At 53.6% G+C, this 132500-nt stretch overlaps 3 protein-coding genes across 6 annotated transcripts in view; all 3 read left to right on the top strand.

Moving 5' to 3' along the window:
* LOC132808962 (prolow-density lipoprotein receptor-related protein 1-like) overlaps nt 1-1254 on the top strand; it is a 56700-nt gene extending 55446 nt beyond the window's left edge. Inside the window, exon 12 of the mRNA XM_060822355.1 lies at nt 1135-1254. Within this exon, the coding sequence (XP_060678338.1) occupies nt 1135-1226 (92 nt within the window). The 3' untranslated portion in view covers nt 1227-1254. The remainder of the gene's footprint in view (nt 1-1134) is intronic.
* A 20191-nt stretch (nt 1255-21445) lies between these two features.
* Nucleotides 21446-54184, top strand: LOC132808959 (phosphatidylinositol 5-phosphate 4-kinase type-2 gamma-like). 3 transcript variants are annotated; one of them, XM_060822352.1, is made up of 10 exons: nt 21446-21570; nt 27269-27366; nt 31397-31493; nt 36171-36320; nt 37638-37784; nt 37973-38011; nt 38614-38727; nt 44194-44434; nt 51059-51162; nt 52202-54184. In XM_060822352.1, exons 2-10 carry the CDS (start codon nt 27302-27304, stop codon nt 52280-52282), a joined length of 1038 nt encoding a protein of 345 aa, XP_060678335.1. In that variant the 5' UTR covers nt 21446-21570; nt 27269-27301; the 3' UTR covers nt 52283-54184. The 3 variants fall into 3 exon arrangements, with proteins under 3 accessions (XP_060678335.1, XP_060678333.1, XP_060678334.1); XM_060822350.1 differs by lacking the exon at nt 21446-21570 and adding an exon at nt 22136-22421; XM_060822351.1 differs by lacking the exon at nt 21446-21570 and adding an exon at nt 24385-24443.
* Nucleotides 54185-58559: 4375 nt separating this feature from the next.
* On the top strand, nt 58560-116536 carry LOC132808958 (probable E3 ubiquitin-protein ligase DTX3). 2 transcript variants are annotated; one of them, XR_009642175.1, is made up of 5 exons: nt 58560-60167; nt 60766-60983; nt 67572-68034; nt 115558-115645; nt 116433-116536. XR_009642175.1 is itself a non-coding variant. In XM_060822349.1 (3 exons), the coding sequence occupies exons 1-3, from the start codon at nt 59583-59585 to the stop codon at nt 62423-62425; spliced, it is 879 nt and encodes a 292-aa protein (XP_060678332.1). In that variant the 5' UTR covers nt 58560-59582; the 3' UTR covers nt 62426-62461. The 2 variants fall into 2 exon arrangements, 1 of the variants encoding a protein (XP_060678332.1); XM_060822349.1 differs by lacking the exons at nt 67572-68034; nt 115558-115645; nt 116433-116536 and adding an exon at nt 62350-62461.
* The last annotated feature ends 15964 nt before the right edge of the window (nt 116537-132500 follow it).

The following is a 132500-nucleotide window of genomic DNA, read 5'->3' as shown; positions in this document are numbered from 1 at the left end:
TCTCTCTCACACACACACAAAATACACGCCCTCACTCACACACACACACACAATACACGCCCTCACTCACACACACACAATACATGCCCTCACTCTCATACACACACGCACACACAATACACGCCCTCACACACACACACACACACAATACACGCCCTCACTCACACACACACACCCTCACTCACACACACAATACATGCCCTCTCACACACACACACACTCACACACACAATACACGCCCTCACACACACACACACACACACACCCAATACACGCCCTCACACATACACCCTCACTCACACACACAATACACGCCCTCACACACACACACGCGCAATACACACACACAATGCACGCCCTCACTCTCACTCACACACACACACACACACACTACACGCCCTCACACACACACACACAGACACACACACACACAATACACACACACCCTCTCTCACACACACACACACACACACACACACAATACACGCCCTCACACACACACACACAATACACACCCTCACACACACACACACAATACACTCCCTCACACACACACACAAACACACACACACACAATACACGCCCTCACACACCTCACTCTTGTACGCACACGCCCTCACACACTGTAGTATACACATACTGTCACACACATACACGCTGTACAATGGGACTTTGATAGCCTGGGCCAATGGGCGGCAGATGGAGTTTAACTTAGATAAACGCGGGGTGTTGTATTTTGGTCAAGTTAACCAGGGCAGTTAATGCGGTGACCTGGGGAAACGTTGACCAAGAGACCTGAGGGTTAGAGTCTCTTGAAATCGGGATCCCAGGTAGACGGGATAGTGAAGGGGGTGGTTGGTGGGTGCGTTGGCATAATGCCACGCTGTGGCTGTACAGAGAGAACGAGAGGGTGCCCCTGATCGAAACAGCTGCGAGGGTTGGATGGCGTGGGGGATTGGGGGATGGAGGTGGGGGAGTGGGGAGCTAGCCGTTGTTCTGAGTCTCTGAGCTGGGGGTTGGGGGCTGGTGGTGGAGGGAGTCACGCATCCAGCCCGGTGTCGATCGCCTCCCCCCCGCCCCCCGCCACCCTTCTCACCCATCCCCTCCCTTTTTTCTCTCTCGGATGCTCTGCAGGTTACGACAAGGACGCCCTGAGACAGCAGCTGACCCTCCTCTTCGAACCTCTGACCGAATTCTCCAGCCCTCCCTGCCTGCTGCTGTTTTGAGAATGACCGTCGCCCCCACCCCCCGTGGCGAGGAGGGGTGGGCGGGAGGGGAGAATGGGTGGGGTGGGGGCTGTGGGTTGCGCAGCTAGAACCTGTTGTCCGCGCTGTCTCTGTGCAAAATGCGCCCGCTCCCTCTCCTCTCTTTCTCCCTGCTCAGACACTCTCTCTCTCTCCTGTTGCGCGCACCCCCCCCGGCCTGGCTTCTGATGTGTGCGTTTGTCTCACATCGCCCCGTTTCTCGAGCCCCCACACCGCCACCCCCCCCCTCACCACCCCCAGACCCCTGTCCGATACAGCCACCATTTTCTTTTCGACCCGGCACCTCGACTTTGGAATCGTTTTCGGATTGGATTCAGGTGGTCCCGCCCGCCCCCCCCCCCTCGCCCGCCCGCCGGGGCTGTGGGGCGCGTTACCCTCCACACGTGCCCGACGCCTCACTGCGCCGCTGTGCGAGTCCTCGCTGCGGTCGTGAGGACCCACCCATGGGGAGCGGGTGCGTACACCCGCAAGTGGGGAGGAGGGTCTGGATATCAGAGGAGGGGATATTCCTGCAAGGGAGGGAGGGAAGGGGGAGGGCAGCTAGAGGTTTCCCACTGGGGGAGGGCAGGACCCACGGTTCAGGGTCTAGATTAGATTCCCTACAGTGTGGAAACAGGCCCTTCGGCCCAACGAGTCCATACTGACCCACCAAAGAGCAATTACCCCTTCACCTAACTCAGGCCAAGTCACCCTGACCTGCGCGTTTTGTCTGGACTGTGGGAGGAAACCCACACGGGGAGACCCAGGGAGAACGTGTAAACCCCACCCAGGGAGACAGTCGCCCCGGGGGGGGGGTGGGGAATGCGGGGGTGGATGTTCCCGATGTCTGGGGGGGGAGAGGGGACGTGTGAGGGGGTAGGGGAATGCAGGGGTGGATGTTCCCGATGTCTGAGGGGGGACGGTGTGTGTGTGTGAGGGGAGTGGGGAATGCAGGGGTGGATGTTCCCGATGTCTGGGGGGAGGGGGTGTGTGTGTGAGGGGGGTGGGGAATGCAGGAGTGGATGTTCCCGATGTCTGGGGGGGGAGGGGTGTGTGTGAGGGGGGGTGGGGAATGCGGGGGTGGATGTTCCCGATGTCTGAGGGAGGGAGGGGTGTGTGAGGGGGGGTGGGGAATGCAGGGGTGGATGTTCCCGATGTCTGGGGGGGGGGGGGGGGGGGTGTGAGGGGGGTGGGGAATGCGGGGGTGGATATTCCCGATGTCTGGGGGGGGAGGGGGGTGTGTGAGGGGGGGTGGGGAATGCAGGAGCGGATGTTCCCGATGTCTGGGGGGGAGAGGGGGGTGTGTGTGTGAGGGGGGTGTGGGGAATGCAGGAGCTGATGTTCCCGATGTCTGGGGGGGGAGGGGGGTGTGTGAGGGGGGTGGGGAATGCAGGAGTGGATGTTCCCGATGTCTGGGGGGGGGAGAGGGGGGTGGGGAATGCAGGAGTGGATGTTCCCGATGTCTGGGGGGGGAGGGGGTGTGTGAGGGGGGGTGGGGAATGCGGGAGTGGATGTTCCCGATGTCTGGGGGGGGAGGGGGTGTGTGAGGGGGGGTGGGGAATGCAGGGGTGGATGTTCCCGATGTCTGGGGGGGGGGAGGGGGTGTGTGAGGGGGGGTGGGGAATGCAGGGGTGGATGTTCCCGATGTCTGGGGGGGGGAGAGGGGGTGTGTGAGGGGGGGTGGGGAATGCAGGAGTGGATGTTCCCGATGTCTGGTGGGAGGGGGGTGTGTGTGTGAGGGGGGTGGGGAATGCAGGGGTGGATGTTCCCGATGTCTGGGGGGGAGAGGGGTGTGTGTGAGGGGGGTGGGGAATGCAGGAGTGGATGTTCCCGATGTCTGGGGGGGGAGGGGGTGTGTGAGGGGGGGTGGGGAATGCAGGGGTGGATGTTCCCGATGTCTGGGGGAGGGAGGGGTGTGTGTGAGGGGGGTGGGGAATGCAGGAGTGGATGTTCCCGATGTCTGGGGGGGGAGAGGGGGTGTGTGAGGGGGGTGGGGAATGCAGGAGTGGATGTTCCCGATGTCTGGGGGGGGAGGGGGTGTGTGAGGGGGGGTGGGGAATGCGGGAGTGGATGTTCCCGATGTCTGGGGGGGGGGGGGGGGGTGTGTGAGGGGGGGTGGGGAATGCAGGGGTGGATGTTCCCGATGTCTGGGGGGGGAGAGGGGGTGTGTGAGGGGGGTGGGGAATGCAGGGGTGGATGTTCCCGATGTCTGGGGGAGGGAGGGGTGTGTGTGAGGGGGGTGGGGAATGCAGGAGTGGATGTTCCCGATGTCTGGGGGGGGAGAGGGGGTGTGTGAGGGGGGTGGGGAATGCAGGAGTGGATGTTCCCGATGTCTGGGGGGGGAGGGGGTGTGTGAGGGGGGGTGGGGAATGCGGGAGTGGATGTTCCCGATGTCTGGGGGGGGGGAGGGGGTGTGTGAGGGGGGGTTGGGAATGCAGGGGTGGATGTTCCCGATGTCTGGGGGGGGAGAGGGGGTGTGTGAGGGGGGTGGGGAATGCAGGGGTGGATGTTCCCGATGTCTGGGGGAGGGAGGGGTGTGTGTGAGGGGGGTGGGGAATGCAGGAGTGGATGTTCCCGATGTCTGGGGGGGGAGAGGGGGTGTGTGAGGGGGGTGGGGAATGCAGGAGTGGATGTTCCCGATGTCTGGGGGGGAGAGGGGGGTGTGTGAGGGGGGGTGGGGAATGCAGGGGTGGATGTTCCCGATGTCTGGGGGGGGAGAGGGGGTGTGTGAGGGGGGTGGGGAATGCAGGAGTGGATGTTCCCGATGTCTGGGGGGGAGAGGGGTGTGTGTGAGTGGGGGTGGGGAATGCAGGAGTGGATGTTCCCGATGTCTGGTGGGAGGGGGGTGTGTGTGTGAGGGGGGTGGGGAATGCAGGGGTGGATGTTCCCGATGTCTGGGGGGGAAGAGGGGGGTGGATGTTCCCGATGTCTGATGGGGGGGAGGGGGTGACAGTCTGAAGGGTGGGACTGGGATGGGGGGGAATCATCTGTGCCCAGAGGGTAGGGTGGGTGGGTGGGGTGGTCAGCCGGTGGGACCCTCCTCCTGACTCAGAAAGGGGTCAGGGTTGAAGGAATGTGAGGGGGGGAGGGTGGCGGTGGGGGAGGGGGGCTTGGTGTATCCCCCCCTCCCCCTCTCCTTTCCAGGTGGCAGCTTTGGAAGGTGTATTGGTACTAGCCCTGGGGAGTCCGTTGGGGTGTTGGGGGGGCTGGTGTTTGGTAGCCCCCACCCCCCCTCCATGGATCGAGAAGGGTTTAATACACCCATGAGCAGAGGAGACTCTCAGTCCCAGGAGCAAGGGGTTGAAGATAGTCGCAGGGTTTCACACCGTTACAGAATCAGAGTTTGTTTGCCGGGGGGGGGTCGCTTGTTCGCAGCTTTAACTCCACTCCATCCCCCTACTCCCCCCCTCAACAACCCCCCCCCCCCCATGCGTCTGGGGACCACCCCTGGGCTGGGTGTTGTAGGAATGGTGGGTGCTGCTTGCTCCCCCTTCCCTCCCCCAACTACCATTAGCCTGCCCCTTTTCTCTTGCCCCGATGCCACTGCTTCAGAGCACTGTGTTCTGTTTTTATGCGCTCCTCTCGCGGTAATGCCCCCACAGCGAGTGTCTTTTACAACCACACCCCAGTCCGTGCGTCTGTCTGTCTGTCTGTATGCCTGTGTTATATACTGCATGTAATCTGTGTATACCTTCCGATAAAGCACTCCAGCCATCCACACCGACCGTAGATTTAACAAGGAGATAAATAAAAGCCAAAAAAAGGTTTATTTCGATCCATTGTTCCTCTGATGGTTTCTTCCCACCCCCCCCTCCCCACCCACCACCTGTGGTTCCAGAGCTGCAAGGGCTCACACAAAAGGAAGTCGCTGAAGCCACGATCCGCAGACCCGGTAGGAGAACTGCGCAAGGTTTCAGCGTTTTATCTTCTCCTGAAGCTCAGCGGTCCCCACTACCCAACCCCTCTGCAGCGACGTCAGGACGTGGATTTTCAGAGAAGCGACCGCGCTTGGAGGAAGCTGTGCGCCCACAAACAAGGCCCCTCCGACTTGAAAATCTGGACCCCCCTCCCCATTCAATCACCAAAATGGGTCGTATGGCTTTTCCTCTCGTCTCTGTTAACCAGAAACAAACCAAAAAAAAAGGACTTTCATCAGATTTCCGTGAGGTCTACAGCGTAACTGGTTCAACACAAACGTGCCTAATTTCACAGTGAATGCTAAAACTGGTCACAGCCTGGCCAACTGTTCAAAAGTGAACTCACAAACGCGCACAATCAGACAGAGGAGGCTGTCAAAAATGTAGAGAGAGCAAACGGGAAATGCGCCTGGAGACGGGGCAGGGTGAGGTTCTTGGTGGTGTAGATGAGCAGAGAGATCTCGGTGTCCCGGTACACAGATCCCAGAAAGTTGCCCCCCTCCCCAGGGTGACAGGGGTGGTTAAGAAGGCGTACGGTGTGTTAGCTTTTATCAGGAGAGGGATTGAGTTTTGGAGCCCCGGGGGTCATGCTGCAGCTGTACAAAACCCTGGGGTGCGGCCGCACTCGGGGTATCGTGTCCGGTTCTGGTCACCGCGTTACAGGAAGGAGGTGGGAGCTCTGGGAAGGGGGCAGAGGGGATTTACCGGGACGTTGCCCTGGGACGGAGGGAAGGTCTCACGAGGAAAGGCTGAGGGACTTGAGGCTGTTCTCGTTAGAGAGAAGGCGGCTGAGGGGGGACTGAGTTGAGACCTACAAGAGAATCCGAGGGTTGGAGAGGGTGGGCAGGGAGAGCCTTTTCCCTCGGACGGTGAGGGCTAACACGAGGGGACACAGCTTTAAACTGAGGGGTGGTAGATACAGGACAGATGTTAGAGGTAGTGTCCTTACTCAGGGAGTAGGAGGGGGTGTGGAATGTTTTGCCTGCAACGGTAGTGGATTCGCCAACTTTAAGTACATTTAAGTCATCACTGGACAAGCATATGGACGTACATGGAACAGTGTAGGTTAGATGGGCTTCAGGTTGGTATGACAGGTCAGCACAACATCGAGGGGCCGAATGGCCTGTACTGCGCTGTAATGTTCTATGTTCTCAACTCTGTGAGGTCTCTTCTGGAGTAGTGTGTGTAGTTCTGGATATTAGGAAGGATATTATTCAGCTGGAGAGGATTCAGAAGAGATTTCCCAGGTGTGGAAGGCTTGGCTTATAAAGACAGGCTGGACAGACTGGGACGGTTCCCAGTGGAGGTGTAACCTTTATACGATAAGGATGGGGTACAGATAGGGTTCATGGTAATTATGTTTCACCAGCATGGGGGAATTTGAAGAGCACAGGGCACATTTTATACAGTGAGAGATTTAAAGACATACAGTGGACACCTCAGATTACAACAGGATCTGGACCAGATGGGCCGAAGGGCTGAGAAGTGGCAGATGGAGTTTAATTCAGATCAATGCGAGGGGCTGCATTTTGGGAAAGCAAATCTTAGCAGGACTTATACACTTAACGGTAAGGTCCTAGGGAGTGTTGCTGAACACAGAGACCTTGGAGTGCAGGTTCATAGCTCCTTGAAAGTGGAGTCGCAGGTGGATAGGATAGCGAAGGAGGGGTTTGGTATGCTTTCCTTTATTGGTCAGAGTATTGAGTACAGGAGTTGGGAGGTCATGTTGCGGCTGTACAGGACATTGGTTAGGCCACTGTTGGAATATTGTGTGCAATTCTGGTCTCCTTCCTATCGGAAAGATGTTGTGAAACTTGAAAGGCTTCAGAAAAGATTTACAAGGATGTTGGAGGGTTTGAGCTACAGAGAGAGGCTGGGGCTGTTTTCCCTGGAGCGTTGGAGGCTGAGGGGTGATCATATAGAAGTTTACAAAATTATGAGGGGCATGGCTAGGATAAATAGACAAGGTCTTTTCCCTGGGGTGGAGGAGTCCAGAACTAGAAGGCATAGGTTTAGGGTGAGAGGGGAAAGATATAAAAGAGACCTAAGGGGCAACTTTTTCACACAGAGGGTGGTACGTGTATGGAATGAGCTGCCAGAGGATGTGGTGGGGACTGGTACAATGACAACATTTAAGAGGCATTTGGCTGGGTATATGAACAGGAAGGGTTTGGAGGGATATGGGCCGGGTGCTGGGCAGGTGGGGTCTAGACTGGGTTAGGAATATCTGGGTCAGCACGGACGGGTTAGGCCGAAGGGTCTGTTTCCGTGCTGTCCATCTCCATGTCATGGAGGGCAATTATTTTGTTTTAAACACAGAAGGTGGTTCGTGTTTGGAATGAACTTGCAGAGGACCCGCTGGATGCAGGTACAATTACAACACATAAAAAAACATTTTCAAAAGTTTACAAAAGTCTCCTGGTTATCTTTTTAAAATTTTGTTTTGAAACCCCCACACTCCCGCCTAACTGTGGTAGTGTTTATTTCCCCACCCCAGCCCCCATGGTGTGTGTGTGTAGGTGTGAGACACAGTGAGAGACACAAGGTGCACGAATCTTTATTCAATTTCCACCACCAGGGAGATAGGAAAACACCCGGGTGGCCAGTGACAAGCAGTGCCCTTCACGTCAAAGGGCAATGCTGTGTGATCAAACACGGAAGGGGAGGGCAAGGACTAAATCAAAATAGAGTTGGAGGGGGAAATGATGCACTCCACTCCCTGCGGCGCCCACCTCTCCCTGGACAACTCCAGGGTGTTGGTGGACACCGCGTGCTCCTTCTCCAAGGACACCCGGGCCCTAACGTAACCGCGGAAGAGGGGCAGGCAGTCGGCCCTAACGACCCCCTCCACGGCCCGCTGCCTGGACCTGTTTATGGCCAGTTTGGCCAGGCCCAGGAGCAGACCCACGAGGAGGTCTTCAGACCTGCCCTCCCTCCTCCGCACCGGGTGCCCGAAGATCAGGAGCGTGGGACTGAAGTGCAAACAAAAGCAGAGGGAGGAGGTTTTCGAGAAAATCAAAAAGGATGTGCAAACGCCCACACTCAACATACACATGGTCCACGGACTCCACAGCACCACAGAACAAGCAGTTGGGCTGGGAGTCCGTGAACCACCGCAATCTGCGGTTGCAGGGGACTGCTGCGTGCAGCACCCTCCACCCCAGATCCCCGAGAGAAAGGGGGAGGACTCCCGCGTAGAGGGCCCTCCACTGGGGATCCCCTCCGCCCGGTGGCAAATAGGCACGCCAGGGCGTGTCCGGGCGGTGGATGAGGGAGAAGAGGTGGACGGTGCGCAGCGGGAACAAAACTAAAATTCCGGAGGCGGTTCAGGTTGGTGGGGGAAGTACGGGACCTTTATTAAAGGTTTAAAGGGATAAGGGCCAAGAGCAAGCGGGTGGAACTAGTTTAGTTTGGGACTATAGTTGGACTAATGGGTCTGTTTCCATGCTGCATGACTCGATTAAAGAAAGCAAGTTTGCAAAGTCTGCAAACTCCTGAAGGGGAAGGCAGAAGTGCTGGCAACCATAGAATCGAAGAGACCTTCAAAATCAGTTTTTTTGTTTAGTTCGCACGGAAAGCCAGTTAGACCTAGGTCTTTGCATGAAAGTATTGGTTCAGCTTTCAGACTTTGAGAGCAGGTTAAAGATTTCTAGAATGTTCTCAGGGCTCCAGAAGACTGGGAGAGGTCTGTGCAACCCGTCCAGTCATAAGGTTTCTTCTTGAGAGTGAGAGAGCACCTGAGGTAACCTAAGTTCAGAGGCTGTTGCTAGGCAAGCTTCAGTGCAGGGCCGCCCCCCATCCGGCAGTGAAACCCATCTTAAGATGTGACAAAACCAAAACCTTTAACCGTGAAGACTGTGTTGATAATGCAGACCCACTGTTCCACAAACCATCATGAGAGACTATATGCATTTGTTTATAATTCATTGCCTGTGTGCTCTGCTGGCTAGGCCAGAGCATGGATGATTGCCCATTCTTAACTACCCGTTGAAGAAACTAGCTTGCTAGGGGGCCATTTTAGAAGGCAGTTAAGAGACAACAGTCTGGAGTTACATAAGGACAGATTTCCTTCCCTGAGGGACATCCAGAGAAAAGACGGATGGGATGGCACCAACATTATGGATGTGAAAAATAAAGATAAGGGAAGACAAAATTCTGAAGGCCATAGATCCAGATCGCTAGGGTGCCTTAAATTGACCGTCATGGATTCTTTACATTTTAGCAATGATGACATACTGTTGTCTGAGGGCCCTCTTGCAGCAGAGTGGTAGTCATAGTTATAGAGATGTACAGCACCCTTCGGCCCAACCTGTCCATGCTGACCCAGATATCCCAACCCAATCTAGTCCCCACCTGCCAGCACCCGGCCCATATCCCTCCAAACCCTTCCTATTCATATACCCATCCAAATGCCTCTTAAATGTTGCAATTGTACCAGCCCCCACCACATCCTCTGGCAGCTCATTCCATACACGACACCATGTACTTGGTGTCCATGTACACAGATCTCTGAAAGTTGCCACCCAGGTAAATAGTGCTGTGAGGAAGGCATATGGTGTACTGGGCTTTATTGGTAGAGGAATTGAGTTCCGGAGTCCTGAGGTCATGTTGCAGTTGTATAAGACTCTGGTGCGGCCTCAACTGGAGTATGGTGTGCAGTTTTGGTCGCCATACTATAGGAAGGATGTGGAGGCACTGGAACGGGTGCAGAGGAGGTTTACCAGGATGTTGCCTGGTATGGTAGGAAGATCGTATGAGGAAAGGCTGAGGCACTTGGGCCTGTTCTCATTGGAGAAAAGAAGGTTTAGGGGAGATTTGATAGAGGTGTACAAGATGATTAGGGGTTTAGATAGGGTTGACAGTGAGAACCTTTTACCGCTAATGGAGTCAGCTGTTACTAGGGGACACAGCTTTAAATTAAGGGGTGGTAGGTATAGGACAGATGTTAGGGGTAGATTCTTTACACAGCGGGTTGTGAGTTCATGGAATGCCCTGCCAGTAGCAGTGGTGGACTCTCCCTCTTTATGGTCATTTAAGCGGGCAGTGGATAGGCATATGGAGGTTATTGGGCTAGTGTAGGTTAGGTAGGCTTCGGTCGGCGCAACATCGAGGGCCGAAGGGCCTGTACTGCGCTGTATTTTTCTATGTTTCTATGTTCTATAGAAGGGTGGGGTGAAAAACCACTAGATGAATTGTTGAGAGAGGCACAGAAAGTGTTTGTAAAGAGAGAGGATGAGAGACAGAAACAGGAGGTGAAAGTGTTGGTTGCTGCGGTTAATGAGGTAATTAAGAAAAGAATGGAACCAATAGTGAGCAGCCGGAGCGGGGGTGACAGCATGTAGGGCAGAGAGGAAAGGGGAGAGGGCAAGGGGGCGCATTTGATAGAGGGTTCGAGCGAGAGGGGCAGAGATGGGGGTCTCCACAGGCAGGGTGCTATTATTACGGAAAGATAGGGCATTTTAAGCGGGAGTGTCCTGATCTACAACGGGAAGAAAGGGCCATTCCGCTTATGAATTTTGATGAAGAATAGAGGTGTCAGGGGTTCCTGCCCTCGGGGACCCACCAGGAACCCTTGATAAACTTGAAGGTGGGACCCTGTAGGGAAGAGGTAGTAGATACGGGAGCAGCACGGTCATCGCTGAATTTTAAACCAAAGAAAGTAGACATGTCGACACGGTCAATTACTGTTTCCGGGTGAAAGGGGAGGGATTTACTGTCCCAGTATTTGAACCTACGATGATAGAAGCTCCTAAGGACAGGGTGACAGGGGAATTGTTGTATACCCCCGATATAGGAAGTAACTTACTAGGGAGAGACTTAATTATCCTCTTAGGACTGGAGATTGGAATTCAGGAAAAAGAATTAGTTGTACAAATGGCGATGTTGACAGAGGATGTGGGGAGAGAGATAGACCCTATTGTATGGGCTAGGGAAGGGAATCGTGGAGGACTACAGATTCCCTCCCCTAGAAATGAGTTTGAAAAGAAAAGGGGGTCATTGTCTGTGAGCGACAATATCCCATTTCCATAGAAGGTAAACGAGGACTGCAGCCAGTAGTTGAGGGACTGATTAGAGATGGATTGTTGGAGCCATGTATGTCTCTTTATAATCCCCCAATCCTACCTGTGTGGAAATCTGATGCAACTTATCGATCGGTGCAGGATTTGAGAACATTAAATCGAATAGTACAGATCAGGCACCCAGTGGTGCCAAACCCCTATACGTTATTGAGTAAGATCTGTCATGACCACAAAGGGTTTAGTGTGATAGACTTAAAGGATGCCTTTTGGGCTTGTCCCTTGGCAGAGGGATGTAGGAATTTGTTCGCCTTTGAATGGGAAGACCCCAAGACAGGACGGAAACAGCAATACCAGTGGGCCGTGCTCCCCCAGGGGTGTACGGAATTCCCGAATTTATTTGGACAGGGGTTAGAACAAATGTTGGAGAAATTTAGCAGCCCCAAAGGGGCTGTTGCAGTATGTAGGCGACCTCTTACTAACAGGAAACAGAAGAGAAAGACTAGTAGAAGCTACTAACAAATTATTGAATTTCCTGGGCCAGCAGGGCCTGTGGATATCTAAAAACAATATGTGGAGCGAGAAGTGAAATACTTGGGACATTTACTCAGTGAGGGAAAGCGAAAGATAAGCCCAGAACGGATAGAGGGAATAGTGGGGATGCCGCTGCCCAGGACTAAACGGGAGTTACGTACGTTTATGGGTCTAACGGGATATTGCAGATTGTGGAATGATTCCTATACTTGAAAGACTAATAAATTATATCTCAAAGTATTAGAGGAGGAACCTCCACACTCACTTCCCTCCAAGGCCCCAAGGGATCCTTCCATATCCGGCACAAGTTCACCTGTACCTCCACACACATCATCTATTGCATCCGCTGCACCCGATGTGGCCTCCTCTATATTGGTGAGACAGGCCGCTTACTTGCGGAACGCTTCAGAGAACACCTCTGGGACGCCCGGACCGACCAACCCAACCACCCCGTGGCTCAACACTTTAACTCTCCCTCCCACTCCACCGAGGACATGCAGGTCCTTGGACTCCTCCACCGGCAGAACATAACAACACGACGGCTGGAGGAGGAGCACCTCATCTTCCGCCAGGGAACCCTCCAACCACAAGGTATGAATTCAGATTTCTCCAGTTTCCTCATTTCCCCTCCCCCCACCTTGTCTCAGTTGGTTCCCTCAACTCAGCACCGCCCTCCTAACCTGCAATCTCCTTACTGACCCCTCCGCCCCCACCCCACTCCGGCCTATCACCCTCACCTTGACCTCCTTCCACCTATCCCACCTCCATCGCCCCTCCCCCTAGTCCCTCCTCCCTACCTTTTATCTTAGCCTGCTTGGCTCTCTCTCTTATTCCTGATGAAGGGCTTATGCTCGAAACGTCGAATTCTCTATTCCTGAGATGCTGCCTGACCTGCTGTGCTTTGACCAGCAACACATTTGCAGCTGTGATCTCCAGCATCTGCAGACCTCATTTTTTACTTGATGAGGAAAAAGAACTAGTTGAGGAACCCAAAAGAGATCCATGCTCCCGTGTTAGCCTTCCCTTCCCTGGATAAATTTCCTGAAGAAGGGCTCATGCCCGAAACGTCGATTCTCCTGCTCCTTGGATGCTGCCTGACCTGCTGCGCTTTTCCAGCAAGACATTTTCAGCGCTGATCTCCAGCATCTGCAGCCCTCTCTTTCTCCTCCTACTCTAGATAAACCTTTCCACCTCTTTGCTACCCGTGGATAAGGGGGGGACGGCTTTGGGAGTATTAACCCAGGGGAGGAACGAAACAGCCAGTGGCGTCTCTTTCGAAGCTATTGGATCCCGTATCCCGGGGGGGGGGGGGGGGGGTGGGGTGGCCTGAGTGTGTGCGAGGCTGTGGCTGCCACTGCGCTGTTGGTGGAGGAAAGCAGAAAGCTGACATTTGGGGGAGCCCTAATAGTAAGCACCCCACACCAAGTGAGAACGATCCTGAACCACAACGCTGGGCGATGGTTGACAGACTCCCGGGTTCTGAAATATGAGGCAATATTAATAGAAAAGGATGATCTCGTGTTGGTCACGGACAGTTGTTTAAATCCAGCTGCCTCTCTTTGGAAAGGGGAAGGGGAATCTCCTCAGAATCCAGGGCACGACTGCCTTGACATTATAGAATACCAAACTATGGTCCGCATGGACCTGAGAGATGTTCCACTTGGTGCAGGGGCTAGACTTTTTATAGACGGATCACCCCGGGTGACTGAAGGGAAAAGACCTAATGGGTATGCCGTCGTAGATGGGATGGAAGGTAGTGTGGTGGAGGCAGGAAAGTGGCCAAGTGGGTGGTCAGCTCAGACCTGCTAACTCTACGCATTGGAAAGAACCCTTAGGGAGTTAGAAAATAAAGAGGGAACAGTATACACTGACTCTAAATATGCCTTGGGTGTTGTGCACACTTTCAGAACGATATGGCAGGAAAGGGGACTGACCAACAGCTGGGGGAAGGAATTAGCACATGGGGAGTTGATTAAACGGGTCTTGGAGTCCCCGTTACTCCCCCTGAGGAATAGCGGTAGTGCATGTAAACGGTCATCAGAAAGGAAATGGACCAGACGTTAGGGGGAATAGATGAAGTGGCTAGGGAAAGCCGCCCTGAACCCACAAGGAGTGGTGATCCATTCCCTGATACCTACTGTCCCCGGTCCTCGGGAAGCTCCTACATTTACTGAAAGACAGGAAAAAAAATTGAAAGATTTAGAGGCGGCAAAAACAACAGATGGACGTTGGATGTTACCTGATGGGAGGGAAATGTTGAACAGAATGATGATGCGAGAGATTATGGCTGTCCCACACCAAGGCAGCCATTGGGGAATACAAGCGATGTGTGATTTAGTTCTTAGGGAATATGGATATAAAGGAATATATACAATTGCTCAACAAATATGTGAGGGATGTATAATATGCAGAAAGGGAAATAAGAATGTCTTGAGATAACAGACCCCGGGAGGAGGAGACCCGGGATTGAGACCCTTCCAGAGTATACAAGTAGATTATACTGAACCACCCAGGGGAGGGAGACTAAAATATATGCTGGTCACAGTAGATCATCTATCCGGTTGGGTTGAGGCGTACCCCCTAGCTACTGCCACTGCGAGTGGGGGGTCTAAAACAATATTGGAGCACATCATTCCCCGATATGGGCTAGTACACCGTATAGATTCCGACCAAGGAACTCGTTTTACCTCTAAAGTGTTACAGGGGGTAATGAAAGGGTTGGGAATTTCCTGGGAGTTCCATACTTCCCGCCATCATCGGGAAGGGTTGAGAGAATGAACCAAACATTCAAACAACAGCTCCCTCAATTGATAATAGAAACCAGACTCCCTTGGACCTAACGTTTACCTGTATCTCTCTTGCGCGTACGAAACAGCCCCAAGGAAAGATTTGGGACTATCCCCCTATGAAGTCTTGAAATGTGTTGCTGGAAAAGCGCAGCAGGTCAGGCAGTATCCAAGGAGCAGGAGAATCGACATTTCGGGCATAAGCCCTTCATCAGGAATGAGGAGAGGGTGCCAAGCAGGCTAAGATAAAAGGTAGGGAGGAGGGACTTGGGGGAGGGGTGATGGAGATGTGATAGGTGGAAGGAGGTCAAGGTGAGGGTGATAGGCCAGAGAGGGGGCGAGGGCGGAGAGGTCAGGAAGAAGATTGCAGGTTAGGAAGGCGGTGCTGAGTTCGAGGGTTGGGACTGAGACAAGGTGGGGGGAGGGGAAATGAGGAAACTGGAGAAATCTGAGTTCATCCCTTGTGGTTGGAGGGTTCCCAGGTGGAAGATGAGGCGCTCTTCCTCCAGCCGTTGTGTTATTATGTTCTGGCGATGGAGGAGTCCAAGGACCTGCATGTCCTTGGTGGAGTGGGAGGGGGAGTCGAAGTGTTGAGCCATGGGGTGGTTGGGTTGGTTGGTCCAGGTGTCCCTGAGGTGTTCTCTGAAACGTTCCGCAAGTAGGCGGCCTGTCTCCCCAATATAGAGGAGGCAATATTGGATTACCTTATCTGGGAACGAATGGAGAATTGAGCTGAAAAGGATTCCTGAAGAAGGGCTCATGCCCGAAACGTCGATTCTCCTGCCCCTTGGATGCTGCCTGACCTGCTGTGCTTTTCCAGCAACACATTTTCAGCTCTGATCTCCAGCATCTGCAGTCCTCTCTTTCTCCACGAATGGGAGAATTGCCAATTCCTGAAACTAAAGATTTGTTCTTGAAGAACTGTATACTGGGCTTGTCCTCCTCTCTGTCTTTCCTCGGGAAACAGGGTTTATTGGCACAGACTCCACCCCTAGAATTCGCCGTTCATCCCATCCAGCCGGGAGATTGGGTCTGAGTAAAATCATGGACAGAGACTAAATTACAGCCGGACTGGGAAGGGCCGTACCAGGCTCTTTTATCTATCGAAACAGCAATAAGGACGACGGAGAAAGGCTGGACTCACCACACTCGGATCAAAGGGCCAGTGGACTCTCCAGTTGAGGAAGAAGTCTGGACAGCCGAATCAATGCAAGACCCGCTGAAACTCAGGCTAAAGAGACTTTGAATAACTGATTATACAGTGGCGACGCGAGTGCGGGATTATTTCTGTAGGATTGTATATTAAGTCTTTTTGTGCTTCAGCATGATGTTTAAAGTACTGGGACTGTTTAGAGTTATGATGCTAGCCCTCTTAGTATTGGGATTTTGTCAAATATCATTTTAAAATGTGTTATTAATGGTTCCTGAGTCTGATAATCCACAAGTAATAGACGCTGATGCATGCAGCTTAGTCAATTGTGGGGATGTAGATAATCAGAGAGAGTACCGCAGTTCAGAGATACATCTTAGGTCCTATGGGGCTGGCCTTGGGGATGGTACTTGGTATAATGGTCTCGTCACAGTACACCGGGCCCCCTTCCGACCAGCTTTTTTTTTAAAGATATTTTTATTAGAAATTTAATATTTTGACAGATTTACAAAAATAAACAGAACTTTCAAGCACAGCGACCAGCTTTTTTATGTCCCGATAAAATGTGTAACCCAATATACCTGACGATAAAGAAAACCACATGGCATGAAGCAATTCGGGGGGGCACCTATGAGATACAATTAAATGAAACATTTGGGATAAAAATGAAAACAAAGGGGAAGGATTTCGCGGGCTGTTGTTTTCGAATTAGCGTAGGACAGGGAAAACGGGCAAAACTACCGGATAATAAGGTACAACCTTTTACCCCCCCCGATGACCCTAAAGTAGTAAAAGTTACAGAGGTAAAGGACTTGAAACAGACCATCGAAATAGAAACTGGGTACGGGGATGTAAACGCCTGGGTTGAATGGGTGAAGTATACTGTAAAAAGTCTGAACAAAAGCAATTGCTTATGCACGTGCCTCTGGTAGGCCAGTGGCCCAGGTGGTTCCCTTTCCCGGGTGGAAGCGAGACAGGCAGGGCATGAAACGTATGACAGCCCTGTATCAAGATGAGACTGTGTGGACTGATAGGAATTGTACCTTCCTATCTCTGATGTTCCCTCCCTTGGAGAAGAAAGATTCAAAAGCTCCCCCCGCGTTTTCAGCCGCAGTCGGAAATCACACGTCGTGTGTGCGTAGACGAGGTACAAGTCGGTCTGGAGATTTGGGGGAGCTGAAATTGTGTACAAAGATTAAAAATGTTACCAACATGGAGAAAGGAGGGAACTACTCAGCACTGCAGGTTCCCCGAGCGGACCTGTGGTGGTACTGTGGAGGGAAAATGTTGAGACCCACCCTACCTCCGGATTGGAGAGGGATATGTGCAATTGTACAATTGGCAATCCCATTTGAGAAGGGAAAGATAGTGGGGAAAAAGGGAAGGGGTAAGAGATCACTGTTTGACACTTCTTTCGATGACAGGATTTATCTCGATTCAGTAGGAGCCCCGAGGGGGGGTACCCGATGAGTTCAAGGCTCGTAACCAGACTGCAGCAGGCTTTGAGTCAGCTCTCTTTGGTGGGTAACAATTTATAAAAATGTAGATTGGATAAATTACATTTTCTATAATCAACGGCGATTTATAAATTATACAAGAGATGCGGTTAAAGGAATATCAGAACAGCTTGATGCGACAAGTAGGATGGCATGGGAAAACAGAATGGCCCTTGATATGATTTTAGCGGAAAAAGGGGTGTGTGTGTGTGATGTTAGGAGGAAGCTGTTGTACCTTTATTCCTAATAACACTGCACCTGATCGTTCAATTACTCGGGCCTTAAGGGGGCGACGACCTTAGCAGAGGAACTGGCTGAGAATTCAGGAGTGGACACATCTCTCACGGGATGGCTTGAATCCCGGTTTGGAAGGTGGAAGGGGGTGGTAGTTTCCATTCCTACTTCCCTGATAGTAGTAGTTGGGGTATTGGAGGCCATTGGCTGTTGTATCATACCCTGTATACAAGGGCTCTCCCAAAGACTGATTGAGACAGCCTTAATGAAACAGATGCCCCTAAAATGGAATCAGGCAGAGGAACTTTATCGACTAAATAATGAGGAGATGAGTGAGACCAGGATGGATGAAATCTCCGGAATGATGCTTGCGAATTTTGGGGTCGATGCTTAAAAGAAAAATGCAGAAGATAACGAATGGTAATTAAAGAAAAAGGGGGAAATTGTGGGATAGAGGTAAAGAAGTGGCACGGTGGCACAGTGGTTAGCACTGCTGACTCACAGCACCAGAGACCCGGGTTCAATTCCCGACTCAGGCGACAGACTGTGTGGAGTTTGCATGTTCTCCCTGTGTCTGCGTGGGTTTCCTCCGGGTGCTCCGGTTTTCTCCCACAGTCCAAAGATGTGCGGGTCAGGTGAATTGGCCATGCTAAATTGCCCGTAGTGTTAGGTAAGGGGTAAATGTAGGGGTATGGGTGGGTTGCGCTTCGGCGGGTCGGTGTGGACTTGTTGGGCCGAAGGGCCTGTTTCCACACTGTAAGTAATCTAATCTAAAAAAAAAGTGTCACTTCTGCAATTATAATTACTTATGCAAGGTAAATGAGCTCACACCAGCGTGTAGTTGTTTCAGCCAAGGGCTGAGTCAACAAGAATGAAAACTATGTGGAGGAAATATGTAATAGTTTTTGTATTAGCTGAAACGTGCATACAGGAATGAGACGTGCCTGTGAACATTGGGAGATGTTACAGACAAATAGATCGGGTGCTGTGAGGGTGTAGGTTAAGCCAGATGAGCCTGTACCAGCAGTAGGTATAAGCAAAAACATAAAAAACAAACCCCCATTAAAAGGTTATAAGGATCAATATGGATAGGGAAAGGGAGGAAATGTTACAAATGGGGGAAATAGATGGTGGTGAAGAAGGATATACCTAACAATGGGCCGCAGCAGGATGTGGTGAAATGGCTGAGTACTTTGTTATGCACACGGCCGGGTAAGGCAGGAGGTAAACCATAGTAATGGGCACCGGGTTTGCAGTAGTGAATCCTATATAAGATATGTACTTGCTAAACTCTGGGTGTCTATGTTAGGCACCACGCATGCAAGTGTATAATAAACATACTGACTGCTTCAGATCTTGTCTCGGACTGAAGTTATTGAAGTGATTGAGCTACGTTTCTCATAATTGGGGGTTAAGCCAGATATGCCTGTACAAACCGTGGTTATAGGCATCTATTTCCCACTCCTGCTAATATGAAAACAAACCGCAATCAGGAGGTCATAAGGCTACAGCGCTCTTACAGCGACTCCTAGTTGTCAGCTTGTAGGACCCTAAGCGTTGACGAGTCGAATGGATGAAGCATGAGAGGAAAAACAGATGGCAGTGAAGAAGGTATGCATAGCAATAAGACCACAGAGGGAGGTGGTCAAACGGCCTTGTGAGGCCAGAGATAAACATCATGTCATGGACAGGGCCGGATGAGTTCAGAGATAAACCAGCGTAGTGGGCATCCGGCTTGGAGTAGTGGGAAATGTGGGATATAGGTAAATTAGTGTCACTTCTGCAATTATAATTGCTTATACAAAGTAAATGAGCTCACACCAGTGTGTAACTGTTACAGCCAAGAGCTGAGTCAACAAGAATGGAAACTATGTGGAGGAAATGCATAATTGTTTTTTTGTATTAGCTAAAAATGTACGCAAGAAAGAAAGGGGACGGCAAAACAATGGTAGATATTACAGGCGACTAGTTAAGATGCTGTGAGGGGAGGGAGTTAAGCTCGCTATGCCTGTACAAACAGTAGGTATAAACATCTGTTGCCCACTTTTACAGAAACACAGGAACAAACCCCAGTTAAATGGGGCTTAACGATAAGATGCTGTGAGGAAAGGAACAGATGGAGGGAGTAGATAATGGTAAGGAAAGGACGTGCCTAACAATGACCCACAGCGGGATGAGGTCAAACAGCCTTGTGAGGCTAGAAATAAGCATTTTGTCACAGACCAGGCCGGATAAGACAAGAGATAAACAGGAGTAATGGGTACCGGTCTTGGGGAAGGGGAGGATGTAAACAGGGGAGGAGCAGTGAAATAAAAGAAATATAGGAACCAAATTATATAAATATTGAGTATTCGTTGAATTCGGTGTGTGTGTCCCTTGCCTTGTACACAGACAGTGGACATCACACCCTCTCGCAAGAGACACCACTGATTCGGATTTTGTCTCGGACTGTAATGATTGAAGTGCGCGAGCTCAGTGTGTCACGGAAATGTAAACGGGGGGGGGAGCAATGGGAGGAGGGAAGGGAAACCAACTACAAAAGCTCGGCGTGTGAGGGGCGTAACAGACGCTAACACGGCCCCGGACTGAGACGATGGGAGCGAGTGGGCGGGCGGGCGACGTGTGGCTCCTCACACGTCCCAGAGTTGCCTCCTGCGGGGCATTGTGGGTCAACCCACGGCACATGGGCGGCAGCCATTCAAGATGGCGGCTTACCACTGCCCGCCAACGCCACCCGCTCGCGGGGCAAGGAGGGGGGGGATGGGCTGGCCCAACCAGCCAAGCCCAAGACCCACGGATCATATAAAGGATATATAATAATGTCATCCCCATTTCTCCTGGGGGGGGAGGGGGGGCCATGGAGACACGTGACTGTCCCTGTCTGCCCCCCACCACATGGTGGAGATGGCATGAGGTGGGAAAGCACGTGACCTGGCCACGTGGCCTCCCCCCTCTCTGAGACGGTTGGGAGCCACGTGAGCTACAGCGAGTGGGCGGGGCGGGGAAGGGATGAGTGAGGGAGTGCGTGGGCGGGGTTTGCCTCGTCGCCCCGCCCCCTTTTATCCCGCGTCACATTGGCGGTCTCCGTGGAGACAAGCTGCGCGCGACCCACCCATTACCTCAGCAGGCCCACCCCCCCCGGGGGGGATGGTCGCTATGGAGACGAGGGGCGTGGCCGCTAACGCGTGATGATCACGTGTAAACCAGGCGGCTGACCCCAGCCGTCTCCATGGAGACGGCGTTATTTTAAAAAGAATCTGGTTTACCTGGAAGCACTCGGTTCCAGTGGGCGGGCGGTATCCATGGTGACGGAGTGGGCGGACCGGGCAGGGCGGTCTCCATGGGGACGGGCGGGCACGTGACCCTCGACCCAGGGCGCTCAGGCCTGGAGGGCAGTGTCCGGACGCACGCGCCCCCGTACCTGGGCGGTGAACGTAGCGACGGGTGGGCGGGGCCGGTGAGCACGTGACGCTGTGACTGGAGCGGCATACGTGGAGACGGGAGGGCGGGGCCTCTAAGCACGTGACCCCGGTATTTGCGGGCGGTCTCCGTGGGGACGGGTGGGCGGGGTCTGTAAGCAACGTGACCTCGGTACCTGGGGACGGTCTCCGTGGAGACGGGTGGGCGGAGCATGCGAACCCAGGACCTGCGGGCAATTTGCGTGGTGACGGTGGGGCGGGGTCTGGAAGCGCACGTGACTCAGTACCTGAGCGGTCTCCGTGGAGACGCGTGGGCGGGGTTTGTAAGCAACGTGACCCCGTACCTGGGCGGTGCACGTAGTGAAGGGTGCGCAGGGTCTGAGCACGTGATCCAGGAACCTGGGCGGTGCACGTAACGACGGGTGGGCGGGTTCTGCAAGCGCACGTGACTCAGCACCTGAGCGGTCTCCGTGGCGACGGGTGGGCGGGGTCTGCAAGCGCACGTGACACAGTACCTGAGGGGTCTGCGTGGAAACCGGAGGGCGGGGTCGCTCAGAGCACGTGACTCTACTTGAGTGGTCTCCGCGTCGCCGGGTGGGCGGGGTCTACAAGCGCACGTGACTCAGTGCCGGCGCGGTCGACGTGTGGAGACCGGAGGGCAGGGTCTCTGCAAGCGCACGTGACTCTACCTGAGCGGTCTCCGTGGCGACGAGAGGGCGGGGGCACAGAGCACGTGACTCAATACCTGGGGACGGTCTCCGTGCGGGGACAGGGTAGGCGGGGTCTCAGAGCACGTGACTCAGTACCTGAGCGGTCACCGTGGTGAAGGGGAGGGCGGGGTCTCTGTGACACGTGACTCTGTACACGAGCGGTCTCCGTGGAGAAGGGTGGGCGGGATCTCAGAGCACGTGACTCAGTACCTGAGCGGTCTCTGTGGGGTGGGCGGGGTCTCTGTGTGACACGTGACCCCGGTACCTGAGCGGTCTCCGTGTGGTGATGGGGGTGGGCGGGGTCTCTGTGTGACACGTGACCCCAGTACCTGAGCGGTCTCCGTGTGGTGACGGGGGTGGGCGGGGTCACTGAGAGCACGTGACTCAGTACCTGAGCGGTCTCCGTGTGGAGACGGGGGTGGGCGGAGTCACTGAGAGCACGTGACTCAGTACCTGAGCGGTCTCCGTGTGGAGACGGGGGTGGGCGGAGTCACTGAGAGCACGTGACTCAGTACCTGAGCGGTCTCCGTGTGGAGACGGGGGTGGGCGGGGTCACTGAGAGCACGTGACCCCAGTACCTGAGCGGTCTCCGTGGTGGGCGGGGTCTCTGTGTGACACGTGACCCCGGTACCTGTCCCATTGGGTGTGGTGGGGGTGTGAGGGCGGGGCCCCAGGTGAGTGCCCGGATCGAGTCTCCCTGAGCCCGCGCCATGGCCTCGGGCCCCCCTGCTCCCCCGGCTCCCCCTCCCCCGGGTCACCCCCAGCCCCAGCCCCAGCCCCAGGCCCCGGGCGGCCTCAGCTCCTCCGCCTCCAAGACCAAGACCAAGAAGAAGCACTTCGTCTCCCAGAAGGTGTCGGTGTTCAGGGCCGGGAGCCCCCTGGTCAGCGTCCTCATGTGGGGGGTCAACCACTCGGTAAGGAGGGGGGGGGTCAGGGGTCAGGGCCGGGAGCCCCCTGGTCAGCGTCCTCATGTGGGGGGTCAACCACTCGGTAAGGAGGGGGGGGTCAGGGGTCAGGGCCGGCAGCCCCCTGGTCAGCGTCCTCATGTGGGGGGTCAACCACTCGGTAAGGAGGGGGGTGGTCAGGGGTCAGGGCCGGGAGCCCCCTGGTCAGCGTCCTCATGTGGGGGGTCAACCACTCGGTAAGGAGGGGGGGGGTCAGGGGTCAGGGCCGGGAGCCCCCTGGTCAGCGTCCTCATGTGGGGGGTCAACCACTCGGTAAGGAGGGGGGGGGTCAGGGGTCAGGGCCGGCAGCCCCCTGGTCAGCGTCCTCATGTGGGGGGTCAACCACTCGGTAAGGAGGGGGGGGGTCAGGGGTCAGGGCCGGGAGCCCCCTGGTCAGCGTCCTCATGTGGGGGGTCAACCACTCGGTAAGGAGGGGGGGGGTCAGGGGTCAGGGCCGGCAGCCCCCTGGTCAGCGTCCTCATGTGGGGGGTCAACCACTCGGTAAGGAGGGGGGGGTCAGGGGTCAGGGCCGGCAGCCCCCTGGTCAGCGTCCTCATGTGGGGGGTCAACCACTCGGTAAGGAGGGGGGGGGTCAGGGGTCAGGGCCGGGAGCCCCCTGGTCAGCGTCCTCATGTGGGGGGTCAACCACTCGGTAAGGAGGGGGGGGGTCAGGGGTCAGGGCCGGCAGCCCCCTGGTCAGCGTCCTCATGTGGGGGGTCAACCACTCGGTAAGGAGGGGGGGGGTCAGGGGTCAGGGCCGGCAGCCCCCTGGTCAGCGTCCTCATGTGGGGGGTCAACCACTCGGTAAGGAGGGGGGGGTCATGGGTCAGGGCCGGCAGCCCCCTGGTCAGCGTCCTCATGTGGGGGGTCAACCACTCGGTAAGGAGGGGGGGGTCAGGGGTCAGGGCCGGGAGCCCCCTGGTCAGCGTCCTCATGTGGGGGGTCAACCACTCGGTAAGGAGGGAGGGGTCAGGGGTCAGGGCCGGCAGCCCCCTGGTCAGCGTCCTCATGTGGGGGGTCAACCACTCGGTAAGGAGGGGGGGGTCAGGGGTCAGGGCCGGCAGCCCCCTGGTCAGCGTCCTCATGTGGGGGGTCAACCACTCGGTAAGGAGGGGGGGGGTCAGGGGTCAGGGCCGGGAGCCCCCTGGTCAGCGTCCTCATGTGGGGGGTCAACCACTCGGTAAGGAGGGGGGGGGTCAGGGGTCAGGGCCGGCAGCCCCCTGGTCAGCGTCCTCATGTGGGGGGTCAACCACTCGGTAAGGAGGGGGGGGTCAGGGGTCAGGGCCGGCAGCCCCCTGGTCAGCGTCCTCATGTGGGGGGTCAACCACTCGGTAAGGAGGGGGGGGTCAGGGGTCAGGGCCGGCAGCCCCCTGGTCAGCGTCCTCATGTGGGGGGTCAACCACTCGGTAAGGGGGGGGGGTCAGGGGTCAGGGCCGGGAGCCCCCTGGTCAGCGTCCTCATGTGGGGGGTCAACCACTCGGTAAGGAGGGGGGGGTCAGGGGTCAGGGCCGGCAGCCCCCTGGTCAGCGTCCTCATGTGGGGGGTCAACCACTCGGTAAGGGGGGGGGGTCAGGGGTCAGGGCCGGGAGCCCCCTGGTCAGCGTCCTCATGTGGGGGGTCAACCACTCGGTAAGGGGGGGGGTCAGGGGTCAGGGCCGGGAGCCCCCTGGTCAGCGTCCTCATGTGGGGGGTCAACCACTCGGTAAGGAGGGGGGGGGTCAGGGGTCAGGGCCGGCAGCCCCCTGGTCAGCGTCCTCATGTGGGGGGTCAACCACTCGGTAAGGAGGGGGGTCAGGGCCGGGAGCCCCCTGGTCAGCGTCCTCATGTGGGGGGTCAACCACTCGGTAAGGAGGGGGGTCAGGGGTCAGGGCCGGGAGCCCCCTGGTCAGCGTCCTCATGTGGGGGGTCAACCACTCGGTAAGGAGGGGGGAGTCAGGGGTCAGGGCCGGGAGCCCCCTGGTCAGCGTCCTCATGTGGGGGGTCAACCACTCGGTAAGGAGGGGGGTCAGGGCCGGGAGCCCCCTGGTCAGCGTCCTCATGTGGGAGGCCAACCACTCGGTAAGGATGGGGGATCCGGGGTCAACCAATCAGTAAGGTGGGGTCAGGGCCGGAACCCCGTGGTCAGCGTCTTCATGTGGGGGATCAACCACTCAGTAAGGAGGGGGGTCAGGGGTCAACCAATCGGTAAGGAGTGGGGTTCGGGAGTAAGGGGTCAGCCTTTTGGTCACTGTCTTCATATTTTGGGGTGGGGGGGGAGGAGGTGGAAGAGTCCTGCACCCTGTTACTGGGGGGGTTAGGGATGGTGAGAGTTGGGGAGGTTGGGTGAGGGAACAGCTCCCTACTCAGTTTTTCATGGGGAGAGGTGGGACAGAGAGTGTGGGAGGGGGTCGACCCCTGACTGGGCTGAGGGGGTTACTGGGGTGGGGGGAGACAGTGTGATCGGGGTGTCCACCCCATTCTGGGGTATTAACCCCTCGGGGAGATGCCCGCAGGGTGGGGGCATGAAGGACAGTCACTCCGTGGGGCTGGCGGGAATGGGGTGAGTGAGGGGCCGTGGTTAGGAGGAGGTCAGCCATTCAGGGTGGGCGCGGGTAGTGGGCTCGCAGGGCGGGATTGGGTTGTGGGAGGGTCAGGGAGGAGGGAGCGGGTATTGGACGTGTTCAGGTGTAGTGGCATGTGAGACGGAGAGCAGAAAGGGGGCACATCGGGCCGGGCTGAGGAGGGAGTGTGCGAACGACGTGAGGCCGGTGGGTGACTGTTTTAGAGATGAAGGGGTTCTGGCAGGTTAGAATTGGATTGGGGGTGGGGGGGTGAGGTGATGCGCGACCAGGAGTTGCCGCTGCTGAAGTACCTGAGCGTGGGGAGAGCTCGTGAGAAGGAGGTTAGGGTGTGAAGGGGTGTCAGTAGAAAGATGTCAAGAGGAAGGTAGAGCAGAAGTTTACAACGCCCTCACCCTCTCCCTGTCTAATTGCAACATGGCCTCTCTGCTCTGGTATGCAGTTACTCCAGCGATAGGTTATCGTGTCCTACACGTTTCCTTGTTTTAGCTGCAGACTGACCTTCTGCGATCTATGTACTAGTTCACCCAGATCCCTCTGCGGCTCAGAATCCTGCATTTCGATTCAATGCACTCTTTACATTTTTCAAAAATTCCTTTCCTGCGCTACACCGGCTTGGCCCCCTGTTAATCCCTGACCCTTGGGTCGGAATCACTGCTTCGTTTCCCACCCAGCTTGGGGTCGTGCTCAGATTTAGTGACTGTTCTTGGCTTCCAGCCGGCTCCGTCTGTAAGAGGTGCTGCGTTTTTGGTGGGACAGTTCAGGGCAGGGTTTGTCCTCCTCACGCCAAGGTCCTAGGGAGTGTTGCTGAATAAAGAGACCTCGGGGTGTAGGTTCCTGGTTCCTTGATAGTGGACTCACAGGTAGACGGTGATGTAGGAGGCATTTGGTATGTTCTTATTGGTCAGTGCATTGAGTTCAGAAGTTGGGAGGGTCACGTTGCGGCTGTACAGGACATGGGTTAGGGGCCCCTGTTGGAATATTGTGTTCAATCCCGGTCTCCCTGCTACAGGAAGGATGTTGTGGAAGGGTTCGGAAAAGATGGACAAGGATGTTGCGGGGTTTGAGCTACAGGGAGAGGCTGGACAGGCTGGGGCTGTTTTCCCTGGAGCGTCGGAGGCTGAGGGGGTGACCTTATAGAGGTTTATAACATCACGAGGGACGTCGATTGGATAAATAGCCGTGGTCTTTTCCCTGGGGTGCGGGTGTCCAGAACTAGAGGGGCATAAGTTTGAGGCGAGAGGGGTAAGGCTGAACAGGGACCTGAGGGGCAACTTTTTCCCCCCAGAGGGTGGTGTGTGGGTGGGAGGAGCTGCCAGAGGAAGTGGGTGGGGGCCGGTACAATGACAGCATTTAAAAGGTGGGTGGGGGGACAGGAACAGGAAGGGTTTAGAGGGAGATGGGGCCAAGTGCTGGGGGAATGGGGACCGGATTAGGTTAGGGCTATCTGGGCCAGCACGGACGGGTCGGGCCGAAGGGTCTGTTAACGTGTATCATTTTGGGGTCTCCGTACCAGAGGGAGGATGTTATGGTGACTGTGCCCCAGCTGTCATTTCCTGATGAGAGATGTGGCCGGTGGGTTCTTGCTTTGTCTCGTTCTGAGTCCGGATCCTGCTGAATCTAGGGAATTTTTGGGAAGTGAGAGGCAGTCCAGGGGCTGGGGTGATGTCTGTGGGGACCCTGCACACTCCGACAGTGCTCAGCACCGTGACTCCCCCTCATTCCTCAGTTCCTCACTCAATTCTAGTTTCCCCCCAAAAAAAAAACGCTTAAGGTTTCGGACAATGAAAAGAGCAGGAGTAGGCCATTCTGCCCTTTAGGTCCTGCTGCGTGGGGGGGGGGGATGTCCAGAACTAAAGGGCATAGTGTGTGTGTGTGAGAGTGAGAGAGAGAGAGAGAGAGAGTTAGACCTCCCCAGATACAGGAGTGTGTGTGTGTGTGTGTGTGTGCGCGTGCGCGCGTACATCATGTGCACTGAATAACTGCCCTTCAGAGTGGACATTACTCCCTGGTCATTGTCGGTGAGAGGGGGAGGCCAATCCCAGGCAGGCGCTGGGATAAGTCTGGGGAGGAAAGGGTATGTGGCAGGGATGGGGAGGGAGGTTGGATCTCAGTGGGAGAGGTGTGTAGAGGGAGGGTTGGGACGGCTGTGCGTCTGTATGTTGGCCACTGCACTGCAGGCAAAGTGCTTGAGGCTTTGGGGTGTCCTTCAGAGTGACACACTTAACCTTCCTCTCTCTCTCTGTCTGCCTCCGTCAGATCAATGAACTCAACCACGTCCCGGTGCCTGTGATGCTCCTCCCCGATGACTTCAAAGCCAACAGCAAAATCAAAGTCATTAATCACCTCTTCAACAAGTGAGCGTGCCGCGTGAGGTCCCCTCCCGTCACCGTGCGTGGGTGGGACACACCCCCCCACCCCTCCCGGGGCTCCCCATTGCAAGCCCCAGCCAGCCTGCTGGTGTTTTGTGTATACAGCAGGGTGTGGTCGCCTTCTAGTGAAATCCCACACAGCCGGGCGTGAGGAAACCGCGCCTGACTCTCACCAGCCAGGGGGAGGGGAGTCAGACCCGTTTTGAGACGCTGGGGAGAGGGGGAGGCAAGGGGAATCGCAGGGCTCAGAGAGTTGGGGTCCAGGCGGCAGGCTGTGAGATTTCCAGCCCCCTGCCATACCTAGCTTCAAGCGAGGGAGAGCTGAAGTCTGCTGAGAGGAGACGTCCGCTAAAGTGCTAATGCATTTGGGTGGAGGGTGGGTGCAGGGAGACTAATCGGGTCGATGTTTCCAAGGGCTAGGATGAGCTGAATGGTCTCCACTTGTTCTGCTTTATCGCGCGCTCGCTCGCTCTCACATACTCATCTCTTGCGTTCTTCCTCCCTCACACGCTCTCATTTCTGGCATGGTGGCACAGGAACAGGCAGGTTAGGGTGGGATTGGCCGTGCTAAATTGTCCCCGTAGTGCCCAGGGATGTGCAGGTTAGGGTGGGATTGGCCGTGCTAAATTGTCCCCGTAGTGCCCAGGGATGTATAGGTTAGGGTGGATTGGCCGTGCTAAATTGTCCCCTGGTGCCCAGGGATGTACAGGTTAGGGTGGGATTGGCTGTGCTAAATTGTTCCCGTAGTGCCCAGGGATGTGCAGGTTCAGGTGGGATTGGCCGTGCTAAATTGTCCTGTAGTGCCCAGGGAGTTGCAGGTGAGGGTGGGATTGGCCGTGCTAAATTGTCCCCGTAGTGCCCAGGGATGTACAGGTTAGGGTGGGATTGGCCGTGCTAAATTGTCCCGTAGTGCCCAGGGATGTACAGGTTAGGGTGGGATTGGCCGTGCTCAATTGTCCCCGTAGTGCCCAGGGATGTGCAGGTTAGGGTGGGATTGGCGGTGGGACATGCTGGGATACAGGGATGTTGAAGAGAGTGGGTCGGGATTGGCTGCTCTTTCGGGGGGCAAATTTGGGTTCGAAGGACTAAATGGCCTGTTTCTACAATGTAAGTATTCTGTGATTTGCAGTTCCAGCACTCTGTCGCTTTCATGCATGTGTTCTCTCCAGGGCTGACTTGTGCATGTTTGTTTTGTCTGTGTCTCTCCCTCTCTCTGTCTGTCTCTGTCTCTCTCCCTCTCTCGGTCTGTCTCTCTCTCTGTCTCTCTCTCGGTCTGTCTCTGTCTCTCTCTCGGTCTGTCTCTCTCTCTCTCTCGGTCTGTCTCTCTCTCTCTCTCGGTCTGTCTCTCTCTCTCTCTCGGTCTGTCTCTCTCGGTCTGTCTCTCTCTCTCTCTGCCTCGTGGCTGAGGGGTGAGTCTGTGCAGAGTGATATCAGTCTACATCGGGGTTATCTCTGTTGTCAGCCCAGAACTCTCTGTGGTTTTCCCCACCCCCCAGTCTCGAGCCCTGCGCTTGCCACCCAGGAATGTTTTGTTTTGGTTCAGAGGGGAGCGTGTGGGCAGGTGTGTACCCACTCCCCTCCTCATTCCTTGGGGGGGGGGGGTGTGGGGTGCTGTAAGAGATGGCAGGTTGGGGGAGGGGTAACATACCTGTCAGACAGTCATGTGTCAGAAGGAATCTGTCCTGGGCTGTGGGAGGGTGAATGGGTAGGGGCTCAGACACATCCTCCTGTCGGTCTCTGTCTGTGTGTGTGTGTGTGTCTCTGACCATGCGCGTGTCTGTGTGTGTGTGTGTGTCTGTCTCTGACCATGCACGTGTCTGTGTGTGTGTGTGTCTCTCTGACCATGCGCGTGTCTGTGTGTGTGTGTCTGTCTCTGACCATGTATGTGTCTGTGTGTGTGTGTGTGTGTGTGTGTGTCTGTCTCTGACCATGCACGTGTCTGTGTGTGTGTGTGTGTCTCTCTGACCATGCGCGTGTCTGTGTGTGTGTGTGTGTGTGTCTGTCTGTCTCTGACCATGCACGTGTCTGTGTGTGTGTGTGTCTCTCTCTGACCATGCGCGTGTCTGTGTGTGTGTCTGTCTCTGACCATGCACGTGTCTGTGTGTGTGTGTCTGTCTCTGACCATGCGCGTGTCTGTGTGTGTGTGTGTCTGTCTGTCTGTCTCTGACCATGCGCGTGTCTGTGTGTGTGTGTCTGTCTCTGACCATGCGCGTGTCTGTGTGTGTCTGTCTCTGACCATGCGCGTGTCTGTGTGTGTCTGTCTCTGACCATGCGCGTGTCTGTGTGTGTGTCTGTCTCTGACCATGCGCGTGTCTGTGTGTGTGTGTGTGTGTGTGTGTGTGTGTGTGTGTGTCTCTGACCATGCGCGTGTCTGTGTGTGTGTGTGTCTCTGACCATGCACGTGTCTGCGTGTGTGTGTGTGTGTCTCTCTCTGACCATGCGCGTGTCTGTGTGTGTGTGTGTGTGTGTCTCTGACCATGCGCGTGTCTGTGTGTGTGTGTGTGTGTGTGTGTCTGTCTCTGACCATGCGCGTGTCTGTGTGTGTGTGTGTCTGTCTCTGACCATGCGCGTGTCTGTGTGTGTCTGTCTCTGACCATGCGCGTGTCTGTGTGTGTGTGTGTGTCTGTCTCTGACCATGCGCGTGTCTGTGTGTGTGTGTGTGTGTGTGTGTCTGTCTCTGACCATGCGCGTGTCTGTGTGTGTGTCTGTCTCTGACCATGCGCGTGTCTGTGTGTGTGTGTGTGTGTGTCTGTCTCTGACCATGCGCGTGTCTGTGTGTGTGTGTGTGTGTGTGTGTGTGTGTGTCTGTCTCTGACCATGCGCGTGTCTGTGTGTGTGTCCCTGACCATGCGCGTGTCTGTGTGTGTGTTTGTGTGTCTGTCTCTGACCATGCGCGTGTCTGTGTCTGTGTGTGTGTGTGTCTCTGACCATGCGTGTGTCTGTGTGTGTGTGTGTGTGTGTGTCTGTCTCTGACCATGCGCGTGTCTGTGTGTGTGTGTGTGTCTGTCTCTGACCATGCGCGTGTCTGTGTGTGTGTGTGTGTCTGTCTCTGACCATGCACGTGTCTGTGTGTGTGTGTGTGTGTCTGTCTCTGACCGTGTGCGCGTGTGTCTGTCTCTGTGCGCGTGTCTGTCTCTGTGCGCGTGTCTGTCTCTGTGCGCGTGTCTGTCTCTGTGCGCGTGTCTGTCTCTGTGCGCGTGTCTGTCTCTGTGCGCGTGTCTGTCTCTGTGCGCGTGTCTGTCTCTGTGCGCGTGTCTGTCTCTGTGCGCGTGTCTGTCTCTGTGCGCGTGTCTGTCTCTGTGCGCGTGTCTGTCTCTGTGCGCGTGTCTGTCTCTGTGCGCGTGTCTGTCTCTGTGCGCGTGTCTGTCTCTGTGCGCGTGTCTGTCTCTGTGCGCGTGTCTGTCTCTGTGCGCGTGTCTGTCTCTGTGCGCGTGTCTGTCTCTGTGCGCGTGTCTGTCTCTGTGCGCGTGTCTGTCTCTGTGCGCGTGTCTGTCTCTGTGCGCGTGTCTGTCTCTGTGCGCGTGTCTGTCTCTGTGCGCGTGTCTGTCTCTGTGCGCGTGTCTGTCTCTGTGCGCGTGTCTGTCTCTGTGCGCGTGTCTGTCTCTGTGCGCGTGTCTGTCTCTGTGCGCGTGTCTGTCTCTGTGCGCGTGTCTGTCTCTGTGCGCGTGTCTGTCTCTGTGCGCGTGTCTGTCTCTGTGCGCGTGTGTCTGTCTCTGTGCGCGTGTGTCTGTCTCTGTGCGCGTGTGTCTGTCTCTGTGCGCGTGTGTCTGTCTCTGTGCGCGTGTGCCTGTCTCTGTCTCTGACTGTGCCTGTCTCTGTCTCTGACTGTGCCTGTCTCTGTCTCTGACTGTGCCTGTCTCTGACAGTGCGTGTGTGTCTCTGTCTCTGACTCTGTCTCTGACTCTGTCTCTGTCTCTGACTCTGACTGTGTGTGTCTGTCTCTCCCTCAGCCTTCTCTCTCTCTCTCTCTCTCCCTGTCTGTCTGTGTCTCACACGCCCTTCTCCCCTAACACAGAGAGAATCTGCCCAGTCACTTCAAGTTCAAGGAATACTGCCCTCAGGTGTTCAGGAATCTCCGGGAGAGGTTCAACATCGACGATCAGGATTACCTGGTGAGTGACCCCACCTCCCGTCTCCCGTACAGAGCTCTACTCGGTATCTAACCCCCTGTCCCTGGGAGTGGGGGACGGTGTAGAGGGAGCTTTACTCTGTATCTAAACACCTCTCCCTGGGAGTGTGTGATGGGGGGGACTGTGTGGAGAGAGCTTTACTCTGTATCTAACCCCCTGTTCCAGGGAATGTTTGATGGGGGGACAGTGTAGAGGGAGCTTTACTCTGTATCTAACCCTTAGATTCCCTGCAGTGTGGAAACAGGCCCTTTGGCCCAAACTGTCCACACTGACCCTCTGACGAGTAACCCACTCAGATCTATTTCCCTCTGACTAATGCACCTAACACTATGGACAATTTAGCACGGCCAATCCCACCCTAACCTGCACATCCCTGGACACTACGGGACAATTTAGCACGGCCAATCCCACCCTAACCTGTCCATCCCTGGGCACTAGGGGGACAATTTAGCACGGCCAATCCCACCCTAACCTGTCCATCCCTGGGCACTAGGGGGACAATTTAGCACGGCCAATCCCACCCTAACCTGCACATCCCTGGGCACTACGGGGACAATTTAGCACGGCCAATCCCACCCTAACCTGCACATCCCTGGGCACTAGGGGGACAATTTAGCACGGCCAATCCCACCCTAACCTGCACATCCCTGGGCACTACGGGACAATTTAGCACGGCCAATCCCACCCTAACCTGCACATCCCTGGGCACTACGGGGACAATTTAGCACGGCCAATCCCACCCTAACCTGTCCATCCCTGGGCACTACGGGGACAATTTAGCACGGCCAATCCCACCCTAACCTGCACATCCCTGGGCACTAGGGGGACAATTTAGCACGGCCAATCCCACCCTAACCTGCACATCCCTGGGCACTACGGGACAATTTAGCACGGCCAATCCCACCCTAACCTGCACATCCCTGGGCACTAGGGGACAATTTAGCACGGCCAATCCCACCCTAACCTGTCCATCCCTGGGCACTACGGGACAATTTAGCACGGCCAATCCCACCCTAACCTGCACATCCCTGGGCACTAGGGGGACAATTTAGCACGGCCAATCCCACCCTAACCTGCACATCCCTGGGCACTACGGGGACAATTTAGCACGGCCAATCCCACCCTAACCTGCACATCCCTGGGCACTACGGGGACAATTTAGCACGGCCAATCCCACCCTAACCTGCACATCCCTGGGCACTACGGGGACAATTTAGCACGGCCAATCCCACCCTAACCTGTACATCCCTGGGCACTACGGGACAATTTAGCACGGCCAATCCCACCCTAACCTGTACATCCCTGGGCACTACGGGGACAATTTAGCACGGCCAATCCCACCCTAACCTGCACATCCCTGGGCACTACGGGACAATTTAGCACGGCCAATCCCACCCTAACCTGCACATCCCTGGGCACTACGGGACAATTTAGCACGGCCAATCCCACCCTAACCTGCACATCCCTGGGCACTACGGGACAATTTAGCACGGCCAATCCCACCCTAACCTGCACATCCCTGGGCACTACGGGACAATTTAGCACGGCCAATCCCACCCTAACCTGTACATCCCTGGGCACTACGGGGACAATTTAGCACGGCCAATCCCACCCTAACCTGTACATCCCTGGGCACTACGGGGACAATTTAGCACGGCCAATCCCACCCTAACCTGCACATCCCTGGGCACTACGGGACAATTTAGCACGGCCAATCCCACCCTAACCTGCACATCCCTGGACACTACGGGACAATTTAGCACGGCCAATCCCACCCTAACCTGTCCATCCCTGGGCACTAGGGGACAATTTAGCACGGCCAATCCCACCCTAACCTGTCCATCCCTGGGCACTAGGGGGACAATTTAGCACGGCCAATCCCACCCTAACCTGCACATCCCTGGGCACTACGGGACAATTTAGCACGGCCAATCCCACCCTAACCTGCACATCCCTGGGCACTAGGGGGACAATTTAGCACGGCCAATCCCACCCTAACCTGCACATCCCTGGGCACTACGGGGACAATTTAGCACGGCCAATCCCACCCTAACCTGCACATCCCTGGGCACTACGGGGACAATTTAGCACGGCCAATCCCACCCTAACCTGTCCATCCCTGGGCACTACGGGGACAATTTAGCACGGCCAATCCCACCCTAACCTGCACATCCCTGGGCACTAGGGGGACAATTTAGCACGGCCAATCCCACCCTAACCTGCACATCCCTGGCACTACGGGACAATTTAGCACGGCCAATCCCACCCTAACCTGCACATCCCTGGGCACTAGGGGACAATTTAGCACGGCCAATCCCACCCTAACCTGTCCATCCCTGGGCACTACGGGGACAATTTAGCACGGCCAATCCCACCCTAACCTGCACATCCCTGGGCACTAGGGGGACAATTTAGCACGGCCAATCCCACCCTAACCTGCACATCCCTGGGCACTACGGGGACAATTTAGCACGGCCAATCCCACCCTAACCTGCACATCCCTGGGCACTACGGGACAATTTAGCACGGCCAATCCCACCCTAACCTGCACATCCCTGGGCACTACGGGACAATTTAGCACGGCCAATCCCACCCTAACCTGTACATCCCTGGGCACTACGGGACAATTTAGCACGGCCAATCCCACCCTAACCTGTACATCCCTGGGCACTACGGGGACAATTTAGCACGGCCAATCCCACCCTAACCTGCACATCCCTGGGCACTACGGACAATTTAGCACGGCCAATCCCACCCTAACCTGCACATCCCTGGGCACTACGGGACAATTTAGCACGGCCAATCCCACCCTAACCTGCACATCCCTGGGCACTACGGGACAATTTAGCACGGCCAATCCCACCCTAACCTGCACATCCCTGGGCACTACGGGACAATTTAGCACGGCCAATCCCACCCTAACCTGTACATCCCTGGGCACTACGGGGACAATTTAGCACGGCCAATCCCACCCTAACCTGTACATCCCTGGGCACTACGGGACAATTTAGCACGGCCAATCCCACCCTAACCTGCACATCCCTGGGCACTACGGGACAATTTAGCACGGCCAATCCCACCCTAACCTGTACATCCCTGGGCACTACGGGACAATTTAGCACGGCCAATCCCACCCTAACCTGTACATCCCTGGGCACTACAGGGACAATATAGCACGGCCAATCCCACCCTAACCTGCACATCCCTGGGCACTACGGGACAATTTAGCACGGCCAATCCCACCCTAACCTGCACATCCCTGGGCACTACGGGGACAATTTAGCACGGCCAATCCCACCCTAACCTGCACATCCCTGGGCACTACGGGACAATTTAGCACGGCCAATCCCACCCTAACCTGCACATCCCTGGCACTACGGGACAATTTAGCACGGCCAATCCCACCCTAACCTGCACATCCCTGGGCACTACGGGACAATTTAGCACGGCCAATCCCACCCTAACCTGCACATCCCTGGGCACTACGGGACAATTTAGCACGGCCAATCCCACCCTAACCTGCACATCCCTGGGCACTACGGGGACAATTTAGCACGGCCAATCCCACCCTAACCTGCACATCCCTGGGGACTACGGGACAATTTAGCACGGCCAATCCCACCCTAACCTGCACATCCCTGGGCACTACGGGACAATTTAGCACGGCCAATCCCACCCTAACCTGCACATCCCTGGGCACTACGGGGACAATTTAGCACGGTCAATCCCACCCTAACCTGCACATCCCTGGGCACTACGGGACAATTTAGCACGGCCAATCCCACCCTAACCTGCACATCCCTGGGCACTACGGGGATAATTTAGCACGGCCAATCCCACCCTAACCTGCACATCCCTGGGCACTACGGGGACAATTTAGCACGGCCAATCCCACCCTAACCTGCACATCCCTGGCACTACAGGACAATTTAGCACGGCCAATCCCACCCTAACCTGCACATCCCTGGGCACTACAGGGACAATTTAGCACGGCCAATCCCACCCTTACCCGCACATCCCTGGGCACTATGGGACAATTTAGCACGGCCAATCCCACCCTAACCTGCACATCCCTGGGCACTACAGGGACAATTTAGCACGGCCAATCCCACCCTAACCTGCACATCCCTGGGGACAATTTAGCATGGCCAATCCACCCTAACCTGCACATCCCTGGGCACTACGGGGACAATTTAGTACGGCCAATCCCACCCTAACCTGCACTTCCTTGGACTGTGCGAGGGAACCGGAGCACCCGGAGGAAACCCACACAACACGGGGAGAACTTGCAAACTCCACACAGTCAGTTGCCTGAGGCTGGAATTGAACCTGTGCCCCTAGTGCTGTGAGGCAGCAGTGCTAACCACTGAGCCACTGTGCTGCCCCACGGTGTGTTTGATGCGGGGGGTGGGGACGGTGTAGAGGGAGCTGTACTCTGTATCTAACCCCCGTCCCTGGGAGTGGGAGACGGTGTAGAGGGAGCTGTACCCTGTATCTAACCCTCTGGCCCTGGGAGTGGGGAGGACAGTGTAGAGGGAGCTGTACTCTGTTTCTAACCCCCTGTCCCTGGGAGTGGGAGGATGGTGTAGAGGGAGCTGTACCCTGTATCTAACCCCCGTTCTCGCGGTGTGTTGTGTTCCCCCCCCCCCCCCCCCCAAGGTATCGATGACCCGCGGTGCTCCGTACAGTGAGAATGAGACCCGGCACACGGTGCTGTTCCTGAGCAGCTATGATAAGAAGTACGTCATCAAGCAGATCTCCAGTGAGGACGTGGCCAACATGCACAGCTTCCTCTCGGGTTATCACCAGGTCAGTGTCCCTCCCGCTGGGGGGGAGCGGGGGCTGGCCTCATCCCTGAGGGTGGGCGTGGCCGCTCGGCCCCTCGAGCCTGACCTATCCCCAGGCCACCAACCCTGGCCCCTCTCACTCGAATCCCAGTTTTTTTTCTTCCCCAACCTGTCCCTCAGTGCCTGAACTCTCCTTTTCCTTTCCTCCTCTCATTGTTTTTCTTCCTGCTTTCTCTGCTCTCCCTTTTTCCTTTCCCCTTCTTTCTTTCCTCTCTCTTTCTCTCTCCTCTCTCTCTCCTCTCCTTCTCTCTTCTCTCTCACTGTGTGCACTCTCTCTCTCTGTCTGTCTCTCTCTTCTCTCTCTCTCTCTCCTCCTTCTCTCTTCTCTCTCTCTCCTCTTCTCTTCTCTCACTGTGCGCACTCTCTGTCTCTCTGTCCCTCTCTTCTCTTTCTTTCTCTCTCTCCCTCTCTCTCCCTCTCTCTCCCCCCCCCCTCCCTCCCCCCTCCCCCTCTCTCTCTCCCTCCTCCCCCTCTCTCTCCCTCCCTCCCCCCCTCTCTCCCTCCCTCCCCCCCTCTCTCCCTCCCTCCCCCCCTCTCTCCCTCCCTCCCCCCCCCTCTCCCTCCCTCCCCCCCCCTCTCTCCCTCCCCCCCCTCCCTCCCTCCCCCCTTCTCTCCCTCCCTCCCCCCCTCTCCCCCTCTCTCTCTCTCTCCCTCCCTCCCCCTCTCTCTCTCTCTCCCTCCCTCCCCCTCTCTCTCTCTCTCTCTCCCGCCTCCCCCTCTCTCTCTCTCCCGCCTCCCCCCCTTCCCCCTCCCTCGCCCCTCTCTCTCCTCCCCTCCCTCTCCTCTCCCTCCCTCCCCCTCTCCCTCCCTCCCCCTCTCCCTCCCTCCCCCTCCCCCTCTCTCTCCCTCCCTCCCCCTCTCTCTCCCTCCCTCCCCCTCCCTCCCCCTCCCTCCCCCTCCCTCCCCCCCCTCCCTCCCCTCCCTCCCCCTCCCTCCCCTCCCCCCCCTCCCTCCCCCTCCCTCCCCCTCTCTCTCTCTCTACCTTCCCACTTCCACACTCTCTCTTTGCGGTCCTGCTCCCTCTTGCCCTTCCCGTCACCCCTCCCAGATCCCTCTTCCCCTTCGTGTGCCCCCCACCCCCCCACTCTCTCATCCCCTTCGTGCTCCCCAACATCGGGTTCGGATGAGCTTCCCCCGCTGCTCTGCATGTGGGGGCTGAATGGCCGCCTCCTGTCCCCTGTGTGATAGGAGGGAGGGAGGGGCTGAATAGCCTCTTGCTGTAATTCCCCCTGTGTTAATACCTGTCGGTTGGATATCTCCCCCTCTCCGCTCCCTGCAGCACGTTGTGAACTGTCACGGGAACATCGTACTGCCCCAGTTCCTGGCCATGTACCGGCTTACAGTCGACGGTGAGGACACCTACATCCTGGTCATGCGCAACATCTTCAGCTACTTGCTCACCGTCCACAGGAAGTACGATCTAAAGGTGAGCGAGCGACGCACCGCAGCCCGTCGGCTGCTGTCTCCCTCCCCCACCCTCGCCCTTTCCCTGATTGATCCCCCTTCCACACCTCCCTGTGTATCCCGACAGTGAGATCTCAGCATCGAGCCCTGACCGTCTCCCCGTCTCTCTCTCTCTCTCTCTCTCTCTCTCTCTCTCTCTGTGTTTTACAGGGTTCCTTAGTGGCTCGTGAAGCCAGTGATAAAGAGAAGGTAAACTGTGCCCGTACGCTTCTTCATCACCACGGGGGGGGCAGTGCCCCTGTCTTCCACCACCCTAACCGAGGGAGCGGGCGCTGTGGGAGGGTCAGCGCTGAGGGAGCGGGCGCTGTGGGAGGGTCAGTGCCGAGGGAGTGGGTGCTGTGGGAGGGTCAGTGCTGTGGGAGCGGGTGCTGTGGGAGGGTCAATGCCGAGGGGGCAGGCGCTGTGGGAGGGTCAGCGCCGTGGGAGCGGGCGCTGTGGGAGGGTCAACGCCGTGGGAGCGGCTGCTGTGGGAGGGTCAACGCCGTGGGAGCGGCTGCTGTGGGAGGGTCAGTGCCGAGGGAGCGGCTGCTGAGGGAGGGTCAGTGCCGAGGGAGCGGCTGCTGTGGGAGGGTCAGTGCCGAGGGAGCGGCTGCTGTGGGAGGGTCAGTGCCGAGGGAGCGGCTGCTGTGGGAGGGTCAGTGCCGAGGGAGCGGCTGCTGTGGGAGGGTCAGTGCTGAGGGAGTGGGTGCTGTGGGAGGGTCGGCGCTGTGGGAGCTGTGTGTGTGTGTGTGGGGATAGTCCGGTGGGTGGGCCGTGTGTCGTTCCTGCTGAACCCAGCCTGGTCCCGGCAGGTCAAGGAGCTGCCAACGTTGAAGGACATGGACTTCCTGAACATGAGCCAGAAGGTCTACATCAGCAGCGAGCAGAAGACCATGTTCATGGAGAAACTCAAGCGAGACGTGGAGGTGACTGACCATTCACCCCCACCCCAACCCTGTCAGCGTGTGACCGAGATAGGGAGGGGCTGGAGGGGGTGACACACACAGAGATCGGGAGAGGGTGTGGGGGGGTGACACACACAGAGATAGGGAGGGGGTGTAGGGGGCTGGAGGGGGTGACACACACAGGGATAGGGAGGGGGGTGTAGGGGGGGTGACACACACACAGAGATAGGGAGGGGGGTGTAGGGGGGGTGACACACACACAGAGATAGGGAGGGGGTGTAGGGGGGGTGACACACACACAGAGATAGGGAGGGGGGGGTGGGGGGGGGTGACACACACAGAGATAGGGAGGGGGTGTAGGGGGGGGTGACACACACACAGAGATAGGGAGGGGGGTGTAGGGGGGGGTGACACACACACAGAGATAGGGAGGGGGGTGTAGGGGGGGGTGACACACACACAGAGATAGGGAGGGGGGTGTAGGGGGGGGGTGACACACACACAGAGATAGGGAGGGGGGTGTGGGGGGGGTGACACACACACAGAGATAGGGAGGGGGTGTAGGGGGGGGTGACACACACACAGAGATAGGGAGGGGGGTGTAGGGGGGGGTGACACACACACAGAGATAGGGAGGGGGGTGTAGGGGGGGGTGACACACACACAGAGATAGGGAGGGGGTGTAGGGGGGGGTGACACACACACAGAGATAGGGAGGGGGGTGTAGGGGGGGGTGACACACACACAGAGATAGGGAGGGGGGTGTAGGGGGGGGTGACACACACACAGAGATAGGGAGGGGTGTAGGGGGGGGTGACACACACACAGAGATAGGGAGGGGGGTGTAGGGGGGGGGTGACACACACACAGAGATAGGGAGGGGGGTGTAGGGGGGGGTGACACACACACAGAGATAGGGAGGGGGGTGTAGGGGGGGGTGACACACACACAGAGATAGGGAGGGGGGTGTAGGGGGGGGTGACACACACACAGAGATAGGGAGGGGGGTGTAGGGGGGGGTGACACACACACAGAGATAGGGAGGGGGGTGTGGGGGGGGTGACACACACACAGAGATAGGAGGGGGGTGTAGGGGGGGGTGACACACACAGAGATAGGGAGGGGGGGGTGACACACACACAGAGATAGGGAGGGGGGTGTGGGGGGGGGTGACACACACACAGAGATAGGGAGGGGGTGTAGGGGGGGGTGACACACACACAGAGATAGGGAGGGGTGTGGGGGGGTGTGGTTATAACTGACCTCTGTTGTTTGTTCCCTGGGGAGTGGTGTCAATCTGTGTCTGTCCCTGAAACCGGGTCCATACAGAAACCCTCCCCTCCCCTGAACACCTCCGACCCGGCCTGCGATTTGTTGACCTGTCCCTAATTGCCCAGCGGGGATTTGCACGTCAACTGCAGGGGTTTTGGGGGGGGGGGGGGGGGGTGCGGTCTAATGTAGACCCCCTGGGTAAGGGGTGTCTGTAAACCAGACTGGGTTTGTCCGCAGCTGACACTTACACTGACATTTCATCTCGGTTTTAATTAAATTTCCACGGCCATCCCCCTCCCTCCCCCAGCACGGCCATTTCTCCCCCCCCCCCAGCACGGCCATTCGCCCCCTCGGGTACAGCTAGCTTAACAGGAAACCCAACAGGATTCGACACTTGTAAATGGAGTCGCAGGTAGGTAGGATAGTGAAGGAGGGGTTTGGTATGCTTCCCTTTATTGGTCAGAGTATTGAGTACAGGAGTTGGGGGGGGGTCACGTTGCGGCTGTACAGGACATTGGTTAGGGGCCCCTGTTGGAATATTGTGTTCAATCCCGGTCTCCCTGCTACAGGAAGGATGTTGTGGGAGGGTTCGGAAAAGATGGACAAGGATGTTGGAGGGTTTGAGCTACAGGGAGAGGCTGGACAGGCTGGGCTGTTTTCCCTGGAGCGTCGGAGGCTGAGGGGTGACCTTATAGAGGTTTATAACATCACCAGGGTGGGGTAAATAGACAAGGTCTTTTCCCCCCTGGGGTGGGGGAGGCTGAGGGGTGACCTTATAGAGGTTTATAACATCACGAGGGTGGGGTAAATAGACAAGGTCTTTTCCCCCTGGGGTGGGGGGAGTCCAGAACTAGAGGGGGGTAGGTTTAAGGTGAGAGGGGGAAAGGGACCCAAGGGGCAACTTTTTCCCCCCAGAGGGTGGTGCGTGTGTGGGAGGGGCTGCCAGAGGGAAGTGGGTGGGGGCTGGTACAATGACAGCATTTAAAAGGTGGGTGGGGGGCAGGAACAGGAAGGGTTTAGAGGGAGATGGGGCCGAGTGCTGGGGAATGGGGACTGGGTTAGGTATGAACAATTTGGACCGAAGGGTCAGTTTCCGTGCTATCCAGGTCTCTGACTTTAATGACCACTGTTAACTATTGCGAACCTGAGTTGATTCTAACCACCGGTAAACAATGACGAGCTGTCAGGATGTGACCGAGTTAATAACCCTCAACCTCAACCCCACCCTCCACCCTCCTACAGACACATAACACTTGCCAAAAACCTTAGGTGCCTTGGTTGGACGGGAGAAGTGACCTGGGGCCAGTTTCATGTCATATGTCCTCGGGGGGGGAGAGAGGGTCTTCACAGAGAAAGGTACACCCCGTGTCCCCCTCCCAGAGGTCTGAGGGTGTCACGCTGCACCAATGCCACCCCCTAAGCTGGTTGGCTGGCGAGGTGCCACTGGGAGAACAGTCTCCATGGCTACTCACCATCGCCCTGACCAATCAGCTGCCTATAGCCAGCCGAATCTCACTGTGAGCACACGCAGCACAGGGCTGTGTCATCTCCTTTTACCCCCCCCCCTCCCAACCCAGCCCATTGGGCTGAATGGCCTCTCTGGGGTGGGAGGGAGTCGTGAGATCCTCCCACTGGGACACTTTTATTTCCCCTTCCCCTTTCTCTCTCCTTCCCGCCCCTCGCTCTCCTTCCCCCCCCTTCCCCCCCCCCTCGCTCTCCCTTCCCCCCCCCTCGCTCTCCCTTCCCCCCCCGCACTCCTTCCCCCCCCCCTCGCTCTCCTTTCCCCCCCGCTCGCTCTCCTTTCCCCCCCCTCGCTCTCCTTTCCCCCCCCCGCACTCCTTCCCCCCCCCCTCGCTCTCCTTCCCCCCCCCTCGCTCTCCTTTCCCCCCCCGCTCGCTCTCCTTTCCCCCCCCCGCACTCCTTCCCCCCCCCGCACTCCTTCCCCCCCCCCTCGCTCTCCTTTCCCCCCCCTCGCTCTCCTTTCCCCCCCCTCGCTCTCCTTCCCCCCCCCTCGCTCTCCTTCCCCACCCCTCGCTCTCCTTCCCCACCCCTCGCTCTCCTTCCCCCCCCCTCTCTCTCCTTCCCCCCCCCTCTCTCTCCTTCCCCCCCCTCGCTCTCCTTCCCCCCCCCGCTCTCCTTCCCCCCCCCGCTCGCTCTCCTTCCCCCCCCCGCTCGCTCTCCTTCCCCCGCTCGCTCTCCTTCCCCCCCCCTCGCACTCCTTCCCCCCCCCCTCGCTCTCCTTTCCCCCCCCCGCTCGCTCTCCTTCCCCCCCGCTCGCTCTCCTTCCCCCCCCCTCGCTCTCCTTCCCCCCCCGCTCGCTCTCCTTCCCCCCCGCTCGCTCTCCTTCCCCCCCCCTCGCTCTCCTTCCCCCCCGCTCGCTCTCCTTTCCCCCCCAGCTCGCTCTCCTTCCCCCCCCGCTCGCACTCCTTTCCCCCCCAGCTCGCTCTCCTTCCCCCCCCGCTCGCACTCCTTCCCCCCCCCTCGCTCTCCTCCCCCCCCCTCGCTCTCCTTCCCCCCCCCTCGCTCTCCTTCCCCCCCCTCGCTCTCCTTTCCCCCCCCCCCTCGCTCTCCCTTCCCCCCCCCCGCTCGCTCTCCTTCCCCCCCCGCTCGCTCTCCTTCCCCCCCCGCTCGCTCTCCTTCCCCCCCCTCGCTCTCCTTTCCCCCCCCCTCGCTCTCCTTCCCCCCCCCTCGCTCTCCTTCCCCCCCCCTCGCTCTCCTTCCCCCCCCTCGCTCTCCTTCCCCCCCCTCGCTCTCCTTCCCCCCCCTCGCTCTCCTTCCCCCCCCTCGCTCTCCTTCCCCCCCCTCGCTCTCCTTCCCCCCCCTCGCTCTCCTTCCCCCCCCTCGCTCTCCTTCCCCCCCCTCGCTCTCCTTCCCCCCCCTCGCTCTCCTTCCCCCCCCTCGCTCTCCTTCCCCCCCCGCTCTCCCTCCCCCCCCCCCCTCGCTCTCCTTCCCCCCCGCTCGCTCTCCTTCCCCCCCCTCGCTCTCCTTCCCCCCCCCTCGCACTCCTTCCCCCCCCCCTCGCTCTCCTTTCCCCCCCCCGCTCGCTCTCCTTCCCCCCCGCTCGCTCTCCTTCCCCCCCCCCCCTCGCTCTCCTTCCCCCCCCCTCGCTCTCCTTCCCCCCCGCTCGCTCTCCTTCCCCCCCGCTCGCTCTCCTTCCCCCCCCCTCGCTCTCCTTTCCCCCCCCCGCTCGCTCTCCTTCCCCCCCCGCTCGCACTCCTTCCCCCCCCCTCGCTCTCCTCCCCCCCCTCGCTCTCCTCCCCCCCCCTCGCTCTCCTTTCCCCCCCCTCGCTCTCCTTTCCCCCCCCTCGCTCTCCTTCCCCCCCCTCGCACTCCTTCCCCCCCCTCGCTCTCCTTCCCCCCCGCTCGCTCTCCTTCCCCCCCGCTCGCTCTCCTTCCCCCCCGCTCACTCTCCTTCCCCCCCCCCTCGCTCTCCTTCCCCCCCCCCTCGCTCTCCTTCCCCCCCCGCTCGCTCTCCTTCCCCCCCCCGCTCGCTCTCCTTCCCCCCCCGCTCGCTCTCCTTCCCCCCCCTCGCACTCCTTCCCCCCCCCCTCGCTCTCCTTTCCCCCCCCCCGCTCGCTCTCCTTCCCCCCCGCTCGCTCTCCTTCCCCCCCTCGCTCTCCTTCCCCCCCCCCTCGCTCTCCTCCCCCCCCCCCTCGCTCTCCTCCCCCCCCCTCGCTCTCCTTCCCCCCCCCTTGCTCTCCTTCCCCCCCCTTGCTCTCCTTCCCCCCCTCGCTCGCTCTCCCTCCCCCCCTCGCTCGCTCTCCTTCCCCCCCCCTCGCTCTCCTTCCCCCCCCCCCCTCGCTCTCCTTCCCCCCCAGCTCGCTCTCCTTCCCCCCCAGCTCGCTCTCCTTCCCCCCCCCTCGCTCTCTCCTCCCCCCCCCCTCGCTCTCCTTCCCCCCCCCCTCGCTCTCCTTCCCCCCTCACTCGCTCTCCTTCCCCCCCCCCTCGCTCTCCTTCCCCCCCCGCTCACTCTCCTTCCCCCCCCGCTCGCTCTCCTTCCCCCCCCTTCTGTTCCCCCCTCACTGTGTGTGTCTCTCTCTCTCTGTGTCTCTCTCTCCCTGTGTGCGTGTCTGTCTCCAAGAGTGTGTCTCTCCCTGTGTGTGTGTCGCTCTCGCTCTGTCTCTCCCTTTTTCACCTCCCCCCGCCCTCCCTCCCCCCTTTAACCCCACGCATCACATTGAACTCTCTCGCTCCCCCTGCTCTCTCCATCTCCAGTTCCTCTCCAACCTGAAGATCATGGACTACAGCTTGCTGCTGGGTATCCACGACACTCAGAGACTGGATGACGATGAAGACCCCAGCCTGGGCAGTAACGAGACAGAGAACGGTACCACCAACAGCCTGCTGACACCATACTACGGCCAGTCCCCGGAGACCCAGAGCGGGCACCTCAACAGGGCACCTCACGCTGGCTATGAGCCCTTCACTGATGTGTATGCCATCAGGAGCGCAGATGGTGAGTCTGCCAGTCTCTGTCCCCCACCTCTCAACTCATCGCCTCCATCTCTCCTCGCCCCCACCCACCTATCTGTCTGTGTGAGAGAGAGAGAGTGTGTGTGTGTGTGTGTGTCTGTGTGTGAGAGAGAGAGAGAGAGAGAGTGTGTGTCTGTGTGTGTGTGAGAGAGAGAGAGTGTGTGTCTGTGTGTGTGTGAGAGAGAGAGAGTGTGTGTGTGTGTGTGAGAGAGAGAGAGAGTGTGTGTGTCTGTGTGAGAGAGTGTGTGTGTCTGTGTGAGAGAGTGTGTGTGTCTGTGTGAGAGTGTGTGTGTGTCTGTGTGTGAGAGAGTGTGTCTGTGTGTGAGAGAGTGTGTGTCTGTGTGTGAGAGAGTGTGTGTCTGTGTGTGAGAGAGTGTGTGTCTGTGTGTGAGAGAGTGTGTGTCTGTGTGTGAGAGAGTGTGTGTCTGTGTGTGAGAGAGTGTGTGTCTGTGTGTGAGAGTGTGTGTCTGTGTGTGAGAGAGTGTGTGTCTGTGTGTGAGAGAGTGTGTGTCTGTGTGTGAGAGAGTGTGTGTCTGTGTGTGAGAGAGTGTGTGTCTGTGTGTGAGAGAGTGTGTGTCTGTGTGTGAGAGAGTGTGTGTGTCTGTGTGTGAGAGAGTGTGTGTGTCTGTGTGTGAGAGAGTGTGTGTGTCTGTGTGTGAGAGAGTGTGTGTGTCTGTGTGTGAGAGAGTGTGTGTGTCTGTGTGTGAGAGAGTGTGTGTGTCTGTGTGTGAGAGAGTGTGTGTGTCTGTGTGTGAGAGAGTGTGTGTGTCTGTGTGTGAGAGTGTGTGTGTGTGAGAGTGTGTGTGCGTCTGTGTGTGAGAGAGTGTGTGCGTCTGTGTGTGAGAGAGTGTGTGCGTCTGTGTGTGAGAGAGAGTGTGTGCGTCTGTGTGTGTGAGAGAGTGTGTGCGTCTGTGTGTGTGAGAGAGTGTGTGCGTCTGTGTGTGTGAGAGAGTGTGTGCGTCTGTGTGTGTGAGAGAGTGTGTGCGTCTGTGTGTGTGAGAGAGTGTGTGCGTCTGTGTGTGAGAGAGAGTGTGTGCGTCTGTGTGTGAGAGAGAGTGTGTGCGTCTGTGTGTGAGAGAGAGTGTGTGCGTCTGTGTGTGAGAGAGAGTGTGTGCGTCTGTGTGTGAGAGAGAGTGTGTGCGTCTGTGTGTGAGAGAGAGTGTGTGCGTCTGTGTGTGAGAGAGAGTGTGTGCGTCTGTGTGTGAGAGAGAGTGTGTGCGTCTGTGTGTGAGAGAGAGTGTGTGCGTCTGTGTGTGAGAGAGAGTGTGTGCGTCTGTGTGTGAGAGAGAGTGTGTGCGTCTGTGTGTGAGAGAGTGTGTGCGTCTGTGTGTGAGAGAGAGTGTGTGCGTCTGTGTGTGAGAGAGAGTGTGTGCGTCTGTGTGTGAGAGAGAGTGTGTGCGTCTGTGTGTGAGAGAGAGTGTGTGCGTCTGTGTGTGAGAGAGAGTGTGTGCGTCTGTGTGTGAGAGAGAGTGTGTGCGTCTGTGTGTGAGAGAGAGTGTGTGCGTCTGTGTGTGTGAGAGAGTGTGTGCGTCTGTGTGTGAGAGAGAGTGTGTGCGTCTGTGTGTGAGAGAGAGTGTGTGCGTCTGTGTGTGAGAGAGAGTGTGTGCGTCTGTGTGTGAGAGAGAGTGTGTGCGTCTGTGTGTGAGAGAGAGTGTGTGCGTCTGTGTGTGAGAGAGAGTGTGTGCGTCTGTGTGTGAGAGAGAGTGTGTGCGTCTGTGTGTGAGAGAGAGTGTGTGCGTCTGTGTGTGAGAGAGAGTGTGTGCGTCTGTGTGTGAGAGAGAGTGTGTGCGTCTGTGTGTGAGAGAGAGTGTGTGCGTCTGTGTGTGAGAGAGAGTGTGTGCGTCTGTGTGTGAGAGAGAGTGTGTGCGTCTGTGTGTGAGAGAGAGTGTGTGCGTCTGTGTGTGAGAGAGAGTGTGTGCGTCTGTGTGTGAGAGAGAGTGTGTGCGTCTGTGTGTGAGAGAGAGTGTGTGCGTCTGTGTGTGAGAGAGAGTGTGTGCGTCTGTGTGTGAGAGAGAGTGTGTGCGTCTGTGTGTGAGAGAGAGTGTGTGCGTCTGTGTGTGAGAGAGAGTGTGTGCGTCTGTGTGTGAGAGAGAGTGTGTGCGTCTGTGTGTGAGAGAGAGTGTGTGCGTCTGTGTGTGAGAGAGAGTGTGTGCGTCTGTGTGTGAGAGAGAGTGTGTGCGTCTGTGTGTGAGAGAGAGTGTGTGCGTCTGTGTGTGAGAGAGAGTGCGTGCGTCTGTGTGTGAGAGAGAGTGCGTGCGTCTGTGTGTGAGAGAGAGTGTGCGTCTGTGTGTGAGAGAGAGTGAGTGCGTCTGTGTGTGAGAGAGAGAGAGTGCGCGTCTGTGTGTGTGAGAGAGAGAGTGCGCGTCTGTGTGTGTGAGAGAGAGAGTGCGCGTCTGTGTGTGTGAGAGAGAGAGTGCGCGTCTGTGTGTGTGAGAGAGAGAGTGCGCGTCTGTGTGTGTGAGAGAGAGAGTGCGCGTCTGTGTGTGAGAGAGAGAGAGTGCGCGTCTGTGTGTGAGAGAGAGAGAGTGCGCGTCTGTGTGTGAGAGAGAGAGAGTGCGCGTCTGTGTGTGAGAGAGAGAGAGTGCGCGTCTGTGTGTGAGAGAGAGAGTGCGCGTCTGTGTGTGAGAGAGAGAGTGCGCGTCTGTGTGTGAGAGAGAGAGAGTGTGCGTCTGTGTGTGAGAGAGAGAGAGTGTGCGTCTGTGTGTGAGAGAGAGAGAGTGTGCGTCTGTGTGTGAGAGAGAGAGAGTGTGCGTCTGTGTGTGAGAGAGAGAGAGTGTGCGTCTGTGTGTGAGAGAGAGAGAGTGTGCGTCTGTGTGTGAGAGAGAGAGAGTGTGCGTCTGTGTGTGAGAGAGAGAGAGTGTGCGTCTGTGTGTGAGAGAGAGGGAGAGTGCGTCTGTGTGTGAGAGAGAGGGAGAGTGCGTCTGTGTGTGAGAGAGAGAGGGAGAGTGTTGCTGGAAAAGCAGCCGGTCAGGCAGCATCCGAGGAGCAGGAAAATCGACGTTTTGGGCTAAAACCCTTCATCAGGAATGAGGCTTGTGGGCCGAGGGGGCTGAGAGATGAATGGGAGGGAGGCTGGGTCTGGGGAGGGGGAGCGGAGCTGAGAACGTGACAGGTAGATGAAGGTGATAGGTCGGAGGGGAGGGTGGAGTGGATAGATGGACAGCTTCAGATTTCAACAACTGAGGCAGATGGACTCAGCGCATGGTTAGGGACATGGGACTGGGATATCATAGCAATTACAGAAACATGGCTCAGGGATGGGCCGGACTGGCAGCTTAATGTTCCAGGATACAAATGCTACAGGAAGGACAGAAAGGGAGGCAGGAGAGGAGGGGGGGTGGCGTTTTTGATAAGGGATAGCATTACAGCTGCACTGGGGGAGGATATTCCCGGAAATACATCCGGGGATGTTATTTGGGTGGAACTGAGAAATAAGAAAGGGATGATCACCTTATCGGGATTGTATTATAGACCCCCCAATAGTCAGAGGGAAAGTGAGAAACAAACTCGTCAGGAGATCTCAGCGATCTGTGAGAATAATAGGGTGATTATGGTAGGGGATTTTAACTTTCCAAACATAGACTGGGACTGCCATAGTGTTGAGGGTTTAGATGGCGAGGAATTTAAGTGTGTACAAGACAATTTTCTGATTCAGTATGTGAATGTACCTACTAGGGAAGGTGCAAAACTTGACCCACTCTTGGGAAATAAGGCAGGGCAGGTGGCTGAGGGGTCAGTGGGGGAGCACTTTGGGGCCAGCGACCGTAATTCTATTAGATTTAAAATAATGATGGAAAAAGGCTAGACCAGATCTAAAAGCTGAAGTTCTAAATTGGAGAAAGGCCAATTTTGACGGTATTAGGCAAGAACTTTCGAAAGCTGATTGGGGGCAGATGTTCGCAGGTTAAGGGACGGCTGGAAAATGGCAAGCCTTCAGAAATGTGATAACGAGAATCCAGAGAAAGTATATTCCTGTCAGGGTGAAAGGGAAGCTGGTAGGTATAGGGAATGCTGGATGACTAAAGAAATTGAGGGTTTGATTAAGAGAAAGAAGGAAGCATATGTCAGGTACAGACAGGATAGATCGAGTGAATCCTTAGAAGAGTATAAAGGCAGTAGGAGTATACTTAAGAGGGAAATCAGGAGGGCAAAAAGGGGACATGAGATAGCTTTGGCAAGTAGGGTTAAGGAGAATCCAAAGGGTTTTCACAAATATATTAAGGACAAAAGGGTAACTAGGGAGAGAATAGGGCCCCTCAAAGATCAGCAAGGTGGCCTTTGTGTGGAGCCGCAGAAAATGGGGGAAAATATTTTGTATCAGTATTTACTGTGGAAAAGGATATGGAAGATATAGACTGTAGGGAAATGGATGGTGACATCCTGTAAAATGTCCATATTACAGAGGAGGAAGTGCTGGGTGTCCTGAAACAGGTAAAGGTGGATAAATCCTCAGGACCTGATCAGGTGTACCCGAGAACTCTGTGGGAAGCAGGGGAAGTGATTGCTGGGCCCCTTGCTGAGATATTTGTATCATCGATAGTCACAGGTGAGGTGTTGGAAGACTGGAGGTTGGCTAACGTGGTGCCACTGTTTAAGAAGGGTGGTAAGGACAAGCCAGGGAACTATAGACCGGTGAGCCTGACCTCGGTGGTGGGCAAGTTGTTGGAGGGAATCCTGAGAGACAGGATGTACATGTATTTGGAAAGGCAAGGACTGATTCAGGATAGTCAACATGGCTTTGTGCGCAGGACATCATGTCTCACAAAGTTGAGTGAGTTTTTTGAAGAAGTAACAAAGAGGATTGATGAGGGCAGAGCAGTAGATGTGATCTATATGGACTTCAGTAAGGCGTTCGACAAGGTTCCCCATGGAAGACTGGTGAGCAAGGTTAGATCTCATGGAATACAGGGAGAAGTAGCCATTTGGATACAGAACTGGCTCAAAGATAGAAGACAGAGGGTGGTGGTGGAGGGTTGTTTTTCAGACTGGAGGCCTGTGACCAGTGGAGTGCCACAAGGATCGGTGCTGGGTCCCCTACTTTTTGTCGTTTACGTAAATGATTTGGGTGCGAGCATAAGAGGGACAGTTAGTAAGTTTGCAGATGACACCAAAATTGGAGGTGTAGTGGACAGTGAAGAGGGTTACCTCAGATTACAACAGGATCTGGACCAGATGGGCCAATAGGCTGAGAGGTGGCAGATGGAGTTTAATTTAGATAAATGCGAGGTGCTGCATTTTGGGAAAGCAAATCTTAGCAGGACTTATACACTTAACGGTAAGGTCCTGGGGGAGTGTTGCTGAACACAGAGACCTTGGAGTGCAGGTTCATAGCTCCTTGAAAGTGGAGTCGCAGGTAGATAGGATAGTGAAGGAGGGGTTTGGTATGCTTTCCTTTATTGGTCAGAGTATTGAGTACAGGAGTTGGGAGGGTCATGTTGTGGCTGTGCAGGACATTGGTTAGGGGCCCCTGTTGGAATATTGTGTTCAATTCTGGTCTCCTTCCTATCAGAAAGATGTTGTGAAACTTGAAAGGGTTCAGAAACGATTTACAAGGATGTTGCCAGGGTTGGAGGATTTGAGCTACAGGGAGAGGCTGAACAGGCTGGGGCTGTTTTCCCTGGAGCGTCGGAGGCTGAGGGGTGACCTTATAGAGGTTTACAAAATTATGAGGGGCATGGATAGGGTAAATATCCAAGTCTTTTCCCCCCTGGGGTGGGGGAGTCCAGAACTAGAGGGGCATAAGTTTAAGGTGAGAGGGGAAAGATATAAAAGAGACCTAAGGGGCAACTTTTTCCCCCAGAGGGTGGTACGTGTATGGAATGAGCTGCCAGAGGATGTGGTGGGGGCTGGTACAATGACAACATTTAAGAGGCATTTGGATGGGTATATGAACAGGAAGGGTTTGGAGGGATATGGGCCGGGTGCTGGCAGGTGGGGACTAGATTGGGTTGGGATATCTGGTCGGCATGGACGGGTTGGGCCGAAGGGTCTGTTTCCGTGTCGTACATCTCTATGACTGTAAACCTGGTGCCATGTGATTTCTGTCCCTAACAAACTGTCTCCCTCTCTCTCCCTGTCTCTGTCTCCCTCTCTCTCCCTGTCTCTGTCTCCCTCTCTCTCCCTGTCTCTGTCTCCCTCTCTCTCTCTCCCTGTCTCTGTCTCTCTCTCTCTCCCTCCCTGTCTCTGTCTCTCTCCCTCTCTCCCCCTCCCTCTCTCTCCCTGTCTCTCTCTCCCCCTTTCTCCATCTGTCTCTCTGTCCCTGTCTCTGTCTCTGTCCCTGTCTCTGTCCCTGTCTCTGTCCCTGTCTCTGTCCCTGTCCCTGTCCCTGTCCCTGTCCCTGTCCCTGTCCCTGTCCCTGTCCCTGTCCCTGTCCCTGTCCCTGTCCCTGTCCCTCTCTCTGTCCCTCTCTCTGTCCCTCTCTCTGTCCCTCTCTCTGTCCCTCTCTCTGTCCCTCTCTCTGTCCCTCTCTCTGTCCCTCTCTCTGTCCCTCTCTCTGTCCCTCTCTCTGTCCCTCTCTCTGTCCCTCTCTCTGTCCCTCTCTCTGTCCCTGTCTCTGTCTCTCTCTCTCTCTGTCTCTCTCCCCCCCCCCCTCTGCGTGTGTCCCCAGGAGCTCCCCGTAAGGAGGTGTACTTCATGGGTCTGATTGACATCCTGACGCAGTACAACGCCATGAAAAAGGCCGCGCACGCCGCAAAGACGGTCAAACACGGGGTAATCCCACTGAGAGGGCGGGAGGGGTGTGGGTCAGCGCCAGGTGGGGAGGGGTGGGGGGGCACACGACTGAGCTGAGACAGAGGGAAAAAGAAATGATTTCCCTTCACAGTGGTTCCAGGGTGTGAGGGCAGGGTGGGGGTGGGGAAGGGAGGAGTGGGAGAGTGATCTGGAATGTTCTCTACCCCCAACAAGAAGGAATCTGTCTACATGGGGGTGGGGTGTGTCGATTGGAAATTTCGACTGAGAATCCTGTGAGAACAAGGGGGCTGTATGGCTTCCTGCTGTTCCCCTGTGTGTGACAGGCTGGAGGAGCAAGATGGGCTGAATGGCTTCCTGCTGTTCCCTGTGTGTGACAGGCTGGAGGAGGGAGAGGGGCTGAATGGCTTCTTGCTGTTCCCCTGTGTGTGACAGGCTGGAGGAGGAAGATGGGCTGAATGGCTTCCTGCTGTTCCCCTGTGTGTGACAGGCTGGAGGAGGAAGATGGGCTGAATGGCTTCCTGCTGTTCCCCTGTGTGTGATAGGCTGGAGGAGGAAGATGGGCTGAATGGCTTCCTGCTGTTCCCCTGTGTGTGACAGGCTGGAGGAGGAAGATGGGCTGAATGGCTTCCTGCTGTTCCCCTGTGTGTGACAGGCTGGAGGAGGAAGAGGGGCTGAATGGCTTCCTGCTGTTCCCCTGTGTAACGTTGGCAGGGAGGGAGAGAGGGTGCGCTTCCCAAGACCAGGCCACCAATGGCTGAGCGATGAGAATATTGGAAGGGACTAGAATTCTGTGAAGGGAGAGAGCGACAGAGACAGATGAACAGGAGGATGCGAATTTCCCGATGGGGGTGTTGGGAAGCGGGAGTCAGTGACCAAGCGGTTCTTGGGAGGGGCGACCCGGAGAGGAGCGGGGGCTGAGGTGGTTGCGTCCGGACGGCAGGGAGGGGTGTGGCAGAAATCTGTGGAAACGTCTGCACACTGACCCTCTTTTGTTTCTCTCTCTCTCTCTCTCTCTTTGCACCACCCCCTCCTTTCCCCCACCCCCACCTCCCTCCAGGCCGGTGCCGAGATCTCAACGGTGAACCCGGAACAGTATGCCAAACGCTTCACAGAATTCATCACCAACATCTTTGCGTAGTGGGTTGGGTTGGGCTGGGTGGGTGTGATCTTGCTTGGAATGGCCTAGATTGGTTTGGCCTGGCCTGGGTTGGGCTGGGTGGCTGTGGCCTTTGCTTGGAATGGCCTAGATTGGTTTGGCCTGGGTTTGGTTGGGTGAGTGTGTATGTGAGAGATCTTGCTTGGAATAGCCTAGGTTGGGTTGGAATGAGCTGGGTTGAGTGGAGTTGGGGGGGGGAGGGGCTGTGTGGTCTTGCTTGGAATGGCTTAGACCTGGCCTGGTCTGGGTGAGGTGGGTGTGTGTGTGATCTTGGTTGGAATGGCTTGGCTTGGCTTGGGTTGGGTTTGGGTGGTCTGGGTTGGCTGGGTGTGTGTTGGTTGGGTTGACCTGGTCTGGATTGGGTTGGGTGTGTGTGTGTGTGTGTGTGTGTGTGTGGCCTGGGTTGACATGGCCTGGCCTTGCCTGGCTTGGGTTGGGTTGGCCTGGCATGGTCTGGATTTGCTGGGTGTGTGTGTGGCCTGGGTTAGATTGGGTTGGGTTGGGTGTGTTTGTGGCCTGGGTTGGCATGGCCTGGCCTGGCTTGGGTTGGGTGAGCCTGGGTTGGCTTGGGTTGGGTTGGGTGTATGTATGGCCTGGGTTGACATGACCTGGCCTGGCTTGGGTTGGGTTGGGTGGGCCTGGGTTGGATTGGCCTGGGGTTGGGTTGGGTTGGCCTGGCATGGTCTGGGTTTGCTGGGTGTGTGTGGGGCCTGGGTTGGCTTGGCTTGGGTTGAGTGTGTGTGTGGCTTGGGTTGGGTGAGCCTGGGTTGGTCTGGTCTGAGTTGGGTGAATGTGGTCTGGGTTGGCATGGTCTGGTCTGGGTTGGGTTGGGTTGAGTGTGTGTTGGTCTGGGTTGGGTGTGTGGGGGTTGGGTTGGTCTGGGGTTAGCCTGGTCTGGCCTGATCTGACCTGGGATTGCTGCTCACAGCTGTCCAACTAACAGCAAGTCAGCGATCTAGAGTGTCTGGGGGCGGATGGCCTCCTGCACATCTACGCTTTCTCTCACCCACCCTCTGGCCCCCACACCCACAACCCTCACCGTCTCTCTCACTCACTCACTCAGGTCACTCACTGATTCTCTCTCCCTCTCAAACCCTCGCTCCCTCTCCCTCCTCAATGGCCCCAGCCCACCATAGATGTATGTGTGAGAGAGAGAGAGCGGGGAATTATTTGCACTCTGTGCGCCAAACATTCGCTGCCTTTCTAATGGCTGCCCACCAAAGAGGTTTCTTTTTTTCTTTTAACCGAGAGTCGCTTTCAATTCCGCCAAAATTTTATCCTGTTGGGTTGGGTTGTGGTGGTCCAGTGGGTTGGACCCCTTGCTCCACCCCTCTTCCCCCCCCCGAACGTGGTGCGTTGGTGGGGGTTTGTGCTGCCTCAGTTGGACACTGGCCTGGGATTGTATTGTTGTTTTAATTTCCTCATTATTATTATTATTATTTACGAAGGTGGTCCGGGTTCGTTTCTCCTCCTCCTCCTCCTCCTCCCCTCGAAAACCAGCCGGCCAATCGTGCAGATCCTCCCAGGGGACGGTGCGCAGAGCGGCCCGGTCTTCGGGTGTTAGATTGGGTGTGAGGGGGGACCAGCGTTTAGCAGAACCTCTCCCCGTTCACCTCTACCCCCTCCTCCTCCTCCCCAATCCCACTCCTAGTTTGGAAATATTGGGTACCTTTCTTGTACAGTAGCGGTAATCTGTATGGGTGTTGCAGGTAGAAATCTATATACATACGTACGCACACGTGTAAATCTATATACATACGTACGCACACGTGTAAATCTATATACATACGTACGCACACGTGTAACGTACAACTACTTTTTGCTGGGAGTTATTTTGTACCTGGTTCCTTCTGTCGTAATTCAATAAAGTCTTTTCTGATTACAGGTGCCTTGTGACAGAGAGGTGCAGTGTGTCTCTCTCTCTCTCTCTCTCTCTCTCTCTTCCCCCCCCCCCTCCGTTCCTCCGTCTCACTGTTTCGCTCCCCCTCGTCCCCAACCCCTCGAGTGACCCCGCTGACCGCTCGCTGCCTGTCCGGAGAATCCTGCGTCGCTAACCGCCCGTCGACGAGGCGGCGGTCATGACTGCCCGCAGCCGCTTCAGAGTGGGGGCTGGGTGCTGCTCTGGGAGGGGAGGGGAGCAGGTGGTCAGCCCCACGCGCGCACAGAGATGGGGAGGGGGGGGTGACGCGCACACACACACACATAGGGAGGGGGGGTGACGCGCGCACACAGAGATGGGGAGGGGGGGGTGACGCGCACACACAGAGATGGGGAGGGGGGGTGACGCGCACACACACACACACACACACACACACACACAGATGGGGAGGGGGGTGACACACACACACACACACACACAGATGGGGAGGGGGGTGACACACACACACACACACACACACACACACACACACAGATGGGGAGGGGGGTGACACACACACACACACACACACACACACACACAGATGGGGAGGGGGGTGACACACACACACACACACACACACACACACAGATGGGGAGGGGGGTGACACACACACACACACACAGATGGGGAGGGGGGTGACACACACACACACACACACACAGATGGGGAGGGGGGTGACACACACACACACACACACACAGATGGGGAGGGGGGTGACACACACACACACACACACAGATGGGGAGGGGGGGGTGACACACACAGGGAGGGGGTGTAGGGTTATGGAGGGGGGTGAGACACACAGAGATAGGGAGGGGGGGTGACACACACACACAGGGAGGGGGTGGGGGTGACACAGATGGGGAGGGGGTGTAGGGTTATGGAGGGGGGTGAGACACACAGAGATAGGGACGGGGTGTAGGGTTATGGAGGGGGGTGAGACACAGAGATAGGGAGGGGGCTGGAGGGGGTGACACACACACCGATAGGGAGGGGGTGTCGGGGGGAAATTGAATGTCTGTGGGGCAAATTCTCCCTCCCTCCAGGAGCTGCCCCTTTTTCCCTGCAGTTCGACGGTCCCCTGCGCCTGGAGGGTGTCTGGGTGATCCCCTCCCAGCCCCAGACAGTGGTGAGTGTCCACGGTACCCCTTGACCTGTAACTGGGCAAGTTCAAGGCCCCCCTGTCCCTTCTGCAAGTATCTAGAGAAGGACGATCGCGTGGACAGCAGGATGGGCTGTCTCAACAAACTGTGCCGACTGAGTCACTGTCTCGTCCATCTCTCCCTCCATCCCCCACCCCTGTGTTTGTCTGTGGGCAGGTTAAAGCAGGTCACGTCTTTGACGAGTGCGGTTACGTGGTGATCTGTTTATTGGGAACGACTGGATGGTGATTCTGCAGTTCAGGAATCAGGCCTGGGTTTTCTCTCGTCGCTGAGTCTCACGGGGACAAATCTGTCCACAACCTCAAACTAAACTACTCCCTGCATTTGACCCCTTGCTGTTCCTGTCCCCCATCCACCTTTTAAATGCTGTCATTGTACCAGCCCCTCACCACTTCCTCTGGCAGCTCCTCCCACCCACGCACCACCCTCTGGGGGGAAAAAGTTACCCCAGATCTCTATTAAAGTTTTTCCCCCCACTCGCCTTAAACCCACGCCCCTCTAGTTCTGGCCTCCCCGTCCCCATGGAAGAGTCCTTGTGTACCCTATATCCACACACCCCTCGTGATGTTATAAACCTCTATAAGGTCACCCCCTCAGCCTCCGAGGCTCCAGGGAAAACAGCCCCAGCCCCTCCCTGTAGCTCAGACCCTCCAGTTCTGGGAGAATTCTGGTCAAAGTTTTCCCCACCCTCTGCAATGTCATAACATCCTACTTTACGGAGCCCAGAATTGCGCACACTATTCCAAACGCGGCCACACCAACGTCCGGTACAGGCACAACGTGACATTCAAACTGCTGTATTCAATACAGGCAAGATAAAGGGGGTGGTCAGCACTGAGGGGAGCAGGCGCTGTGGGAGGGTCAGTGCTGAGGGAGCGGGTGCTGTGGGAGGGTCAGCACTGAGGGGAGCAGGTGCTGTGGAAGGGTCAGTGCTGAGGGAGTGGGTGCTGTGGGAGGGTCAGTGCTGAGGGAGCGGGTGCTGTGGGAGGGTCAGTGCTGAGGGAGCGGGTGCTGTGGAAGGGTCAGTGCTGAGGGAGCGGGTGCTGTGGGAGGGTCAGTGCTGAGGGAGCGGGTGCTGTGGGAGGGTCAGTGCTGAGGGAGCGGGTGCTGTGGGAGGGTCAGTGCTGAGGGAGCGGGTGCTGTGGGAGGGTCAGTGCTGAGGGAGCGGGTGCTGTGGGAGGGTCAGTGCTGAGGGTGCGGGTACTGTGGGAGGGTCAGTGCTGAGGGAGTGGGTGCTGTGGGAGGGTCAGTGCTGAGGGAGGGTCAGTGCTGAGGGTGCGGGTGCTGTGGGAGGGTCAGTGCTGAGGGAGTGGGCGCTGTGGGAGGGTCAGTGCTGAGGGAGTGGGTGCTGAGGGAGGGTCAGTGCTGAGGGAGGGTCAGTGCTGAGGGAGTGGGCGCTGTGGGAGGGTCAGTGCTGAGGGAGCGGGTGCTGTGGGAGGGTCAGTGCTGAGGGAGCGGGTGCTGTGGGAGGGTCAGTGCAGAGGGAGCGGGTGCTGTGGGAGGGTCAGTGCAGAGGGAGCGGGTGCTGTGGGAGGGTCAGTGCAGAGGGAGCGGGCGCTGTGGGAGGGTCAGTGCAGAGGGAGCGGGCGCTGTGGGAGGGTCAGTGCTGAGGGAGCGGGCGCTGTGGGAGGGTCAGTGCTGAGGGAGCGGGCGCTGTGGGAGGGTCAGTGCTGAGGGAGCGGGTGCTGTGGGAGGGTCAGTGCCACCTTCCCCATCCTGTCACCCTGTGACTCCACACTCAATGAGCTTTGACCCCGTGCCCCTCGCTCCTGTTTGTTGAGTGACCCTCCCCGGGACCTTAGGAAATGTGTGTGACTCCTGTCTTGCCTTGTCTCACCCAAATGCAACACCACCCTCATGTCCCACCCTCTGCCCATCTGATCCAGAGCCCCTTGCACCCTGAGGTGACCTTCCTCCCTACCCCTCCACCTTTGGGGCGAACGTTCCTCACCGCCTGTCCTAAATTCCCCTCCCAATCCCATTGATAAAGATGACAGGCAGTGTGGTGGAGCCACCCTTCATCCCCGTGGCACACCACTGGGTCACAACGCCCACCCCCTCTGCCTCCTGCCGTCCAGCCCACGTTGGTGAGCTCCCTCCCCCCTGGAGTCTGGGTGAGGAGACCTGACTCAAAGGCCGGGAGCGTGAGGCGTCGCCGAAGGACTCACCAAATTCCGCTCGGACAGCGTCCACTGCTCTGTCCTCTCCTCCCCCTTCCTCGGTCACGAGGGTCAGTGCTGAAGGAGTGCCGCACCGGCTGAGGGTCAGCGCTGAGGGAGCGCCGCACCGTCGGAGGGTCAGCGCTGAGGGAGCGCCGCACCGTCGGAGGGTCAGCGCTGAGGGAGCGCCGCACCGTCGGAGGGTCAGCGCTGAGGGAGCGCCGCACCGTCGGAGGGTCAGCGCTGAGGGAGCGCCGCACCGTCGGAGGGTCAGCGCTGAGGGAGCGCCGCACCGTCGGAGGGTCAGCGCTGAGGGAGCGCCGCACCGTCGGAGGGTCAGCGCTGAGGGAGCGGGTGCTGTGGGAGGGTCAGCGCTGAGGGAGCGCCGCACCGGCTGAGGGTCAGCGCTGAGGGAGCGCCGCACCGGCTGAGGGTCAGCGCTGAGGGAGCGCCGCACCGGCTGAGGGTCAGCGCTGAGGGAGCGCCGCACCGGCTGAGGGTCAGCGCTGAGGGAGCGGGTGCTGTGGGAGGGTCAGCACTGAGGGAGCGCCGCACTGTCGGAGGGTCAGTACTGCAGGAGCCCAGGCAGGACTGTGCGAGACACGATCTCCCCGCCCCACGCTGATCAGTCCCCTCGCTCCTCCAGGCATCGCGGGAGAGGCCGCTCTGCCCGTCGGGTGCCGGGCTGACCGATCTACGCCAACCCCCGCTCCTCTGCGGTCGCCCCACAGCATCAGAACGTCACGCCCTCCCTCTGTCGACCTGCCTCTGAACGGGAGCGTGTCCGGGCTGCACCCTTTATTAATCGCTTAAACTTTTTGTTTCTTTGGGAGGGGAGGGAACGTAGGGGCAGGAGGGGTGAGGTGTGACTGTCACATCCCTTTTCCCCCCGAGTGAGGGGATCTGGGGATGGGGACACTGTCCCTTTAAGCGCTCTCAGGAGTTCAGGGAGAGAGAGAGAGAGAGAGAGAGAGGATTCTGAAGTGAAACTGAAAGTAGAGCCCAGGGCAGTGAGCGAGGACGGGCCGGAAGTGAAGGTTGTGGTCCTGGGGTGTGGAGGGATTTCTGACAGTATTCAGCGCCCCCATACACAGCCCACCACCGCCTCCCCTCACAGGGAGCAGAGAGAGGGTCACGGTGATGTGGTACTGGGTGGTCCCTTTAAATACTGCCTTGTCTGTGCAGTGATAACCTAACGCCTGTGTGTCTCTGTGTCGGTGTCTGTGTCTCTGTGTGTCTCTCTCTGTGTGTGTCCATCTCTCTCTCTCTCTGTGTCTCTCTCTGTGTCTCTCTGTGTGTCTGTGTCTCTCTCTCTGTGTCTCTCTCTGTGTGTGTCCATCTCTCTCTCTCTCTCTCTCTGTGTCTCTGTCGTTTCATTCCCACACCCTCCAGTGAGGGGTCCCCTGAACTCTGTTAGTGGAGCCCAGTCACAGGCTCACCCCCCCCACAGGGTGGAGTGGGGGAGGGAGGGGGGTGTGGACAGAGAGGGTCATCACCCCAACCCTGCACTCGCAGGGACCACCCTCACTTTCTAAAGCCCTCAACGTCCACTCGCGTTCCTCTCCCAACAGACCACAGCACCCACCCTACCTCAGCACTGACCCTCCCACAGCACCCACTCCCTCAGCACTGACCCTCCCTCAGCACCTACTCCCTCAGCACTGACCCTCCCACAGCACCCACTCCCTCAGCACTGACCCTCCCACAGCACCCACTCCCTCAGCACTGACCCTCCCTCAGCACCCGCTCCCTCAGCACTGACCCTCCCACAGCACCCGCTCCCTCAGCACTGACCCTCCCATAGGGCCCGCTCCCTCAGCACTGACCCTCCCACAGCGCCCGCTCCCTCAGCACTGACCCTCCCACAGCGCCCACTCCCTCAGCACTGGCCCTCCCACAGCACTGGCCCTCCCTCAGCACTGGCCCTCCCTCAGCACTGGCCCTCCCTCAGCACTGACCCTCCCACAGCACTGACCCTCCCTCAGCACCCACTCCCTCAGCACTGACCCTCCCTCAGCACTGACCCTCGGTGCCGGACGATGCTAGGGGCTCGCGCTGGGAGCGGGTTGGGGGAGGTGCTGGTCCCGGACGAGGTGTGGGAAGCCCTGAGGGCTGACCCCCGCCTGCCCGATTTCGAGGGGAGCCACGGGGTGGAGGTGGGTCTGCAGCAGGGCGCTCGCTCCCCCAGGGGGATGTGCACCCTCGCCCTGACCCCCCGACACTCCGGCCCTTGGCACTGGCTGGCGCGGGCCCGGGAGGAGTTGGTGCGCCTGTGCTGCTCGGTGCTCCCGGGCCGGAGGGCGGGCGGACGCGACGCGGTGCCCCCGGCCCCCTCCCCCTCCCCCACCCCCTCGGACGACCTCTGCCCCATCTGCCTGGGTGAGATTGGTGAGAGGCAGAGCCTGAACCGCTGCGGCCACACGTTTTGCCAGCCCTGCCTACAGGGGGCGTTCCGGGTCCGGCCGGTCTGCCCCGTCTGTGGTCTGGTCTATGGCACGGTGACCGGGGACCAGCCAGCGGGGGGCTCGATGTCGTCTGCGAGACAACAGAGCCTCCACTTACCCGGGTACGAGAACTCAGGCACCATCCAGATCACCTACACCATCCCCAGCGGCGTCCAGGGGGTAAGGGGCTAATCATCCTGTTCTCACCCCCTTACTGTGGGGGGGCACAGAGATAAGGAGGAGGTGACACACACAAAGATAGGGAGGGGGTGTAGGGGGGCTGGAGGGGGTGTAGGGGGGTTGGGGGGGGTGACACACACAGAGATAGGGAGGGGGTGTAGGGGGCCGGAGGGGGTGACACACACAGAGATAGGGAGGGGGTGTAGGGGGCCGGAGGGGGGTGACACACACTTAGATAGGGAGGGGGTGTAGGGGGTGACACACACTGAGATAGGGAGGGGGTGTAGGGGGTGACACACACTGAGATAGGGAGGGGGTGTAGGGGGCTGGAGGGGGTGGCACGGGTTGTATTTGTGGGGGTATGTTGCTGGGGTATTTTCGGGATGTGTTGCCAAAGGTGGGGGTGGGTTGTTACAGGGGGGTGTTTGGGGGGGGTGTTAGGTACGGTGGGGGTGGGTTGTTACAGCAGGATGTTTGGGGGGGGTGTTAGGGACAGTGGGGGTGGGGGTGGGTTGTTACAGGGGGATGTTTGGGGGGGGGGGGGGGTGGTGGGGCTGTCCTTGGCGGTCAGTCTCTGACCTGTCCTTGCTGGTTTTAGCCTGAACACCCGAACCCCGGCCTGCCGTACCGAGGGACAACGCGAGTGGCCTACCTCCCTGACTGTAGGGAGGGACGCAAAGTTCACCAGCTCCTCCAGAGGGCCTTCGATCAGAGGCTGGTGTTCACCGTCGGCACCTCTCGCACCACCGGGAGATCTAACGTGGTGACTTGGAATGACATTCACCACAAAACCAGCCCCTGGGGGGGCCCGCAGCGGTGAGTGTCTGTCTGTCTGTCTGTCTGCAGCACAGGCCGATCCCAGCCTGGCTGTGTGTGTGTGTGTGTGTGTGTGTGTGTGTATGTGGGAGTGTGTCTGTGTGTGACAGTGTGTGTGTGTTTTGGGTGAGTGAGTGTGTGTGTTGGGGTGAGTGTGTGTACTGGGGTTAGTGTATCTGTGTGTGTGTGTGTTTCTGTGTGAGTGTGTATGTGGGAGTGTGTCAGTGTGAATATGTGTGGGGGGGAGTGTGTGAGAGTGTGGGAATGTGAGTGAGTGAGCGTGTGTGTGCTGAGGTGTGTGTGTGTGTGAGAGTGAGTGAGTGTGTGTGTTGGGGTGTGTGTGAGTGAGTGTGTGTGTGTTGGGGTGTGAGTGAGTGTGTGTGTGTTGGGGTGAGTGTGAGTGTGTGTGTGTTGGGGTGAGTGTGAGTGTGTGTGTGTTGGGCTGAGTGTGTGTGTGTGTGGGAGTGAGTGAGTGTGTGTTGGGGTGAGTGTGTGAGAGTGCGTGAGTGTGTGTGTTGGGGGTGTGTGTGTGTTGCGGGGGTGTGTGAGAGTGTGTGTGTTTTGGGTGAGTGAGTGTGTGTGTTGGGGTGAGTGTGTGTACTGGGGTTAGTGTATCTGTGTGTGTGTGTTTCTGTGTGAGTGTGTATGTGGGAGTGTGTCAGTGTGAATATGTGTGGGGGGAGTGTGTGTGAGTGTGGGAATGTGAGTGAGTGTGTGTGCTGAGGTGAGTGTGTGTGGGAGTGAGTGTGTGTGTGTGTGGGAGTGAGTGTGTGTGTGTGTTGGGGTGAGTGTGAGGGTGTGTGTGTTGGGGTGAGTGTGAGAGTGTGTGTGTGTGTTGGGGTGAGTGTGTGTGTGTGTGTTGGGGTGAGTGTGTGTGTGTGTGTTGGGGTGAGTGTGTGTGTGTGTGTTGGGCTGAGTGTGTGTGTGTGTGTTGGGCTGAGTGTGAGAGTGTGTGTGTGTGTTGGGCTGAGTGTGTGTGTGGGAGTGTGTGTGTTGGGCTGAGTGTGTGTGTGGGAGTGTGTGTGTGTGTGTGGGAGTGTGTGTGTGTGTGTGTTGGGGTGAGTGTGTGAGAGAGTGTGTGTTTTGGGTGAGTGAGTGTGTGTTGGGGTGTGTGTGTGTACTGGGGTTAGTGTATCTGTGTGAGTGTGTATGTGGGAGTGTGTCAGTGTGAATATGTGTGGGGGGGAGTGTGTGAGAGTGTGGGAATGTGAGTGTGTGTGTGTTGGAGTGAGCGTGTGTACTGGGGTGAGTGCGTGTGCGTGTACGTTGGGGGTGTGTGTGGGTGTGTGTGAGTGTGTGTGTGTCTGTGTGTGTAAGACACACCTCCCCCACCTGTTTTGATGGCACGTCCCCCTTTTCTCTGCAGCTTCGGATACCCCGACCCCTCGTACTTGGAGCGAGTACAGCAGGAACTGGCGGCTAAAGGCATCACAGCAGACTAGCGGAGCCAGAGGGTCCAGATACCCCAGAGCGCCGGGGGGGAGAGAGGGGCGGGGGGGGGGGTGAGGAGGGGACAGGGGTGCGGTTCAGAGTCATCCACTTTGCAGTCTGACTCTGGAGGAAGACTTCAGGCAGTGTGTGTGTGTGTATATGAGAGAGAGAGAGAGAGAGCAAAGATCTTCTCTTTCATTGATCGGGGATGGGAAAATCTCAGCTGCTCATTGTGAGCACTGTTTACGCAGCTGGAGGTTCCAGCGGCAATGAGCCGCAGCCGAGACGGGTTGTGCCGCAATGGAAGTTCGGTTGGCCTCAGGTCGCTGACTGGTCTGTGGGCTGCTGACCTGTTATCTGTAATGAAGGATTTCCCACCTGGCAACAGGAGTGTGAATGCTGCTCAAGTCACTGTACAGCTGAGGGCATTGAACAAGACTGCGACCGGCTGTCCCTCTGTTCTCTGCAGTAAAAGCCACTGAAGAGCAGCAGTTTAACTTCCCTCCAGTGTCTGCTGTGAGCTGTGACTTTTAGTCAACAAATCGGAGATTTATTTATCGGTGAGCCAGCCACCCTGTGCCTGCTACAAACCAATGGGAGCATCCTGAGAAGAAAGATGAAGAAACAGATCAACGCAAGGACCGTCTCAGCAGAATCCTGTGACCAGGGAACACGGAAACACTTCCTTGGATTTCCCTTCCATCCGTAGCACCCGTGTTTTCTTTACCTGTCTGTGTGTGTGGGCATGTGGAAGGGGGGAGGCTGAGGAGGGGATTTGAGTTATAATTTGTTGAGCTATTACCCTGGTGCTCTGTACCTACTGACCCGTCCCCAGAGCCCAATAATAAATAGTAAATCTGATTCCGTACAGAGCCTGGTGTCTGCTTTCTGGGAGTCTGGGTCCACTGGGGAGTTACGTCTGATTCTAGCAAATCTTTCCTGTCTGTGGGAAGCTGATGAACAGTCGGTCTGATCGCTCACACACCTCCAGCCCTCCACCTCCCCGCAGCGAGGGCTGATAGGAGAGAGTGTGAGGGAGACTGTGTGTGTGCATGTGTGAGTGAGTGTGTGCATGTGTGAGAGAAAGTGTGTGTATGTGTGTGAGAGAGAGAGTTTGTGTGTGAGAGAGAAAGTGAGTGAGTGTGTTGAGAGAGTGTGTTTGTGAGTGTGTGTAAGAGAGTGTGTGTGAGAGAGAGAATGAGAGAGTGTACGTGTGAGAGAAAGTGAGTGAGTGTGTTTGTGAGTGTGTGTGTTGGGAGAGTGTGTTTGTGAGTGTGTGTAAGAGAGAGTGTGTGATAGTGTTAGAGAGAGAGTATGTGTGTGAGAGAGAGAGTGTGTGCAAGAGAAAGTGTGTGAGAGAGAGAGAGAGAATGAGAGAGTCTGCGTGTGAGAGAGTGAGTGTGAGAGTGTGTGTGTGAGAGAATGTGTGAATGTCTGTGTGAGAGTGAGTGTGTGTGTATGTGTGAGAGAGAGAGAGTGAGAGTGTGTGTGTGAGAGAGTGTGTGAGAGTGTGTGAGTGACTGAGTGTGAGAGAGTGTGTATGTATGTGTGTGAGAGAGAGTGTGTATGTGTGAAAGAGAGTGTGAGTGTACGCATGAGTGTGTGTGTGGGAGTGAGAATGAGTGTGAGAAAGAGTGTGTGACACTGAGAGAGAGAGATCGCATTTGAGACAGTGAGCATGAGAGAGAGAGAGAGACCGAGACAGACAGAGAGAGAGAGAGAGTAAATGGGCGTGAGTGTAAGAGACCAGGCTAGAGGGAGGCCATTCGGCCCATCTGGTCAGCCCTGCCGTTCGGTCACAGCCAGTCGCGGTGGGACGGGGTGAATGCCCCGATATCGCCGAGGCTTTGGAGCGGTGAGGGGGAATGCAGAAGGTGGTTTGCTGAGGCGGGAGGGTTCGGGGGGTGGGGTGGGCGGTGGGGAGACTCGGTCAGGGTCTGTGAGAGTGTGGACCCCCCCCTCGGCAGGGGGTTTGGGGAGGGGTATGAGGCAGCGACGGGTCTCGGAGGTTTCGGCGATGGGCGCGTCGACTTGCCAAGGGACGGAGGGAGATGGACCGAGGGGGGGGCAGGAGACACCAGCTTCACTGGGTGCGTCACGTTCGGTACAGTATCGAGGGCCGAAGGGCCTGTCCCTGCGCTGGACCGTTCGATAACTGCGTCTGTTTCCCCGCCGACCCCATTCTCCCTCTGACCCTGACTAATCAGGAACCTCGCCATCTCGGTGATAACCACACCCCCTCAGTCCCACAGCCTCCCCCCTACCCCCTTCCTCTCCTCACCCCCTAAAGGGTCACCCTCAGGCTGTGCCCTCAGGGTCCCCGGTCCCTCCTGGGGCTGGAAACATCTTCCCGGCGTTCACTCCATCCCCTCCCCTCCCACCCCTCCCAACCCCTTCACCCTCCGCAACTCCATCGAGTACAGACCCAGAGTCTTTGACCCCCACCTCCTCCTCCTCCTACGACGCACCCTTCATCGCTGGCATCTGTCCCTCTGGACACCCCCCCACCTCTCCAACTGCAGCGCGTCCCCTCCTCAGATACGGGGGGGGGGCCACGAAACAGTTCACAATAATCAGAACCGGGGGGGGGGTGGGTGGGAGGGTAGAGCCCCAGCTCTGCCCCCCATTCCCCCCCACCTCGCCTTCTCGAAATGCACGCCCGACGTTTGCGTTCGCCTCCCCCTGGGCGCGGAAGGGAATCAATCCCGTAGCACCGCCCACGGGTGCGCCCGTTCCCGACGCCTTCCCGCGCTGCTGGCTCTCCCCAGCCCGTTCCTCCCTCAGCCTCCGCGACCCCTAGCCGTTCCCCCTCCACCCACCTCTGGGTCACTGAACCACAGCGACCCTCAGCGCCTTAGTCCTGGCGTAACGCGGAGAGCTGTGGCGTCCAACACTGAGCCCTGAAGTCACCCGGCCGCCATCTTGGAAAGGAGCCCTTCCTCTCCACTCTCTAGTGGTCAGCCGATCCTCCATCCACGCCCCGTACCTTGTCCCCAATGCCATGGACTCTTCTCTTGGTCAACAGCTCCCTGTGCCACACCCTGTCAAAGGACGTCTAGCAACCCCAATAGACCACATCCACTGGCTCCCCTTAGTCTAACGTGAGTATGAGAAAGAGAGAGAGAGAGAGGCCGTGGAGGAAGAGTGTGAGGGGGAGGGAGAGAGTGAGGGGGATGCAGTTACGAAGTAAGGAGGAGACGCACCCGAGAGAGAAAGAGAGACAGAGTGAAATACATATGGACACACATATGGAGGGACAGAGAGGAGAGGCACACATACACACAGAGAGACGTAGACACAGTGAGAGTGACAGGGAGGGAGAGAGACAAATAGGGACAGATACACACACACACAGACAGGGGTTCAGAGAGATAGAAAGACACACACACACACACACACACACACACACACACACACACACACAGACAAGGACACAGAGAGAGAGAGAGACACACATTGATAGAGAGACACACAGATAGACAGAGACAGACACACGTAGACAGACTGAGCAAGAGAGACGCACAGATAGACAGATGTACACACATGTAGGGAGAGAGACACACACACACACGGTTACAGAGAGAGATGTACTCAGTGATAGAGAGATGCACTCAGAGAGAGTGAGACAGAGAGAGACACACTCTGATAGACTCACAAGGAGAGAGAGATACCCAGTGATAGAGACACACACTGACAGACACACACACAGGGACAGAGAGAGACACACAGGGACAGAGCGATGCATTCTGAAAGACTCACAAGGAGAGAGAGATACCCAGTGACAGACAGAGACACACACTGATAGACACACACACAGGGACAGAGAGAGACACACAGGGACAGAGCGATGCATTCTGAAAGACTCACAAGGAGAGAGAGATACCCAGTGACAGACAGAGACACACACTGACAGACACACACACAGGGACAGAGAGAGATACACTCTGATAGATAGAGAGACAGAGAGACACACACAGGGACAGAGAGAGACACACTCTGATAGACTCACAAGGAGAGAGAGATACCCAGTGATAGAGACACACACTGACAGACACACACACAGGGACAGAGAGAGACACACTTGGTGATAGGGAAAGACAGAGAGACACACATGGGACAGAGAGAGAGACAGTGATAGAGAGACAGAGAGACACAAACTCTGAAAAAGAGAGACACACAGGGACAGAGAGAGACACACTTGGTGATAGGGAGAGACAGAGAGAGACACACACACCCTGATAGAGAGAGAGGCAGAGACACACACACCACACACACACACACACACACACACACACACACACAGGGACAGAAAGAGACACATGGGACAGAGAGGGACACACTCTGATAGAGATAGAGAGAGACACACACAGGGATAGAGAGAGACTCACTCAGTGATGGAGAGAGAGAGAGAGAGAGACAGATAGAGACAGACACACTGATAGATACACAGGATCAGAGACAGACACACACAGGGACAGAGAGAGATGCACTTAGTTATAGAGACAGACACACACTCTGATAGAGAGAGAGAGAGAGACAGTGATAGAGAGAGATGGAGAGAGACATACTCTGATAGTGAGAGATATGCTAGTTGACAGAGAGACAGACTCTCATACAGACACACAGAGTGTCAGAGAGAGACGCATTCAGTGATAGAGAGACACACAGGGTCAGAGATACACACTCAGTGACAGAGAGAGAGAGAGAGAGAGAGACACTCTGATAGCGAGACACACACACAGGGACAGAGTTGGATTGATTGGCTGTATTAAACACCCCCTCCCACCCCCAAAACACCGTTGACACAGCACATTTGCACTCTCGGGGCAGAATCTAGGATGGGAACTGGTGGGGGGGGGGAGGTGGGTTGGGGGAATTTCCTAGGAATGGTGGGAGGGATCTGAAGGGCAGAGGGAAGAGGCAATGAAACTGCAGTGGGGGGAAAATGCTGCAGCTCTGTAACAGATCTCTGAGGCTGAGAGGATACTGAGAGGTCTGTCTGTCTCTCCCTCTGTGTGTGTGTGTGTGTGTGTGTGTGTGTGTGTGTGCGCGTGTGTGTGTCACTCTCTCTCTCTCTCTGTGCCCCCTCCCCTCCTTCTCTCTCTGTGTCTCCCACTCCCTTCACCGGTATCTCTCCCTCTCTCTCTCTCTCCACAGTGTCTCTCCCTGGTGTCTGGATCCTCCTCTTGCCTCTGTCTTCCAACCCTCCCTCTCCTGCCTCTCTGTCCCCTCACTCCTCTGTGTGTGTGTGTCTCTCTGACCCCCTGCGTCTCTCTCTCTCTCTCTCTCTCTCTCTCTCTCTCTGTCTTCCACTCCCTTCACCGGTATCTCTCTCTCTCTCTGTCCTCTCTCTCCTCAGTGTCTCTCCCTGGTGTCTGTATCTCCCTCTGTCTTCCAACCCTCCTTCTCCTGCCCCTCTCTCTCCCCTGTGTGTGTGTGTGTGTGTGTGTGTCTGACCCCCTGCGTCTCTCTCTCTCTCCTGCTACAGATGAAGGACAAACACTCATTGTCACTAACAGCTCAGCCCTCTGTGCTGCGGTGTAAGCTGGTGGTGGTGGGGGATGTGCAGTGTGGGAAGACAGCAATGCTGCAGGTCTTAGCGAAAGACTCCTACCCCGAGGTAGGTTCCCAGTGTCTGGGAAATCAACCCCCTCCACCCTCCATCAGACCTCCCCTCCCCCCATCATCCCCCACCCTGCATCTCCACCCCCCCTTCCCTCCATCTCGTCCCTCTCTCCATCTCCCCCCCCCCCCCCTCCATCTCCCCCCCTCCCTCCATCTCCCCGTCCCTCCATCTCCCCCATCCCTCTCTCTCCCCCCTCCCTGCATCTCTCCATCTCCCGCCCTTATGCCATCACCCCCTCGGTCTACCTCACCCTCACACACTCTGTCCATCGATCCTCCATTCCTCTATCAGCTCTGATGGGGACATGTAGAGGAAGTTTTACTCTGTATCTAACCCTGCAATATTCCTGTCCCGGGGAATGTTAGATGCAGGGACAGTGTAGAGGGAGCTTTGCACTGTATCTAACCCTGTGTTAGTGTTACAGAGCTGTACCCTGTATCTAACCCTGTGTTGGTGTTACAGAGCTGTACCCTGTATCTAACCCTGTGTTAGTGTTACAGAGCTGTACCCTGTATCTAACCCTGTGTTGGTGTTACAGAGCTGTACCCTGTATCTAACCCTGTGTTAGTGTTACAGAGCTGTACCCTGTATCTAACCCTGTCTTAGTGTTACAGAGCTGTACCCTGTATCTAACCCTGTGTTAGTGTTACAGAGCTGTACCCTGTATCTAACCCTGTGTTAGTGTTACAGAGCTGTACTCTGTATCTAACCCTGTGTTAGTGTTACAGAGCTGTACTCTGTATCTATCCCTGTGTTAGTGTTACAGAGCTGTACTCTGTATCTATCCCTGTGTTAGTGTTACAGAGCGGTACCCTGTATCTAACCCTGTGTTAGTGTTACAGAGCTGTGCCCTGTATCTAACCCTGTGTTAGTGTTACAGAGCTGTACCCTGTGTCTAACCCTGTGTTAGTGTTACAGAGCTGTACTCTATATCTAACCCTGTGTTAGTGTTACAGAGCTGTACTCTGCATCTAACCCTGTGTTAGTGTTACAGAGCTGTACTCTGTATCTATCCCTGTGTTAGTGTTACAGAGCTGTACTCTGTATCTAACCCTGTGTTAGTGTTACAGAGCTGTACCCTGTGTCTAACCCTGTGTTAGTGTTACAGAGCTGTACCCTGTATCTAACCCTGTGTTAGTGTTACAGAGCTGTACCCTGTATCTAACACTGTGTTGGTGTTACAGAGCTGTACTCTGTATCTAACCCTGTGTTAGTGTTACAGAGCTGTGCCCTGTATCTAACCCTGTGTTAGTGTTACAGAGCTGTACCCTGTGTCTAACCCTGTGTTAGTGTTACAGAGCTGTACTCTATATCTAACCCTGTGTTAGTGTTACAGAGCTGTACTCTGCATCTAACCCTGTGTTAGTGTTACAGAGCTGTACTCTGTATCTATCCCTGTGTTAGTGTTACAGAGCTGTACTCTGTATCTAACCCTGTGTTAGTGTTACAGAGCTGTACCCTGTGTCTAACCCTGTGTTAGTGTTACAGAGCTGTACCCTGTATCTAACCCTGTGTTAGTGTTACAGAGCTGTACCCTGTATCTAACACTGTGTTGGTGTTACAGAGCTGTACTCTGTATCTAACCCTGTGTTAGTGTTACAGAGCTGTACCCTGTATCTAACCCTGTGTTAGTGTTACAGAGCTGTACTCTGTATCTAACCCTGTGTTAGTGTTACAGAGCTGTACCCTGTATCTAACCCTGTGTTCGTGTTACAGAGCTGTACTCTGTATCTAACCCTGTGTTAGTGTTACAGAGCAGTACTCTGTATCTAACCCTGTGTTAGTGTTACAGAGCTGTACTCAGTATCTAACCCTGTGTTAGTGTTACAGAGCTGTACCCTGTATCTAACCCTGTGTTAGTGTTACAGAGCTGTGCCCTGTATCTAACCCTGTGTTAGTGTTACAGAGCTGTACCCTCTGTTAGTGTTACAGAGCTGTACCCTGTATCTAACCCTGTGTTGGTGTTCCAGAGCTGTACTCTGTATCTATCCCTGTGTTGGTGTTACAGAGCTGTACCCTGTATCTAACCCTGTGTTAGTGTTACAGAGCTGTACCCTGTATCTAACCCTGTGTTAGTGTTACAGAGCTGTACTCTGTATCTAACCCTGTGTTAGTGTTACAGAGCTGTACCCTGTATCTAACCCTGTGTTAGTGTTACAGAGCTGCACCCTGTATCTAACCCTGTGTTCGTGTTACAGAGCTGTACTCTGTATCTAACCCTGTGTTAGTGTTACAGAGCTGTACCCTGTATCTAACCCTGTGTTAGTGTTACAGAGCTGTACCCTGTATCTAACCCTGTGTTAGTGTTACAGAGCTGTACTCTGTATCTAACCCTGTGTTAGTGTTACAGAGCTGTACTCTGTATCTAACCCTGTGTTAGTGTTACAGAGCTGTACCCTGTATCTAACCCTGTGTTAGTGTTACAGAGCTGTACCCTGTATCTAACCCTGTGTTAGTGTTACAGAGCTGTACTCTGTATCTAACCCTGTGTTAGTGTTACAGAGCTGTACCCTGTATCTAACCCTGTCTTAGTGTTACAGAGCTGTACCCTGTATCTAACCCAGTGTTAGTGTTACAGAGCTGTACCCTGTATCTAACCCTGTGTTAGTGTTACAGAGCTGTACCCTGTATCTAAGCCTGTGTTAGTGTTACAGAGCTGTACCCTGTATCTAGCCATGTGTTAGTGTTACAGAGCTGTACCCTGTATCTAACCCTGTGTTAGTGTTACAGAGCTGTACCCTGTATCTAACCCAGTGTTAGTGTTACAGAGCTGTACCCTGTATCTAACCCTGTGTTAGTGTTACAGAGCTGTACCCTGTATCTAACCCTGTGTTGGTGTTACAGAGCTGTACCCTTATCTAACCCTGTGTTAGTGTTACAGAGCTGTCCTCTGTATCTAACCCTGTGTTGGTGTTACAGACCTGTACCCTGTATCTAACCCTGTGTTAGTGTTACAGAGCTGTACTCTGTATCTAACCCTGTGTTAGTGTTACAGAGCTGTACCCTGTATCTAACCCTGTGTTAGTGTTACAGAGCTGTACTCTGTATCTATCCCTGTGTTAGTGTTACAGAGCTGTACTCTGTATCTATCCCTGTGTTGGTGTTACAGAGCTGTACCCTGTATCTAACCCTGTGTTAGTGTTACAGAGCTGTACTCTGTATCTAACCCAGTGTTAGTGTTACAGAGCTGTACCCTGTATCTAACCCTGTGTTAGTGTTACAGAGCGTACTCTGTATCTAACCCTGTGTTAGTGTTACAGAGCTGTACTCTGTATCTAACCCTGTGTTAGTGATACAGAGCTGTACCCTGTGTTAGTGTTACAGAGCTGTACCCTGTATCTAACCCTGTGTTAGTGTTACAGAGCTGTACTCTGTATCTAACCCTGTGTTAGTGTTACAGAGCTGTACTCTGTATCTAACCCTGTGTTAGTGTTACAGAGCTGTACCCTGTATCTAATCCTGTGTTGGTGTTACAGAGCTGTACCCTGTATCTAACCCTGTGTTAGTGTTACAGAGCTGTACCCTGTATCTAACCCTGTGTTAGTGTTACAGAGCTGTGCCCTCTATCTAACCCTGTGTTAGTGTTACAGAGCTGTACCCTCTGTTAGTGTTACAGAGCTGTACTCTGTATCTAACCCTGTGTTAGTGTTACAGAGCTGTACTCTGTATCTATCCCTGCGTTGGTGTTACAGAGCTGTACCCTGTATCTAACCCTGTGTTAGTGTTACAGAGCTGTACTCTGTATCTAACCCCGTGTTAGTGTTACAGAGCTGTACCCTGTATCTAACCCCGTGTTAGTGTTACAGAGCTGTACCCTGTATCTAACCCTGTGTTCGTGTTACAGAGCTGTACTCTGTATCTAACCCTGTGTTAGTGTTACAGAGCTGTACTCTGTATCTAACCCTGTGTTAGTGTTACAGAGCTGTACCCTGCATCTAACCCTGTGTTAGTGTTACAGAGCTGTACCCTGTATCTAACCCTGTGTTAGTGTTACAGAGCTGTGCCCTCTATCTAACCCTGTGTTAGTGTTACAGAGCTGTACCCTCTGTTAGTGTTACAGAGCTGTACTCTGTATCTAACCCTGTGTTAGTGTTACAGAGCTGTACTCTGTATCTAACCCCGTGTTAGTGTTACAGAGCTGTACCCTGTATCTAACCCTGTGTTAGTGTTACAGAGCTGTACCCTGTATCTAACCCTGTGTTCGTGTTACAGAGCTGTACTCTGTATCTAACCCTGTGTTAGTGTTACAGAGCTGTACTCTGTATCTAACCCTGTGTTAGTGTTACAGAGCTGTACCCTGTATCTAACCCTGTGTTAGTGTTACAGAGCTGTACCCTGTATCTAACCCTGTGTTAGTGTTACAGAGCTGTACCCTGTATCTAACCCTGTGTTAGTGTTACAGAGCTGTACTCTGTATCTAACCCTGTGTTAGTGTTACAGAGCTGTACCCTGTATCTAACCCAGTGTTAGTGTTACAGAGCTGTACCCTGTATCTAACCCTGTGTTAGTGTTACACAGCTGTACCCTGTATCTAACCCTGTGTTAGTGTTACAGAGCTGTACCCTGTATCTAACCCTGTGTTAGTGTTACAGAGCTGTACTCTGTATCTAACCCTGTGTTAGTGTTACAGAGCTGTACTCTGTATCTAACCCTGTGTTAGTGTTACAGAGCTGTACTCTGTATCTAACCCTGTGTTAGTGTTACAGAGCTGTACCCTGCATCTAACCCTGTGTTAGTGTTACAGAGCTGTACCCTCTATCTAACCCTGTGTTAGTGTTACAGAGCTGTGCCCTGTATCTAACCCTGTGTTAGTGTTACAGAGCTGTACCCTCTGTTAGTGTTACAGAGCTGTACTCTGTATCTAGCCCTGTGTTAGTGTTACAGAGCTGTACTCTGTATCTATCCCTGTGTTGGTGTTACAGAGCTGTACCCTGTATCTAACCCTGTGTTAGTGTTACAGAGCTGTACTCTGTATCTAACCCTGTGTTAGTGTTACAGAGCTGTACCCTGTATCTAACCCTGTGTTAGTGTTACAGAGCTGTACTCTGTATCTAACCCTGTGTTAGTGTTACAGAGCTGTACCCTGTATCTAACCCGTACCCTGTATCTAACTCTGTGTTAGTGTTACAGAGCTGTACCCTGTATCTAACTCTGTGTTAGTGTTACAGAGCTGTACCCTGTATCTAACTCTGTGTTAGTGTTACAGAGCTGTACCCTGTATCTAACCCTGTGTTAGTGTTACAGAGCCGAAGCTGTATCTAACACTGTGTTCGTGTTACAGAGCTGTACCCTGTATCTAACCCTGTGTTGGTGTTACAGAGCTGTACTCCGTATCTATCCCTGTGTTGGTGTTACAGAGCTGTACCCTGTATCTAACCCTGTGTTCGTGTTACAGAGCTGTACCCTGTATCTTACCCAGTGTTCGGGTTACAGAGCTGTACTCTGTATCTAACCCTGTGTTAGTGTTACAGAGCTGTACCCTCTGTTAGTGTTACAGAGCTGTACCCTGTATCTAACCCTGTGTTAGTGTTACAGAGCTGTACCCTGTATCTAACCCTGTGTTAGTGTTACAGAGCTGTACCCTGTATCTAACCCTGTGTTAGTGTTACAGAGCTGTACTCTGTATCTAACCCTGTGTTAGTGTTACAGAGCTGTACCCTGTATCTAACCCTGTGTTAGTGTTACAGAGCTGTACTCTGTATCTAACCCTGTGTTGGTGTTACAGAGCTGTACTCTGTATCTAACCCTGTGTTAGTGTTACAGAGCTGTACCCTGTATCTAACCCTGTGTTAGTGTTACAGAGCTGTACTCTGTATCTAACCCAGTGTTAGTGTTACAGAGCTGTACCCCGTATCTAACCCTGTGTTAGTGTTACAGAGCTGTACCCTGTATCTAACCCTGTGTTAGTGTTACAGAGCTGTACCCTGTATCTAACCCTGTGTTAGTGTTACACAGCTGTACCCTGTATCTAACCCTGTGTTAGTGTTACAGAGCTGTACTCTGTATATAACCCTGTGTTAGTGTTACAGAGCTGTACTCTGTATCTAACCCTGTGTTAGTGTTACAGAGCTGTACTCTGTATCTAACCCTGTGTTAGTGTTACAGAGCTGTACTCTGTATCTAACCCTGTGTAAGTGTTACAGAGCTGTACCCTGTATCTAACCCTGTGTTAGTGTTACAGAGCTGTACCCTGTATCTAACCGAGTGTTAGTGTTACAGAGCTGTACTCTGTATCTAACCCTGTGTTAGTGTTACAGAGCTGTACCCTGTATCTAACCCTGTGTTAGTGTTACAGAGCTGTACCCTGTATCTAACTCTGTGTTAGTGTTACAGAGCTGTACTCTGTATCTAACCCTGTGTTGGTGTTACAGAGCTGTACCCTGTATCTAACCCTGTGTTGGTGTTACAGAGCTGTACCCTGTATCTAACCCTGTGTTAGTGTTACAGAGCTGTACTCTGTATCTAACCCTGTGTTAGTGTTACAGAGCTGTACCCTGTATCTAACCCTGTGTTAGTGTTACAGAGCTGTACCCTGTATCTAACCCTGTGTTAGTGTTACAGAGCTGTACTCTGTATCTAACCCTGTGTTAGTGTTACAGAGCTGTACTCTGTATCTAACCCTGTGTTAGTGTTACAGAGCTGTACTCTGTATCTAACCCTGTGTTCGTGTTACACAGCTTTACTCTGTATCTAACCCTGTGTTAGTGTTACAGAGCTGTACCCTGTATCTAACCCAGTGTTAGTGTTACAGAGCTGTACCCTGTATCTAACCCTGTGTTAGTGTTACAGAGCTGTACCCTGTATCTAAGCCTGTGTTAGTGTTACAGAGCTGTACCCTGTATCTAGCCATGTGTTAGTGTTACAGAGCTGTACCCTGTATCTAACCCTGTGTTAGTGTTACAGAGCTGTACCCTGTATCTAACCCAGTGTTAGTGTTACAGAGCTGTACCCTGTATCTAACCCTGTGTTAGTGTTACAGAGCTGTACCCTGTATCTAACCCTGTGTTGGTGTTACAGAGCTGTACCCTTATCTAACCCTGTGTTAGTGTTACAGAGCTGTCCTCTGTATCTAACCCTGTGTTGGTGTTACAGACCTGTACCCTGTATCTAACCCTGTGTTAGTGTTACAGAGCTGTACTCTGTATCTAACCCTGTGTTAGTGTTACAGAGCTGTACCCTGTATCTAACCCTGTGTTAGTGTTACAGAGCTGTACTCTGTATCTATCCCTGTGTTAGTGTTACAGAGCTGTACTCTGTATCTATCCCTGTGTTGGTGTTACAGAGCTGTACCCTGTATCTAACCCTGTGTTAGTGTTACAGAGCTGTACTCTGTATCTAACCCAGTGTTAGTGTTACAGAGCTGTACCCTGTATCTAACCCTGTGTTAGTGTTACAGAGCGTACTCTGTATCTAACCCTGTGTTAGTGTTACAGAGCTGTACTCTGTATCTAACCCTGTGTTAGTGATACAGAGCTGTACCCTGTGTTAGTGTTACAGAGCTGTACCCTGTATCTAACCCTGTGTTAGTGTTACAGAGCTGTACTCTGTATCTAACCCTGTGTTAGTGTTACAGAGCTGTACTCTGTATCTAACCCTGTGTTAGTGTTACAGAGCTGTACCCTGTATCTAATCCTGTGTTGGTGTTACAGAGCTGTACCCTGTATCTAACCCTGTGTTAGTGTTACAGAGCTGTACCCTGTATCTAACCCTGTGTTAGTGTTACAGAGCTGTGCCCTCTATCTAACCCTGTGTTAGTGTTACAGAGCTGTACCCTCTGTTAGTGTTACAGAGCTGTACTCTGTATCTAACCCTGTGTTAGTGTTACAGAGCTGTACTCTGTATCTATCCCTGCGTTGGTGTTACAGAGCTGTACCCTGTATCTAACCCTGTGTTAGTGTTACAGAGCTGTACTCTGTATCTAACCCCGTGTTAGTGTTACAGAGCTGTACCCTGTATCTAACCCCGTGTTAGTGTTACAGAGCTGTACCCTGTATCTAACCCTGTGTTCGTGTTACAGAGCTGTACTCTGTATCTAACCCTGTGTTAGTGTTACAGAGCTGTACTCTGTATCTAACCCTGTGTTAGTGTTACAGAGCTGTACCCTGCATCTAACCCTGTGTTAGTGTTACAGAGCTGTACCCTGTATCTAACCCTGTGTTAGTGTTACAGAGCTGTGCCCTCTATCTAACCCTGTGTTAGTGTTACAGAGCTGTACCCTCTGTTAGTGTTACAGAGCTGTACTCTGTATCTAACCCTGTGTTAGTGTTACAGAGCTGTACTCTGTATCTAACCCCGTGTTAGTGTTACAGAGCTGTACCCTGTATCTAACCCTGTGTTAGTGTTACAGAGCTGTACCCTGTATCTAACCCTGTGTTCGTGTTACAGAGCTGTACTCTGTATCTAACCCTGTGTTAGTGTTACAGAGCTGTACTCTGTATCTAACCCTGTGTTAGTGTTACAGAGCTGTACCCTGTATCTAACCCTGTGTTAGTGTTACAGAGCTGTACCCTGTATCTAACCCTGTGTTAGTGTTACAGAGCTGTACCCTGTATCTAACCCTGTGTTAGTGTTACAGAGCTGTACTCTGTATCTAACCCTGTGTTAGTGTTACAGAGCTGTACCCTGTATCTAACCCAGTGTTAGTGTTACAGAGCTGTACCCTGTATCTAACCCTGTGTTAGTGTTACACAGCTGTACCCTGTATCTAACCCTGTGTTAGTGTTACAGAGCTGTACCCTGTATCTAACCCTGTGTTAGTGTTACAGAGCTGTACTCTGTATCTAACCCTGTGTTAGTGTTACAGAGCTGTACTCTGTATCTAACCCTGTGTTAGTGTTACAGAGCTGTACTCTGTATCTAACCCTGTGTTAGTGTTACAGAGCTGTACCCTGCATCTAACCCTGTGTTAGTGTTACAGAGCTGTACCCTCTATCTAACCCTGTGTTAGTGTTACAGAGCTGTGCCCTGTATCTAACCCTGTGTTAGTGTTACAGAGCTGTACCCTCTGTTAGTGTTACAGAGCTGTACTCTGTATCTAGCCCTGTGTTAGTGTTACAGAGCTGTACTCTGTATCTATCCCTGTGTTGGTGTTACAGAGCTGTACCCTGTATCTAACCCTGTGTTAGTGTTACAGAGCTGTACTCTGTATCTAACCCTGTGTTAGTGTTACAGAGCTGTACCCTGTATCTAACCCTGTGTTAGTGTTACAGAGCTGTACTCTGTATCTAACCCTGTGTTAGTGTTACAGAGCTGTACCCTGTATCTAACCCGTACCCTGTATCTAACTCTGTGTTAGTGTTACAGAGCTGTACCCTGTATCTAACTCTGTGTTAGTGTTACAGAGCTGTACCCTGTATCTAACTCTGTGTTAGTGTTACAGAGCTGTACCCTGTATCTAACCCTGTGTTAGTGTTACAGAGCCGAAGCTGTATCTAACACTGTGTTCGTGTTACAGAGCTGTACCCTGTATCTAACCCTGTGTTGGTGTTACAGAGCTGTACTCCGTATCTATCCCTGTGTTGGTGTTACAGAGCTGTACCCTGTATCTAACCCTGTGTTCGTGTTACAGAGCTGTACCCTGTATCTTACCCAGTGTTCGGGTTACAGAGCTGTACTCTGTATCTAACCCTGTGTTAGTGTTACAGAGCTGTACCCTCTGTTAGTGTTACAGAGCTGTACCCTGTATCTAACCCTGTGTTAGTGTTACAGAGCTGTACCCTGTATCTAACCCTGTGTTAGTGTTACAGAGCTGTACCCTGTATCTAACCCTGTGTTAGTGTTACAGAGCTGTACTCTGTATCTAACCCTGTGTTAGTGTTACAGAGCTGTACCCTGTATCTAACCCTGTGTTAGTGTTACAGAGCTGTACTCTGTATCTAACCCTGTGTTGGTGTTACAGAGCTGTACTCTGTATCTAACCCTGTGTTAGTGTTACAGAGCTGTACCCTGTATCTAACCCTGTGTTAGTGTTACAGAGCTGTACTCTGTATCTAACCCAGTGTTAGTGTTACAGAGCTGTACCCCGTATCTAACCCTGTGTTAGTGTTACAGAGCTGTACCCTGTATCTAACCCTGTGTTAGTGTTACAGAGCTGTACCCTGTATCTAACCCTGTGTTAGTGTTACACAGCTGTACCCTGTATCTAACCCTGTGTTAGTGTTACAGAGCTGTACTCTGTATATAACCCTGTGTTAGTGTTACAGAGCTGTACCCTGTATCTAACCCTGTGTTAGTGTTACAGAGCTGTACTCTGTATCTAACCCTGTGTTAGTGTTACAGAGCTGTACTCTGTATCTAACCCTGTGTTAGTGTTACAGAGCTGTACTCTGTATCTAACCCTGTGTAAGTGTTACAGAGCTGTACCCTGTATCTAACCCTGTGTTAGTGTTACAGAGCTGTACCCTGTATCTAACCGAGTGTTAGTGTTACAGAGCTGTACTCTGTATCTAACCCTGTGTTAGTGTTACAGAGCTGTACCCTGTATCTAACCCTGTGTTAGTGTTACAGAGCTGTACCCTGTATCTAACTCTGTGTTAGTGTTACAGAGCTGTACTCTGTATCTAACCCTGTGTTGGTGTTACAGAGCTGTACCCTGTATCTAACCCTGTGTTGGTGTTACAGAGCTGTACCCTGTATCTAACCCTGTGTTAGTGTTACAGAGCTGTACTCTGTATCTAACCCTGTGTTAGTGTTACAGAGCTGTACCCTGTATCTAACCCTGTGTTAGTGTTACAGAGCTGTACCCTGTATCTAACCCTGTGTTAGTGTTACAGAGCTGTACTCTGTATCTAACCCTGTGTTAGTGTTACAGAGCTGTACTCTGTATCTAACCCTGTGTTAGTGTTACAGAGCTGTACTCTGTATCTAACCCTGTGTTCGTGTTACACAGCTTTACTCTGTATCTAACCCTGTGTTAGTGTTACAGAGCTGTACTCTGTATCTAACCCTGTGCTAGTGTTACAGAGCTGTACCCTGTATCTAACCCTGTGTTAGTGTTACAGAGCTGTACCCTGTATCTAACCCTGTGTTAGTGTTACAGAGCTGTACTCTGTATCTAACCCTGTGTTAGTGTTACAGAGCTGTACTCTGTATCTAACCCTGTGTTCGTGTTACAGAGCTGTACTCTGTATCTAACCCTGTGTTAGTGTTACAGAGCTGTACCCTGTATCTAACCCTGTGTTAGTGTTACAGAGCTGTACCCTGTATCTAACCCTGTGTTAGTGTTACAGAGCTGTACTCTGTATCTAACTCTGTGTTAGTGTTACAGAGCTGTACCCTGTATCTAACCCTGTGTTAGTGTTACAGAGCTGTACCCTGTATCTAACCCTGTGTTAGTGTTACAGAGCTGTACCCTGTATCTAACCCTGTGTTAGTGTTACAGAGCTGTACCCTGTATCTAACCCGTACCCTGTATCTAACCCTGTGTTAGTGTTACAGAGCTGTACTCTGTATCTAACCCTGTGTTAGTGTTACAGAGCTGTACCCTGTATCTAACCCAGTGTTAGTGTTACAGAGCTGTACCCTGTATCTAACCCTGTGTTAGTGTTACAGAGCTGTACCCTGTATCTAACCCTGTGTTAGTGTTACAGAGCTGTACCCTGTATCTAACCCTGTGTTAGTGTTACAGAGCTGTACCCTGTATCTAACCCTGTGTTAGTGTTACAGAGCTGTACTCTGTATCTAACCCTGTGTTCGTGTTACAGAGCTGTACCCTGTATCTAACCCTGTGTTAGTGTTACAGAGCTGCACCCTGTATCTAACCCTGTGTTAGTGTTACAGAGCTGTACTCTGTATCTAACCCTGTGTTCGTGTTACAGAGCTGTACCCTGTATCTAACCCTGTGTTAGTGTTACAGAGCTGTACCCTGTATCTAACCCTGTGTTAGTGTTACAGAGCTGTGCCCTGTATCTAACCCTGTGTTAGTGTTACAGAGCTGTACCCTGTGTTAGTGTTACAGAGCTGTACCCTGTGTTAGTGTTACAGAGCTGTACCCTGTATCTAACCCTGTGTTGGTGTTACAGAGCTGTACTCTGTATCTATCCCTGTGTTGGTGTTACACAGCTGTACCCTGTATCTAACCCTGTGTTAGTGTTACAGAGCAGTACTCTGTATCTAACCCTGTGTTCGTGTTACAGAGCTGTACTCTGTATCTAACCCTGTGTTAGTGTTACAGAGCTGTACCCTGTATCTAACCCGTACCCTGTATCTAACCCTGTGTTAGTGTTACAGAGCTGTACTCTGTATCTAACCCTGTGTTAGTGTTACAGAGCTGTACTCTGTATCTAACCCTGTGTTAGTGTTACAGAGCTGTACCCTGTATCTAACCCTGTGTTAGTGTTACAGAGCTGTACCCTGTATCTAACCCGTACCCTGTATCTAACCCTGTGTTAGTGTTACAGAGCTGTACTCTGTATCTAACCCTGTGTTAGTGTTACAGAGCTGTACCCTGTATCTAACCCTGTGTTAGTGTTACAGAGCTGTACCCTGTATCTAACCCTGTGTTAGTGTTACAGAGCTGTACCCTGTATCTAACCCTGTGTTCGTGTTACAGAGCTGTACTCTGTATCTAACCCTGTGTTAGTGTTACAGAGCTGTACCCTGTATCTAACCCTGTGTTAGTGTTACAGAGCTGTACCCTGTATCTAACCCAGTGTTTGTGTTACAGAGCTGTACTCTGTGTCTAAGCCTGTGTTAGTGTTACAGAGCTGTACCCTGTATCTAACCCTGTGTTAGTGTTACAGAGCTGTACCCTGTATCTAACCCTGTGTTAGTGTTACAGAGCTGTACCCTGTATCTAACCCTGTGTTAGTGTTACAGATCTGTACTCTGTATCTAACCCTGTGTTGGTGTTACAGAGCTGTACCCTGTATCTAACCCTGTGTTAGTGTTACAGAGCTGTACCCTGTATCTAACCCTGTGTTAGTATTACAGAGCTGTACTCTGTATCTAACCCTGTGTTAGTGTTACAGAGCTGTACCCTGTATCTAACCCTGTGTTAGTGTTACAGAGCTGTACTCTATATCTAACCCTGTGTTAGTGTTACAGAGCTGTACCCTGTATCTAACCCTGTGTTAGTGTTGCAGAGCTGTACTCTGTATCTAACCCTGTGTTAGTGTTACAGAGCTGTACTCTGTATCTAACCCTGTGTTAGTGTTACAGAGCTGTACTCTGTATCTAACCCTGTGTTAGTGTTACAGAGCTGTACCCTGAATCTAACCCTGTGTTAGTGTTACAGAGCTGTACCCTGTATCTAACCCTGTGTTAGTGTTACAGAGCTGTACCCTGTATCTAACCCTGTGTTAGTGTTACAGAGCTGTACCCTGTATCTAACCAGTACCCTGTATCTAACCCTGTGTTAGTGTTACAGAGCTGTACTCTGTATCTAACCCTGTGTTAGTGTTACAGAGCTGTACCCTGTATCTAACCCAGTGTTAGTGTTACAGAGCTGTACCCTGTATCTAACCCTGTGTTAGTGTTACAGAGCTGTACCCTGTATCTAACCCTGTGTTAGTGTTACAGAGCTGTACCCTGTATCTAACCCTGTGTTCGTGTTACAGAGCTGTACTCTGTATCTAACCCTGTGTTAGTGTTACAGAGCTGTACTCTGTATCTAACCCTGTGTTAGTGTTACAGAGCTGTACTCTGTATCTAACCCTGTGTTAGTGTTACAGAGCTGTACCCTGTATCTAACCCTGTGTTAGTGTTACAGAGCTGTACCCTGTATCTAACCCTGTGTTAGTGTTACAGAGCTGTACCCTGTATCTAACCCTGTGTTAGTGTTACAGAGCTGTACTCTGTATCTAACCCTGTGTTAGTGTTACAGAGCTGTACTCTGTATCTAACCCTGTGTTAGTGTTACAGAGCTGTACCCTGTATCTAACCCTGTGTTAGTGTTACAGAGCTGTACCCTGTATCTAACCCTGTGTTAGTGTTACAGAGCTGTACTCTGTATCTAACCCTGTGTTAGTGTTACAGAGCTGTACCCTGTATCTAACCCTGTGTTAGTGTTACAGAGCTGTACCCTGTATCTAACCCTGTGTTAGTGTTACAGAGCTGTACCCTGTATCTAACCCTGTGTTAGTGTTACAGAGCTGTACCCTGTATCTAAGCCTGTGTTAGTGTTACAGAGCTGTACCCTGTATCTAGCCATGTGTTAGTGTTACAGAGCTGTACCCTGTATCTAACCCTGTGTTAGTGTTACAGAGCTGTACCCTGTATCTAACCCTGTGTTAGTGTTACAGAGCTGTACCCTGTATCTAACCCTGTGTTAGTGTTACAGAGCTGTACCCTTATCTAACCCTGTGTTAGTGTTACAGAGCTGTCCTCTGTATCTAACCCTGTGTTGGTGTTACAGACCTGTACCCTGTATCTAACCCTGTGTTAGTGTTACAGAGCTGTACCCTGTATCTAACCCTGTGTTAGTGTTACAGAGCTGTACTCTGTATCTAACCCTGTGTTAGTGTTACAGAGCTGTACCCTGTATCTAACCCTGTGTTAGTGTTACAGAGCGTACTCTGTATCTAACCCTGTGTTAGTGTTACAGAGCTGTACTCTGTATCTAACCCTGTGTTAGTGTTACAGAGCTGTACCCTGTATCTAACCCTGTGTTAGTGTTACAGAGCTGTGCCCTGTATCTAACCCTGTGTTAGTGTTACAGAGCTGTACCCTCTGTTAGTGTTACAGAGCTGTACCCTGTATCTAACCCTGTGTTGGTGTTCCAGAGCTGTACTCTGTATCTATCCCTGTGTTGGTGTTACAGAGCTGTACCCTGTATCTAACCCTGTGTTAGTGTTACAGAGCTGTACCCTGTATCTAACCCTGTGTTAGTGTTACAGAGCTGTACTCTGTATCTAACCCTGTGTTAGTGTTACAGAGCTGTACCCTGTATCTAACCCTGTGTTAGTGTTACAGAGCTGCACCCTGTATCTAACCCTGTGTTCGTGTTACAGAGCTGTACTCTGTATCTAACCCTGTGTTAGTGTTACAGAGCTGTACCCTGTATCTAACCCTGTGTTAGTGTTACAGAGCTGTACCCTGTATCTAACCCTGTGTTAGTGTTACAGAGCTGTACTCTGTATCTAACCCTGTGTTAGTGTTACAGAGCTGTACTCTGTATCTAACCCTGTGTTAGTGTTACAGAGCTGTACCCTGTATCTAACCCTGTGTTAGTGTTACAGAGCTGTACTCTGTATCTAACCCTGTGTTAGTGTTACAGAGCTGTACCCTGTATCTAACCCTGTCTTAGTGTTACAGAGCTGTACCCTGTATCTAACCCAGTGTTAGTGTTACAGAGCTGTACCCTGTATCTAACCCTGTGTTAGTGTTACAGAGCTGTACCCTGTATCTAAGCCTGTGTTAGTGTTACAGAGCTGTACCCTGTATCTAGCCATGTGTTAGTGTTACAGAGCTGTACCCTGTATCTAACCCTGTGTTAGTGTTACAGAGCTGTACCCTGTATCTAACCCAGTGTTAGTGTTACAGAGCTGTACCCTGTATCTAACCCTGTGTTAGTGTTACAGAGCTGTACCCTGTATCTAACCCTGTGTTGGTGTTACAGAGCTGTACCCTTATCTAACCCTGTGTTAGTGTTACAGAGCTGTCCTCTGTATCTAACCCTGTGTTGGTGTTACAGAGCTGTACCCTGTATCTAACCCTGTGTTAGTGTTACAGAGCTGTACCCTGTATCTAACCCTGTGTTAGTGTTACAGAGCTGTACTCTGTATCTAACCCAGTGTTAGTGTTACAGAGCTGTACCCTGTATCTAACCCTGTGTTAGTGTTACAGAGCGTACTCTGTATCTAACCCTGTGTTAGTGTTACAGAGCTGTACTCTGTATCTATCCCTGTGTTAGTGATACAGAGCTGTACCCTGTGTTAGTGTTACAGAGCTGTACCCTGTATCTAACCCTGTGTTAGTGTTACAGAGCTGTACTCTGTATCTAACCCTGTGTTAGTGTTACAGAGCTGTACTCTGTATCTAACCCTGTGTTAGTGTTACAGAGCTGTACCCTGTATCTAATCCTGTGTTGGTGTTACAGAGCTGTACCCTGTATCTAACCCTGTGTTAGTGTTACAGAGCTGTACCCTGTATCTAACCCTGTGTTAGTGTTACAGAGCTGTGCCCTCTATCTAACCCTGTGTTAGTGTTACAGAGCTGTACCCTCTGTTAGTGTTACAGAGCTGTACTCTGTATCTAACCCTGTGTTAGTGTTACAGAGCTGTACTCTGTATCTATCCCTGCGTTGGTGTTACAGAGCTGTACCCTGTATCTAACCCTGTGTAGTGTTACAGAGCTGTACTCTGTATCTAACCCTGTGTTAGTGTTACAGAGCTGTACCCTGTATCTAACCCCGTGTTAGTGTTACAGAGCTGTACCCTGTATCTAACCCTGTGTTCGTGTTACAGAGCTGTACTCTGTATCTAACCCTGTGTTAGTGTTACAGAGCTGTACTCTGTATCTAACCCTGTGTTAGTGTTACAGAGCTGTACCCTGCATCTAACCCTGTGTTAGTGTTACAGAGCTGTACCCTGTATCTAACCCTGTGTTAGTGTTACAGAGCTGTGCCCTCTATCTAACCCTGTGTTAGTGTTACAGAGCTGTACCCTCTGTTAGTGTTACAGAGCTGTACTCTGTATCTAACCCTGTGTTAGTGTTACAGAGCTGTACTCTGTATCTAACCCCGTGTTAGTGTTACAGAGCTGTACCCTGTATCTAACCCTGTGTTAGTGTTACAGAGCTGTACCCTGTATCTAACCCTGTGTTCGTGTTACAGAGCTGTACTCTGTATCTAACCCTGTGTTAGTGTTACAGAGCTGTACTCTGTATCTAACCCTGTGTTAGTGTTACAGAGCTGTACCCTGTATCTAACCCTGTGTTAGTGTTACAGAGCTGTACCCTGTATCTAACCCTGTGTTAGTTTTACAGAGCTGTACCCTGTATCTAACCCTGTGTTAGTGTTACAGAGCTGTACTCTGTATCTAACCCTGTGTTAGTGTTACAGAGCTGTACCCTGTATCTAACCCTGTGTTAGTGTTACAGAGCTGTACTCTGTATCTAACCCTGTGTTAGTGTTACAGAGCTGTACCCTGTATCTAACCCTGTGTTAGTGTTACAGAGCTGTACCCTGTATCTAACCCTGTGTTAGTGTTACAGAGCTGTACCCTGTATCTAACCCTGTGTTCGTGTTACAGAGCTGTACCCTGTATCTAACCCAGTGTTAGTGTTACAGAGCTGTACCCTGTATCTAGCCATGTGTTAGTGTTACAGAGCTGTACCCTGTATCTAACCCTGTGTTAGTGTTACAGAGCTGTACCCTGTATCTAACCCTGTGTTAGTGTTACAGAGCTGTACTCTGTATCTAACCCTGTGTTAGTGTTACAGAGCTGTACTCTGTATCTAACCCTGTGTTAGTGTTACAGAGCTGTACTCTGTATCTAACCCTGTGTTAGTGTTACAGAGCTGTACCCTGCATCTAACCCTGTGTTAGTGTTACAGAGCTGTACCCTCTATCTAACCCTGTGTTAGTGTTACAGAGCTGTGCCCTGTATCTAACCCTGTGTTAGTGTTACAGAGCTGTACCCTCTGTTAGTGTTACAGAGCTGTACTCTGTATCTAACCCTGTGTTAGTGTTACAGAGCTGTACTCTGTATCTATCCCTGTGTTGGTGTTACAGAGCTGTACCCTGTATCTAACCCTGTGTTAGTGTTACAGAGCTGTACTCTGTATCTAACCCTGTGTTAGTGTTACAGAGCTGTACCCTGTATCTAACCCTGTGTTAGTGTTACAGAGCTGTACTCTGTATCTAACCCTGTGTTAGTGTTACAGAGCTGTACCCTGTATCTAACCCGTACCCTGTATCTAACTCTGTGTTAGTGTTACAGAGCTGTACCCTGTATCTAACTCTGTGTTAGTGTTACAGAGCTGTACCCTGTATCTAACTCTGTGTTAGTGTTACAGAGCTGTACCCTGTATCTAACCCTGTGTTAGTGTTACAGAGCCGAAGCTGTATCTAACACTGTGTTCGTGTTACAGAGCTGTACCCTGTATCTAACCCTGTGTTGGTGTTACAGAGCTGTACTCCGTATCTATCCCTGTGTTGGTGTTACAGAGCTGTACCCTGTATCTAACCCTGTGTTCGTGTTACAGAGCTGTACCCTGTATCTTACCCTGTGTTCGGGTTACAGAGCTGTACTCTGTATCTAACCCTGTGTTAGTGTTACAGAGCTGTACCCTCTGTTAGTGTTACAGAGCTGTACCCTGTATCTAACCCTGTGTTAGTGTTACAGAGCTGTACCCTGTATCTAACCCTGTGTTAGTGTTACAGAGCTGTACCCTGTATCTAACCCTGTGTTAGTGTTACAGAGCTGTACTCTGTATCTAACCCTGTGTTAGTGTTACAGAGCTGTACCCTGTATCTAACCCTGTGTTAGTGTTACAGAGCTGTACTCTGTATCTAACCCTGTGTTGGTGTTACAGAGCTGTACTCTGTATCTAACCCTGTGTTAGTGTTACAGAGCTGTACCCTGTATCTAACCCTGTGTTCGTGTTACAGAGCTGTACTCTGTATCTAACCCAGTGTTAGTGTTACAGAGCTGTACCCCGTATCTAACCCTGTGTTAGTGTTACAGAGCTGTACCCTGTATCTAACCCTGTGTTAGTGTTACAGAGCTGTACCCTGTATCTAACCCTGTGTTAGTGTTACACAGCTGTACCCTGTATCTAACCCTGTGTTAGTGTTACAGAGCTGTACTCTGTATCTAACCCTGTGTTAGTGTTACAGAGCTGTACTCTGTATCTAACCCTGTGTTAGTGTTACAGAGCTGTACCCTGTATCTAACCCAGTGTTAGTGTTACAGAGCTGTACTCTGTATCTAACCCTGTGTAAGTGTTACAGAGCTGTACCCTGTATCTAACCCTGTGTTAGTGTTACAGAGCTGTACCCTGTATCTAACCGAGTGTTAGTGTTACAGAGCTGTACTCTGTATCTAACCCTGTGTTAGTGTTACAGAGCTGTACCCTGTATCTAACCCTGTGTTAGTGTTACAGAGCTGTACCCTGTATCTAACCCTGTGTTAGTGTTACAGAGCTGTACTCTGTATCTAACCCTGTGTTGGTGTTACAGAGCTGTACCCTGTATCTAACCCTGTGTTGGTGTTACAGAGCTGTACCCTGTATCTAACCCTGTGTTAGTGTTACAGAGCTGTACTCTGTATCTAACCCTGTGTTAGTGTTACAGAGCTGTACCCTGTATCTAACCCTGTGTTAGTGTTACAGAGCTGTACCCTGTATCTAACCCTGTGTTAGTGTTACAGAGCTGTACTCTGTATCTAACCCTGTGTTAGTGTTACAGAGCTGTACTCTGTATCTAACCCTGTGTTAGTGTTACAGAGCTGTACTCTGTATCTAACCCTGTGTTCGTGTTACACAGCTTTACTCTGTATCTAACCCTGTGTTAGTGTTACAGAGCTGTACTCTGTATCTAACCCTGTGTTAGTGTTACAGAGCTGTACCCTGTATCTAACCCTGTGTTAGTGTTACAGAGCTGTACCCTGTATCTAACCCTGTGTTAGTGTTACAGAGCTGTACTCTGTATCTAACCCTGTGTTCGTGTTACAGAGCTGTACTCTGTATCTAACCCTGTGTTAGTGTTACAGAGCTGTACCCTGTATCTAACCCTGTGTTAGTGTTACAGAGCTGTACCCTGTATCTAACCCTGTGTTAGTGTTACAGAGCTGTACCCTGTATCTAACCCTGTGTTAGTGTTACAGAGCTGTACTCTGTATCTAACTCTGTGTTAGTGTTACAGAGCTGTACCCTGTATCTAAGCCTGTGTTAGTGTTACAGAGCTGTACCCTGTATCTAACCCTGTGTTAGTGTTACAGAGCTGTACCCTGTATCTAACCCTGTGTTAGTGTTACAGAGCTGTACCCTGTATCTAACCCGTACCCTGTATCTAACCCTGTGTTAGTGTTACAGAGCTGTACTCTGTATCTAACCCTGTGTTAGTGTTACAGAGCTGTACCCTGTATCTAACCCAGTGTTAGTGTTACAGAGCTGTACCCTGTATCTAACCCTGTGTTAGTGTTACAGAGCTGTACCCTGTATCTAACCCTGTGTTAGTGTTACAGAGCTGTACCCTGTATCTAACCCTGTGTTAGTGTTACAGAGCTGTACCCTGTATCTAACCCTGTGTTAGTGTTACAGAGCTGTACTCTGTATCTAACCCTGTGTTCGTGTTACAGAGCTGTACCCTGTATCTAACCCTGTGTTAGTGTTACAGAGCTGCACCCTGTATCTAACCCTGTGTTAGTGTTACAGAGCTGTACTCTGTATCTAACCCTGTGTTTGTGTTACAGAGCTGTACCCTGTATCTAACCCTGTGTTAGTGTTACAGAGCTGTACCCTGTATCTAACCCTGTGTTAGTGTTACAGAGCTGTGCCCTGTATCTAACCCTGTGTTAGTGTTACAGAGCTGTACCCTGTGTTAGTGTTACAGAGCTGTACCCTGTGTTAGTGTTACAGAGCTGTACCCTGTATCTAACCCTGTGTTGGTGTTACAGAGCTGTACTCTGTATCTATCCCTGTGTTGGTGTTACACAGCTGTACCCTGTATCTAACCCTGTGTTAGTGTTACAGAGCAGTACTCTGTATCTAACCCTGTGTTCGTGTTACAGAGCTGTACTCTGTATCTAACCCTGTGTTAGTGTTACAGAGCTGTACCCTGTATCTAACCCTGTGTTAGTGATACAGAGCTGTACCCTGTATCTAACCCTGTGTTCGTGTTACAGAGCTGTACTCTGTATCTAACCCTGTGTTAGTGTTACAGAGCTGTACCCTGTATCTAACCCTGTGTTAGTGTTACAGAGCTGTACCCTGTATCTAACCCAGTGTTTGTGTTACAGAGCTGTACTCTGTGTCTAACCCTGTGTTAGTGTTACAGAGCTGTACCCTGTATCTAACCCTGTGTTAGTGTTACAGAGCTGTACCCTGTATCTAACCCTGTGTTAGTGTTGCAGAGCTGTACTCTGTATCTAACCCTGTGTTAGTGTTACAGAGCTGTACTCTGTATCTAACCCTGTGTTAGTGTTACAGAGCTGTACTCTGTATCTAACCCTGTGTTAGTGTTACAGAGCTGTACCCTGTATCTAACCCTGTGTTAGTGTTACAGAGCTGTACCCTGTATCTAACCCTGTGTTAGTGTTACAGAGCTGTACTCTGTATCTAACCCTGTGTTAGTGTTACAGAGCTGTACTCTGTATCTAACCCTGTGTTAGTGTTACAGAGCTGTACCCTGTATCTAACCCTGTGTTAGTGTTACAGAGCTGTACCCTGTATCTAACCCTGTGTTAGTGTTACAGAGCTGTACCCTGTATCTAACCCTGTGTTAGTGTTACAGAGCTGTACTCTGTATCTAACCCTGTGTTAGTGTTACAGAGCTGTACCCTGTATCTAACCCTGTGTTAGTGTTACAGAGCTGTACCCTGTATCTAACCCTGTGTTAGTGTTACAGAGCTGTACTCTGTATCTAACCCTGTGTTAGTGTTACAGAGCTGTACTCTGTATCTAACCCTGTGTTAGTGTTACAGAGCTGTACCCTGTATCTAACCCTGTGTTAGTGTTACAGAGCTGTACCCTGTATCTAACCCTGTGTTAGTGTTACAGAGCTGTACTCTGTATCTAACCCTGTGTTAGTGTTACAGAGCTGTACCCTGTATCTAACCCTGTGTTAGTGTTACAGAGCTGTACCCTGTATCTAACCCTGTGTTAGTGTTACAGAGCTGTACCCTCTGTTAGTGTTACAGAGCTGTACTCTGTATCTAACCCTGTGTTAGTGTTACAGAGCTGTACTCTGTATCTATCCCTGTGTTGGTGTTACAGAGCTGTACCCTGTATCTAACCCTGTGTTAGTGTTACAGAGCTGTACTCTGTATCTAACCCTGTGTTAGTGTTACAGAGCTGTACCCTGTATCTAACCCTGTGTTAGTGTTACAGAGCTGTACTCTGTATCTAACCCTGTGTTAGTGTTACAGAGCTGTACCCTGTATCTAACCCGTACCCTGTATCTAACTCTGTGTTAGTGTTACAGAGCTGTACCCTGTATCTAACTCTGTGTTAGTGTTACAGAGCTGTACCCTGTATCTAACTCTGTGTTAGTGTTACAGAGCTGTACCCTGTATCTAACCCTGTGTTAGTGTTACAGAGCCGAAGCTGTATCTAACACTGTGTTCGTGTTACAGAGCTGTACCCTGTATCTAACCCTGTGTTGGTGTTACAGAGCTGTACTCCGTATCTATCCCTGTGTTGGTGTTACAGAGCTGTACCCTGTATCTAACCCTGTGTTCGTGTTACAGAGCTGTACCCTGTATCTTACCCTGTGTTCGGGTTACAGAGCTGTACTCTGTATCTAACCCTGTGTTAGTGTTACAGAGCTGTACCCTCTGTTAGTGTTACAGAGCTGTACCCTGTATCTAACCCTGTGTTAGTGTTACAGAGCTGTACCCTGTATCTAACCCTGTGTTAGTGTTACAGAGCTGTACCCTGTATCTAACCCTGTGTTAGTGTTACAGAGCTGTACTCTGTATCTAACCCTGTGTTAGTGTTACAGAGCTGTACCCTGTATCTAACCCTGTGTTAGTGTTACAGAGCTGTACTCTGTATCTAACCCTGTGTTGGTGTTACAGAGCTGTACTCTGTATCTAACCCTGTGTTAGTGTTACAGAGCTGTATCCTGTATCTAACCCTGTGTTAGTGTTACAGAGCTGTACTCTGTATCTAACCCAGTGTTAGTGTTACAGAGCTGTACCCCGTATCTAACCCTGTGTTAGTGTTACAGAGCTGTACCCTGTATCTAACCCTGTGTTAGTGTTACAGAGCTGTACCCTGTATCTAACCCTGTGTTAGTGTTACACAGCTGTACCCTGTATCTAACCCTGTGTTAGTGTTACAGAGCTGTACTCTGTATCTAACCCTGTGTTAGTGTTACAGAGCTGTACTCTGTATCTAACCCTGTGTTAGTGTTACAGAGCTGTACCCTGTATCTAACCCAGTGTTAGTGTTACAGAGCTGTACTCTGTATCTAACCCTGTGTAAGTGTTACAGAGCTGTACCCTGTATCTAACCCTGTGTTAGTGTTACAGAGCTGTACCCTGTATCTAACCGAGTGTTAGTGTTACAGAGCTGTACTCTGTATCTAACCCTGTGTTAGTGTTACAGAGCTGTACCCTGTATCTAACCCTGTGTTAGTGTTACAGAGCTGTACCCTGTATCTAACCCTGTGTTAGTGTTACAGAGCTGTACTCTGTATCTAACCCTGTGTTGGTGTTACAGAGCTGTACCCTGTATCTAACCCTGTGTTGGTGTTACAGAGCTGTACCCTGTATCTAACCCTGTGTTAGTGTTACAGAGCTGTACTCTGTATCTAACCCTGTGTTAGTGTTACAGAGCTGTACCCTGTATCTAACCCTGTGTTAGTGTTACAGAGCTGTACCCTGTATCTAACCCTGTGTTAGTGTTACAGAGCTGTACTCTGTATCTAACCCTGTGTTAGTGTTACAGAGCTGTACTCTGTATCTAACCCTGTGTTAGTGTTACAGAGCTGTACTCTGTATCTAACCCTGTGTTCGTGTTACACAGCTTTACTCTGTATCTAACCCTGTGTTAGTGTTACAGAGCTGTACTCTGTATCTAACCCTGTGTTAGTGTTACAGAGCTGTACCCTGTATCTAACCCTGTGTTAGTGTTACAGAGCTGTACCCTGTATCTAACCCTGTGTTAGTGTTACAGAGCTGTACTCTGTATCTAACCCTGTGTTAGTGTTACAGAGCTGTACTCTGTATCTAACCCTGTGTTCGTGTTACAGAGCTGTACTCTGTATCTAACCCTGTGTTAGTGTTACAGAGCTGTACCCTGTATCTAACCCTGTGTTAGTGTTACAGAGCTGTACCCTGTATCTAACCCTGTGTTAGTGTTACAGAGCTGTACCCTGTATCTAACCCTGTGTTAGTGTTACAGAGCTGTACTCTGTATCTAACTCTGTGTTAGTGTTACAGAGCTGTACCCTGTATCTAACCCTGTGTTAGTGTTACAGAGCTGTACCCTGTATCTAACCCTGTGTTAGTGTTACAGAGCTGTACCCTGTATCTAACCCTGTGTTAGTGTTACAGAGCTGTACCCTGTATCTAACCCGTACCCTGTATCTAACCCTGTGTTAGTGTTACAGAGCTGTACTCTGTATCTAACCCTGTGTTAGTGTTACAGAGCTGTACCCTGTATCTAACCCAGTGTTAGTGTTACAGAGCTGTACCCTGTATCTAACCCTGTGTTAGTGTTACAGAGCTGTACCCTGTATCTAACCCTGTGTTAGTGTTACAGAGCTGTACCCTGTATCTAACCCTGTGTTAGTGTTACAGAGCTGTACCCTGTATCTAACCCTGTGTTAGTGTTACAGAGCTGTACTCTGTATCTAACCCTGTGTTCGTGTTACAGAGCTGTACCCTGTATCTAACCCTGTGTTAGTGTTACAGAGCTGCACCCTGTATCTAACCCTGTGTTAGTGTTACAGAGCTGTACTCTGTATCTAACCCTGTGTTCGTGTTACAGAGCTGTACCCTGTATCTAACCCTGTGTTAGTGTTACAGAGCTGTACCCTGTATCTAACCCTGTGTTAGTGTTACAGAGCTGTGCCCTGTATCTAACCCTGTGTTAGTGTTACAGAGCTGTACCCTGTGTTAGTGTTACAGAGCTGTACCCTGTGTTAGTGTTACAGAGCTGTACCCTGTATCTAACCCTGTGTTGGTGTTACAGAGCTGTACTCTGTATCTATCCCTGTGTTGGTGTTACAGAGCTGTACCCTGTATCTAACCCTGTGTTAGTGTTACAGAGCAGTACTCTGTATCTAACCCTGTGTTCGTGTTACAGAGCTGTACTCTGTATCTAACCCTGTGTTCGTGTTACAGAGCTGTACCCTGTATCTAACCCTGTGTTAGTGATACAGAGCTGTACCCTGTATCTAACCCTGTGTTCGTGTTACAGAGCTGTACTCTGTATCTAACCCTGTGTTAGTGTTACAGAGCTGTACCCTGTATCTAACCCTGTGTTAGTGTTACAGAGCTGTACCCTGTATCTAACCCAGTGTTTGTGTTACAGAGCTGTACTCTGTGTCTAAGCCTGTGTTAGTGTTACAGAGCTGTACCCTGTATCTAACCCTGTGTTAGTGTTACAGAGCTGTACCCTGTATCTAACCCTGTGTTAGTGTTACAGAGCTGTACTCTGTATCTAACCCTGTGTTAGTGTTACAGAGCTGTACTCTGTATCTAACCCTGTGTTAGTGTTACAGAGCTGTACTCTGTATCTAACCCTGTGTTAGTGTTACAGAGCTGTACCCTGTATCTAACCCTGTGTTAGTGTTACAGAGCTGTACTCTGTATCTAACCCTGTGTTAGTGTTACAGAGCTGTACTCTGTATCTAACCCTGTGTTAGTGTTACAGAGCTGTACCCTGTATCTAACCCTGTGTTAGTGTTACAGAGCTGTACCCTGTATCTAACCCTGTGTTAGTGTTACAGAGCTGTACCCTGTATCTAACCCTGTGTTCGTGTTACAGAGCTGTACTCTGTATCTAACCCTGTGTTAGTGTTACAGAGCTGTACCCTGTATCTAACCCTGTGTTAGTGTTACAGAGCTGTACCCTGTATCTAACCCTGTGTTAGTGTTACAGAGCTGTACTCTGTATCTAACCCTGTGTTAGTGTTACAGAGCTGTACTCTGTATCTAACCCTGTGTTAGTGTTACAGAGCTGTACCCTGTATCTAACCCTGTGTTAGTGTTACAGAGCTGTACCCTGTATCTAACCCTGTGTTAGTGTTACAGAGCTGTACTCTGTATCTAACCCTGTGTTAGTGTTACAGAGCTGTACCCTGTATCTAACCCTGTGTTAGTGTTACAGAGCTGTACCCTGTATCTAACCCTGTGTTAGTGTTACAGAGCTGTACCCTGTATCTAACCCTGTGTTAGTGTTACAGAGCTGTACCCTGTATCTAAGCCTGTGTTAGTGTTACAGAGCTGTACCCTGTATCTAACCATGTGTTAGTGTTACAGAGCTGTACCCTGTATCTAACCCTGTGTTAGTGTTACAGAGCTGTACCCTGTATCTAACCCAGTGTTAGTGTTACAGAGCTGTACCCTGTATCTAACCCTGTGTTAGTGTTACAGAGCTGTACCCTGTATCTAACCCTGTGTTGGTGTTACAGAGCTGTACCCTGTATCTAACCCTGTGTTAGTGTTACAGAGCTGTCCTCTGTATCTAACCCTGTGTTGGTGTTACAGAGCTGTACCCTGTATCTAACCCTGTGTTAGTGTTACAGAGCTGTACCCTGTATCTAACCCTGTGTTAGTGTTACAGAGCTGTACTCTGTATCTAACCCTGTGTTAGTGTTACAGAGCTGTACCCTGTATCTAACCCTGTGTTAGTGTTACAGAGCTGTACTCTGTATCTAACCCTGTGTTAGTGTTACAGAGCTGTACTCTGTATCTAACCCTGTGTTAGTGTTACAGAGCTGTACCCTGTGTTAGTGTTACAGAGCTGTACCCTGTATCTAACCCTGTGTTAGTGTTACAGAGCTGTACTCTGTATCTAACCCTGTGTTAGTGTTACAGAGCTGTACTCTGTATCTAACCCTGTGTTAGTGTTACAGAGCTGTACCCTGTATCTAACCCTGTGTTAGTGTTACAGAGCTGTACTCTGTATCTAACCCTGTGTTAGTGTTACAGAGCTGTACTCTGTATCTAACCCTGTGTTAGTGTTACAGAGCTGTACCCTGTGTTAGTGTTACAGAGCTGTACCCTGTATCTAACCCTGTGTTGGTGTTACAGAGCTGTACTCTGTATCTAACCCTGTGTTAGTGTTACAGAGCTGTACTCTGTATCTAACCCTGTGTTAGTGTTACAGAGCTGTACCCTGTATCTAATCCTGTGTTGGTGTTACAGAGCTGTACCCTGTATCTAACCCTGTGTTAGTGTTACAGAGCTGTACCCTGTATCTAACCCTGTGTTAGTGTTACAGAGCTGTGCCCTGTATCTAACCCTGTGTTAGTGTTACAGAGCTGTACCCTCTGTTAGTGTTACAGAGCTGTACTCTGTATCTAACCCTGTGTTAGTGTTACAGAGCTGTACTCTGTATCTATCCCTGCGTTGGTGTTACAGAGCTGTACCCTGTATCTAACCCTGTGTTAGTGTTACAGAGCTGTACTCTGTATCTAACCCAGTGTTAGTGTTACAGAGCTGTACCCTGTATCTAACCCTGTGTTAGTGTTACAGAGCTGTACTCTGTATCTAACCCTGTGTTAGTGTTACAGAGCTGTACTCTGTATCTAACCCTGTGTTAGTGATACAGAGCTGTACCCTGTGTTAGTGTTACAGAGCTGTACCCTGTATCTAACCCTGTGTTGGTGTTACAGAGCTGTACTCTGTATCTAACCCTGTGTTAGTGTTACAGAGCTGTACTCTGTATCTAACCCTGTGTTAGTGTTACAGAGCTGTACCCTGTATCTAATCCTGTGTTGGTGTTACAGAGCTGTACCCTGTATCTAACCCTGTGTTAGTGTTACAGAGCTGTACCCTGTATCTAACCCTGTGTTAGTGTTACAGAGCTGTGCCCTCTATCTAACCCTGTGTTAGTGTTACAGAGCTGTACCCTCTGTTAGTGTTACAGAGCTGTACTCTGTATCTAACCCTGTGTTAGTGTTACAGAGCTGTACTCTGTATCTAACCCTGTGTTGGTGTTACAGAGCTGTACCCTGTATCTAACCCTGTGTTAGTGTTACAGAGCTGTACTCTGTATCTAACCCCGTGTTAGTGTTACAGAGCTGTACCCTGTATCTAACCCTGTGTTCGTGTTACAGAGCTGTACTCTGTATCTAACCCTGTGTTAGTGTTACAGAGCTGTACCCTGTATCTAACCCTGTGTTAGTGTTACAGAGCTGTACCCTGTATCTAACCCTGTGTTAGTGTTACAGAGCTGTGCCCTGTATCTAACCCTGTGTTAGTGTTACAGAGCTGTACCCTCTGTTAGTGTTACAGAGCTGTACTCTGTATCTAACCCTGTGTTAGTGTTACAGAGCTGTACTCTGTATCTAACCCTGTGTTAGTGTTACAGAGCTGTACCCTGTATCTAACCCTGTGTTCGTGTTACAGAGCTGTACTCTGTATCTAACCCTGTGTTAGTGTTACAGAGCTGTACTCTGTATCTAACCCTGTGTTAGTGTTACAGAGCTGTACCCTGTATCTAACCCTGTGTTAGTGTTACAGAGCTGTACCCTGTATCTAACCCTGTGTTAGTGTTACAGAGCTGTACTCTGTATCTAACCCTGTGTTAGTGTTACAGAGCTGTACCCTGTATCTAACCCTGTGTTAGTGTTACAGAGCTGTACTCTGTATCTAACCCTGTGTTAGTGTTACAGAGCTGTACCCTGTATCTAACCCTGTGTTAGTGTTACAGAGCTGTACCCTGTATCTAACCCTGTGTTAGTGTTACAGAGCTGTACCCTGTATCTAACCCTGTGTTAGTGTTACAGAGCTGTACCCTGTATCTAACCCTGTGTTAGTGTTACAGAGCTGTACCCTGTATCTAACCCTGTGTTCGTGTTACAGAGCTGTACCCTGTATCTAACCCTGTGTTAGTGTTACAGAGCTGTACCCTGTATCTAACCATGTGTTAGTGTTACAGAGCTGTACCCTGTATCTAACCCTGTGTTAGTGTTACAGAGCTGTACCCTGTATCTAACCCAGTGTTAGTGTTACAGAGCTGTACCCTGTATCTAACCCTGTGTTAGTGTTACAGAGCTGTACCCTGTATCTAACCCTGTGTTAGTGTTACAGAGCTGTACCCTGTATCTAACCGAGTGTTAGTGTTACAGAGCTGTACTCTGTATCTAACCCTGTGTTAGTGTTACAGAGCTGTACCCTGTATCTAACCCTGTGTTAGTGTTACAGAGCTGTACTCTGTATCTAACCCTGTGTTAGTGTTACAGAGCTGTACCCTGCATCTAACCCTGTGTTAGTGTTACAGAGCTGTACCCTGTATCTAACCCTGTGTTAGTGTTACAGAGCTGTGCCCTGTATCTAACCCTGTGTTAGTGTTACAGAGCTGTACCCTCTGTTAGTGTTACAGAGCTGTACTCTGTATCTAACCCTGTGTTAGTGTTACAGAGCTGTACTCTGTATCTATCCCTGTGTTGGTGTTACAGAGCTGTACCCTGTATCTAACCCTGTGTTAGTGTTACAGAGCTGTACTCTGTATCTAACCCTGTGTTAGTGTTACAGAGCTGTACCCTGTATCTAACCCTGTGTTAGTGTTACAGAGCTGTACTCTGTATCTAACCCTGTGTTAGTGTTACAGAGCTGTACCCTGTATCTAACCCGTACCCTGTATCTAACCCTGTGTTAGTGTTACAGAGCTGTACTCTGTATCTAACTCTGTGTTAGTGTTACAGAGCTGTACCCTGTATCTAACTCTGTGTTAGTGTTACAGAGCTGTACCCTGTATCTAACCCTGTGTTAGTGTTACAGAGCCGAACCCTGTATCTAACACTGTGTTCGTGTTACAGAGCTGTACCCTGTATCTAACCCTGTGTTGGTGTTACAGAGCTGTACTCCGTATCTATCCCTGTGTTGGTGTTACAGAGCTGTACCCTGTATCTAACCCTGTGTTCGTGTTACAGAGCTGTACCCTGTATCTTACCCTGTGTTCGGGTTACAGAGCTGTACTCTGTATCTAACCCTGTGTTAGTGTTACAGAGCTGTACCCTCTGTTAGTGTTACAGAGCTGTACCCTGTATCTAACCCTGTGTTAGTGTTACAGAGCTGTACCCTGTATCTAACCCTGTGTTAGTGTTACAGAGCTGTACCCTGTATCTAACCCTGTGTTAGTGTTACAGAGCTGTACTCTGTATCTAACCCTGTGTTAGTGTTACAGAGCTGTACCCTGTATCTAACCCTGTGTTAGTGTTACAGAGCTGTACTCTGTATCTAACCCTGTGTTGGTGTTACAGAGCTGTACTCTGTATCTAACCCTGTGTTAGTGTTACAGAGCTGTACCCTGTATCTAACCCTGTGTTAGTGTTACAGAGCTGTACTCTGTATCTAACCCAGTGTTAGTGTTACAGAGCTGTACCCCGTATCTAACCCTGTGTTAGTGTTACAGAGCTGTACCCTGTATCTAACCCTGTGTTAGTGTTACACAGCTGTACCCTGTATCTAACCCTGTGTTAGTGTTACAGAGCTGTACTCTGTATCTAACCCTGTGTTAGTGTTACAGAGCTGTACTCTGTATCTAACCCTGTGTTAGTGTTACAGAGCTGTACCCTGTATCTAACCCAGTGTTAGTGTTACAGAGCTGTACTCTGTATCTAACCCTGTGTTAGTGTTACAGAGCTGTACCCTGTATCTAACCCTGTGTTAGTGTTACAGAGCTGTACCCTGTATCTAACCGAGTGTTAGTGTTACAGAGCTGTACTCTGTATCTAACCCTGTGTTAGTGTTACAGAGCTGTACCCTGTATCTAACCCTGTGTTAGTGTTACAGAGCTGTACCCTGTATCTAACCCTGTGTTAGTGTTACAGAGCTGTAGTCTGTATCTAACCCTGTGTTGGTGTTACAGAGCTGTACCCTGTATCTAACCCTGTGTTGGTGTTACAGAGCTGTACCCTGTATCTAACCCTGTGTTAGTGTTACAGAGCTGTACTCTGTATCTAACCCTGTGTTAGTGTTACAGAGCTGTACCCTGTATCTAACCCTGTGTTAGTGTTACAGAGCTGTACCCTGTATCTAACCCTGTGTTAGTGTTACAGAGCTGTACTCTGTATCTAACCCTGTGTTAGTGTTACAGAGCTGTACTCTGTATCTAACCCTGTGTTAGTGTTACAGAGCTGTACTCTGTATCTAACCCTGTGTTCGTGTTACACAGCTTTACTCTGTATCTAACCCTGTGTTAGTGTTACAGAGCTGTACTCTGTATCTAACCCTGTGCTAGTGTTACAGAGCTGTACCCTGTATCTAACCCTGTGTTAGTGTTACAGAGCTGTACCCTGTATCTAACCCTGTGTTAGTGTTACAGAGCTGTACTCTGTATCTAACCCTGTGTTAGTGTTACAGAGCTGTACTCTGTATCTAACCCTGTGTTCGTGTTACAGAGCTGTACTCTGTATCTAACCCTGTGTTAGTGTTACAGAGCTGTACCCTGTATCTAACCCTGTGTTAGTGTTACAGAGCTGTACCCTGTATCTAACCCTGTGTTAGTGTTACAGAGCTGTACCCTGTATCTAACCCTGTGTTAGTGTTACAGAGCTGTACTCTGTATCTAACTCTGTGTTAGTGTTACAGAGCTGTACCCTGTATCTACCCCTGTGTTAGTGTTACAGAGCTGTACCCTGTATCTAACCCTGTGTTAGTGTTACAGAGCTGTACCCTGTATCTAACCCTGTGTTAGTGTTACAGAGCTGTACCCTGTATCTAACCCGTACCCTGTATCTAACCCTGTGTTAGTGTTACAGAGCTGTACTATGTATCTAACCCTGTGTTAGTGTTACAGAGCTGTACCCTGTATCTAACCCAGTGTTAGTGTTACAGAGCTGTACCCTGTATCTAACCCTGTGTTAGTGTTACAGAGCTGTACCCTGTATCTAACCCTGTGTTAGTGTTACAGAGCTGTACCCTGTATCTAACCCTGTGTTAGTGTTACAGAGCTGTACCCTGTATCTAACCCTGTGTTAGTGTTACAGAGCTGTACTCTGTATCTAACCCTGTGTTCGTGTTACAGAGCTGTGCCCTGTATCTAACCCTGTGTTAGTGTTACAGAGCTGCACCCTGTATCTAAACCTGTGTTAGTGTTACAGAGCTGTACTCTGTATCTAACCCTGTGTTCGTGTTACAGAGCTGTACCCTGTATCTAACCCTGTGTTAGTGTTACAGAGCTGTACCCTGTATCTAACCCTGTGTTAGTGTTACAGAGCTGTACCCTGTATCTAACCCTGTGTTAGTGTTACAGAGCTGTGCCCTGTATCTAACCCTGTGTTAGTGTTACAGAGCTGTACCCTGTGTTAGTGTTACAGAGCTGTACCCTGTGTTAGTGTTACAGAGCTGTACCCTGTATCTAACCCTGTGTTGGTGTTACAGAGCTGTACTCTGTATCTATCCCTGTGTTGGTGTTACAGAGCTGTACCCTGTATCTAACCCTGTGTTAGTGTTACAGAGCAGTACTCTGTATCTAACCCTGTGTTCGTGTTACAGAGCTGTACTCTGTATCTAACCCTGTGTTAGTGTTACAGAGCTGTACCCTGTATCTAACCCTGTGTTAGTGATACAGAGCTGTACCCTGTATCTAACCCTGTGTTCGTGTTACAGAGCTGTACTCTGTATCTAACCCTGTGTTAGTGTTACAGAGCTGTACCCTGTATCTAACCCTGTGTTAGTGTTACAGAGCTGTACCCTGTATCTAACCCAGTGTTTGTGTTACAGAGCTGTACTCTGTGTCTAAGCCTGTGTTAGTGTTACAGAGCTGTACCCTGTATCTAACCCTGTGTTAGTGTTACAGAGCTGTACCCTGTATCTAACCCTGTGTTAGTGTTACAGAGCTGTACCCTGTATCTAACCCTGTGTTAGTGTTACAGATCTGTACTCTGTATCTAACCCTGTGTTGGTGTTACAGAGCTGTACCCTGTATCTAACCCTGTGTTAGTGTTACAGAGCTGTACCCTGTATCTAACCCTGTGTTAGTATTACAGAGCTGTACTCTGTATCTAACCCTGTGTTAGTGTTACAGAGCTGTACCCTGTATCTAACCCTGTGTTAGTGTTACAGAGCTGTACTCTATATCTAACCCTGTGTTAGTGTTACAGAGCTGTACCCTGTATCTAACACTGTGTTAGTGTTACAGAGCTGTACTCTGTATCTAACCCTGTGTTAGTGTTACAGAGCTGTACTCTGTATCTAACCCTGTGTTAGTGTTACAGAGCTGTACTCTGTATCTAACCCTGTGTTAGTGTTACAGAGCTGTACCCTGTATCTAACCCTGTGTTAGTGTTACAGAGCTGTACCCTGTATCTAACCCTGTGTTAGTGTTACAGAGCTGTACCCTGTATCTAACCCTGAGTTAGTGTTACAGAGCTGTACCCTGTATCTAACCAGTACCCTGTATCTAACCCTGTGTTAGTGTTACAGAGCTGTACTCTGTATCTAACCCAGTGTTAGTGTTACAGAGCTGTACCCCGTATCTAACCCTGTGTTAGTGTTACAGAGCTGTACCCTGTATCTAACCCTGTGTTAGTGTTACAGAGCTGTACCCTGTATCTAACCCTGTGTTAGTGTTACACAGCTGTACCCTGTATCTAACCCTGTGTTAGTGTTACAGAGCTGTACTCTGTATCTAACCCTGTGTTAGTGTTACAGAGCTGTACTCTGTATCTAACCCTGTGTTAGTGTTACAGAGCTGTACCCTGTATCTAACCCAGTGTTAGTGTTACAGAGCTGTACTCTGTATCTAACCCTGTGTTAGTGTTACAGAGCTGTACCCTGTATCTAACCCTGTGTTAGTGTTACAGAGCTGTACCCTGTATCTAACCGAGTGTTAGTGTTACAGAGCTGTACTCTGTATCTAACCCTGTGTTAGTGTTACAGAGCTGTACCCTGTATCTAACCCTGTGTTAGTGTTACAGAGCTGTACCCTGTATCTAACCCTGTGTTAGTGTTACAGAGCTGTACTCTGTATCTAACCCTGTGTTGGTGTTACAGAGCTGTACCCTGTATCTAACCCTGTGTTGGTGTTACAGAGCTGTACCCTGTATCTAACCCTGTGTTAGTGTTACAGAGCTGTACCCTGTATCTAACCCTGTGTTAGTGTTACAGAGCTGTACCCTGTATCTAACCCTGTGTTAGTGTTACAGAGCTGTACTCTGTATCTAACCCTGTGTTAGTGTTACAGAGCTGTACTCTGTATCTAACCCTGTGTTAGTGTTACAGAGCTGTACCCTGTATCTAACCCTGTGTTGGTGTTACAGAGCTGTACTCTGTATCTAACCCTGTGTTAGTGTTACAGAGCTGTACCCTGTATCTAACCCTGTGTTAGTGTTACAGAGCTGTACCCTGTATCTAACCCTGTGTTAGTGTTACAGAGCTGTACTCTGTATCTAACCCTGTGTTAGTGTTACAGAGCTGTACTCTGTATCTAACCCTGTGTTAGTGTTACAGAGCTGTACTCTGTATCTAACCCTGTGTTCGTGTTACACAGCTTTACTCTGTATCTAACCCTGTGTTAGTGTTACAGAGCTGTACTCTGTATCTAACCCTGTGCTAGTGTTACAGAGCTGTACCCTGTATCTAACCCTGTGTTAGTGTTACAGAGCTGTACCCTGTATCTAACCCTGTGTTAGTGTTACAGAGCTGTACTCTGTATCTAACCCTGTGTTAGTGTTACAGAGCTGTACTCTGTATCTAACCCTGTGTTCGTGTTACAGAGCTGTACTCTGTATCTAACCCTGTGTTAGTGTTACAGAGCTGTACCCTGTATCTAACCCTGTGTTAGTGTTACAGAGCTGTACCCTGTATCTAACCCTGTGTTAGTGTTACAGAGCTGTACCCTGTATCTAACCCTGTGTTAGTGTTACAGAGCTGTACTCTGTATCTAACTCTGTGTTAGTGTTACAGAGCTGTACCCTGTATCTAACCCTGTGTTAGTGTTACAGAGCTGTACCCTGTATCTAACCCTGTGTTAGTGTTACAGAGCTGTACCCTGTATCTAACCCTGTGTTAGTGTTACAGAGCTGTACCCTGTATCTAACCCGTACCCTGTATCTAACCCTGTGTTAATGTTACAGAGCTGTACTCTGTATCTAACCCTGTGTTAGTGTTACAGAGCTGTACCCTGTATCTAACCCAGTGTTAGTGTTACAGAGCTGTACCCTGTATCTAACCCTGTGTTAGTGTTACAGAGCTGTACCCTGTATCTAACCCTGTGTTAGTGTTACAGAGCTGTACCCTGTATCTAACCCTGTGTTAGTGTTACAGAGCTGTACCCTGTATCTAACCCTGTGTTAGTGTTACAGAGCTGTACTCTGTATCTAACCCTGTGTTCGTGTTACAGAGCTGTACCCTGTATCTAACCCTGTGTTAGTGTTACAGAGCTGCACCCTGTATCTAAACCTGTGTTAGTGTTACAGAGCTGTACTCTGTATCTAACCCTGTGTTCGTGTTACAGAGCTGTACCCTGTATCTAACCCTGTGTTAGTGTTACAGAGCTGTACCCTGTATCTAACCCTGTGTTAGTGTTACAGAGCTGTACCCTGTATCTAACCCTGTGTTAGTGTTACAGAGCTGTGCCCTGTATCTAACCCTGTGTTAGTGTTACAGAGCTGTACCCTGTGTTAGTGTTACAGAGCTGTACCCTGTGTTAGTGTTACAGAGCTGTACCCTGTATCTAACCCTGTGTTGGTGTTACAGAGCTGTACTCTGTATCTATCCCTGTGTTGGTGTTACAGAGCTGTACCCTGTATCTAACCCTGTGTTAGTGTTACAGAGCAGTACTCTGTATCTAACCCTGTGTTCGTGTTACAGAGCTGTACTCTGTATCTAACCCTGTGTTAGTGTTACAGAGCTGTACCCTGTATCTAACCCTGTGTTAGTGATACAGAGCTGTACCCTGTATCTAACCCTGTGTTCGTGTTACAGAGCTGTACTCTGTATCTAACCCTGTGTTAGTGTTACAGAGCTGTACCCTGTATCTAACCCTGTGTTAGTGTTACAGAGCTGTACTCTGTGTCTAAGCCTGTGTTAGTGTTACAGAGCTGTACCCTGTATCTAACCCTGTGTTGGTGTTACAGAGCTGTACCCTGTATCTAACCCTGTGTTAGTGTTACAGAGCTGTACCCTGTATCTAACCCTGTGTTAGTATTACAGAGCTGTACTCTGTATCTAACCCTGTGTTAGTGTTACAGAGCTGTACCCTGTATCTAACCCTGTGTTAGTGTTACAGAGCTGTACTCTATATCTAACCCTGTGTTAGTGTTACAGAGCTGTACCCTGTATCTAACCCTGTGTTAGTGTTACAGAGCTGTACTCTGTATCTAACCCTGTGTTAGTGTTACAGAGCTGTACTCTGTATCTAACCCTGTGTTAGTGTTACAGAGCTGTACTCTGTATCTAACCCTGTGTTAGTGTTACAGAGCTGTACCCTGTATCTAACCCTGTGTTAGTGTTACAGAGCTGTACCCTGTATCTAACCCTGTGTTAGTGTTACAGAGCTGTACCCTGTATCTAACCCTGTGTTAGTGTTACAGAGCTGTACCCTGTATCTAACCAGTACCCTGTATCTAACCCTGTGTTAGTGTTACAGAGCTGTACTCTGTATCTAACCCTGTGTTAGTGTTACAGAGCTGTACCCTGTATCTAACCCTGTGTTAGTGTTACAGAGCTGTACCCTGTATCTAACCCTGTGTTAGTGTTACAGAGCTGTACCCTGTATCTAACCCTGTGTTAGTGTTACAGAGCTGTACCCTGTATGTAACCCTGTGTTAGTGTTACAGAGCTGTACCCTGTATCTAACCCTGTGTTAGTGTTACAGAGCTGTACTCTGTATCTAACCCTGTGTTCGTGTTACAGAGCTGTACCCTGTATCTAACCCTGTGTTAGTGTTACAGAGCTGCACCCTGTATCTAACCCTGTGTTAGTGTTACAGAGCTGAACTCTGTAACTAACCCTGTGTTAGTGTTACAGAGCTGTACCCTGTATCTAACCCTGTGTTAGTGTTACAGAGCTGTACCCTGTATCTAACCCTGTGTTGGTGTTACAGAGCTGTGACCTGTATCTAACCCTGTGTTAGTGTTACAGAGCTGTACCCTGTGTTAGTGTTAAAGAGCTGTACCCTGTATCTAACCCTGTGTTAGTGTTACAGAGCTGTACTCTGTATCTATCCCTGTGTTGGTGTTACAGAGCTGTACCCTGTATCTAACCCTGTGTTAGTGTTACAGAGCAGTACTCTGTATCTAACCCTGTGTTCGTGTTACAGAGCTGTACTCTGTATCTAACCCTGTGTTAGTGTTACAGAGCTGTATCCTGTATCTAACCCTGTGTTAGTGTTATAGAGCTATACCCTGTATCTAACCCTGTGTTGGTGTTACAGAGCTGTACTCTGTATCTATCCCTGTGTTAGTGTTACAGAGCTGTACCCTGCATCTAACCCTGTGTTAGTGTTACAGAGCTGTACTCTGTATCTAACCCTGTGTTAGTGTTACAGAGCTGTACCCTGTATCTAACCCTGTGTTAGTGTTACAGAGCTGTACCCTGTATCTAACCCTGTGTTAGTGTTACAGAGCTGTGCCCTGTATCTAACCCTGTGTTAGTGTTACAGAGCTGTACCCTCTGTTAGTGTTACAGAGCTGTACCCTGTATCTAACCCTGTGTTGGTGTTACAGAGCTGTACCCTGTATCTAACCCTGTGTTAGTGTTACAGAGCTGTACTCTGTATCTAACCCTGTGTTGGTGTTACAGAGCTGTACCCTGTATCTAACCCTGTGTTGGTGTTACAGAGCTGTACCCTGTATCTAACCCTGTGTTACTGTTACAGAGCTGTACTCTGTATCTAACCCTGTGTTAGTGTTACAGAGCTGTACCCTGTATCTAACCCTGTGTTAGTGTTACAGAGCTGTACTCTGTATCTAACCCTGTGTTAGTGTTACAGAGCTGTACTCTGTATCTAACCCTGTGTTAGTGTTACAGAGCTGTACTCTGTATCTAACCCTGTGTTCGTGTTACACAGCTTTACTCTGTATCTAACCCTGTGTTAGTGTTACAGAGCTGTACTCTGTATCTAACCCTGTGCTAGTGTTACAGAGCTGTACCCTGTATCTAACCCTGTGTTAGTGTTACAGAGCTGTACCCTGTATCTAACCCTGTGTTAGTGTTACAGAGCTGTACTCTGTATCTAACCCTGTGTTAGTGTTACAGAGCTGTACTCTGTATCTAACCCTGTGTTCGTGTTACAGAGCTGTACTCTGTATCTAACCCTGTGTTAGTGTTACAGAGCTGTACCCTGTATCTAACCCTGTGTTAGTGTTACAGAGCTGTACCCTGTATCTAACCCTGTGTTAGTGTTACAGAGCTGTACCCTGTATCTAACCCTGTGTTAGTGTTACAGAGCTGTACTCTGTATCTAACTCTGTGTTAGTGTTACAGAGCTGTACCCTGTATCTACCCCTGTGTTAGTGTTACAGAGCTGTACCCTGTATCTAACCCTGTGTTAGTGTTACAGAGCTGTACCCTGTATCTAACCCTGTGTTAGTGTTACAGAGCTGTACCCTGTATCTAACCCGTACCCTGTATCTAACCCTGTGTTAGTGTTACAGAGCTGTACTCTGTATCTAACCCTGTGTTAGTGTTACAGAGCTGTACCCTGTATCTAACCCAGTGTTAGTGTTACAGAGCTGTACCCTGTATCTAACCCTGTGTTAGTGTTACAGAGCTGTACCCTGTATCTAACCCTGTGTTAGTGTTACAGAGCTGTACCCTGTATCTAACCCTGTGTTAGTGTTACAGAGCTGTACCCTGTATCTAACCCTGTGTTAGTGTTACAGAGCTGTACTCTGTATCTAACCCTGTGTTCGTGTTACAGAGCTGTACCCTGTATCTAACCCTGTGTTAGTGTTACAGAGCTGTACCCTGTATCTAACCCTGTGTTAGTGTTACAGAGCTGTGCCCTGTATCTAACCCTGTGTTAGTGTTACAGAGCTGTACCCTGTGTTAGTGTTACAGAGCTGTACCCTGTGTTAGTGTTACAGAGCTGTACCCTGTATCTAACCCTGTGTTGGTGTTACAGAGCTGTACTCTGTATCTATCCCTGTGTTGGTGTTACAGAGCTGTACCCTGTATCTAACCCTGTGTTAGTGTTACAGAGCAGTACTCTGTATCTAACCCTGTGTTCGTGTTACAGAGCTGTACTCTGTATCTAACCCTGTGTTAGTGTTACAGAGCTGTACCCTGTATCTAACCCTGTGTTAGTGATACAGAGCTGTACCCTGTATCTAACCCTGTGTTCGTGTTACAGAGCTGTACTCTGTATCTAACCCTGTGTTAGTGTTACAGAGCTGTACCCTGTATCTAACCCTGTGTTAGTGTTACAGAGCTGTACCCTGTATCTAACCCAGTGTTTGTGTTACAGAGCTGTACTCTGTGTCTAAGCCTGTGTTAGTGTTACAGAGCTGTACCCTGTATCTAACCCTGTGTTAGTGTTACAGAGCTGTACCCTGTATCTAACCCTGTGTTAGTGTTACAGAGCTGTACCCTGTATCTAACCCTGTGTTAGTGTTACAGATCTGTACTCTGTATCTAACCCTGTGTTGGTGTTACAGAGCTGTACCCTGTATCTAACCCTGTGTTAGTGTTACAGAGCTGTACCCTGTATCTAACCCTGTGTTAGTATTACAAAGCTGTACTCTGTATCTAACCCTGTGTTAGTGTTACAGAGCTGTACCCTGTATCTAACCCTGTGTTAGTGTTACAGAGCTGTACTCTATATCTAACCCTGTGTTAGTGTTACAGAGCTGTACCCTGTATCTAACCCTGTGTTAGTGTTGCAGAGCTGTACTCTGTATCTAACCCTGTGTTAGTGTTACAGAGCTGTACTCTGTATCTAACCCTGTGTTAGTGTTACAGAGCTGTACTCTGTATCTAACCCTGTGTTAGTGTTACAGAGCTGTACCCTGTATCTAACCCTGTGTTAGTGTTACAGAGCTGTACCCTGTATCTAACCCTGTGTTAGTGTTACAGAGCTGTACCCTGTATCTAACCCTGAGTTAGTGTTACAGAGCTGTACCCTGTATCTAACCAGTACCCTGTATCTAACCCTGTGTTAGTGTTACAGAGCTGTACTCTGTATCTAACCCTGTGTTAGTGTTACAGAGCTGTACTCTGTATCTAACCCTGTGTTAGTGTTACAGAGCTGTACCCTGTATCTAACCCAGTGTTAGTGTTACAGAGCTGTACTCTGTATCTAACCCTGTGTTAGTGTTACAGAGCTGTACCCTGTATCTAACCCTGTGTTAGTGTTACAGAGCTGTACCCTGTATCTAACCGAGTGTTAGTGTTACAGAGCTGTACTCTGTATCTAACCCTGTGTTAGTGTTACAGAGCTGTACCCTGTATCTAACCCTGTGTTAGTGTTACAGAGCTGTACCCTGTATCTAACCCTGTGTTAGTGTTACAGAGCTGTACTCTGTATCTAACCCTGTGTTGGTGTTACAGAGCTGTACCCTGTATCTAACCCTGTGTTGGTGTTACAGAGCTGTACCCTGTATCTAACCCTGTGTTAGTGTTACAGAGCTGTACTCTGTATCTAACCCTGTGTTAGTGTTACAGAGCTGTACCCTGTATCTAACCCTGTGTTAGTGTTACAGAGCTGTACTCTGTATCTAACCCTGTGTTAGTGTTACAGAGCTGTACTCTGTATCTAACCCTGTGTTAGTGTTACAGAGCTGTACTCTGTATCTAACCCTGTGTTCGTGTTACACAGCTTTACTCTGTATCTAACCCTGTGTTAGTGTTACAGAGCTGTACTCTGTATCTAACCCTGTGCTAGTGTTACAGAGCTGTACCCTGTATCTAACCCTGTGTTAGTGTTACAGAGCTGTACCCTGTATCTAACCCTGTGTTGGTGTTACAGAGCTGTACCCTGTATCTAACCCTGTGTTAGTGTTACAGAGCTGTACCCTGTATCTAACCCTGTGTTAGTGTTACAGAGCTGTACCCTGTATCTAACCCTGTGTTAGTGTTACAGAGCTGTACTCTGTATCTAACCCTGTGTTAGTGTTACAGAGCTGTACGCTGTATCTAACCCTGTGTTCGTGTTACAGAGCTGTACTCTGTATCTAACCCTGTGTTAGTGTTACAGAGCTGTACCCTGTATCTAACCCTGTGTTAGTGTTACAGAGCTGTACCCTGTATCTAACCCTGTGTTAGTGTTACAGAGCTGTACCCTGTATCTAACCCTGTGTTAGTGTTACAGAGCTGTACTCTGTATCTAACTCTGTGTTAGTGTTACAGAGCTGTACCCTGTATCTAACCCTGTGTTAGTGTTACAGAGCTGTACCCTGTATCTAACCCTGTGTTAGTGTTACAGAGCTGTACCCTGTATCTAACCCTGTGTTAGTGTTACAGAGCTGTACCCTGTATCTAACCCGTACCCTGTATCTAACCCTGTGTTAGTGTTACAGAGCTGTACTCTGTATCTAACCCTGTGTTAGTGTTACAGAGCTGTACCCTGTATCTAACCCAGTGTTAGTGTTACAGAGCTGTACCCTGTATCTAACCCTGTGTTAGTGTTACAGAGCTGTACCCTGTATCTAACCCTGTGTTAGTGTTACAGAGCTGTACCCTGTATCTAACCCTGTGTTAGTGTTACAGAGCTGTACCCTGTATCTAACCCTGTGTTAGTGTTACAGAGCTGTACTCTGTATCTAACCCTGTGTTCGTGTTACAGAGCTGTACCCTGTATCTAACCCTGTGTTAGTGTTACAGAGCTGCACCCTGTATCTAAACCTGTGTTAGTGTTACAGAGCTGTACTCTGTATCTAACCCTGTGTTCGTGTTACAGAGCTGTACCCTGTATCTAACCCTGTGTTAGTGTTACAGAGCTGTACCCTGTATCTAACCCTGTGTTAGTGTTACAGAGCTGTACCCTGTATCTAACCCTGTGTTAGTGTTACAGAGCTGTGCCCTGTATCTAACCCTGTGTTAGTGTTACAGAGCTGTACCCTGTGTTAGTGTTACAGAGCTGTACCCTGTGTTAGTGTTACAGAGCTGTACCCTGTATCTAACCCTGTGTTGGTGTTACAGAGCTGTACTCTGTATCTATCCCTGTGTTGGTGTTACAGAGCTGTACCCTGTATCTAACCCTGTGTTAGTGTTACAGAGCAGTACTCTGTATCTAACCCTGTGTTCGTGTTACAGAGCTGTACTCTGTATCTAACCCTGTGTTAGTGTTACAGAGCTGTACCCTGTATCTAACCCTGTGTTAGTGATACAGAGCTGTACCCTGTATCTAACCCTGTGTTCGTGTTACAGAGCTGTACTCTGTATCTAACCCTGTGTTAGTGTTACAGAGCTGTACCCTGTATCTAACCCTGTGTTAGTGTTACAGAGCTGTACTCTGTGTCTAAGCCTGTGTTAGTGTTACAGAGCTGTACCCTGTATCTAACCCTGTGTTACTGTTACAGAGCTGTACCCTGTATCTAACCCTGTGTTAGTGTTACAGAGCTGTACCCTGTATCTAACCCTGTGTTAGTGTTACAGATCTGTACTCTGTATCTAACCCTGTGTTGGTGTTACAGAGCTGTACCCTGTATCTAACCCTGTGTTAGTGTTACAGAGCTGTACCCTGTATCTAACCCTGTGTTAGTATTACAGAGCTGTACTCTGTATCTAACCCTGTGTTAGTGTTACAGAGCTGTACCCTGTATCTAACCCTGTGTTAGTGTTGCAGAGCTGTACTCTGTATCTAACCCTGTGTTAGTGTTACAGAGCTGTACTCTGTATCTAACCCTGTGTTAGTGTTACAGAGCTGTACTCTGTATCTAACCCTGTGTTAGTGTTACAGAGCTGTACCCTGTATCTAACCCTGTGTTAGTGTTACAGAGCTGTACCCTGTATCTAACCCTGTGTTAGTGTTACAGAGCTGTACCCTGTATCTAACCCTGTGTTAGTGTTACAGAGCTGTACCCTGTATCTAACCAGTACCCTGTATCTAACCCTGTGTTAGTGTTACAGAGCTGTACTCTGTATCTAACCCTGTGTTAGTGTTACAGAGCTGTACCCTGTATCTAACCCAGTGTTAGTGTTACAGAGCTGTACCCTGTATCTAACCCTGTGTTAGTGTTACAGAGCTGTACCCTGTATCTAACCCTGTGTTAGTGTTACAGAGCTGTACCCTGTATCTAACCCTGTGTTAGTGTTACAGAGCTGTACTCTGTATCTAACCCTGTGTTCGTGTTACAGAGCTGTACCCTGTATCTAACCCTGTGTTAGTGTTACAGAGCTGCACCCTGTATCTAACCCTGTGTTAGTGTTACAGAGCTGTACTCTGTATCTAACCCTGTGTTAGTGTTACAGAGCTGTACCCTGTATCTAACCCTGTGTTAGTGTTACAGAGCTGTACCCTGTATCTAACCCTGTGTTGGTGTTACAGAGCTGTGACCTGTATCTAACCCTGTGTTAGTGTTACAGAGCTGTACCCTGTGTTAGTGTTAAAGAGCTGTACCCTGTATCTAACCCTGTGTTAGTGTTACAGAGCTGTACTCTGTATCTATCCCTGTGTTGGTGTTACAGAGCTGTACCCTGTATCTAACCCTGTGTTAGTGTTACAGAGCAGTACTCTGTATCTAACCCTGTGTTCGTGTTACAGAGCTGTACTCTGTATCTAACCCTGTGTTAGTGTTACAGAGCTGTACCCTGTATCTAACCCTGTGTTAGTGTTATAGAGCTATACCCTGTATCTAACCCTGTGTTGGTGTTACAGAGCTGTACTCTGTATCTATCCCTGTGTTAGTGTTACAGAGCTGTACCCTGCATCTAACCCTGTGTTAGTGTTACAGAGCTGTACTCTGTATCTAACCCTGTGTTAGTGTTACAGAGCTGTACCCTGTATCTAACCCTGTGTTAGTGTTACAGAGCTGTACCCTGTATCTAACCCTGTGTTAGTGTTACAGAGCTGTGCCCTGTATCTAACCCTGTGTTAGTGTTACAGAGCTGTACCCTCTGTTAGTGTTACAGAGCTGTACCCTGTATCTAACCCTGTGTTGGTGTTACAGAGCTGTACCCTGTATCTAACCCTGTGTTAGTGTTACAGAGCTGTACTCTGTATCTAACCCTGTGTTCGTGTTACAGAGCTGTACCCTGTATCTAACCCTGTGTTAGTGTTACAGAGCTGTACTCTGTATCTAACCCAGTGTTAGTGTTACAGAGCTGTACCCTGTATCTAACCCTGTCTTAGTGTTACAGAGCTGTACCCTGTATCTAACCCTGTGTTAGTGTTACAGAGCTGTACCCTGTATCTAACCCTGTGTTAGTGTTACAGAGCTGTACTCTGTATCTAACCCTGTGTTAGTGTTACAGAGCTGTACCCTGTATCTAACCCTGTGTTAGTGTTACAGAGCTGTACCCTGTATCTAACCCAGTGTTAGTGTTACAGAGCTGTACTCTGTATCTAACCCTGTGTTAGTGTTACAGAGCTGAACCCTGTATCTAACCCTGTGTTAGTGTTACAGAGCTGTACTCTGTATCTAACCCTGTGTTAGTGTTACAGAGCTGTACCCTGTATCTAACCCTGTGTTGGTGTTACAGAGCTGTACCCTGTATCCAACCCTGTGTTAGTGTTACAGAGCTGTACTCTGTATCTAACCCTGCGTTAGTGTTACAGAGCTGTACCCTGTATCTAACCCTGTGTTAGTGTTACAGAGCTGTACTCTGTATCTAACCCTGTGTTAGTGTTACAGAGCTGTACTCTGTATCTAACCCTGTGTTAGTGTTACAGAGCTGTGCCCTGTATCTAACCCTGTGTTAGTGTTACAGAGCTGTACCCTGTGTTAGTGTTACAGAGCTGTACCCTGTATCTAACCCTGTGTTGGTGTTACAGAGCTGTACTCTGTATCTATCCCTGTGTTGGTGTTACAGAGCTGTACCCTGTATCTAACCCTGTGTTAGTGTTACAGAGCAGTACTCTGTATCTAACCCTGTGTTCGTGTTACAGAGCTGTACTCTGTATCTAACCCTGTGTTAGTGTTACAGAGCTGTACCCTGTATCTAACCCTGTGTTAGTGTTACAGAGCTGTACCCTGTATCTAACCCTGTGTTCGTGTTACAGAGCTGTACTCTGTATCTAACCCTGTGTTAGTGTTACAGAGCTGTACCCTGTATCTAACCCTGTGTTAGTGTTACAGAGCTGTACCCTGTATCTAACCCAGTGTTTGTGTTACAGAGCTGTACTCTGTATCTAAGCCTGTGTTAGTGTTACAGAGCTGTACCCTGTATCTAACCCTGTGTTAGTGTTACAGAGCTGTACCCTGTATCTAACCCTGTGTTAGTGTTACAGAGCTGTACCCTGTATCTAACCCTGTGTTAGTGTTACAGATCTGTACTCTGTATCTAACCCTGTGTTGGTGTTACAGAGCTGTACCCTGTATCTAACCCTGTGTTAGTGTTACAGAGCTGTACCCTGTATCTAACCCTGTGTTAGTATTACAGAGCTGTACTCTGTATCTAACCCTGTGTTAGTGTTACAGAGCTGTACCCTGTATCTAACCCTGTGTTAGTGTTACAGAGCTGTACTCTATATCTAACCCTGTGTTAGTGTTACAGAGCTGTACCCTGTATCTAACCCTGTGTTAGTGTTACAGAGCTGTACTCTGTATCTAACCTTGTGTTAGTGTTACAGAGCTGTACTCTGTATCTAACCCTGTGTTAGTGTTACAGAGCTGTACTCTGTATCTAACCCTGTGTTCGTGTTACAGAGCTGTACCCTGTATCTAACCCTGTGTTAGTGTTACAGAGCTGTACCCTGTATCTAACCCTGTGTTAGTGTTACAGAGCTGTACCCTGTATCTAACCCTGTGTTAGTGTTACAGAGCTGTACCCTGTATCTAACCAGTACCCTGTATCTAACCCTGTGTTAGTGTTACAGAGCTGTACTCTGTATCTAACCCTGTGTTAGTGTTACAGAGCTGTACCCTGTATCTAACCCAGTGTTAGTGTTACAGAGCTGTACCCTGTATCTAACCCTGTGTTAGTGTTACAGAGCTGTACCCTGTATCTAACCCTGTGTTAGTGTTACAGAGCTGTACCCTGTATCTAACCCTGTGTTAGTGTTACAGAGCTGTACCCTGTATCTAACCCTGTGTTAGTGTTACAGAGCTGTACTCTGTATCTAACCCTGTGTTCGTGTTACAGAGCTGTACCCTGTATCTAACCCTGTGTTAGTGTTACAGAGCTGCACCCTGTATCTAACCCTGTGTTAGTGTTACAGAGCTGTACTCTGTATCTAACCCTGTGTTAGTGTTACAGAGCTGTACCCTGTATCTAACCCTGTGTTAGTGTTACAGACATGTACCCTGTATCTAACCCTGTGTTAGTGTTACAGAGCTGTGCCCTGTATCTAACCCTGTGTTAGTGTTACAGAGCTGTACCCTGTGTTAGTGTTACAGAGCTGTACCCTGTATCTAGCCCTGTGTTGGTGTTACAGAGCAGTACTCTGTATCTTTCCCTGTGTTGGTGTTACAGAGCTGTACCCTGTATCTAACCCTGTGTTAGTGTTACAGAGCTGTACCCTGTATCTAACCCTGTGTTAGTGTTACAGAGCAGTACTCTGTATCTAACCCTGTGTTAGTGTTACAGAGCTGTACCCTGTATCTAACCCTGTGTTGGTGTTACAGAGCTGTACTCTGTATCTATCCCTGTGTTGGTGTTACAGAGCTGTACCCTGTATCTAACCCTGTGTTAGTGTTACAGAGCTGTACTCTGTATCTAACCCTGTGTTCGTGTTACAGAGCTGTACTCTGTATCTAACCCTGTGTTAGTGTTACAGAACTGTACCCTGTATCTAACCCTGTGTTAGTGTTACAGAGCTGTACTCTGTATCTAACCCAGTGGTAGTGTTACAGAGCTGTACCCTGTATCTAACCCTGTGTTAGTGTTACAGAGCTGTACCCTGTATCTAACCCTGTGTTAGTGTTACAGAGCTGTACTCTGCATCTAACCCTGTGTTAGTGTTACAGAGCTGTACCCTGTATCTAACCCTGTGTTAGTGTTACAGAGCTGTACCCTGTATCTAACCCTGTGTTAGTGTTACAGAGCTGTACCCTGTATCTAACCCTGTGTTAGTGTTACCGAGCTGTACCCTGTATCTAACCCTGTGTTAGTGTTACAGAGCTGTACTCTGTATCTAATCCTGTGTTAGTGTTACAGAGCTGTACCCTGTATCTAACCCTGTGTTAGTGTTACAGAGCTGTACCCTGTATCTAACCCTGTGTTAGTGTTACAGAGCTGTACCCTATATCTAACCCTGTGTTAGTGTTACAGAGCTGTACCCTGTATCTAACCCTGTGTTGGTGTTACAGATCTGTACGCTGTATCTAACCCTGTGTTAGTGTTACAGAGCTGTACCCTGTATCTAACCCTGTGTTAGTGTTACAGATCTGTACCCTGTATCTAACCCTGTGTTAGTATTACAGAGCTGTACCCCGTATCTAACCCTGTGTTAGTATTACAGATCTGTACCCTGTATCTAACCCTGTGTTAGTGTTACAGAGCTGTACCCTGTATCTAACCCTGTGTTAGTGTTACAGAGCTGTACCCTGTATCTAACCCTGTGTTAGTGTTACAGAGCTGTCCTCTGTATCTAACTCTGTGTTGGTTTTACAGAGCTGTACCCTGTATCTAACCCTGTCTTGTTGTTACAGAGCTGTACCCTGTATCTAACCCTGTCTTGTTGTTACAGAGTTATGTTGCTACGGTGTTTGAGAATTACACAGCCAGTGTGCAGCTGGAGGACCATCGTGTTGAGCTCAGTCTCTGGGACACCTCAGGTTATAACCTTCTCCTTACATTGGACACACCGCGCTCCCAGTTATCGCAAATACATCATTCAACATCAACAGGCAAACAGCTTTCCAGCATTGGCATCGAACGCCCGAGATTAATCTCACCCACACACACACACACTCACGCGCACACACACACACACACACACAAACACACACTTGCACACACACTCTCATACACACACACTCTCACACACACACTCTCTCTCTCTCACACACACTCTTTCACACACACACATTCTCACACACACACACACACACACCCACCCTCTCACACACACACACACCCACCCTCTCACACACACACACAAACACACACTCGCACACACACACACACTCTCACACACACTCTCTCTCTCTCTCAAACACTCTCTCTCTCTCACACACACATTCTGTCACTCTCTCTCTCACACACTCTCTATCACACACACCGTCTCTCTCACTTCCTCTCACACACTCTCCCTCTCACGTGCACTGTCTTTCACAGTGTCTGCCTCTGTCTCTCTGACACACTCTCTCCCTCTCCCTCTCTCTCTCTCTCACAAACTGTCTCTCACCCACGGGAGATCCGGCAACAACCTCAGACACCAAATTCAGAACCAGGACACTGCGCCCTGACCTGCCTGGTCGAGGTCTGTCCCGAGTAGTTATTACTTTATTTTGCGCGATGTGATCATTGTAAACGATAGTGGAGAGGGATGGGCACGGGAAAGGGCTTGTTGTTCAGGGTACAGGGATATTGACCTGCACAATGTGATCTCTCCCTCTCTAGGGTCACCGTACTACGACAATGTCCGCCCACTGTGTTACAGCGACTCTGACGCCATCCTGGTCTGCTTCGATATTAGCCGTCCTGAAACCCTGGACAGTGCAGTTAAAAAGGTCAGGGGCATAACTTAGCCCACAGCACCCACTCCCACAGCACCCACTCCCTCAGCACCCACTCCCACAGCACCCACTCCCACAGCACCCACTCCCACAGCACTGACCCTCCCACAGCACCCACTCCCACAGCACTGACCCTCCCACAGCACCCACTCCCTCAGCACTGACCCTCCCACAGCACCCTCTCCCTCAGCACTGACCCTCCCACAGCCCCCGCTCCCTCAGCACTGACCCTCCCACAGCACCCACTCCCACAGCACCCACTCCCACAGCACCCACTCCCACAGCACCCACTCCCACAGCACCCACTCCCACAGCACTGACCCTCCCACAGCACCCACTCCCACAGCACTGACCCTCCCACAGCGCCCACTCCCTCAGCACTGACCCTCCCACAGCGCCCGCTCCCTCAGCACTGACCCTCCCACAGCACCCACTCCCACAGCACTGACCCTCCCACAGCACCCAATCCCTCAGCACTGACCCTCCCACAGCACCCACTCCCACAGCACTGACCCTCCCACAGCACCCACTCCCTCAGCACTGACCCTCCCGCAGCACCCGCTCCCTCAGCACTGACCCTCCCTCAGCACCCACTCCCTCAGCACTGACCCTCCCACAGCACCCCCTCTCTCAGCACTGACCCTCCCGCAGCACCCGCTCCCTCAGCACTGACCCTCCCACTGCACCCACTCCCTCAGCACTGACCCTCCCACAGCGCCCGCTCCCTCAGCACTGACCCTCCCACAGCACCCACTCCCTCAGCACTGACCCTCCCACAGCACCCGCTCCCTCAGCACTGACCCTCCCACAGCACCCTCTCCCTCAGCACTGACCCTCCCACAGTGCCCACTCCCTCAGCACTGACCCTCCCACAGCACTGACCCTCCCACAGCACCCACTCCCTCAGCACTGACTCTCCCACAGCACCCACTCCCTCAGCACTGACCCTCCCACAGCACTGACCCTCCCACAGCACCCTCTCCCTCAGCACTGACCCTCCCACAGCACCCATCCCTCAGCACTGACCCTCCCACAGCACCCTCTCCCTCAGCACTGACCCTCCCACAGTGCCCACTCCCTCAGCACTGACCCTAGCACAGCGCCCACTCCCTCAGCACTGACCCTCCCACAGCACCCACTCCCTCAGCACTGACCCTACCACAGCGCCCACTCACTCAGCACTGACCCTCCCTCAGCAACCGCTCCCTCAGCACTGACCCTCCCACAGCGCCCTCTCCCTCAGCACTGACCCTCCCACAGTGCCCACTCCCTCAGCACTGACCCTCCCACAGCACCCACTCCCTCAGCACTGACCCTCCCTCAGCACTGACCCTCCCTCAGCACTGACCCTCCCACAGCACCCACTCCCTCAGCACTGACCCTCCCTCAGCACCCACTCCCTCAGCACTGACCCTCCCACAGCACCCACTCCCTCAGCACTGACCCTCCCATAGCACCCACTCCCTCAGCACTGACTCTCCCACAGCACCCACTCCCTCAGCACTGACCCTCCCTCAGCACTGACCCTCCCACAGCACCCACTCCCTCAGCACTGACCTTCCCACAGCACCCACTCCCTCAGCACTGACCCTCCCTCAGCACTGACCCTCCCTCAGCACCCACTCCCTCAGCACTAACCCTCCCTCAGCACCCACTCCCTCAGCACTGACCCTCCCACAGCACCCACTCCCTCAGCACTGACCCTCCCATAGCACCCACTCCCTCAGCACTGACCCTCCCACAGCACCCACTCCCTCAGCACTGACCCTCCCTCAGCACTGACCCTCCCTCAGCGCCCGCTCCCTCAGCACTGACCCTCCCTCAGCACTGACCCTCCCACAGCACCCACTCCCTCAGCACTGACCCTCCCTCAGCACTGACCCTCCCACAGCACCCACTCCCTCAGCACTGACCCTCCCTCAGCACTGACCCTCCCACAGCACCCCCTCTCTCAGCACTGACCCTCCCGCAGCACCCGCTCCCTCAGCACTGACCCTCCCACTGCACCCACTCCCTCAGCACTGACCCTCCCACAGCGCCCGCTCCCTCAGCACTGACCTCCATCAGCACCCGCTCCCTCAGCACTGACCCTCCCACAGCACCCACTCCCTCAGCACTGACCCTCCCACAGCACCCACTCCCTCAGCACTGACCCTCCCACAGCACTGACCCTCCCACAGCACCCTCTCCCTCAGCACTGACCCTCCAACAGCACCCATCCCTCAGCACTGACCCTCCCTCAGCACCCGCTCCCTCAGCACCCGCTCCCTCAGCACTGACCCTCCCACAGCACTGACCCTCCCACAGCACCCTCTCCCTCAGCACTGACCCTCCCACAGCACCCACTCCCTCAGCACTGACCCTCCCTCAGCACCCGCTCCCTCAGCACTGACCCTCCCACAGCACCCTCTCCCTCAGCACTGACCCTCCCACAGCGCCCACTCCCTCAGCACTGACCCTCCCACAGCGCCCACTCCCTCAGCACTGACCCTCCCACAGTGCCCACTCCCTCAGCACTGACCCTCCCACACGCTAACTCCCTCAGCACTGACCCTCCCACAGCACCCACTCCCTCAGCACTGACCCTCCCTCAGCACCCACTCCCTCAGCACTGACCCTCCCACAGCACCCACTCCCTCAGCACTGACCCTCCCTCAGCACCCACTCCCTCAGCACTGACCCTCCCACAGCACCCTCTCCCTCAGCACTGACCCTCCCACAGCACCCACTCCCTCAGCACTGACCCTCCCTCAGCACTGACTCTCCCACAGCACCCACTCCCTCAGCACTGACCCTCCCACAGCACCCACTCCCTCAGCACTGACCCTCCCACAGCACCCACTCCCTCAGTACTGACCCTCCCTCAGCACTGACCCTCCCACAGGGCCCACTCCCTCAGCACTGACCCTCCCTCAGCACTGACCCTCCCACAGGGCCCACTCCCTCAGCACTGACCCTCCCTCAGCACTGACCCTCCCTCAGCACCCGCTCCCTCAGCACGGACCCTCCCACAGCGCCCACTCCCTCAGCACTGACCCTCCCTCAGCACTGACCCTCCCACAGCGACCCCTCCCTCAGCACTGACCCTCCCTCAGCACTGACCCTCCCACAGCGCCCACTCCCTCAGCACTGACCCTCCCACAGCGCCCACTCCCTCAGCACTGACCCTCCCTCAGCACTGACCCTCCCTCAGCACCCGCTCCCTCAGCACCGACCCTCCCACAGCGCCCACTCCCTCAGCACTGACCCTCCCACAGCACCCGCTCCCTCAGCACTGACCCTCCCTCAGCACTGACCCTCCCTCAGCACTGACCTTCCCACAGCGCCCACTCCCTCAGCACTGACCCTCCCACAGCACCCACTCCCTCAGCACTGACCCTCCCACAGCGCCCACTCCCTCAGCACTGACCTTCCCTCAGCACCCACTCCCTCAGCACTGACCCTCCCACAGCACCCCCTCTCTCAGCACTGACCCTCCCGCAGCACCCGCTCCCTCAGCACTGACCCTCCCACTGCACCCACTCCCTCAGTACTGACCCTCCCACAGCACCCACTCCCTCAGCACTGACCCTCCCACAGCACTGACCCTCCCACAGCACCCACTCCCTCAGCACTGACCCTCCCACAGCGCCCACTCGCTCAGCACTGACCTTCCCTCAGCACCCACTCCCTCAGCACTGACCCTCCCACAGTGCCCACTCCCTCAGCACTGACCCTCGCACAGCGCCCACTCCCTCAGCACTGACCCTCCCACAGCACCCACTCCCTCAGCACTGACCCTACCACAGCGCCCACTCACTCAGCACTGACCCTCCCTCAGCAACCGCTCCCTCAGCACTGACCCTCCCACAGCGCCCTCTCCCTCAGCACTGACCCTCCCACAGTGCCCACTCCCTCAGCACTGACCCTCCCACAGCACCCACTCCCTCAGCACTGACCCTCCCTCAGCACTGACCCTCCCTCAGCACTGACCCTCCCACAGCACCCACTCCCTCAGCACTGACCCTCCCTCAGCACCCACTCCCTCAGCACTGACCCTCCCACAGCACCCACTCCCTCAGCACTGACCCTCCCATAGCACCCACTCCCTCAGCACTGACCCTCCCACAGCACCCACTCCCTCAGCACTGACCCTCCCTCAGCACTGACCCTCCCACAGCACCCACTCCCTCAGCACTGACCTTCCCACAGCACCCACTCCCTCAGCACTGACCCTCCCTCAGCACTGACCCTCCCTCAGCACCCACTCCCTCAGCACTGACCCTCCCTCAGCACCCACTCCCTCAGCACTGACCCTCCCACAGCACCCACTCCCTCAGCACTGACCCTCCCATAGCACCCACTCCCTCAGCACTGACCCTCCCACAGCACCCACTCCCTCAGCACTGACCCTCCCTCAGCACTGACCCTCCCTCAGCGCCCGCTCCCTCAGCACTGACCCTCCCTCAGCACTGACCCTCCCACAGCACCCACTCCCTCAGCACTGACCCTCCCTCAGCACTGACCCTCCCACAGCACCCACTCCCTCAGCACTGACCCTCCCTCAGCACTGACCCTCCCACAGCACCCCCTCTCTCAGCACTGACCCTCCCGCAGCACCCGCTCCCTCAGCACTGACCCTCCCACTGCACCCACTCCCTCAGCACTGACCCTCCCACAGCGCCCGCTCCCTCAGCACTGACCTCCATCAGCACCCGCTCCCTCAGCACTGACCCTCCCACAGCACCCACTCCCTCAGCACTGACCCTCCCACAGCACCCACTCCCTCAGCACTGACCCTCCCACAGCACTGACCCTCCCACAGCACCCTCTCCCTCAGCACTGACCCTCCCACAGCACCCATCCCTCAGCACTGACCCTCCCTCAGCACCCGCTCCCTCAGCACCCGCTCCCTCAGCACTGACCCTCCCACAGCACTGACCCTCCCACAGCACCCTCTCCCTCAGCACTGACCCTCCCACAGCACCCACTCCCTCAGCACTGACCCTCCCTCAGCACCCGCTCCCTCAGCACTGACCCTCCCACAGCACCCTCTCCCTCAGCACTGACCCTCCCACAGCGCCCACTCCCTCAGCACTGACCCTCCCACAGCGCCCACTCCCTCAGCACTGACCCTCCCACAGTGCCCACTCCCTCAGCACTGACCCTCCCACACGCTAACTCCCTCAGCACTGACCCTCCCACAGCACCCACTCCCTCAGCACTGACCCTCCCACAGCACCCACTCCCTCAGCACTGACCCTCCCTCAGCACCCACTCCCTCAGCACTGACCCTCCCACAGCACCCTCTCCCTCAGCACTGACCCTCCCACAGCACCCACTCCCTCAGCACTGACCCTCCCTCAGCACTGACCCTCCCTCAGCACTGACTCTCCCACAGCACCCACTCCCTCAGCACTGACCCTCCCACAGCACCCACTCCCTCAGCACTGACCCTCCCACAGCACCCACTCCCTCAGTACTGACCCTCCCTCAGCACTGACCCTCCCACAGGGCCCACTCCCTCAGCACTGACCCTCCCTCAGCACTGACCCTCCCACAGGGCCCACTCCCTCAGCACTGACCCTCCCTCAGCACTGACCCTCCCTCAGCACCCGCTCCCTCAGCACGGACCCTCCCACAGCGCCCACTCCCTCAGCACTGACCCTCCCTCAGCACTGACCCTCCCACAGCGACCCCTCCCTCAGCACTGACCCTCCCTCAGCACTGACCCTCCCACAGCGCCCACTCCCTCAGCACTGACCCTCCCACAGCGCCCACTCCCTCAGCACTGACCCTCCCTCAGCACTGACCCTCCCTCAGCACCCGCTCCCTCAGCACTGACCCTCCCACAGCGCCCACTCCCTCAGCACTGACCCTCCCACAGCACCCGCTCCCTCAGCACTGACCCTCCCTCAGCACTGACCCTCCCTCAGCACTGACCTTCCCACAGCGCCCACTCCCTCAGCACTGACCCTCCCACAGCACCCACTCCCTCAGCACTGACCCTCCCACAGCACCCACTCCCTCAGCACTGACCCTCCCACAGCACCCCCTCTCTCAGCACTGACCCTCCCGCAGCACCCGCTCCCTCAGCACTGACCCTCCCACTGCACCCACTCCCTCAGTACTGACCCTCCCACAGCACCCACTCCCTCAGCACTGACCCTCCCACAGCACTGACCCTCCCACAGCACCCACTCCCTCAGCACTGACCCTCCCACAGCGCCCACTCCCTCAGCACTGACCTTCCCTCAGCACCCACTCCCTCAGCACTGACCCTCCCACAGTACCCCCTCTCTCAGCACTGACCCTCCCGCAGCACCCTCTCCCTCAGCACTGACCCTCCCACAGCACCCATCCCTCAGCACTGACCCTCCCTCAGCACCCGCTCCCTCAGCACTGACCCTCCCACAGCACCCACTCCCTCAGCACTGACCCTCCCACAGCACCCACTCCCTCAGCACTGACCCTCCCTCAGCACTGACCCTCCCTCAGCACTGACCCTCCCACAGCACCCACTCCCTCAGCACTGACCCTCCCTCAGCACCCACTCCCTCAGCACTGACCCTCCCACAGCACCCGCTCCCTCAGCACTGACCCTCCCACTGCACCCACTCCCTCAGCACTGACCCTCCCACAGCGCCCGCTCCCTCAGCACTGACCTCCATCAGCACCCGCTCCCTCAGCACTGACCCTCCCACAGCACCCGCTCCCTCAGCACTGACCCTCCCACAGCACCCGCTCCCTCAGCACTGACCCTCCCTCAGCACCCGCTCCCTCAGCACTGACCCTCCCACAGCACCCTCTCCCTCAGCACTGACCCTCCCACAGTGCCCACTCCCTCAGCACTGACCCTCCCACAGCGCCCAGTCCCTCAGCACTGACCCTCCCACACGCCCACTCCCTCAGCACTGACCCTCCCACAGCGCCCACTCCCTCAGCACTGACCCTCCCACAGCGCCCACTCCCTCAGCACTGACCCTCCCTCAGCACCCACTCCCTCAGCACTGACCCTCCCACAGCACTGACCCTCCCACAGCACCCACTCCCTCAGCACTGACCCTCCCTCAGCACCCACTCCCTCAGCACTGACCCTCCCACAGCACCCACTCCCTCAGCACTGACCCTCCCTCAGCACCCACTCCCTCAGCACTGACCCTCCCACAGCACCCTCTCCCTCAGCACTGACCCTCCCACAGCACCCACTCCCTCAGCACTGACCCTCCCTCAGCACTGACTCTCCCACAGCACCCACTCCCTCAGCACTGACCCTCCCACAGCACCCACTCCCTCAGCACTGACCCTCCCTCAGCACTGACCCTCCCACAGGGCCCACTCCCTCAGCACTGACCCTCCCTCAGCACTGACCCTCCCTCAGCACCCGCTCCCTCAGCACTGACCCTCCCACCGCACCCACTCCCTCAGCACTGACCCTCCCACAGCACCCACTCCCTCAGCACTGACCCTCCCACAGCACCCACTCCCTCAGCACTGACCCTCCCTCAGCACCCATTCCCTCAGCACTGACCCTCCCACAGCACCCTCTCCCTCAGCACTGACCCTCCCACAGCACCCACTCCCTCAGCACTGACCCTCCCTCAGCACTGACCCTCCCTCAGCACTGACTCTCCCACAGCACCCACTCCCTCAGCACTGACCCTCCCACAGCACCCACTCCCTCAGCACTGACCCTCCCACAGCACCCACTCCCTCAGTACTGACCCTCCCTCAGCACTGACCCTCCCACAGGGCCCACTCCCTCAGCACTGACCCTCCCTCAGCACTGACCCTCCCACAGGGCCCACTCCCTCAGCACTGACCCTCCCTCAGCACTGACCCTCCCTCAGCACCCGCTCCCTCAGCACGGACCCTCCCACAGCGCCCACTCCCTCAGCACTGACCCTCCCTCAGCACTGACCCTCCCACAGCGACCCCTCCCTCAGCACTGACCCTCCCTCAGCACTGACCCTCCCACAGCGCCCACTCCCTCAGCACTGACCCTCCCACAGCGCCCACTCCCTCAGCACTGACCCTCCCTCAGCACTGACCCTCCCTCAGCACCCGCTCCCTCAGCACTGACCCTCCCACAGCGCCCACTCCCTCAGCACTGACCCTCCCACAGCACCCGCTCCCTCAGCACTGACCCTCCCTCAGCACTGACCCTCCCTCAGCACTGACCTTCCCACAGCGCCCACTCCCTCAGCACTGACCCTCCCACAGCACCCACTCCCTCAGCACTGACCCTCCCACAGCGCCCACTCCCTCAGCACTGACCCTCCCACAGCACCCCCTCTCTCAGCACTGACCCTCCCGCAGCACCCGCTCCCTCAGCACTGACCCTCCCACTGCACCCACTCCCTCAGCACTGACCCTCCCACAGCACCCACTCCCTCAGCACTGACCCTCCCACAGCACTGACCCTCCCACAGCACCCACTCCCTCAGCACTGACCCTCCCACAGCGCCCACTCCCTCAGCACTGACCTTCCCTCAGCACCCACTCCCTCAGCACTGACCCTCCCACAGCACCCCCTCTCTCAGCACTGACCCTCCCGCAGCACCCTCTCCCTCAGCACTGACCCTCCCACAGCACCCATCCCTCAGCACTGACCCTCCCTCAGCACCCGCTCCCTCAGCACTGACCCTCCCACAGCACCCACTCCCTCAGCACTGACCCTCCCACAGCACCCACTCCCTCAGCACTGACCCTCCCTCAGCACTGACCCTCCCTCAGCACTGACCCTCCCACAGCACCCACTCCCTCAGCACTGACCCTCCCTCAGCACCCACTCCCTCAGCACTGACCCTCCCACAGCACCCGCTCCCTCAGCACTGACCCTCCCACTGCACCCACTCCCTCAGCACTGACCCTCCCACAGCGCCCGCTCCCTCAGCACTGACCTCCATCAGCACCCGCTCCCTCAGCACTGACCCTCCCACAGCACCCGCTCCCTCAGCACTGACCCTCCCACAGCACCCGCTCCCTCAGCACTGACCCTCCCTCAGCACCCGCTCCCTCAGCACTGACCCTCCCACAGCACCCTCTCCCTCAGCACTGACCCTCCCACAGTGCCCACTCCCTCAGCACTGACCCTCCCACAGCGCCCAGTCCCTCAGCACTGACCCTCCCACACGCCCACTCCCTCAGCACTGACCCTCCCACAGCGCCCACTCCCTCAGCACTGACCCTCCCACAGCGCCCACTCCCTCAGCACTGACCCTCCCTCAGCACCCACTCCCTCAGCACTGACCCTCCCACAGCACTGACCCTCCCACAGCACCCACTCCCTCAGCACTGACCCTCCCTCAGCACCCACTCCCTCAGCACTGACCCTCCCACAGCACCCACTCCCTCAGCACTGACCCTCCCTCAGCACCCACTCCCTCAGCACTGACCCTCCCACAGCACCCTCTCCCTCAGCACTGACCCTCCCACAGCACCCACTCCCTCAGCACTGACCCTCCCTCAGCACTGACTCTCCCACAGCACCCACTCCCTCAGCACTGACCCTCCCACAGCACCCACTCCCTCAGCACTGACCCTCCCTCAGCACTGACCCTCCCACAGGCCCACTCCCTCAGCACTGACCCTCCCTCAGCACTGACCCTCCCTCAGCACCCGCTCCCTCAGCACTGACCCTCCCACCGCACCCACTCCCTCAGCACTGACCCTCCCACAGCGCCCACTCCCTCAGCACTGACCCTCCCTCAGCACTGACCCTCCCTCAGCACTGACCCTCCCACAGCGCCCACTCCCTCAGCACTGACCCTCCCACAGCACCCACTCCCTCAGCACTGACCCTCCCACAGCGCCCACTCCCTCAGCACTGACCTTCCCTCAGCACCCACTCCCTCAGCACTGACCCTCCCACAGCACCCCCTCTCTCAGCACTGACCCTCCCGCAGCACCCGCTCCCTCAGCACTGACCCTCCCACTGCACCCACTCCCTCAGCACTGACCCTCCCACAGCACCCACTCCCTCAGCACTGACCCTCCCTCAGCACTGACCCTCCCACAGCACCCTCTCCCTCAGCACTGACCCTCCCACAGCACCCATCCCTCAGCACTGACCCTCCCTCAGCACCCGCTCCCTCAGCACTGACCCTCCCACAGCACCCACTCCCTCAGCACTGACCCTCCCACAGCACTGACCCTCCCACAGCACCCTCTCCCTCAGCACTGACCCTCCCACAGCACCCTCTCCCTCAGCACTGACCCTCCCACAGTGCCCACTCCCTCAGCACTGACCCTCCCACAGCGCCCAGTCCCTCAGCACTGACCCTCCCACACGCCCACTCCCTCAGCACTGACCCTCCCACAGCACCCGCTCCCTCAGCACTGACCCTCCCTCAGCACTGACCCTCCCACAGCACTGACCCTCCCACAGCACCCGCTCCCTCAGCACTGACCCTCCCTCAGCACTGACCCTCCCACAGCACTGACCCTCCCACAGCACTGACCCTCCCACAGCACCCTCTCCCTCAGCACTGACCCTCCCACAGCACCCCTCCCTCAGCACTGACCCTCCCACAGTGCCCACTCCCTCAGCACTGACCCTCCCACAGCGCCCAGTCCCTCAGCACTGACCCTCCCACAGCGCCCGCTCCCTCAGCACTGACCCTCCCTCAGCACCCACTCCCTCAGCACTGACCCTCCCACAGCGCCCGCTCCCTCAGCACTGACCCTCCCACAGCGCCCGCTCCCTCAGCACTGACCCTCCCACAGCGCCCGCTCCCTCAGCACTGACCCTCCCACAGCGCCCGCTCCCTCAGCACTGACCCTCCCACAGCGCCCGCTCCCTCAGCACTGACCCTCCCACAGCGCCCGCTCCCTCAGCACTGACCCTCCCACAGCGCCCATCCCTCAGCACTGACCCTCCCACAGCACCCTCTCCCTCAGCACTGACCCTCCCACAGTGCCCACTCCCTCAGCACTGACCCCCCACAGCACTGACCCTCCCACAGCACCCACTCCCACAGCACTGACCCTCCCACAGCACCCTCTCCCTCAGCACTGACCCTCCCACAGCACCCATCCCTCAGCACTGACCCTCCCACAGCACTCTCTCCCTCAGCACTGACCCTCCCACAGCACCCACTCCCTCAGCACTGACCCTACCACAGCGCCCACTCACTCAGCACTGACCCTCCCTCAGCAACCGCTCCCTCAGCACTGACCCTCCCACAGCGCCCTCTCCCTCAGCACTGACCCTCCCACAGTGCCCACTCCCTCAGCACTGACCCTCCCACAGCACCCACTCCCTCAGCACTGACCCTCCCTCAGCACTGACCCTCCCTCAGCACTGACCCTCCCACAGCACCCACTCCCTCAGCACTGACCCTCCCACAGCACCCACTCCCTCAGCACTGACCCTCCCACAGCACCCACTCCCTCAGCACTGACCCTCCCATAGCACCCACTCCCTCAGCACTGACCCTCCCACAGCACCCACTCCCTCAGCACTGACCCTCCCTCAGCACTGACCCTCCCACAGCACCCACTCCCTCAGCACTGACCTTCCCACAGCACCCACTCCCTCAGCACTGACCCTCCCTCAGCACTGACCCTCCCTCAGCACCCACTCCCTCAGCACTGACCCTCCCTCAGCACCCACTCCCTCAGCACTGACCCTCCCACAGCACCCACTCCCTCAGCACTGACCCTCCCACAGCACCCACTCCCTCAGCACTGACCCTCCCACAGCACCCACTCCCTCAGCACTGACCCTCCCACAGCGCCCGCTCCCTCAGCACTGACCCTCCCTCAGCACTGACCCTCCCACAGCACCCACTCCCTCAGCACTGACCCTCCCTCAGCACTGACCCTCCCACAGCACCCACTCCCTCAGCACTGACCCTCCCTCAGCACTGACCCTCCCACAGCACCCCCTCCTCAGCACTGACCCTCCCGCAGCACCCGCTCCCTCAGCACTGACCCTCCCACTGCACCCACTCCCTCAGCACTGACCCTCCCACAGCGCCCGCTCCCTCAGCACTGACCTCCATCAGCACCCGCTCCCTCAGCACTGACCCTCCCACAGCACCCACTCCCTCAGCACTGACCCTCCCACAGCACCCACTCCCTCAGCACTGACCCTCCCACAGCACTGACCCTCCCACAGCACCCTCTCCCTCAGCACTGACCCTCCCACAGCACCCATTCCTCAGCACTGACCCTCCCTCAGCACCCGCTCCCTCAGCACCCGCTCCCTCAGCACTGACCCTCCCACAGAACTGACCCTCCCACAGCACCCTCTCCCTCAGCACTGACCCTCCCACAGCACCCACTCCCTCAGCACTGACCCTCCCTCAGCACCCGCTCCCTCAGCACTGACCCTCCCACAGCACCCTCTCCCTCAGCACTGACCCTCCCACAGCGCCCACTCCCTCAGCACTGACCCTCCCACAGCGCCCACTCCCTCAGCACTGACCCTCCCACAGTGCCCACTCCCTCAGCACTGACCCTCCCACACGCCCACTCCCTCAGCACTGACCCTCCCACAGCACCCACTCCCTCAGCACTGACCCTCCCTCAGCACCCACTCCCTCAGCACTGACCCTCCCACAGCACCCACTCCCTCAGCACTGACCCTCCCACAGCACCCACTCCCTCAGCACTGACCCTCCCACAGCACCCTCTCCCTCAGCACTGACCCTCCCACAGCACCCACTCCCTCAGCACTGACCCTCCCTCAGCACTGACTCTCCCACAGCACCCACTCCCTCAGCACTGACCCTCCCACAGCACCCACTCCCTCAGCACTGACCCTCCCACAGCACCCACTCCCTCAGCACTGACCCTCCCTCAGCACTGACCCTCCCACAGGGCCCACCCCCTCAGCACTGACCCTCCCACAGGGCCCACTCCCTCAGCACTGACCCTCCCTCAGCACTGACCCTCCCTCAGCACCCGCTCCCTCAGCACTGACCCTCCCACAGCGCCCCTCCCTCAGCACTGACCCTCCCACAGCGCCCGCTCCCTCAGCACTGACCCTCCCACAGCCCCGCTCCCTCAGCACTGACCCTCCCACAGCGCCTATCCCTCAGCACTGACCCTCCCACAGCACCCACTCCCTCAGCACTGACCCTCCCTCAGCACTGACCCTCCCACAGGGCCCACCCCCTCAGCACTGACCCTCCCACAGGCCCACTCCCTCAGCACTGACCCTCCCTCAGCACTGACCCTCCCACAGCCCCGCTCCCTCAGCACTGACCCTCCCACAGCGCCCGCTCCCTCAGCACTGACCCTCCCACAGCGCCCGCTCCCTCAGCACTGACCCTCCCACAGCGCCCATCCCTCAGCACTGACCCTCCCACAGCACCCTCTCCCTCAGCACTGACCCTCCACAGTGCCCACTCCCTCAGCACTGACCCTCCCACAGCACTGACCCTCCACAGCACCCACTCCCTCAGCACTGACCCTCCCACAGCACCCACTCCCTCAGCACTGACCCTCCCACAGCACTGACCCTCCCACAGCACCGTCTCCCTCAGCACTGACCCTCCCACAGCACCCATTCCCTCAGCACTGACCCTCCCACAGCACCCTCTCCCTCAGCACTGACCCTCCCACAGTGCCCACTCCCTCAGCACTGACCCTCCCACAGCGCCCACTCCCTCAGCACTGACCCTCCCACAGCACCCACTCCCTCAGCACTGACCCTACCACAGCGCCCACTCACTCAGCACTGACCCTCCCTCAGCAACCGCTCCCTCAGCACTGACCCTCCCACAGCGCCCTCTCCCTCAGCACTGACCCTCCCACAGTGCCCACTCCCTCAGCACTGACCCTCCCACAGCACCCACTCCCTCAGCACTGACCCTCCCTCAGCACTGACCCTCCCTCAGCACTGACCCTCCCACAGCACCTACTCCCTCAGCACTGACCCTCCCTCAGCACCCACTCCCTCAGCACTGACCCTCCCACAGCACCCACTCCCTCAGCACTGACCCTCCCATAGCACCCACTCCCTCAGCACTGACCCTCCCCCACAGCACCCACTCCCTCAGCACTGACCCTCCCTCCCTCAGCACTGACCCTCCCACAGCACCCACTCCCTCAGCACTGACCCTCCCACAGCACCCACTCCCTCAGCACTGACCCTCCCTCAGCACTGACCCTCCCTCAGCACCCACTCCCTCAGCACTGACCCTCCACAGCACCCACTCCCTCAGCACTGACCCTCCCACAGCACCCACTCCCTCAGCACTGACCCTCCCATAGCACCCACTCCCTCAGCACTGACCCTCCACAGCACCCACTCCCTCAGCACTGACCCTCCCTCAGCACTGACCCTCCCTCAGCGCCCGCTCCCTCAGCACTGACCCTCCCTCAGCACTGACCCTCCCACAGCACCCACTCCCTCAGCACTGACCCTCCCTCAGCACTGACCCTCCCACAGCACCCACTCCCTCAGCACTGACCCTCCCTCAGCACTGACCCTCCCACAGCACCCCCTCTCTCAGCACTGACCCTCCCGCAGCACCCGCTCCCTCAGCACTGACCCTCCCACTGCACCCACTCCCTCAGCACTGACCCTCCCACAGCGCCCCTCCCTCAGCACTGACCTCCATCAGCACCCGCTCCCTCAGCACTGACCCTCCCACAGCACCCACTCCCTCAGCACTGACCCTCCCACAGCACCCACTCCCTCAGCACTGACCCTCCCACAGCACTGACCCTCCACAGCACCCTCTCCCTCAGCACTGACCCTCCCACAGCACCCATCCCTCAGCACTGACCCTCCCACAGCACCCGCTCCCTCAGCACCCCCTCCCTCAGCACTGACCCTCCCACAAACTGACCCTCCCACAGCACCCTCTCCCTCAGCACTGACCCTCCCACAGCACCCACTCCCTCAGCACTGACCCTCCCTCAGCACCCGCTCCCTCAGCACTGACCCTCCCACAGCACCCTCTCCCTCAGCACTGACCCTCCCACAGCGCCCACTCCCTCAGCACTGACCCTCCCACAGCGCCCACTCCCTCAGCACTGACCCTCCCACAGTGCCCACTCCCTCAGCACTGACCCTCCCACACGCTAACTCCCTCAGCACTGACCCTCCCACAGCACCCACTCCCTCAGCACTGACCCTCCCTCAGCACCCACTCCCTCAGCACTGACCCTCCCACAGCACCCACTCCCTCAGCACTGACCCTCCCACAGCACCCACTCCCTCAGCACTGACCCTCCCACAGCACCCTCTCCCTCAGCACTGACCCTCCCACAGCACCCACTCCCTCAGCACTGACCCTCCCTCAGCACTGACTCTCCCACAGCACCCCACTCCCTCAGCACTGACCCTCCCACAGCACCCACTCCCTCAGCACTGACCCTCCCACAGCACCCACTCCCTCAGCACTGACCCTCCCTCAGCACTGACCCTCCCACAGGGCCCACCCCCTCAGCACTGACCCTCCCACAGGGCCCACTCCCTCAGCACTGACCCTCCCTCAGCACTGACCCTCCCTCAGCACCCGCTCCCTCAGCACTGACCCTCCCACAGCGCCCACTCCCTCAGCACTGACCCTCCCTCAGCACTGACCCTCCCACAGCGACCCCTCCCTCAGCACTGACCCTCCCTCAGCACTGACCCTCCCACAGCGCCCACTCCCTCAGCACTGACCCTCCCACAGCGCCCACTCCCTCAGCACTGACCCTCCCTCAGCACTGACCTTCCCTCAGCACCCACTCCCTCAGCACTGACCCTCCCACAGTGCCCACTCCCTCAGCACTGACCCTCCCACAGCGCCCACTCTCCCTCAGCACTGACCCTCCCACAGCACCCACTCCCTCAGCACTGACCCTCCCACAGCGCCCACTCCCTCAGCACTGACCCTCCCTCAGCAACCGCTCCCTCAGCACTGACCCTCCCACAGCGCCCTCTCCCTCAGCACTGACCCTCCCACAGTGCCCACTCCCTCAGCACTGACCCTCCCACAGCACCCACTCCCTCAGCACTGACCCTCCC

This window comes from Hemiscyllium ocellatum (assembly GCF_020745735.1).
Source record: "Hemiscyllium ocellatum isolate sHemOce1 chromosome X unlocalized genomic scaffold, sHemOce1.pat.X.cur. SUPER_X_unloc_3, whole genome shotgun sequence".
NCBI classification, from domain to species: domain Eukaryota; kingdom Metazoa; phylum Chordata; class Chondrichthyes; order Orectolobiformes; family Hemiscylliidae; genus Hemiscyllium; species Hemiscyllium ocellatum.
Note: the sequence above shows the minus strand (reverse complement) of the source record. Positions and strands in the feature narration are given on the sequence as shown.

What these genes read in the sequence shown, in the direction of transcription:
- LOC132808959 (XM_060822350.1), top strand. Translation starts at nt 22,218, where the DNA reads ATGGCCTCGGGCCCCCCTGCTCCCCCGGCTCCCCCTCCCCCGGGTCAC. An exon ending in ACAGGAAGTACGATCTAAAG is followed by an intron (nt 37,785 to 37,972) that starts GTGAGCGAGCGA and finishes TGTGTTTTACAG; the next exon opens with GGTTCCTTAGTGGCTCGTGA. An exon ending in CAAAGACGGTCAAACACGGG is followed by an intron (nt 51,163 to 52,201) that starts GTAATCCCACTG and finishes ACCTCCCTCCAG; the next exon opens with GCCGGTGCCGAGATCTCAAC.
- LOC132808958 (XM_060822349.1), top strand. Translation starts at nt 59,583, where the DNA reads ATGCTAGGGGCTCGCGCTGGGAGCGGGTTGGGGGAGGTGCTGGTCCCG. An exon ending in TCCCCAGCGGCGTCCAGGGG is followed by an intron (nt 60,168 to 60,765) that starts GTAAGGGGCTAA and finishes TGCTGGTTTTAG; the next exon opens with CCTGAACACCCGAACCCCGG. An exon ending in CCCTGGGGGGGCCCGCAGCG is followed by an intron (nt 60,984 to 62,349) that starts GTGAGTGTCTGT and finishes TTTTCTCTGCAG; the next exon opens with CTTCGGATACCCCGACCCCT.